At 44.9% G+C, this 144,179-nt stretch overlaps 2 protein-coding genes across 4 annotated transcripts; one reads left to right on the top strand and one right to left on the bottom strand.

Annotated features, from left to right (window-relative positions):
- The first annotated feature begins 15,477 nt into the window (after window positions 1-15,477).
- On the top strand, window positions 15,478-19,303 carry AP5S1 (adaptor related protein complex 5 subunit sigma 1). 3 transcript variants are annotated; one of them, XM_073612325.1, is made up of 3 exons: window positions 15,478-15,592; window positions 17,314-17,504; window positions 18,604-19,303. In XM_073612325.1, exons 2-3 carry the CDS (start codon window positions 17,323-17,325, stop codon window positions 19,028-19,030), a joined length of 609 nt encoding a protein of 202 aa, XP_073468426.1. In that variant the 5' UTR covers window positions 15,478-15,592; window positions 17,314-17,322; the 3' UTR covers window positions 19,031-19,303. The 3 variants fall into 3 exon arrangements, with proteins under 3 accessions (XP_073468426.1, XP_073468425.1, XP_073468424.1); XM_073612324.1 differs by having other exon boundaries at window positions 15,531-15,607; XM_073612323.1 differs by having other exon boundaries at window positions 15,573-15,690.
- A 5,967-nt stretch (window positions 19,304-25,270) lies between these two features.
- On the bottom strand, window positions 25,271-107,903 carry ALMS1 (ALMS1 centrosome and basal body associated protein). Its single transcript, XM_073611137.1, has 18 exons — window positions 107,782-107,903; window positions 93,908-94,088; window positions 87,483-87,603; window positions 85,202-87,275; window positions 82,551-82,710; window positions 79,231-80,616; window positions 77,922-78,046; window positions 57,708-59,748; window positions 56,117-56,233; window positions 50,670-50,843; window positions 47,471-48,564; window positions 37,116-37,212; window positions 35,415-35,582; window positions 32,204-32,442; window positions 31,850-32,024; window positions 29,908-29,971; window positions 26,769-26,868; window positions 25,271-25,640 (listed from the first exon to the last, which is right to left on the bottom strand). The coding sequence occupies exons 1-18, from the start codon at window positions 107,806-107,808 to the stop codon at window positions 25,596-25,598; spliced, it is 8,388 nt and encodes a 2,795-aa protein (XP_073467238.1). The 5' UTR covers window positions 107,809-107,903; the 3' UTR covers window positions 25,271-25,595.
- Between the last annotated feature and the right edge of the window lie 36,276 nt (window positions 107,904-144,179).

Raw genomic sequence — 144,179 nt, forward strand, 5'->3', positions numbered from 1 at the left:
AATTGTGAAGTGGAAGGAAAATGATAAATGGTTTTCAACATTTTTTACAAATAAATATGTGAAAAGTGTGGGGGCGGCATTTGTATTCAGCCCCCTTTACTCTAATACCCCTAACTAAAATCTAGTGGAACCAATTTCCTTCAGAAGTCACCTAATCGGTAAATAGAGTCCACCTGTGTGTGATTTATTCTCAGTATAAATACAGCTGTTCTGTGAAGCCCTCAGAGGTTTGTTAGAGAACCTTAGTGAACAAACAGCATCATGAAGGCCAAGGAACACACCAGACAGGTCAGGGATAAAGTTGTGTAGAAGTTTAAAGTTGGGTTAGGTTATAAAAAATATATATCAAGCTTTAAACATCTCACGGAGCACTGTTCAATCAGAGGCAGATGGTGGTAATTTTTTTGGGGGGGGCGACAAACAGTGCACCCACAGCCAGCCACCACTCCCTGTGAAACAAAGTGTAGCGCTAAAAAGTGAGAAGTGATGAATATGAGGTAAATTACATGAATGAAGAAAACACTAATTTTCACGTGTCTATATTAACAAAAAAGTCCATCATTGTAGTCTCTAAGTGAACAGGACCATAATGGTCTTCAACCATGAGATGAAAAGTGCCGTCACCACAATAAGTGGAAAGATTATAAGTTATCCTATGCTCCGAGATAGCTTGAATGGAAGTAGTATGGTGATGATTGTTCATCAATCTATTAAAGACAATGTCGGTCGGGTTGTAGCACTTACCCCATCTATGGCGGGCAGCGCTTCACCCAGGCCGCTAGCATCACAGGCGGTGGGCATTACGGGTGGCTTCCTCTTCCCCTGCGGGCATCACAGCGGCTTCTGTCTCCTCCCTCCTTCTCAGTGGCTAATCGGAACGCTTCTCCTTTTGGCCAATCGGGAAATGGGTCTCAGACCGGCTTCCTGATTGGCCGTGAGGAGGATCGGTGTTTCAAAAGGGAATATTCATTCACTATTGTAACACAGCTGGGTGGGCTTGTAGCGCAATGCTCTGCGCACCGAGCCCACCCTATGTTGAAGCTTATTAGAGCCTCTGGCTCTAATCAGGTGCTTCAAAACCCTCCCCCCCATTGGAATCCAAACAAGTTCTGCATGGGGGCTGGATGCATGGATAGGTGGGGTGGGCATGGACAGGGGGGGCGATGCCCGTGCGCCCTTATGGACGGGCCGCCACTGTGTACAATCTATCACCTGAAAATGGAAAGAGTATGGCACAACTGCAAACCTACCAAGACATGGCCGTCCACCTAAACTGACCGGACGGGCAAGGAGAGCATTCATCAGAGAAGAGCCAAGAGGTCCATGGTAACTCTGGAGGAGCTGCAGAGATCCACAGCTCAGGTGGGAGAATCTGTCCACAGGACAATTATTATGCAGCGTACACACGGTCGGAAATTCAGACAGCAAAAGACCGATGAGAGCTTTTGGTCGGAAAATGCGACCGTGTGTACGCTCCATTGGACTTTTGCTGCCAGCAAAAGATTGAGAGCAGGTTCTCAATTTTTCGGTCGGAAAAAAGTTTCAATCGGAAATTCCGATCCTCTGTACCAATTCCGACCTGCAAAATTCCTACGCATGCTCTGAAGCATTGAACTTCATTTTCTTGGCTTGTCGTAGTGTTGTACGTCACTGTGTTCTTGACGATCGAAAGCTCAGCAAACTTTTGTGTGCATGCAAGCCAAACTTGAGCGGAATTCCATCAGAAAAACCATCCAAGATTTTTCCGATGGAAAATCTGCTCGTGTGTACGCGGCATAAGTCATGCACTCCACAAATCTGACCTTTATGGAAGAGTGACAAGAAGAAAGTAATTGTTGAAAGAAAGTCATAAGAAGTCCCATTTGTAGTTTGCAAGAAGCCATGTGGGGGACACAGCAAACATGTGGAAGAAGGTGCTCTGGTCAGATGAGACCAAAGTGGAACTTTTTGGGATAAAAGTAAAAGGCTATTTGTGGCAGAAAACTAACACTGCACATCACCCTGAACACACCATACCCACTGTGAAACATGATGGTGGCAAAATTATGTTGTGGGGATGCTTTTCGGGACAGGTAAGCTGATCAGAGTTGATGGGAAGATGGATGGAGCCAAATACAGGGCAACCTTAGAAGAAAACCTGTTATGCCGCGTACACACAGTCGGATTTTTCGACCTAAAATGGGCGATCGGAGCTTGTTGTCGGAAATTCCGACCTTATGTAGGCTCCATCGGACACTTTCCACTGGAATTTCCGTCGCACAAAATTTGAGATCTGGTTCTCAAATTTTCCGACAACAAAATCCGTTTGCGTAAATTCCGATCGTGTGTACACAATTCCGACGCACAAAGTGCCACGCATGCTCCGAATCAAGCAGAAGAGCCGCACTGGCTATTGAACTTCATTTTTCTCGGCTCGTCGTACGTCTTGTACCGCGCTCTTGACGTTCGGAATTTCCGACAAGATTTGTGTGACCGTGTGTATGCAAGACAAGTTTGAGCCAACATCCGTCTTCAAAAAATCCATGGATTTTGTTGTCGGAATGTCCGATCAATGTCCGACCGTGTGTACGCGCCATTAGAGTCTGCAAAAGACCTGAGACTGGGGTGGAGGTTCACCTTCCAGCAGGACAACGACCCTAAACGTACAGCCAGAGCTACAATGGAATGGTTTAGATCAAAGCATATTCATGTGTTAGAATGGCCCAGTCACAGTCCAGACCTAAATCCAAATGAGAATCTGTGGCAAGACTTGAAAATTGCTGTTGACAGACGCTATCCGTCCAATCTGACAGAGCTTGAGATATTTTGCAAAGAAGAATGAGCAAAAATGTCCCTTTCTAGATGTGCAAAGCTGGTAGAGACATCCCCAAAAAGACTTGAAGCTGTAATTGCAGTGAAAGGGGGTTCTACAAAGTATTGACTCAGGGGGGCGCTATACAAATGTACACCACAGTTTTCACATATTTGTAAAACATTTTGAAAACCATTTATCATTTTCCTTCCACTTCACAATTATGTGCCACTTTGTGTTGGTCTATCACATAAAATCCCAATAAAATACATTTACGGTTTTTGGTTGTAACGTGACAAAATGTGTAAAATTTCAAGGGGTGTGAATACTTTTTCAAGGCACTGTATGTATGTGAGATATAGAATTTAGATTGTAAGCTCCTTGGGGCAGGGACTGATGTTCTGTACAGTATCTCGAGCGCTGTGTACATTGTTGTCTTGGAGGACGAAACACGTCGGTTACGCTATGCTTGCTCTCCACATTGCTTTTTTTATCTATTTTTACTCATATTTTGTGATCCCTGGTACCTGTACTCGATGATTTGATGTACTGTTCTTTTTAAAATAAATGCCTACACCATACGGAGTCCCTCCATTTTCTTTTGTTCCTATCCCGGTCCGATTGAGTCGTTTTTGATCTGCAACAACAACCTCCAGAAGTTCTTTACTACGTTGGAGAACCATAAGGAACCAGGATTCTCTGGCCTAACCACCACGGATGAGGAGTGGAACTATCCCTCATAGAGTGACCGTCTTCCAACCAACTGTAACCCTGTTGCACTTGGTCCACATAAGCCTGATTGACCCACTACCGAACGGTAAGTGGGTCCACCATATCTGGTAAGAGCACCCACCTTATTCTTTTTGCAGAGGATTTCTCCACTAACTGCACAGTTATTTACAGATTGTTTAGGTTGTCCGTGTCCAATTGAAGATTTGCTATCAAGCATGGGATGGACATATCTATTGAATTTTTACTCTTTAGTCCTCCTCGGTGAACATTGGACTTTTTTGTTTATCTACTACTTTTCCATAGGATATCACAAGTCATGTTCCTTTTTTTATAGCGCTATATTTTTATTTCATTTGGACTTTGTTTGAGTGTTAGCTGCTTTTTTGTTTTTTCCTTGACACTATTGTGGTTTTAGCGCAGTCACTTCACCTTTATTTGCACGTATGGGAGATATAGACTTTAGACTGTCAGCTCCTTGGGGCAGGGACTGATGTTCTGTACAGTATGTAGAGCGCTGTGTACATTGTTGGTGCTCTACAAATACTTAGTAATCAATAACTTATTGGTGTTTTCTTATCCGGCTGGAGGCCAGGTCTAATCCCCGTCCTTCACACCTTCTGAGATTCTGCACTCCCCGATATAAACGCCTGCGGCTCCATAGTGTATATCTGGTGGGATTGTATTGTCTATCCTTGTATATCAGTGGAGGTTTTATCAGTCTTTATAAGTGGGACCTGCATTCCCCTGACAGATAGTAGCAGGCAGCAGTGTGTAGGTACTAACTGATAACATCAGAGCTCCACATTCCTGACCGGTCTACAGTCAGTTCCCTGTAACATACACCAGGGGGCAGCAACCCTTTTCCTCATTTAGGCCAGACACAGATGGCTTGATTTTTTTTTCGTTCCGCATCGGCTGCTGTTATGCAAAACACCTTAATGCATACCATACCACCAATTATTGCGCATGCATGAACACAACATCGTGAATCAGTTAATATTCAAATAGTCCCATGCAATCAACCTTACAGTAAACCACAAAAATAAAATATAAAAAACATCAGGTGTGCTGAAAAAATATATACGTGACACTGCTTAAGCCAACATCATCACAACATGTTCCAGCTCCAGGTATTTTTTTTTAATAATTACTATTTATTGCTAGAAAATTATTTAGGACCCCCAAACATTATATATATATATATATATATATATATATATATATATATAAATATATATATATATATATATATATATATATATATATATATATAATTTTTTTTAAAGCAGAGGCCCTAGAGAATAAATTGGGGGATGTTGCAATTTTTTTAATGTCACACAGTATTTGCGTAGCAATATAATAATAAAAAAAAAAAAAACACAATACATACACCCAATTTGTTTTTAAAATAAAAAAAAAAGATGAAGTTCCGACGAGTAAATAGATGCCAAACATGTCACGCTTTAAAACTGCACACGCCCCGTGCAAAGGGCAACGAGTGACTTATACTTTACTATCCATAGGCGACGCTTACCACTTTGGATTTACAAAGGAGGTCTGGTGCTAGAATTACCGCTCATGATCGGAGCTTTGCGGCGATCCCCCACATGCGTGGGACGATCGTTGTTTGCGCGCGCTAGCATGGGGCACTTTACTTTTTTTTTTTTAATTATTCTTTTTTTTTTACACTTTTTTTTTAAATTATTCAATTTTTTACACTGTTTTTTTTTTAATCATTCATTTTTTTTACACTTTTTTTTTAATTATTCATTTTTTTTACATTGTTTTTTTTAAATTATTCATTTTTTTTACACTGTTTTTTTTTTTAATTATTCAATTTTTTACACTGTTTTTTTTTTAATCATTCATTTTTTTACACTGTTTTTTTTTAATTATTCTTCTTTTACACAGTTTTTTTAATTATTCATTTTTTTACAGTTTTTTTTTAATTATTCATTTTTTTACACTTTTTTTTAATTATTCATTTTTTTACACTGTTTTTTTTCAATTATTCATTTTTTTACACTGTTTTTTTTAAATTATTCCTTTTTTTAACACTGTTTTTTTTTTTAATTATTCATTTTTTTACACTGTTTTTTTTAATTATTCATTTTTTTACACTGTTTTTTTTTTTAATTATTCATTTTTTTACACTTTTTTTTTAAATCATTCATTTTTTTACACTTTCTTTTTTTAATTATTCATTTTTTTACACTGTTTTTTTTTTTTTTTTTAATTATTCATTTTTTTTACATTGTTTTTTTTAATTATTCATTTTTTTAAACTGTTTTTTTTAAATTATTCATTTTTTTTACAGTTTTTTTTTTAATTATTCATTTTTTTTACACTTTTTTTTAATTATTCAATTTTTTACACTGTTTTTTTTTTAATTATTCTTTTTTTACACTTTTTTTAATTATTCATTTTTTTACACTGTTTTTTTTTAATTATTCATTTTTTTACACTGTTTTTTTTTTTAATTATTCATTTTTTTAACACAGATTTTTTTCAATTATTCATTTTTTTACACTGTTTTTTTTAAATTATTCTTTTTTTTTTTTTACACTGTTGCTTACATTTTTGTCTTTTTTAATCACTTTTATTGCTGTCACAAGGAATATAAACATCCTTTGTGACAGCAATAAGCATGGGACTCTTTATGGGGAGATGTGGGATCTACAAGACTCCAAATCCCTCCTCTGCCCTTAAAAGCATTCAAAACCACCAAGATTTGTGTTTTTGAATGCTTTGAATTTATAAAAAAAATGATGCCTGGTGAACCCAGAAGTGATGGCATGTCATTGCTTCCGGGTTACTATAATGAACAGCCGTTCCTGGCTTTGCCTGGCTGTCCGGCCAGTCAGCGGATGTGCATGGCTGGTCGCTCGAGTCACCAGATGGAACCGGAGAGCTTGACCCAGCCACAGAAGATGGTCGGGGGGAGGGGGGGGGTGTCCCCTCCCACTGCTTTTAATAGCAATTGAGTGGCTAGTAAGCCGCTCCGATTGCTTTTACAAGAGAGCCAACCGTCAGCTCTAAGGCTGCATTCACACCTGAGCGTTGTGGAGCTTGAAGCTCCAAAACACTGGAGGGGGAAAAAAATCAATGATTCTCTATGGAGACGGTTCAACATCTCAACTCCATGTCGCCTGAAGCTCAAACAAGTTCTGGAGCTTTTTTTGTAGCTCGAATCGGGCAGATTTGAGCGTTTTTGGCGCGTTTTTTAATTTTCATAGGAATGAATGGAAATGCGCCATTCACACGTTTTGTCACACTTTTTTTTGGATGCGATTTTCTGTTCAAATGAAAATTGTTAAAAAATAAAATATTCATAATATATGAATAAAAAAATGTAAAAAAAAATACACAAATAACTAAAAATCATCATAAATAAGTAAAATAAATTAATAATATGTAATAATACATTAATAAGTAATAATTAATCTCTAACCTTAAAAAATAATAATTACATTATTATTATTATTATTATTATTATTATTTAAGGTACTTAGATAGCCCTGTCAATGTACTAATATGTAATAATACATTAATAAGTAATAATTAACCTCTAACCTTAAAAAAGAATAATTACATTATTATTATTTAAAATACTTATATAGCGCCGTCAATTTACGCAGCGCTTTACATATACATTGTACATTCACATCGGTCCCTACCCCAAGGAGCTTACAATCTAAGGTCCCTAACTCACATTCATATACTAGGGCCAATTTAGACAGATTATTATTATTATTATTATTAATAATAATAATAATAATAATAATAATAATAATAATATTAATAATAATAATAATAATAATAATAATAATAATAATAATAAAATAACAATAAACACCCAAACTCAAACAGAAAAATTCATTATTAATAATAATAAAAATAATAATAATTTATTTTGTGTTAGGGTGTTTAGTTATTTATTATTATTTTATTTTTTTAAGGGGTAAGGGTTAAAGTTAAGGGTTAATTATTTATTTATTGTTAATTAGTATTAATTTATTGAATTTATTTATTTTTTATTTACGATTTTTATTTATTTTTTATTTATTTTAACATTTATTTACTCATTTATTATTATTTGTAAAATAATAAATAAAATAATAATAATAAATAATCCTAACCCCAAGTCCTAATCCTAACCCTGACCCCAACTTCTATTCCTAACCCTAACCTAAACTGAACTCGAACCCCTTACCCTAACAAAAAAAATGATAATAAATGAATAATAATAATAAAAGAAGAAATAAAAGCTAATGGAAGAGTTAAAAAAGCTGAAATACCTAGCAACAAATGATGCAACAGCTAATAGTTTTCTCTATTGGCTAATAAAAAAAAACACCAAAGCCCAAAAACGCTTCCTACAAACGCGCAGGTTGCGCATAAAAACGCGCCAAAATCGCGCATAAAAATGCACAAAAAAAACAGTCGGATAAGCGCTCAAAGACGATTATGCTCAGGTCTGAATGAAGCCTAAAAAAATGGTACCGGGGTGATGCCTGCAGCTGCATATCATCCCGGTACAACCACTGAAAGACCAGAGACATACGGGTACATTGCTGGTCCTTAAGTGGATATAGTGACTTTCAAGTGCGCCACTACTAGGGATGAGCCGAACACCCCCCTGTTCGGTTCGCACCAGAACATGCGAACAGGAAAAAAGTTCGTTGGAACATGCGAACACCGTTAAAGTCTATGGGACACGAACATGAATAATCAAAAGTGCTAATTTTCAAGGCTTATATGCAAGTTATTGTCATAAAAAGTGTTTGGGGACCTGGGTCCTGCCCCAGGGGACATGGATCAATGCAAAAAAAAGTTTTAAAAACGGCCGTTTTTTCAGGAGCAGTGATTTTAATAATGCTTAAAGTCAAACAATAAAAGTGTAATATCCCTTTAAATTTCGTACCTGGGGGGTGTCTATAGTGTGCCTGTAAAGGGGCGCATGTTTCCTGTGTTTAGAACAGTCTGACAGCAAAATGACATTTTGAAGGAAAAAACTCATTTAAAACTACCCGCGGCTATTGCATTGCCGACAATACACATAGAAGTTCATTGATAAAAACGGCATGGGAATTCCCCAAAGGGGAACCCCGAACCAAAATTAAAAAAAAAAAATGACGTGGGGGTCCCCCTAAATTCCATACCAGGCCCTTCAGGTCTGGGATGGATATTAAGGGGAACCCCGGCCAAAATTAAAAAAAAAAAATGACGTGGGGTTCCCCCTAAATTCCATACCAGACCCTTCAGGTCTGGTATGGATTTTAAGGGGAACCCCGCGCCAAAAAAAAAAAAAAAAACGGCGTGGGGTCCCCCCAAAAATCCATACCAGACCCTTATCCGAGCACGCAACCTGGCAGGCCGCAGGAAAAGAGGGGGGGACAAGAGTGCGGCCCCCCCTCCCTCCTGAACCGTACCAGGCCACATGCCCTCAACATTGGGAGGGTGCTTTGGGGTAGCCCCCCAAAACACCTTGTCCCCATGTTGATGAGGACAAGGGCCTCATCCTCACAACCCTGGCCGGTGGTTGTGAGGGTTTGCGGGCGGGGGGCTTATCGGAATCTGGAAGCCCCCTTTAACAAGGTGACCCCCAGATCCCGGCCCCCCCCCTGTGTGAAATGGTAAGGGGGTACATAAGTACCCCTACCATTTCACGAAAAAAGTGTCAAAAATGTTAAAAATGACAAGAGACAGTTTTTGACAATTCCTTTATTTAAATGCTTCTTCTTTCTTCTATCTTGCTTCATCTTCTGGTTCTTCTGGCTCTTCTGGTTCTTCTGGTTCTTCCTCCGGCGTTCTCGTCCAGCATCTCCTCCGCGGCGTCTTCTGTCTTCTTCTCCTCGGGCCGCTCCGCACCCATGGCATGGGGGGGAGGCTCCCGCTCTTCTCTTCTTCTCTTCTTCTTTTCTTCTTTTCTTCTTTTCTTCTCTTCTTCTCTTCTTCTTCATTTTCTTCTCCGGGCCGCTCCGCAATCCATGCTGACATGGAGGGAGGCTCCCGCTGTGTGACGGCGCTCCTCGTCTGACAGTTCTTAAATAACGGAGGGGGGCGGGGCCACCCGGTGACCCCGCCCCCCTCTGACGCACGGTGACTTGACGGGACTTCCCTGTGACGTCATGGGGAATGCCACAGGGAAGTCCCGTCAAGTCACCGTGCGTCAGAGGGGGGCGGGGTCACCGGGTGGCCCCGCCCCCCTCCGTTATTTAAGAACTGTCAGACGAGGAGCGCCGTCACACAGCGGGAGCCTCCCTCCATGTCAGCATGGATTGCGGAGCGGCCCGGAGAAGAAAATGAAGAAGAAGAGAAGAAGAGAAGAAAAGAAGAAAAGAAGAAAAGAAGAAGAGAAGAAGAGAAGAGCGGGAGCCTCCCCCCCATGCCATGGGTGCGGAGCGGCCCGAGGAGAAGAAGACAGAAGACGCCGCGGAGGAGATGCTGGACGAGAACGCCGGAGGAAGAACCAGAAGAACCAGAAGAGCCAGAAGAACCAGAAGATGAAGCAAGATAGAAGAAAGAAGAAGCATTTAAATAAAGGAATTGTCAAAAACTGTCTCTTGTCATTTTTAACATTTTTGACACTTTTTTCGTGAAATGGTAGGGGTACTTATGTACCCCCTTACCATTTCACACAGGGGGGGGGCCGGGATCTGGGGGTCACCTTGTTAAAGGGGGCTTCCAGATTCCGATAAGCCCCCCGCCCGCAAACCCTCACAACCACCGGCCAGGGTTGTGAGGATGAGGCCCTTGTCCTCATCAACATGGGGACAAGGTGTTTTGGGGGGCTACCCCAAAGCACCCTCCCAATGTTGAGGGCATGTGGCCTGGTACGGTTCAGGAGGGAGGGGGGGCCGCACTCTTGTCCCCCCCTCTTTTCCTGCGGCCTGCCAGGTTGCGTGCTCGGATAAGGGTCTGGTATGGATTTTTGGGGGGACCCCACGCCGTTTTTTTTTTTTTTTTTTGGCGCGGGGTTCCCCTTAAAATCCATACCAGACCTGAAGGGTCTGGTATGGAATTTAGGGGGAACCCCACGTCATTTTTTTTTTTTAATTTTGGCCGGGGTTCCCCTTAATATCCATCCCAGACCTGAAGGGCCTGGTATGGAATTTAGGGGGACCCCCACGTCATTTTTTTTTTTTAATTTTGGTTCGGGGTTCCCCTTTGGGGAATTCCCATGCCGTTTTCATCAATGAACTTCTATGTGTATTGTCGGCAATGCAATAGCCGCGGGTAGTTTTAAATGAGTTTTTTCCTTCAAAATGTCATTTTGCTGTCAGACTGTTCTAAACACAGGAAACATGCGCCCCTTTACAGGCACACTATAGACACCCCCCAGGTACGAAATTTAAAGGGATATTACACTTTTATTGATTGACTTTAAGTATTATTAAAATCACTGCTCCTGAAAAAACGGCCGTTTTTAAAACTTTTTTTTGCATTGATCCATGTCCCCTGGGGCAGGACCCAGGTCCCCAAACACTTTTTATGACAATAACTTGCATATTAGCCTTTAAAATTAGCACTTTTGATTTCTCCCATAGACTTTTAAAGGGTGTTCCGCGGCATTCGAATTTGCCGCGAACGCCCCAAATTGTTCGCTGTTCGGTGAACTTGCGAACAGCCAATGTTCGAGTCGAACATGAGTTCGACTCGAACTCGAAGCTCATCCCTAGCCACTACCTACCGCCATATACGCTCACCTGAAATAATGGACCTAATGTGGGAAGATAGGTCTTTATGTGCCTCTTCACCTCCGGATCTTCACCTCAAGATGAGAAAATCCACCTCCTTCCAGCAGAAGATGGCAGTATGTGGCTCAAAAATAAAATAAAACTTCTTTTGTGCTTTACTGTTTCATCAAAATAACCGACCGAGTACACTCACGTGGAATAGCGCACATTAAAATCTGGCGCACCGCAGCATAAAAGACTGTAAAACTGTATTGCCCCTCAAGAAGATATCACATCGGTAAGGATAATAGCCGTTAGCCGATAATAGCAGGATAATAGCCGTTAGCCGATGCCTTCACTTCTGGGTGCGCATGATCATTTCACATCCGCCCCTATGCGTTTTGTCATAGGTCATGCGACTTTGTGAAGGAAAAGGATGGATCACTTTAGAGTACATGGGGCTGGCCTTGGTTATGAATGTTGGGCACGGTACAGAGCCGGCATTAGCAGAGGTGGTCCAGCCCTTGTGTGTTCAGAGGCTCAGCAATGGGGCCTATTCTACTCCCACTTTTTGGCCAGATCTCCCCCTTCAGGCTCTCCCGCTCCTCTTGGGAGTCCTAGAGCACAACGAATGACGTCAGGATGGCGAGTAGGAGGAAATCGGGGAACGGATGCACTGTGCGAACCCAGAAACGCTGAGCACTGAGCACTTCCAGTTCACATCTGTAGCAGAGGTCAGGGGAGACTTTTTTTGGGGGGAGGTCTAAAGGTTGCAAAAGGCAAAGGCAGCGGACAGGGGTATACACATGAAAAAACTAGCGCCCGCCAAGCGTGTCCTATTCAATTAAAGGGCTGGGTGGCAAACCTGGGGTCACCGGGAAAGAAGGCGAGAAGAAATCTCCCCAGCGGAGTCACAGTGAAGAATAAAAACCCGTCAGATCCCCCAACCCTTCCACATTCTGTCTAAAAGTTAAGACAAAAAAAGTTTTGTCTGAAGTCCTCTTGAATCCTCCATCCCGTGGATGGATTCCCCGTATTCAGATCCCTTATCTAAACAAGAAAGCAGCTGATGACTTTTACTGTTAACGGAACTTCCGTCCGTCACCAAAATACCAACCAGCCAAATCCGTCCTTCCAAATCACCAACCGTCACCAACCAACCGGGGCTTCCTGTTATTGAAAGTCTCTACAGTGTTAACCCTTCCCTGGCCAGGCCAACGGATAATATACTGTATATATCGTTAACTACAGTATATATATATATAGATATATATAGGATATATATATATCCTATATATATCTATATATATATATAGATATATACAGTATCTCACAAAAGTGAGTACACCCCTCACATTTTTGTAAATATTTTCTTCTATCTTTTCATGTGACAACACTGAAGAAATGACACTTTGCTACAATGTAAAGTAGTGAGTGTACAGCTTGTATAACAGTGTAAATTTGCTGTCCCCTCAAAATAACTCAACACACAGCCATTAATGTCTAAACCGCTGGCAACAAAAGTGAGTACACCCCTAAGTGAAAATTTCCAAATTGGGCCCAATTAGCCATTTTCCCTTCCCGGTGTCATGTGACTCGTTAGTGTTACAAGGTCTCAGGTGTGAATGGGGAGCAGGTGTGTTAAATTTGGTGTTATCGCTCTCACTCTCTCATACTGGTCACTGGAAGTTCAACATGGCACCTCATGGCAAAGAACTCTCCGAGGATCTGAAAAAAGAGAATTGTTGCTCTACATAAAGATGGCCTAGGCTATAAGAAGATTGCCAAGACCCTGAAACTGAGCTGCAGCACGGTGGCCAAGACCATACAGCGGTTTAGCAGGACAGGTTCTACTCAGAACAGGCCTCGCCATGGTCGACCAAAGAAGCTGAGGTCACGTGCTCAGCGTCATATCCAGAGGTTGTCTTTGGGAAATAGACGTATGATTGCTTTGATGAAGGCTTCTTAGCCGAAACGCGTCAGCTTAGCCTGTACCCGTTTACCCATGTAACCCAACAAAGGACTTTTATTCAAGAGCATCCGAGTCACCAGCCCTTTTCTGATTCAAGTACCGCATTTTTGGGCCTGAACGCCCTGGCTAAAGCACTGGATCACAGTTCATAGATCATCATATTGGCAGTGGAGCTGGGGTATCATTTTGCTTCTCCAGCATTGCTGCAGAGGTTGAAGGGGTGGGGGGGTCAGCCTGTCAGTGCTCAGACCATACGCCGCACACTGCATCAAATTGGTCTGCATGGCTGTCGTCCCAGAAGGAAGCCTCTTCTAAAGATGATGCACAAGAAAGCCCGCAAACAGTTTGTTGAAGACAAGCAGACTAAGGACATGGATTACTGGAACCATGCCCTGTGGTCTGATGAGACCAAGATAAACTTATTTGGTTCAGATGGTGACAAGCGTGTGTGGCGGCAACCAGGTGAGGAGTACAAAGACAAGTGTTTTTTGCCTACAGTCAAGCATGGTGGTGGGAGTGTCATGATCTGGGGCTGCATGAGTGCTGCCGGCACTGGGGAGCTACAGTTCATTGAGGGAACCATGAATGCCAACATGTACTGTGACATACTGAAGCAGAGCATGATCCTCTCCCTTCGGAGACTGGGCCGCAGGGCAGTATTCCAGCATGATAACGACCCCAAACACACCTCCAAGATGACCACTGCCTTGCTAAAGAAGCTGAGGGTAAAGGTGATGGACTGGCCAAGCATGTCTCCAGACCTAAACCCTATTGAGCATCTGTGGGGCATCCTCAACTGGAAGGTGGAGGAGCACAAGGTCTCTAACATCCATCAGCTCTGTGATGTCATCATGGAGGGGTGGAAGAGGACTCCAGTGACAACCTGTGAAGCTCTGGTGACCTCCATGCCCAAGAGGGTTAAGTCAGTGCTGGAAATTAATGGTGGCCACACAAAATATTGACACTTTGGGCCCAATTTGGACATTTTCACTTAGGGGTGTACTCACTTTTGTTGCCAGCGGTTTAGACATTATTGGCTGTGTGTTGAGTTATTTTGAGGGGACAGCAAATTTACACTGTTATACAAGCTGTACACTCACTACTTTACATTGTAGCAAAGTGTCATTTCTTCAGTGTTGTCACATGAAAAGATAGAAGAAAATATTTACAAAAATGTGAGGGGTGTACTAACTTTTGTGAGATACTGTAGTTGTGGAAATATCACGCAACATAAAAAAAATTGCAACTACCACCGTTTTATTCTCCAGGGAGTTTGGAGATTTGGAGGAAGCTGAGAGCATTAGAAGGGACATTGCTGAGTTAAAGCGGTATTAAGCCAAAAAGAAAACATTTATTATATTTCAGCTTACAAATTCTTAGATGTGGTGGCTGCATTTGTTTTCTTTTTTTAGGCTTTCTTTCTCCTATTTTTCATTTGGTGATCTGTCCTGTAAGTCTGTTGTTTTTCAACATAACAAGCTCTCCTGCAGAATGTACCAGTTACAGAGATGAGTCAAACCATTTACCACTGACAAGGGGGCGAACAATGATCAGCTTTTATTTACTGATGTAAAATCTGTATCCCAAAAAGGAAAAAAAAAACAAAAAACTGATTGCTGTAACTGATTATAAAGTAAATCGCTGGAATTTGGCTTCATTTGTTAGTACATTAAAATCTGCTAGTCCATCTAACACTCCCCTCCCCCCCCAGACTGACAATGCTGCTGTCCCTGTGCTCCTTCCTCCAGAGTGGGGGGGGGGGGTGCTCCAGTACCTGGAGGGGTGTTACTGGCCAGATCACCAGGTGAAAACAGAGAGGAAAAATGCCTAAAAAACAAAAAAATAAAACCAATGCAGCCGCCACATCTAATGATAGGTAATCTATAAGAAGGCATTATGTCTGCTTGGTTTCCACTGCTGGTTATCCAGCAATGTCACCATAAATTCCAATTATTTCATCTTCTTATTTTTGTAAATTTTGTACATTTTTGTGTTCTGAACCCAAACAAACTTCACTATTATTTTATTATTATTTTATTGTATTATTATATTGTATCATTATTCACCCTATTATTTGTTTTAATCCGCTGTATTGGTGGATAATTTATAAGAACGTCCTTCTAATAGCATTCTGAACCTTCTTCTGCAAGTCAAATACAATTCATCCATCACTACCTGCCGTTATAAAGACTGACCACAAGGTGGCGCCAACGCATCATAAATCAATATAGCTTGGACGTGCACAACTTAGAATTCACCAGCAGGTGGCGCTCTGGACATACACGTTCTTTTCGCCTTTGCGGCTGCTTGTAGTACCTGCTGTTCTCCGCCAGATGTCGCTCTGCAATCACTGAGATTTCCTGTGTCGGTGAATGGGATAAGTGCGGGACCCGGAAGTAGTGCAGAGTCACATGACCGGTGAGTGGATCCAATGTATGTACTATAAATTATATATAGAGGAGGGAGGGGAGGATCAGACTTTATATATTGGTCTGGAAGAGCTGTGAGAAGAGAAGGTCAGTTTTTTATATAGTAGAATAATGAGAAATGTTATCAATGGAAGAGATGAGCCCCATGGTGTGCGATCGCAGGGCACTCGGGTTGTATGATCGCAGGGCGCTTGGGTTGTATGATCGCAGGGCGCTTGGGTTGTATGATCGCAGGGCGCTTGGGTTGTATGATCGCAGGGCGCTTGGGTTGTATGATCGCAGGGCGCTTGGGTTTCATGATCGCAGGGCGCTTGGGTTCCATGATCGCAGGCCGCTGGGGTTGCAGGACGCTGGGGTTGTATGATCGCAGGGCGCTGGGGTTGTATGATCGCAGGGCGATGGGGTTGCAGGATCGCAGGGTGATGGGATCGCAGGGCGCTGGGGTTGTATGATCGCAGGGCGCTGGGGTTGTATGATCGCAGGGCGCTGGGGTTGTATGATCGCAGGGCGCTGGGGTTGTATGATCGCAGGGCGCTGGGGTTGTATGATCGCAGGGCGCTGGGGTTGTATGATCGCAGGGCGCTGGGGTTGTATGATCGCAGGGCGCTGGGGTTGTATGATCGCAGGGCGCTGGGGTTGTATGATCGCAGGGCGCTGGGGTTGTATGATCGCAGGGCGCTGGGGTTGTATGATCGCAGGGCGCTTGGGTTGTATGATCGCAGGGCGCTAGGGTTGTATGATCGCAGGGCGCTAGGGTTGTATGATCGCAGGGCGCTTGGGTTGTATGATCGCAGGGCGCTTGGGTTGTATGATCGCAGGGCGCTAGGGTTGTATGATCGCAGGGCGCTTGGGTTGTATGATCGCAGGGCGCTTGGGTTCCATGATCGCAGGCCGCTGGGGTTGCAGGACGCTGGGGTTGTATGATCGCAGGGCGCTGGGGTTGTATGATCGCAGGGCGCTTGGGTTCCATGATCGCAGGCCGCTGGGGTTGCAGGACGCTGGGGTTGTATGATCGCAGGGCGCTGGGGTTGTATGATCGCAGGGCGATGGGGTTGCAGGATCGCAGGGTGATGGGATCGCAGGGCGCTGGGGTTGTATGATTGCAGGGCGCTGGGGTTGTATGATCGCAGGGCGCTCGGGTTGTGTGATCATAATCTGGTGGTGAGATTTGTATATTGGTGGTCTTACACATAACGAGGTGATGAAGCCATTCTTCTGCTGGCCATACACTATACAATCTCTGATTGCACAATCTCTATTAGTTTCACCAGAACTATGTAAAATGAGAACATACCTAAACTATCTATGTAATTTATGACAAATCAAGCAAATCCTGGAACTTCCTAGTTGATGGAGGCTCCTAAGTAGATTGTACAATCAGATTGTAAAGTGTGTGGTGACCTTTCAAAGAATCGGATAATCTGATCAGATCTATAAAAAAAAAACACCTCATACTGCACCATTGATTCCAAGCAAAACTAAACCATGTAATTGAAATGATTCTAGTTGGTCTGGAGATAAAAATCTGATGGTAGGAGAGCAGACACATTGAAATGATCGAATGATTTTTTTGATCTTTCTGATCGGTGGGTAAATTGGCTGAAATACGATTGTATAGAAAGTTGTATGGATGTCGGGTGAGAAGATTGCTGTTATGTAGACTTTGTATAATGTATGGATATATGTGAGCGTTGTCCTCTCTGCTCTCAGGACGCTGTGATGGTGCACGGCTTTGTCATCCACACGGTGGGCGCCGGTCCCGGGGAGGGCCCTGAGCTGTGCCGGGTCCTCTACTCTCACCTGTTCGGCTGTAATCTCCTGGATGAGAGGCTGAGGGCGGATGAGTTGGCTTTGGAGAAGAACAGAGCCAGAAGGATGGATCAGATCGCCGTGGTGGCCAGGTGAGTTGGATGATCTATATCTTTTCAGAAACACGGCGCCTGGCCGCTCACCTTATGGAAATTCTACATGCCTGGCTGACTTTGGACCCCCCGATCCGGGACAAGCACATGCAGCAAGCAAAGTCAAATTCTTGTCTTTACCACTTCCAGGTCAGTCATTTGGTGGGTTAGCATGACCAGCATTTTTAAATCGAGAGGTCAGCAATGTTGGTTTGTAAATTCCTTTAAAGGCTAACTCCACCTGTGCCCATTGTGAGGGGTTCCCACCATCCCTGTGCTGAGTTCCCGGGTCTGTACACCTGCTGTGCCCATTATGAGGGGTTTCCACCATCCCTGTGTCGAGTTCCTGGGTCTGTATACCTGCTGTGTCATTATGGTTTCCACCATCCTTGAAATTAGTTCCTGGGTCTGTATACCTGCTGTGCCCATTATGAGGGGTTCCCACCATCCCCGCACTGAGTTCCCGGTCTGTATACCTGCTGTGTCTATTATGAGAGGTTCCACCCTCCCTGTGCTGGGTCTTGGTGAGGGACCATGGGTGTAGGATGGCCTTGGTGAGGGACCATGGGTGTAGGATGGCCTTGGTGAGGGACCATGGGTGTAGGGTGGCCTTGGTGAGGGACCATGGGTGTAGGGTGGCCTTGGTGAGGGACCATGGGTGTAGGGTGGCCTTGGTGAGGGACCATGGGTGTAGGGTGGCCTTGGTGAGGGACCATGGGTGTAGGGTGGCCTTGGTGAGGGACCATGGGTGTAGGGTGGCCTTGGTGAGGGACCATGGGTGTAGGGTGGCCTTGGTGAGGGACCATGGGTGTAGGGTGGCCTTGGTGAGGGACCATGGGTGAAGGGTGGCCTTGGTGAGGGACCATGGGTGAAGGGTGGCCTTGGTGAGGGACCATGGGTGAAGGGTGGCCTTGGTGAGGGACCATGGGTGAAGGGTGGCCTTGGTGAGGGACCATGGGTGAAGGGTGGCCTTGGTGAGGGACCATGGGTGTAGGATGGCCTTGGTGAGGGACCATGGGTGTAGGATGGCCTTGGTGAGGGACCATGGGTCAAGACATAACCCTTATCTATTATGGAGACATCTTCTTCTCTCTTGCAGACAGACTGAGTCAATGTGTCTTCTGAGGCGCCAGGTGTCCGGTCGGCCAGCCAGTGACTTTATCATCCAGTCAGTAGACGAGCCAGTGTCCCTTCATGAGGAGGAGGTTGGGATGTATGGTCTGGGAGCGGGGGATCCCTTCCCCCAGGAGATGACCGTACTCTGGATGGGGGCCTTCTCTCTGGGCTTCTCCCTGATCTGCGACTCCCTGGACAACCTGACCTTGGCAGAGAGCACACTGAGGATGCTGGTAAGGTATCTGGTGGATTCCCTTAAGCTCCTCACCAACAGCACCAATGTCATCCTCCGGGCGGACAAGATCCACCTGAGTCTGGACAGGTTCATTCCACAGGGGCACCTACTGTTCCTCAACCACCAGGCCAGCCAGGCGCTGGAGAAGGAGCTAAACAACGTTATGACCCTGTAGGGTGGCCATAGACGGACCTACGCTGGGATCCGACCAGGGATGGGATTGGACTATGCGATATTCCCAGGAGAATTCAAATGTGCTGTAGATCCATGTCCATCTGGTTCTTATTCTTTGTAGGACCTGATACTACAGGGCGACCAATCCAACCCCAGAGTTCAGATCTCACTGCCAATTCCAATCTGGTTGGATGACGTACAGCAACACAAACAGCACTTCTTTTTGTTTTTTGTTTAATTTTTTTTTTTTAAATAAATATAAATGTTAATTGTATTGGTGTGTAGATACACACGGTGGTTCTTGGTTGCTTTACGTGAACCGTTTCTTGGTTCATACCAGCCTTCCGTTTGCTCCCTCTGTCGCGGAAGCATAGGAAGGTTGGCTTTGGGCTGCCAAAGTAAGGGTCACCAAACACGTTACAATCAACTTTAGGTTTACCAAAACTTTGCCATATCAACATTTCCCTACCCAATCCATTTTTGTCCAATCACACATGGACTTTACATTACATAGTTGTTGGTTGACCCAACAGAGATGGTACAATCCGATTTATAATGTGAGTGCGGTGAGCTTTATGCTGACCATACGCTGTACAATCTACTTTTAGGTCGAAAAACAACTCTGTAATGTAAAGGCACTGCCACATGGGGCGCTCATGCGTGCTCACAAACTCAGAAGCCCCCCACACCCCCATGAGGGTTCCAGCTGTGCAGGGAGGGGGTAAGGGAGTGTGGACGGGTAGGTAGACATGCTTCCAGGAGTGGGCCGTGTGCAGACATTGTCCCCTTTCCCGAGAGTGAGTCTCTAAGTGAACCTTTTTAACCCTTCATGGACAAACATTTCTTTTTAGTTTTCGATAGAGTGGAGAGGGGTTAGAACCCCTGTCAGTTTTTACTCTGGTCTGTGCCCCCTTTAGGAACGATTCACCTTCTCTTTGTCCAGTTTACCATTAACATTGAAATTTGAAAGAAATACCAAATTTTGGGTTGTCCCCAGAAGAGAAATAGAGGGGGAAATCTACCAATGGGGACACTAGCTCTAGTGACCTGGGGGTCCCCCAAGAGATTCTCTTATTTCATAGGGATTTCCTCTCACTTCTTGTTTGGCTATGGGACAGGAAGTGAAGGTAAATCTTCCCAATAGGGCATATATAGCAAAAATAAACGGATAAGGGGTATATCCTACTAACACATTAAAGTGGTTGTAAACCCCAGACATGAAATAAGAACAAAAGTATATCCTTCTATACTCTATATAGTATGTATTTGTCTGAGTCCAGAGCACTAAGTGTAATTTCTGTCTGCTGCCTCCTTCCTCTGCTATCCGCATGAGTCACTTCTGACAAGTTTTCCTGACACCAAGAGAAAAATGGTGACAGGGGAGGGAGCTCCAGCTGATTGACAGCCTCAGCTCTGTTCCTGTGTGAAGGGGGGAGGTGGGGGTGTCCCTTCCCTCCAATCAGAGCTCTCCTCACTGATGTAACTTCAGCTCCCCGTACCCTGCCACATTCATGACGTGGCAAATTATGAAATCTCAAAATGCAGCGCGCAATTCTCTTCTTCTTTAATGGGATAATAATGAAGCTGCTTTGCTGGTGATACTGATGGAGTTATTGAAAACGAATTTTCAAAGGCTTTTTTTTTTCAAGTGATATCAAGAATAATAATAGCGCTAAATGAAAAACGCAAAAAGAAAAGCGCGAATCAACACTCACCAAACTTCTACTAATGCAAAATTAGCAGAAGGAGCCCAAAGGGTGGCGCTAAAGAGCTGGAAAACCACGTAGTACGTCACTATGTTCGTAATTGTTGGCCAACATTTTGTGTGACCGTGTGTATGCAAGACAAGTTTGAGCCAACGCCCTTCGAACAAAATTCTACGGTTTTGTTGTTGGAAAGTCCGATCGTGTGTATGAGGCATATAGGATCAGCGCTGTGCACGGCTGCATCTTTTCTCCCCTTACTTCCCTCTTTACACTGCATTTGGAGCCATTGGCTCTTGCTGCTGTCAATCAGAGGAAGTGGGGGGGGGGGGGCCCTAAGTACCACTGTGTAAGTCTATGGAGCGCAGCTGAGTAAAGCTCGGGAGCGTGGGGACTACCTCTTCCCATAGCCTGCGGCTGGCTATGGTAGTCCCGCAGAAGAAGAGGAGGAGGAGCCAAGATCGCCACCGGGGACCCCAGAGGAGGATCGGGGCCACTCTGAGCAATACCACTGCACAGAGCAGGTATAACAGGTTTGAATATTTTAATTAAAAAAAAAAAATTGTGTTTAGTAACACTTTAAGTATAGTAGCTTGTCGCCATTCCATGGGCGTGTCATGTTTGGTGTCTATTTACTCAGTGTATTTTTCCCCAAAAAATTGAGTTTGGAAAAAAAACACTGCTCAAATCAAATATAATATAATATATATATATATAATGCTTGGGGATTCTAAGTAATTTTCTAGCAAAAAAAGTGCAAGAAAAGGCCGGGTTCGATCTCCATGGAATGTATCAAGGTAGATGATGAAGAACCATACAGATGATATGAGAGTTGTGGAACCACCTTGTGCCAGGAAGTCTGCATAAGGTGTTAATCCTCCGACTTGCTTGGCTGAAGGTAAGACGGGGGTATAGATGATGATAAAATGGCATCATTACTGTATGTGGAGGACAGATGGAGTTGATGACGCCCACCCCGGTTCAGGAACAGTTGTTCCATTTTGACATAGAGGGCCTCCTTAATGCCTCTTGCCCTCTGTCCAAAATCAATAGAAAGTTGGGATGTTTTCAGTCTATATTAGAGCTTCATTTCCTGAGAAGACCAGAATTACCAATGGCTCCTCCAGGTGATCCACGCATGTGAGAGGCTGGGGAACGTACAGCAACAGCATCTAGTTAGGGCAGCTCTTCTCTATCCCAACAACTGTCCGTTGGCCTCAAACACTTAGGGATGCAATTATAAAAAGACAATTCCAGAGCTATCAGTCCAGTGAAGCCGCATGTACATTAGTTCCGTGTTAATGGGGGCAAAAATCGAATGTTATTAGGCTATTTTCTTTCCAGGTTGAATGTTTTTCATTCATACATAATAGAGTCACCGGGAAAATACCGCATTGTGACCACTAGATGGAGCTGATGATGATAGGAAAAAGTTATTTACTATAAGCGCCATTATGCAGCATTTTCCTCATTCACTGTATGAATGAAAAACATTTGACCTCATAACACTTGTTTTTGCCCTCATTCATACAGAACGAATGTACATGCAGTTTCACAAGATGATAAATGTATCCCTTAATGTTGATGTAAACATTTGGATTGCTAACGCACCGTGTGTCCTGTCCTCTACCAGGGGTCAGGTGCCCACAAACCTTTGGCCTTATAGTGTAAACCACTTACAGTAATACAATTTAAAGATGAGTATTCATTAGATTGATATACAATGTAACAGCTATCTATTTTTTATTTTTTTTTTAAATGGGCTGTTTTCTGCTGTATTCTATATACCAGGGGTCTCCAGCCCCCGCTCTGCGTATCGGTGCTGGTCCATGGCCTGCTGGAAGCCGGGCCATGTGGCGGGGGGTTTACGGTGGGTAGAGCAAACAACCTGCACTGCCACCCTCCGACAACCAGAGGGCACCTGTTCCCCTTCTCCTAGGGCAGGGAGGTCAGGATCTCATAGCACTGGGGAGACCCAAGCTGCAACCAACGCCAACATCCGTGGAGAGTTGACTTCCAAGCGGCCGTCCCTGGTGCCAGGGAGGTTGTAGACCACGGCTTTATACAACCAACCTGCCTCAAGCCTTGCTCATAGGAAGGGGGAGGTTTAGAGGAATTGCACAACCAGATGCTGCCCAGGGGTCAGGATGGAAGTCAGAAGTCCTCATCTGCATACTTTCTCTGGATTAGGGCTTGTTCGAGTGGGTAGGGAGCATCAAAAGCAGGTGGTTGAGCCACGGATTTACCTCCCTCCGACCACTCGTGGCAGTACACATACCACAGCAAAAATGCAGCCCCCCCCCCTTTGTTTCCTCCAAAACAGGCTGGTGGATCCCTGATCTGCCCAACTCAAAGCCGGAGCTTCTGGAGATGTAAGCAAGTCTCACACTTCCTAGGCCTTCTGCATACCTTCATCCCGTTTTGAGGGAATCTGCACCCAACAAAAACCTTTTAAAGGGCAGACCATCAGAGACACAATGTCTGCTCCTATCTTCCAGTTGCACCAACTCTTTTCTACAAAAATGGGAAAAGACACATAATACACCTTTCCCAAAAAAGCCTCCTTTGGTAATAAATATCAAGAACTAAACTACAAGCTCCTGATAAGATGGTTCTAGCCTGAATTTCTCTGAATGTAGATGGCAAGTGCTGGAGATGTGGCTCTGCCAAAGGCACCATCCTACACGTCTTCTGGGAATGTCCTGAACTGGACAGATTTTGGTCTCACATCTGTTATATTAACAAATAACAGCTAATGGAGGATTTGAATGCCTTACTCAAAAGTCAAGACAGAAGCCTTTAGGATGGGGGTCGGCAAGTTGTCAACCGTGGGCAGATCAAGAACACGGCCCTACTTTGCCGGTCCTTTCCCCAGCTCTCCTCTTCACTGCAGATGGAGTGCGGGGAGCTGCCTCAGTTAACCTTTCGAGTTAACCAGCAGTCCTAGCAACCAATCACCAGCTTGGTAATACGTAAAGCTTACTGGCAGCTCCCGCCCTCCATCCAGTGCTGTGCGGCCTCCTGCACTCTGCAGTACACCTGTGTAAGTAAGGTAGGAGCGTGCTACCCACACACTGGTGTATGTGTGTGGTCGGGGGGGGGGGGATGATGTGAAGGTGACAGAGGTAATTACAATGTGGGGGAGGAAATGTGAAGGGGCGCACAAGACACTGCTTTGGGGGAGTGCACAGGGCACTACAGCAGGGGGGATGATGTGAAGGGGCAGATGACACAGTGGGGGAGGGGGACAGAGTACATTACTGTGGCGGGGATGATATGAAGGTGGGTAGAGGACACTACTGGGGGTAGGTGGCACTAGACACTACTTTGGGGGGGGGGGGTAGAGGAAATTACAGTTGGGGGGGGCACAAGACACTACTGTAGTGGGAGGTAGGGCAGAGGACACTTCAGTGGGTGTGATGTGAAGGGGGCAGAGGACACTGCTAGGAGGGGGGGGACGGAGCAGGGGACACTACAGTGGGGGGATGTGAAGGAGGCAGAAGACACTGGCTGGCAGTGGACACACATTTGGGGGGGGCAGGCAGAGGACATTACTGTGGTGGGGGTGAATTGAAGGGGGCACAGGACACTACTGTGGGTGGTGACGTGAAGTGATGCTGTCTTTGTCTTGGATTTCCCCCATATTGTCCAGGTGGATCTTAACCTCTGAAAGGTTGCCTCCCCCTGCTTTAGGAGAGCCTGATTTGATTGGATACAATACAATTTCTTCACAAAGTAAGCAAATGCCCTTCAAAATGTCAACCTGACCATTCATTCACAAAACGGTTAAAGGGGACTGCACCTGGTAACCTCTTCCCCAGAAAACAAATTCCCACTAACACATGTCCAAACTTTGTGGACCCCCTCTGACCATCACAAATATTTGAGGCCATTGGACATCCTAGTCAAAAACCATGGTCATTATAATGGAGTTGGCCTCCCTTTGTAGCTATAACATCCTCCACTCCTGTGGGAAGGCTTTCTACACGATGTTTGTAGGGTGTCTGTGGGAATGGCTTTCCAGTTTATCTCAAAGGTGTTCCATAGGATTGAGGTCATCATCTTCTAATGGTCCATCAGCCCAGATGAAGTGCGTTCCACTGAAGTCTCCTCAGATCTGTGGAGCTTTTCCATCTTGTGCTATATCCAGCCAGCCTACCTAAAGCATTGCTCCAAGGAAGAGGGGAGGGTTAGGAGAATATTATAGCCAGATGCCACCATACACATAATGGTTAAAAGTTACTGCATCTGTGTACCCCTCCTCAAAAAAAACATTTTTTTTCTGGGGTAGCAATTCCACCCCTCTACCCCTTTTCAAAACAATCAAGCCAACAAAGTACCATACTACATTAAAAATTATAACCAATACCGCCATGACTGTCTAAGGGGAATGGAGAGATCACATCCAAAATTGGGATAAAAATCTACACCCAAAAGTCAGCAACAAGATTGATGGGATCCGAAGAAGCGGTAGAAGTGTCTGGTGAGGGGTGTTGTGAACTGAAGGGATGTTTATCAAACCCGAACATCTTCTTGATAAAAAAAATTTTAATTGCGTGTTAATTAGGAAGGGAGTAAGAGAACAAAGGGGAGGCATTACATTCTAACATTGCACTTCGGTTTTAAGTAAATTTTAAATTAAATCTGTTTTAAATATTAAAAATAGAAAGAAAAAAAAACTTTCCTCTATATCCTTAGAAAAATACATTATGTTATAAATACATGTACAACCTACACACAAATAAATAATGTAGAAACACATCGATCACAGTGATCAGACAGACGTTCTGCTGGGTTCTAGATTCACATAAGAGGGATTAAGGCAAACTGCGGTGAGCATTAAATGCGGGATTCCTCCTGAGATCAGTTCCAGGGGGTCTTCCTGCCCAGGATGTGGTTGGTCACTTTCTACAAGAGAAGATAGAAAAGTTAAAAAAAAAAAAAAAGACACAACACAACCAAATCCATCTTGTTTTATTCTAGGATCCAGAGGAGTTCTATGTTCTGCCTTCTATGTAGTACCCCTTTAAACCCCCCCCCCCGGCGATCTGTGCAATAAAGCTGATCTCCAGCCTTACCTTTTTCCCACATTTGTAGCAAGACCTCCCTGAGTTGGAACTTACTACTCTCAATGCAAACTTTGAAGCTACAGCAGACAGCCAAGCCCAACTTCATTTCCTTTCTGAACAACTTCAATCAAAAGTCCCTTGACCTGCCTCTCACCGCTATTAGCTTTCTCTCTCTAACATTAATCAATGTGTGTTTTATGAAAGAACACATCCCTGGCATCCCTTTAGAGGTGCATGCTCAAGCAACTGATCAGCAGATTGCAAAGCTAAAGTCTGAAGCACCCAGGGCCCACCAGAGAGGACCATGAACATTTCAAGGGATGTGTTCTTCTCATCACTGGGTTCCAAAAGAGTTTGAAAGGAGAGGAAGAGGGGGCAACTTGGTTTGCAAGTGTTGTCTTGCAAAACGAGCAGGATTCAGGCCAAAAGTGGTGTGCAGTACTGCTTTTGACCTGAAGTGGGGGGAGCTGAGCAGAACCAAAAGTCGCCGTTCGGAAATGCACGGAAAGGCCCGAGGACAGTTCGGCTAACCTCGACAAGGCTCGTGAATGGAGTCTTTCCGAGGTTTGCCGAGGTCAGCCGAAGTGTCCCTCAGGCCTTTTCCAAAGCTCTCCGGCGCCCCCCGCCTCTGGCCGCATGCAGTATTGCATCCCATTGAAGTCAATGCGGAACAAATTATTTTAGTTTCCATTTACTTCAATGGGAAAACTCGCTTTGATATGCGAGTACATTGGATTACGAGCATACTCCTGGAATGGATTATGCTCGTAATCCGAGGTTCCACTGTATACATTACACTTTAATTATACGTTACACTTGAACATGCTGGTGAATGTTAAAGTTGAAATGTGTATATAGATAGAGATAGATAGAGAGAGAGAGAGAGAGAGAGAGGACACGTTTCTCAGGTGCAGAACTTCTGCCATCTTGTGGCCATTTCTGTGTGTTTCATGTCACTGGAACAAACCTTGCGGAAGAGCTGAGCTTTCAGCCGGTACGTTTCATACTCCGACCTCCTCTTCTCCTCCTCCTTCCTCTTCTTTATTTCTGGAAGCTGCTCATATATCCTAGACAACAAAGAGAGGAAAATAAACTCATGGCCAGAAACAATAATCCACAGCCCACCAGTCCATAGAAAGGGAGGACTGGAATGAGTTATGCGACCTTATCACCTAAATGTCTAGCACAGATGTGTAAAACTGGCCTATTTGGCCCCCATGTGTATATCTCGGTTCTTCTAGGTGCTCTTCAACCAGTTCAATGATTTAATGCACCTCTTCAGTTGATGAAGACTTCTTTAGATAAAAAAATGTTTTATGGCCGTTTCTCTGAGAAAAATAGTTGCAGGCTACAATTATTACTATAATGGTGGCCGAAGCGCTATAATCTTTTTCTAGAATGAATTAGTTGTGGCCCTTAGTAGGCTTAATATTGCCCCCCTTGAAGCTTTATTCCAACCACTTTGGTGCTCTCTTTCACTTTATGCTCAGCATTGGCCTCTAGGGGGCAGCACTTGGTGCTGTTCTGATCTGTGCTGTGGTGTGGTTTTGTGTTAAAAGCACCCCTTTATGTTTGTTTGTACTGGCTGTCAGCTTCACCCCAGACTGAATCCCAATTTATGGGTGTGCCTAAAGGAAAGCTACAGCACAGCACTGAAGCCCTTGTTTAGCTCCTAATAGCGCCCCCACCAGTGCTAAATGATCCTTTACTATTGTAACTCCTTATGTTGTGATCCGATCTGGCCCCTTCCCTCTGTTGTGCTGAATGACGGCACTCGTCTCCAGCTGGTGCCAGGGACGAGTGCCGTCAACCAGAGCTAATTCGTTTTTGCTCTCCTACAGATCTCGGTGATCAGATAGAGATGGAGGTGGGGAGGGGCCGCTGTTGACCACGCTAGCTCTGCATCCAAAATGGGAAAAAAAACGCTACATGCACGTTTTCTCCTGGAGGACAGGATGAAGGAAATAGGTTTATGGTCAGACAACTTCTTTAATGGCTGATTCACACCAACAAGGCATGCCTATTCCTACTGCCCACTTTGCTGTGATTCCTGTGTGCACCCCCTGCATAAGTAATGAGAAGGGGGGGGACAGGACAGAAGGAGCAAAGGATCTGCACGCTGACACTTCTTCTTTCAATCAACCACAAAAAGATGGATTCAAATAACCCCAATCAAACCAAGCAAAATAAAATCTGATCACTTTCAACAAAATTGTTTTTTTTTTCCGTTTTTTTAAATACAGTTTCAGTTTGATCTTTAAAAAAACTGTAATAAATTGATAATTTATGGCCCAGTTTGACTTCACAATCCCAATATACCTGCGTTAGGTACACGATCAGATATTATCAATAGCATTAAAACCCCCAATACAATCAGAAGAATATGTGATCAAAATTATTATAATGAACTATATAAAGCAAATCAAGTGTCCATTATCTGCATGGACATTTCTAATGGACATTTGATTTGCTTTATATAGTTCATTATAATATTTCTGATCACATATTTTTCTGATTGTATTGGGGGGTTATATTGCCATTGATAATATTCGATTGTGCACTTAGTGTAGCTATATTGGGATATATACTATAACACTTACACCATAAAAGTGTAGGGATAGCAGCAGCTTGGTATGTGGGATAGGGTGATATATACACTGTGTGTATGTATATATATATATATATATATATATATATATATATATATATACACACACCGTATATACTCGAGTATAAGTCGACCCGAATATAAGCCGAGGCACCTAATTTTACCACAAAAAACTGGGAAAACTTATTGACTTGAGTGTTAGCCTAGGGTGAGAAATGCACAGCTACTGTAAGTGGAAAAGAGGATCAACAATGCCCATTTGCAGCCTCACTGTGCCCATAGGTCCCCCGAACTTCAAACTCGGTAGTTAAGGGTTCCTAGATGCCCCCTAGCTGCAGCCAAAATTTGGGGTCTCTGGACCCAAAGGGTCCCAAAATGACATTGCTGCAGATAAACACAGTTGACCGACTTTGGGGCACCGTGGTGCTAGGAACCCCAAATTTGGTGTGTAAACCCAGTGGAACTAGCACTACAATATTTCCAAAGCTGGGGTTCCTAGCACCAAGTGGCCCTGAGATACGGGGCCCCAAAGTCGGTTCAGAAAATGTTAAGCACTTCTGCAGCAGAGAGTGACATTTTCCGAGCCGAATTTGGGGCCCCGTATCTCGGGGCCACTTGGTGCTAGGAACCCTAGCTTTGCATATGTTGTGGTACTAGTTCCAGTTTGGGGTTCCTAGAACCAAGTGGCTCCGAGATACGGGGCCCCAAACTCAGTTCGGAAAATGACATTTTTTGCTGCAGAAAAGTGCTTGACTCGAGTATAAGCCGAACGGGGCACTTTCAGCACAAAAAAACATGCTGAAAAACTCGGCTTATACTTGAGTATATATATATATATATATATATATATATATATATATATATATATATATATATATATATATATATATATATATAAAATATTTTTTTTTTCTATTTTTAGTCTGAGGCGTGGGTTGCTCGATTTATTTAAAAAAGTTGAGGATTTTATTTAGACACATACTTACCTAGGTGGATGCAGAGTTGTTCTGATGCTGCATCTGTCCCCCGCCGGCTCTAAGACCAAGAACTGAGCGATCTAACACTGCCGACTGCACGATTCTCAGAGCTCCGGGAGCAGAGAGCTGGTGACGGTCAGTCATTGTCTGTCTGTTCTGTTCCCCCTCCCCACTCTGGGGTACTGGGCTGTGGAGAGGGGCAGGGGCAGCAGGTTCAGGCTCTCAGTGGCACGCTCGAGAGGCTGAGTCGGGTGCCGGTCTAGGGATCTGGGCAGATCCCCACCATGTGGTCACGAACTTTCTTCAGCCTGGACCGGCTCAGTGATGTCAGATTCAGCCCGCTGTCTGCTGAAAACAGGTCACAGGAGTGCAGAACGAACTGCACTCCGGAAGTACAGCCAGACAAGCATTTGCTGTACTTCTTTAATTTTGTTGACTTCACAATCGACTGATTTGTGGTGGTCATGCAAACTCCAAGGAGGTAGACTGCTTAGTTTAGGTTGACTGTTGGGTCTGCTCACCTCTTGGATCTCTGCACCATCTCACTCCGGGGGATGTTCTTCATCTTCTGGGATGTTTTGGATTCTAAATGAAGAAAAACCAAGTCAGATATAGCCCAGAACAGGAGCCCACACCACCTACTATACATAACTGAAGGGTCTGGTGGGGGGAGACTATCAGTGAATTCTCCCTACCTGAATTCCTCGCTTTGCTTCTGTCCAGCTGAAAGTATTGCGTGTTCCCACCTAGCTCCTCCCACCAAGGATGGTGGAAACCCCTCATAATGGACACGGCAGGTATACAGACCTGGGAACCCCTTAAAATTGGCACAGCGGGTGTACAGACCTGGAACTCAGCACAGGGATGGTGAAAGCCCCTCATAATGAGCACAGCAGGTGTACAGACCTGGGAACCCTTTATAGTGGGCACAACAGGTTTGCAGACCTGGAACCTTAGCACGGGGATGGTGGGAACCCCTCATAATGGGCACATCAGGTGTACAGACCCAGGAACTCAGCACAGGGATGGTGGGAACCCCTCATAATGGGCACAGGAGGTGTACAGACCCAGGAACTCAGCACAGGGATGGTGGGAACCCCTCATAATGGGCACAGGAGGTGTACAGACCCAGGAACTCAGCACAGGGATGGTGGGAACCCCTCATAATGGGCACAGGAGGTGTACAGACCCAGGAACTCAGCACAGGGATGATGGGAACCCCTCATAATGGGCACAGGAGGTGTACAGACCCGGGAACTCAGCACAGGGATGGTGGGAACCCCTCATAATGGGCACAGGAGGTGTACAGACCCGGGAACTCAGCACAGGGATGGTGGGAACCCCTCATAATAGGCACAGCAGGTGTGCTGCACACAGCACACTCACACCGGAGGTGAGTCTTCAGGGACAAGGTCAGGAAATGTGACTACCACAGCTTTGGACTGGGGAGAGACACTACAGCGAATCCTCTGAATTAAGATGTTATTACGCAGGAACATGGCCACTGCAATTCAAAACTAAAAATATTAGGTATCGCCTATAAATTCCTTTTTAAAAGACTAGCAATAAAAGGTGACCGTTGCAAGCCATCGCTTCTCCTGAGTAGAGAGTTGCAATCCCTGCCACTGTTACTAAATAACATCCTTACATCTATTAAAGCCCAATTAAACTTTCAGTTTAAATCAGCTAAACACATTCTAGGATACATGAAAACAAAACATTTAGAAAGCAGCAGCAGACTGATTAAAAAAGCCTGTCCCCTACCAACACACTTGCTCTCTGTGTGGAAGCAGTGGTCCCTCTACAGAGGCCTGACACACATGGTCAGGACCTTGATCACCTGCTGGTGGCACTGTGGTTCCCTGGGCGATGTGTTGTAGCTTCGGTGTCCACCAGCAGGTGTCTCCCAGCAGCCAGCATTTCCCAGTAATCACGTGGTGCACGCTGCTGGGAGACACCCGTTAGTGGACACTGGAACTATAACCCTCTGCCATCGGCAGGTGATCCAGGTCATGACACACGTCCTAAGTCAGACCTATAGCCATGCAATCAGCACAGCTTAAGTTTGATGCTGTTTGGAGAGCTCTGACTCAGCAGGGGGTGTTGTCAGACCTCTGCAGAGAGACCACTGCTTTCATACAGAAAGCAAGGGTCCGTTTTAGCAGCATGATGGCAGGGGACAGGCTTTTCTTTTATGTCTATGGCTCCTTCCTAAAAAAAAAAAAAAAAAAAAAAAAAAAAAAAAAAGAACTAAGACTGTGCACACCTTTCATTTTAATGTAGCAAATAGTAAAAAAAAATATAAAAGAAAAGTTTTATTGGGCTTTTAACCACATACAGTAATCAGAATATAATATTTTTTCCTTGATTTGCTTTTATTAACATGGTACAAGCAGGAGCCCTTCATTATTAAGTTGGCATTTCTTATCAGCCATGATACATCAGGTACAACCCTCTGGTCACCTTTATATGAAGTGTGGTAGGGGGGCCTCCCTCTTCTCTCTGGCTGGTTGAAAAGTGCTTCTCTCTCACTCTGGAAGATGTTCTGCAGTTTCCTCTCCTTGGTGAGCAGCCGTAAACGTTTCACCCTCTCCCCCGATTGGAAGATGAAATCCGGCCGGTGAGCCTTTAGTAACTCCTGACACAAGAAATACACAGTGACTGCTAAGTGGGCTTTTCGGGATGGCAAAAAGCTTTGCAAGGTTGGATATGCAAATCAAGACTGAGCTCAAACATGTACGCTGGACTACAGTCACCTCAAGCCGAGGGCCAGGTCTTGGAAGCCAGCAATGGAAGTGATATGGACACAGTCCTCACCTGTAGGGTGGCCCTGACAAAGGGCTGGACCATTTTATCATCTTTGCCAGGCTCTGATCCGATATTCAGGCTCTCCCCTCTTCTGATGGCTGGGCCCTGTTGGTTTCTCTCTCGTAGCGGTTCTCTCCATGGTTTGGCGTTTGTCGTGGACTCGTACCAGGCAGGGCCGGGACCGCTTCGCTTATTCTCCTTCGGAGCGTCACACCTCATACCATCAGCTGGGACAAACCAGCTCAGCCCTGTCAATGACAAGCACAACCATCAGTCTGTAGACAAAAAATTGCTAATAAAAATAATATAATATACAATAATTGCTACACAAACCGTTTTATGGTATTAAAACAGACATTCAGACATTTCTACTGTACTTTTCCAAGACTGTCAAAAAACTCAGCTGTGGCTTCCTTGCAATATGGCAACCTGGAGGCATTCCTGTTTTACCCTTGCTGTACACAGCTCTCCCGAAAATCTAATTTCTAAATTTTCCATTGAGGTACACAGGAATTCAGAAGCAGTCAGGTTATACTGCCATCTACAGGAGGCTGGGACAGTGGCAAACAGAAGAATATCGGAAGCCAGCCTCCATATAACCACTCCTCTACTTGGCATGCCTCACTATTCTTATTGGTCCTCCTGCTGTGGCCAATCTCCAGTCTCCTGAGGAAGTTCCTCCTTGTCCCTAGTCAGGAAACGTTCCTAGCAGTGCAGCTAGGATTCCTGCCTCTTGGCTGAAGATGCTTTGCTGGACTGGGTTGGGCTTGATGCTTCTTAGAACACAGTTAGGTAGGGTTGAAGAATTTCTTCTGTCAGGACAAGAGACACCTATAGGTGTTAAGTGGATAGCTTCATGCTCATCCTCATTTCCTCAACCCTGCATATCCTTGTGTGGGTGTCTTTAGTTCACCCTTCTTTAGTTAGTCTGGCCCTGAGAGAGGTACCCTTGGAGGTTTTCTACCAGCTTCAAGGGTTCTTCGGTCATCTGTTGGGATACTGTGCTCGGAGGGCTCTCATGTTTAAAGTTGACATCTTACTATGAGGTTGTTTTGTCTGACCATGGCAACCTTTTCTCTTAACCTGGAAACTCCTTTACCTGAATCTTGACGTGTTAGGTTTTTTTGAGGCTTGGACCTTCTCACAGCGACCGGCTGGCCTTTTTCCTCTGGACCATTTTTTTTTGTCTGTCAAAATTTCCCCTTGAGGACCTGTTATTATGGGACGTATCCCAGTAGTCTTTGTGGGTTGACCACACCTCGTTGTTCGTAGTTCCCACTTTTTTTCAGGCTATGTTGTTCTGCTTGTTCTGGTGGATTGGTGGTGGGTTCCTCGTGTTGACATATTCAGTAGTATCTTTGTCCTGGTCTGGAGAATCATGCTGTGAGGGCACTTAGTTGGACATTTCACTGCAAGGTTGTTTGCTTAATCATGGCAACCTCTGCTCTTAATCTGGAAACGCCTTTCCTGAATCTTGACGGGTTAGGATTTCGAGGCTTGGACCTTCTCACATTTTTTTTTGTTTGTCCAAATTTCCTTTTGCGGATCTGTTCTTATGGGACACATACATGCTGTCTGTTGCTTAAAATATTTTTTTCCATCAAGAACTCATCTATGTGGTCTTTTATTAAACTCTCCAGTATCTTCCCAACTATAGAAGTTAATCTAACAGGTCTATAGTTACTTGGTAAAGACTTTCATCCCTTTTTAAATATAGGCACCACATTGGCCCTTCGCCAATTCAGTGGTACTATTCCAGTCATTAAAGAGTTCCTAAAAATTAGAAACAATGGCTTTGGAATGAGAGCTCAATTCATTTAGGATCTGTGGATGTATGCCATCTGGTCCTGGTGCTTTATCCACCTTTATTCTGTCTAAATATTTCTGGGGCAGTGTCAATACCATCCCCATTATGGTTTAGTGCTTTTTTTATGTTGCTCTGTGTGTTTTAGTGGATTTCTGGTGGGTTCCCTCATGTTGACTGATTCAGTAATATCTTTGACCTGGTCTGGAGCATCATGCTATGAGGGCACTTAGTGAAACACTTGTTTGCCCAACCATAGAAACCTCTGCTCTTAAATCTGGAGACTCTTTTCCCTGAATCTTGATGGGTTAGGATATTGAAGCTTGGACCTTCTCACATGGATCGGCTGGCCTTTTTCCTCTTGACCTTTTTTTTTCGTCCAAATTTCCCTTTGAGTATCTGCTATTATGGGACATATCCCGGTAGTCTTTTTGGGCTGATCACACCTCGTTCTTGGTTTAGTTCTCTTTTTTTTTATGAGCCTCGTGTTGACTAATTCAGTAGTATCCTTGTCCTGGTCTGGAGCATCAGGGGGATCCTCTGAAGTCTTCCCTTGGTCATGGCAGTTCCCATCTTGCTAGAATTCTCCTCATCGGTCTTAGAGTCAGAGGTTAGTCTTCCTTGTGTTCCTGACAGATACCAATGCCTTGGGTCCATCAATGGCTGTTTTCTACCCCTCAATTGGACTTGTTTTAGACATCCTGAACTGTTTCTGATTTCCTGTGTCACGCAATGGATGATAGAGAAAATACTATTTTTATACTTACCATAAAATCCTTTTTTTGAGTTCATTGAGGGACACAAGTTCCACCTCTCAGTTTTCTTGTTGGCCCTGTGTATCTTCTTCTCAGAAAACTGAGGCATGCTGGGAGGAGAAGGGGTTGTACGGAGGCTGGCTTATGATTTTTCTGTTTGCCAGTGTCCATACCTCCTGTAGGTGGCAGTATAAGCAGACTCATCTAAACACCCGTGTCCCTCAGAGGATGCAAAATGCTAGCTTTTTTTTTTTAATAGGTGCGTTGCATCTCTCGTGTGGTGTGAAGGGAGCGTAAAGTAGACAGGAATTGTTTTTAGAATGTCCTTGTTTTGAGCCTGCACTAGTCAACACAACTTGCACCTGATATAAATCAGGTGCAAGTCAATCAACTAAAAAAATAAAATAAACAACAGCTTTTGTTTTAAAGAAACCATTAAAGAATGTGCCACCTTCGGGTTATTACTGAAATCTGGAGCTCATAAATCTTGGAAAGACAAGCTTGATTTGACTGAATGTCACCATTAACGTTTTCATGTGCTTCCAACAGGCGGCATATGTGGAAGCATTCATAAAATTAGCACCTGTGAGTGGTCACTCAATGGATAGTTTGTTAATACAGGCCCAATAAATAAAACTTTAGCCTCTCTGATCTCACCCACCTGGTGGAATATACTGCTTGGTCTTTGGCCTTCTGACACCGCTGCCGCTGTGTACAGGCATTTCCTGCTCCGCCAAAGGCTTCAGCATCTCTCCTCCTGGGGACGGGAATGTTGTTCCAACATCTCGGGTGTGTCTCTTGGTGGCGCTGGTCACAATTTCCAGATCCCCTATGAGAATGTGAGAAAGGGAGCGTGGAGCCAGTTAATCTACATGGTGGAATGAAAACTAAAAGAGACAGTGTTCCTTTAAACCACTCAACAGTCTCTTCTATCTCTCAAGGACTCTACTGGTAAGATATCTGCATTGAATTCCTGAGTCTGCATACCTGCTGTGCCCATTATGGGGGGTACTCACCATCCTTGCATTGAGTTTTCAGATCTGCACACCTGCTGGGCCCAATATGGGGGGTTACCACAATCCATGCTATAAGTTCCTGGGTCTGAAAAACTTTGGTGCCCATTATGAGGGGTTCTCTCCATCTCTGATCTGAGTTCCTGGTTATGTACACCTGCTGTGCCCATTATGAGGGGTTCCCACCATCCCTGTGCTGAGTTCCCATGTCTATACACCTGCCGTGCCCATTATGAGGGGTTCCCACCATCCCTGTGCTGAGTTCCCATGTCTATACACCTGCCGTGCCCATTATGAGGGGTTCCCACCATCCCTGTGCTGAGTTCCTATGTCTCTACACACACAGGGCCCCCACTCCCAAGTACTCCCTTACATTGGATTCTTTCTTTAGTTATTCGTATATGAATTGAGGAGTGGGGGAAAAGAATCATTTAGTCCAGGTAGGTATCCTGGTTAAAGAGAACTTGTCACCAAAAAATTTCAGGTAAAAATTTCCTTTCCTTAAGTGATTTTTTTTATATTTACTTGCAATGTGCCTCTGAGCTTGCTAGCAAATATGGCTTCTTCAGGAAGAGTCGATACCCTAGCACAATCCCCTCTCTCTTCTTGTCGTAGCCCTCTCTTTTTCTAAGAGTGCCCAATTACTGCTTGTGCTGGCCCAGCTCCTCCCTTCACTTCCCTATATAACATTATATATAGCTGCTGGGGAAGAAGCAAATGAAAGATTTAATATATCAATTAAGTGACATGCTTTGAGTCTGCTGACATCCCATCCAAAATGGTGACAATCAGCGGTAGTCTGAGCCTTTTGGAGGTCTACACATAGGAGGATTTTACAGGTAAATAACATCAATAAAATACATTTGGTCTCCAAATATCACCCAAACAGTCCTCTCCACTCCTTTCAAGACCTCCTGCTCTCTAGTCACCTCCTCCCATGCTCACCTCCAGCACTTCTCCATAGCCTTTCCCAACCTCTGAAACGCCCTACCCCAATCTGTCCTGCTAATTCCTTCTCTGACCACTTTCAGGTGATCCTTGAAAACTCATCTCTTCAGGGAAGCATATCCTGCCTTCAGCTTGGGTATCTAGCTGAAGGCAGTAGGAGAGGTTCCCTTTAAGTGGCTCCTCAAAAGGATAAGGGTCATTGGATGGGTCACAGGAAATTTAGTTCATCCTTGTATCTGTACTTGGCCTGAGATATGCTCTCCCTGCTCTCTTATCTCCATAGCAGACACTTGATGCTGGTCTCCTATGAGCTCCATGCTGGACATACAAACCTCCATCTGGTACATACTGTGTTTCAGGTTTGGCTCCATTTCTATTCTTTCGTGGTGGAGGTGACCTACCTGCCTGGATACCTTTGTTCAGCACTTTGCAGCCGTTTTTGCTCCTCATCACCGGTTCCCATGAGCTGCCGGATGAGACCGAGTCTGTATCTGCCATCTGTGAGACAAAATACACGGGGGATATCCATGACTGAATAAAGGAGATTCCCAGAGGACACACCCAGGAAGAGCTGGGGCTCCAAATACTTATTAATGCAGAGTGGTGAAGGCAAAATAATCAAAGAGCTCACTGGCTTAGGTTAGACATGAAACAAGGTCACCCCCCCCCCCCCCCCGCAATGGTCACCTGGAGAGTCTCTCAAAGCCTAAACCAACGGAAGGAGCACCAAACCAAATGGTAAGGGAGGTCAAATAGATTTAACGATTCACACATAAAACAGCCGTGTCTTGGGGGCCAGACCACTCAATCAAGGCTCCAAAAAAGTATAAATATGAATTTAAATATGGACCGTATAATGATAAATCTCTAAACGGACGTTTTTAGACGCCGGTTTCTAGCTGTCAAGGTAAATCGTTCAGGAGAGGTTAAACAACATCCCCTGTACACGAAGCCTAATAAATGATTAAAAAAAAAAAAAAAAACATATAAAACATCAATAATTGTGTACATATTGACACTATGTGGTTGATGTACTAAAACTAGAGAGTAGCCAATCAGCTTCCAGGTTTTATTGTCAAAGCTTATTGAACAAGCTGAAGTTAGAAGCTGATTGGCTACCATGCACAGCCAAACTAGATTCTGAAGGTTCCAGCTTTAGTAAATCTCTACCTATATGTATATAGACAATGCATGGAGATTTACATATACATGATCTCTATCTATCTATCTATCTATCTATCTATCTATCTATCTATCTATCTATATACAATCCAAGGGGTGAGGTGCACATCAGTCACAGTTGGTTGTGCTTACCAATCAAGCATTCCCATAGGCTTCGAAATATAGAGAAAATTCAGAAGATGGGATTGCTGCACCAACACTTATGTATTTCGAAAAAGTTCATCAAAAAGACATCAACATGACCTCCTAAAATCAGGCATACATGATGTAAACGTTTTCGGGCTATTGTAGATTGAGACAGAGAATCATGCCTATCAAATGGTTATACATGCGGTAATATATATATAGTCCACTAACAATTAATTAATTAAAGTGAACAAACAATTTGTCTGGCACCAATCTACCAATCAATTAAATTGTCAAAGTATATCATCAATTTTAAATACAAATTCTCTGTGATATTGGAATCAAAGGTCACAAGCAGAAATGAGAAAGAGGCTCACACCGTACAGATATAGTGATCAGGAATCCTAAAAATAAATGAAATAAACATCAAATAAATAATATTACAATAATAATAATAATGTATGAAATGTAAAAAAAAAAAAAAAGGGGAAAATAATATATTTATATATAACATAGCCATCATTATGTATTCATCCGTGTGTGTCAATACATATGTGTAACCCCATATATGGACTCTGCATAGGATCGCACAAACGATCAGCGCCGCACAGCAACCTAACAGACTAAACATTCAATAAAAGTTTTTTTTATGTATAAACAAAAAGATAAATTTAATAATCTTATCTAGAAACAATTTATTTAAACAACTCATCACTTTATTTAAAGAAATAAATATAAGTCAAAGTCGGAGTTTAACCCCTTCGGCTGGAGTGTATCCCGGCGATGGATCCGGCTGACTTTTCTTTTCCTTAGAGCAGGGGTCTCAAACTCAAATTGGCAGAGGGCCACATGACAAGTTTTCATATCCCATGGGGGCCGCATGCAAACTTTCAAAACTATACCAGTAATAATATACTATACCCAGCACTGGTGTCAGCAAACGCATTATTAACCCCCAGCACTGGTGTCAGCAAATGCATTATTAACCCCCAACACTGATGTCAGCAAACGGATTATTAACCGCCAGCATTAACCCCCACACTGCACAAATCCCCCCACACTCCAAAACCCCCCCCCCACACTGCACACATTTCTACCCCAGTCACCCCACTAAGGACTTTGCCTAAGTGTGATGGCTCTCACCTCTCCTAGCAGTCAGGACCATCCGCCTCCGAAGTCCCCTCCTCCTGGCTTCCACACACGCCTAGTGACAGGGGACCCAGAGAACACAATCTCCCGCCCTGAGGTCAGTGCCTAGGTGGGCGGGGCGATGGGCGGATCCTTCCTCCGCTCTGTTCTCTCTCTGGGCTGTAGCAGCGTGCAGCGGAGAGGACAGAGCAGATCAAGAGGTAAAGCTCTTCAGTGCCTCCCCCTCTGTCAGCGCAAAAAGACGTCCTGGGCCGGTCCGCGGGCCGGTACTTTGAGACCCCTGCCTTAGAGCCATTTCCCTGTCCCCTCCGCCTCTGTTTTTAGAAATGCCGTCTATTACCATAAATCTTAGTTGTGACTCTGTGTGTTCCTGCTCGCTCAATATAGTGTCTGGCTAAAGGGAGCCTAACAAGTTTGTCCCTAATGGAGTACTTGTGGTGGGCTATGTGGTCCTTAACCTTCTGTGTGGTCCCCTCCACATAAAGGAGACCACAGGGACAATTGATCATGTACACCACATAGGACGATTGACAAGTATAGTGATCTCTGATCGGAATATCATAGCCCCTAAGAGTGCGAGGAAAACGTTTCCCTTTTATCATGCACGAGCATTGAATGCAACAAAGACATGGGAATCAACCCGGATTTTTAGGACCTAAAAAGGTTACCCTGGAGCTGGATATTGAATATTGATCAGACTTCACCAATGTGTCACCAATCGTTCTACCTCTTCAGTATGATGGTAATGGGGGGTTAATCAATTCTGGAACCGAAGAAGGATAAGCACTTTGTAGCAAAGACCAATGTTTCTTAATAATGTTATTAATCTTATATGAAAAGGGATGAAATTGGGAGGTGAACGGCATTCTGAGACCTGAATTTCTTATGGATAAAGTATCATTATTTAGATTGTCACGTTCAGAGTGTATTAAATCAATTGGATAACCTCGCTGTCCCAGCCTGTCTTCCATCTCATCTAATCTGATGTTACATGTATCTGTATCACTAGTGATTCTAGTTATACGTTTTAATTGGCTACAGGGGAGAGATTTAAAAACCCCGGGAGGATGAAAGCTGGAAAATAACAATAATTGTTTGCGGTCGGTGGGTTTTCTATATAAATCACTGACTATATGTCCATCCTTGATGGATAAATATGTATCCAAGAATGGAACCGCATCAGAGTTACTCATCATATTCCATTTCAGACCAGGAATTAATGAATTTAAATAATAATTGAACAAGGATAATGAGTGTAAATTTCCAGTCCATATAGCAAAGACGTCATCAATGAACCTCTACCAAACTGTACAGTGTTCATTGAATAATGTACAATGGAATATGAAAGATTGTTCTATCATATCCATAAATGCATTAGCATAGGGTGGCGCTACATTACTGCCCATTGCTGCTCCGGCTAATTGTAAATAATAAGTATCCTTAAACAAAAAGAAAAATTTCTTTTAATACAATAGCCAATAATTCAAGTAAAAACGAAATCTGAGCAGAAGTGTATTTTTTTTTTTTTAGAAAGAATCAATAAACGCTTGCAGGCTTCTTATACCTAGACTGTGTAGAATAACTGTATATAAATTAGCAACGTCCCATGTGACCAGCAGTGCATCAGATGGAATAATCAAAGATTGGATTTTACTATCATATATTAGAGTATCTCTATTATATGAACGAGTCTGTATGATCAATGGAGTAAGACATCTGTCAAGATATTTAGCCAAAGGCATAGTTACTGATGCAGTGCTGGACACAATGGGTCGGGCCCGGGGGATTAATGGGATCTTTATGTATTTTAGGAAGTACATAAATAATTGGAGTCACTGGATGTTCAGAAATTAAATAAGTTTGTGTGCTGACATCTATGATGTTATTTTGTAGTGCTTGACCAACCACCTTTTTAATCCTATTCAGAACACGTAATGTGGGATTGGCTTCTAGACATTTACCGTATATACTCGAGTATAAGCCGAGTTTTTCAGCACATTTTTTTGTGCTGAAAATGACCCCCTTGGATTATACTCGAGTCAAGCACTTTTCTGCAGCAGAGAATGACATTTTCTGAACCGACTTTGGGGCCCCGTATCTTGGGGCCACTTAGCGCTAGGAACCCCAGCTTGGAGATACGGGGCCCCAAAGTCGATTTGTAAAATTACATTCTCTGCTGCAGAAATGTGCTTGACATTTTCTGAACCAACTTTGGGGCCCCGTATCTCAGGGCCACTTTTTGCTAGGAACCCCAAATTTGGCGTGCAAATCCAGTGGAACTAGCACTACAACATATCCAAAGCTGGGTTTCCTAGCCCTAAGTGGCCCAAGATACGGGGCCCCAAAGTCTGTTCGTAAAATGTAATTCTCTGCTGCAAAAAAGTGCTTGACATTTTCCGAACCGAATTTGGGGCCCCGTATCTCGGGGCCACTTGGTGCTAGGAGCACCAAGTGTTGTATATGTTGGATATGTTGTAGTGCTAGTTCCACTGGGTTTGCCCACCAAATTTGGGGTTCCTAGCACTAAGGGGCCCCAAATTCGGTCAACTGTGTCCCTCTGCAGCAATGTCATTTCGGGACCCTTCGGGTCCAGAGACCCCAAATTTTGGCTGCAGCTAGGGGGCATCTAGGAACCCTTAACTACCGAGTTTGAAGTTCGGGGGACCTATGGCTGCAAATGGGCACAGTGAGTCTGCAAATGGGCACAGTGAGGCTGCAAATGGGCACAGTGAGTCTGCAAATGGGCACAGTGAGGCTGCAAATGGGCACAGTGAGGCATGCAAATGGGCACAGTGAGGCATGCAAATGGGCACAGTGAGGCATGCAAATGGGCACAGTGAGGCTGCAAATGGGCATTGTTGACCCTCTTTTCCACTTACAGTAGCTGCGCATTTCTCACCCTAGGCTTATAATCGAGTCAATAAGTTTTCCCAGTTTTTTGTGGTAAAATTAGGTACCTCGGCTTATATTCGGGTAGGCTTATACTTGAGTATATACGGCATATACTTGGGGATCTGCCAACTGTCTCTGAATTTCCCTCTCCTACTGTATGGTATTCATTATCACTATCGAGCCGCCTTTGTCAGCCGACTTGATAGTGATTTCTTTACGTGGGGCCAAGGAAGAAAGAGCCATAATTTCCTTTTGTGTCATATTTTTTGGAACATGATCCTCCCCATCCTGATTGTGCAAAAAATTAATATCCTCATCCACTTTGTCAATAAATAATTCAGCTGCTGCACTAGATGTAGGAGGAACAAAGCCACTTTTATTTTTTTAACCCTAAATTAAAAATAGATAAGGGCAGTAGACCGACATTATTCACCGCAGGTTTAGAGGAATAAAAAGCCTTTAACCACTTAAAGACCAGCCTCGTTTTGAGATTTTGATGTTTAAAACATTTTTTTTTGCTAGAAAATTACTTAAAACCCCCAAACATTATATATTGTTTTTTTTCCTAACACCCTAGAGAATAAAATGGCGGTCATTGCAATACTTTTTTTTCACACCGTATTTGCACAGCGGTCTTACAAGCGCACTTTTTTTGGGAAAAAATTCACTTTTTTGAATAAAAAAATAAGACAACAGTAAAGTTAGCCCAATTTTTTTTATATTGTAAGATAATAAGATATGTAAGATATTGAAAGATAATGTTACGCCGAGTAAATTGATACCCAACATGTCACGCTTCAAAATTGAAGCCCGCTCGTGGAATGGCGACAAACTTTTACCCTTAAAAATCTCCATAGACGACGTTTTAAAAATTTTACAGGTTGCATGTTTTGAGTTACAGAGGAGGTCTAGGGCAAGAATGATTGCTCTCGCTCTAATGATTGCGGCGATACCTCACATGTATGGCGCTACTCACGTATACGTTCGCTTCTGCGCGCGAGCTCGTCAGGACAGGGCGTTTTAAAAATTTTTTTTTTTTCTTATTTATTTTACTTGATTTTATTTATTTTTACATTGTTTTTTTTTTTTTTTTTAAATTGTCACTTTTATTCCTATTACAAGGAATGTAAACATCCCTTGTAATAGGAAAAAAAGCATGACAGGACCTCTTAAATATGAGATCTGGGGTCAAAAAGTCCTCAGATCTCATATTTGGACTTAAAAGCAATAAAAAAAAAAAAAAACGACATTGAAAAAATGTGCCTTTAAGACATATGGGCAGAAGTGACGTTTTGACGTCACTTCCGCCCTGCAGTGTCATGGAGACGGGTGGGGTCCATCTTCCCCTCACTCGTCTCCATGCACAGCAAGTGAGAGGACGTGATCGCCTCCGCCGCTGCCGACGGCTCCGTTAAGTGTCAGAGGGCACCGGATCGTGGCGGGAGGAGGGGGGGGGGCCCCTCTCCCGCCACCGATAAAAGTGATCTTGCGGCGAATCCGCCTCAGAGACCACGTTTATCTTGTACCCGACCGCCGGCCGAACACGGGGATACCGGGGTTATGGCAGTTAGCTGCTGCTATAACAACGATATCCGTCCCCCAAAGTAGGGACGTGCTACCGCCGTGCGGCGGTCGGCAAGTGGTTAAATGGATGTGTCTGTAAAAGCGATAAAGATCTTGTCTTAATACAAATGTGTCCAACTTTGCTTTCGGACTAAAGTTAAGTCCCTTGTTTAGAACCTGTAATTCAATGTTACTTAAGGAAACAGAAGAAATATTGTGTACCGCAAAAATGGTCAAGTCCGCTGCCGATTCCGTCCCCTGTTTGCACCGGCTCTTGTTGTAACGCATTCGGTTTTTCTTATTTTCTTTCTTATATTTTTCTTATTTTCTTTTCATATTCCATACATTATTCAATGAACACGGTACAGTATGGTACAGGTTCATTGATGACGCCTTTCCTATATGGACTGGAGATTTACACTCATTATCCTTGTTCAATTATAATTTAAATGAATTAATTCCTGGTCTGAAATGGAATATGATGAGTAACTCTGATGCGGTTCCATTCTTGGATACATATTTATCCATCAAGGATGGACATATAGTCAGTGATTTATATAGAAAACCCACCGACCGCAATCAATTATTGTTATTTTCCAGCTTTCATCCTCCCGGGGTTTTTAAATCTCTCCCCCGTAGCCAATTAAAATCATAGAATCACTAGTGATACAGATACATGTAACATCAGATTGAATGTGATGGAAGACAGGCTGGGACAGCGAGGTTATCCAAATGATTTAATACACTCTGAACGTGACAATTTAAATAATGATCCATTAGAAATTCAGGTCTCAGAATGCCGTTCACCTCCCAATTTCATCCCTTTTCATATAAGATTAATAACATTATTAAGAAACATTGGTCTTTGTTACAAAGTGCTTATCCTTCTTCGGTTCCTGAATTGATTAATCCCCCATTACCATCATACTGAAGAGGTAGAACGATTGGTGACACATTGGTGAAGTCTGATCAATATTCAATATCCAGCTCCAGGGTAACCTTTTTAGGTCCTAAAAATACGGGTTCATTCCCATGTCTTTGTTGCATTCAATGCTCGTGCATGATAAAAGGGAAACGTTTTCCTTGCCCTCTTAGGGGCTATGATATTCCGATCAGAGATCACTATACTTGTCAATCGTCCTATGTGGTGTACATGATCAATTGTCCCTGTGGTCTCCTTTATGTGGAGGGGACCACACAGAAGGTTAAGGACCACATAGCCCACCACAAGTACTCCATTAGGGACAAACTTGTTAGGCTCCCTTTAGCCAGACACTATATTGAGGGAGCAGAGACACACAGAGTCACAACTAAGATTTATGGTAATAGACGGCATTTCTAAAAACAGAGGCGGAGGGGACAGGGAAATGGCTCTAAGGAAAAGAGAAGTCAGCCGGATCCATCGCCGGGATACACTCCAGCCGAAGGGGTTAAACTCCGACTTTGACTTATATTTATTTCTTTAAATAAAGTGATGAGTTGTTTTAATGATTTGTTTTTAGATAAGATTATTATATTTATCTTTTTGTTTATATATAAAGAAACTTTTATTGAATGTTTAGTCTGTTAGGTTGCTGTGCGGTGGGGATCGTTTGTGCGATCCTATGCAGAGCCCATATATGGGGTTACACGTATGTATCGGCACACACGGATGAACATATAGTGTAGGGTCCATATATGGGGTTACACGTATGTACTGACACACACAGATGAATACATAATGATGGCTATGTTATATATAAATATATATTATAATTATAATATTTATTTGATGTTTATTTAATTTATTTTTAGGATTCCCGATCACTATATCTGTACGACACACAGGGATGAATAAATAATGATGGCTATGTTATATATAAATATATTCTTTTCTCCTTTTTTTTTTATTTTGTTTTTTTTTATTTTTAATTTCATACATTATTATTATTATTATTATAATATTATTTATTTGATGTTTATATAATTTATTTTTAGGATTCCCGATCAGTATATCTGTACGGTGTGAGCCTCTTTCTCATTTCTGCTTGTGACCTTTGAGTCCAATATCACAGAGGATTTGTATTTAAAATTGATGATATACTTTGACAATTTAATTGATTGGTAGATTGGTTCCAGACAAATTGTTTTGTTCACTTTAATTAATTGTTAGTGAACTATATATATTACCGCATGTATAACCATTTGATAGGCATGAATCTCTGAAGAAGGGCGCAATCTACAATAGCCCGAAAACGTTTACATCATGTATGCCTGATTTTAGGAGGTCATGTTGATGTCTTTTTGATGAACTTTTTCTAAATAAATAAGTGTTGGTGCAGAAATCCCATCTTTTGAATGTTTGATATATATAGATATATATCTATATATATCCATATAGATATATATCTATCTATCAATATAGATATAGATATATATATCTATAGCTATCAAAAATTCAGAAGAGATATATATATATATATATATATCTATATATAGATCTATATAGATCTATATATAGATATATATATATAGATAGATATATATAGATCTATATATATATATATATATATAGATCTATATATATATATCTATATAGATATATATATATATAGATCTATATATATATATATATATATATATATCTATCTATATATCTATATATATCTATCTATATATATATATAGATATATATATCTATATATCTATATATATAAAACCACCATGGCCATGCCATTTAGCTGCCCGTGTGTCCTTTCTTCCTCCCACCGCTGCCACTGCTGTCATCTTCACAGCAGGGCAAAGGGTGGGAGGAGCGATCGGTCCAGATTGGAGGGCGGGAGCTGCCACACTTTTCAAGTTAACAAGCAGTCGATTGGTTGCTATGACACAGGGCCATCCTAGCAACCAAATCACCCCCTTGTTAGCAGGAGCAGTTCGGAAGCTCCCGCCCTCCATCCAGACCATCGCCCCCCCCTGCCCTCTGCTATGAAAGGTAGGACTGTAAGAGGAGGGGGAGGGGATGATCACACTGATGTAAAGGTAGAGGGGCTGTATTGTTAAGGCGGGCTGTGTAAAGAGTGGTATGCTATGGAAAGGGGGACTGAGAAGTAAAGGAGGGGTGCTATGTAAAGAAGGGGGCTTTGATTTGTAGGGGTGCGCTGTAATGTGAAGGGGGGGTGGTAAAGTAAAGGGGGCCTGTGATGTAAAAGGGGTGCTATATGTAAAGGGCACCGTATTGTAAAAGGTAAGGACTTTTATGTGAAGGGGGCTGTAATGTAAAGGGTCACCTGTGATGTAAATGGGGGACTGCAAAGTAAAGGGGGGGGGCTACTGTCTGTGATGCAAAGGGGGGGGAGTTGTGATGTAAAGATGGAGGACTGATCTAATGATAGGAGACTGATGCAAAGGGTTAAAAGCCCATGTAAACCAACATGGAACTTCTCGTATTTGCTCCCTTTTGCTCTGATACCATCAAAGCATTTTGTTCTGGTTTTTATGAAAAAGTATTTTATTTCCTGTCCTGGACACACACAACAGGACGTGGGAGGAATTTTCTCCTAAGAGAAAGGGAATCCCCCTCTTGGACATTTATCTATGGAACAGGTGCCCCCCCCCCACCATTGGAACATTTATCCTCGCCATCTTTTTTTTGACGATTCTGCAGACCACATATGTGAACTGGGCAGGGCTGAATCTTTGAGATTTTAGTACAGCACTGTCAGCTCACTACAGAAAGTTATGCGCCAACTGGATTTCTGGCAGAACCAAAAAGGGAGCAAACAAGAAAATTTGTTTATAGATGCACTGTAACAAGGGAACAAAATATAAACATATTAAGAGTAGGAAACCAAGTTGCACCTACCTTATTGAGGCTTTTATGGAGATCTTTTATCTCCATCGTGGAGTTTCCCCGACTTGCAGACAAGCGGCTGGCTTTTTTCGAGGTCCCTTCTGAGCGTTTCTTCTGGAGGTCGATAGTGTTGTATAGCCGTGAGAGCTTCGATGAAGGTCGAACCCTCTCTGGTCCGAAAGCATTGATGAGTCTGACTGTGTCTATAGTGGACATGGTACTACTCGTGGCAAACGTTGATGCACTATCTGTTTGAGTGGCAGCTTCCGACCCACCGGCACTCTCTTCTGTGGCACTGCTCCGTACCTCAGAGGATAAATCAGAATATGAGTCACCACGAAGAACCCTCTCAGAAGACGCACTCTCTGATAACCGCCTTACGAAGCCATCTTGGTTTTCTGAAGTCCCATTAACCGGCTGAGCATCAACTCCAAATTTTCGAAGGTACCATTTCTCTCTCTCTTCTTTTTTGGTCGCTCGTCTTTTCTCATGGTCTTCGTTGTTGACCTTTAGGACTTGTTCTCCATCCTTATCTTTTGTAGCAGAGTATGGCTTTGGATTCTGTAGAAGTCTAGCGAGACGGTCCAGCCGCTCGACCAGGGAGACCTCCAGCTTGTTGCTTGATTCTGACAAATGGCTTCTCCGCCGGTCGGTATATCGCGCCCAGAGGTCATCTAGGCTATGGTTGGAGATGGCGCTTTGACTTAGTATGGAGTCTGTCTTTTGGAAACTCTTGGTGGGATTGGTGGGTTGATCACTAGAGAAGCTATGATCTTCATATCGCACGTGTTTTTCTCTCACACCAAGTTTGAAGTCCCAACTGCCATTGGGTGAATGAAGCGGAGTGCCACGTGTCTGTTCCTGCTGGTCTCTTCTTCTAGGGTAATCAGAGATGTCATGATGGCCTGTTTTCTTTAGTAAGCTCATACTTGTCTGTTGCTCTGGAGCATAATCAACCTCCGGTTTTAATGGAAAAAACTCCTCATCCTCACGTACTGAACGCAGGTCTCTCTTCTCTCTCTGAAAGTCTTTTGATGCCGGTTCAGGACGGGAGACTCTGTGCTGGAGACTGCAGTACGATGCTTTATTGTCATCGTGAAATGGTCCTAAATGTATATAAAAATAACAAAAACATTTCTGCAACTGTGGACAATTTCATTATTGAAGTTCAAAAATTGAATAGTTGGTCACCTGGAATCCAATATGCCCATATTGGTACATATTGCCTGAAATGAGCCTATTGGGGCCATGGTCTAATTTTAACAGGTAGCGCCAGCCAAGGCTCATTTTGGGGAACCAGTATTGTCTAGCACGACTAATTTGTAATGACCTTTCTTCTGATATGTCAGTATCAGAGATATCTGTAGAAAGTCTGTCACATGCATGCACAATACGGATAATGCTATGTCAATGTCCCAAAGATGTTTTGTTACATCCTTTGTTGCATCTCCATCCTGCTAATCTCCTGCAGCCTCTTTGAAGCCACTTTCTGTCCACATGCACTTCAGTGATGGCAGATTTAAAGGCATAGTCCACCTTATAGACCATGTTACATAATATTACACCTATATTTAGGGTGCAACATGGTAGCATACATGACCAGGGCCTGTGATAAGGCCGTATTCAGCTCGGCCGGTCCTCCTGTATTGGGCCCGCGTCTCATCAGTTCAAAAAAAGGATGGCCAGGGCACCTGCTGAGCACGAGGGCCAGCTGCACGGCCTTATTTCTGACCCTTGTGAACCCCCCTGCCAGCTTCCATTCTTCTTTCTCCCTCTGTCTGCGATGCAGGGGAATCGGTTTTAGGATCTGCACCCCCTTCTGCCTGCTGTCAGCCTTCCTGTGTGCCCCTTTCCCCCCCCCGACTTCCCTCCTCTCTACTTCCGCCAGCTGCTGTGGCAGACAGGGGGATTACTTCAGGATGGGTATGCGTATGTGTGTGTGTGTGTGGGGAGGGTTGCGATTAGGCAGCGTAAATATGTCATATTTACCTGGCCCCTTCCTTTCTTGAGTGAACACAGCGAGCGATCTGTATCGATTGCTCCTGTGTCCATTCATCACTGAATCATAGTAAACCGTTTGCCTTGCTTCAGTTTGTGAATGAACAGGAAGTCCCAGAGCACTTCCTATTTATTCACTATCAAGTGAGGCTGCAGAGAACGGGACTGATGAATCTACTGTATGTCCCCTTCTCTGTCTCAAATGTGGGACATCAGGGGGTCTGTTTATAACCCTGATATTTTACCAAAGCCTCCCCTCAACAAGGCAGTTTTAAAAATGGTAAAAACTCTAATTCTAAATAAAATTAAAAAAAAATGAAAATTAAAAAAATAATTAATGACTGAATGCTCAAGCACTAAACGCTCCTAACATTTAGGTGCATTTACAGGTGTTTTTTCTGCTCAAACACTCCTCTCCTGAACATGCAAATTACTTTTTTTTCTTCAGCCTCTAAACGCTTCTCTTCCAGCCTAAAAACCTAGTCAAACGCCTGTAAAATGAGCATTTAATGTTACGTTCTATGTGCATACAGCCTAATGATTTAACCGCATATATATATATACACACAAGGCAGCCCGGCTGATCACTGTATTGGTGTCACTGGTCCCCAAAAAGTGTCACTTAGCGTCCAATTTGTCCGCCGCAATGTTGCAGTCCCGCTAAAAATCGCTGATCGCTGCCATTACTAGCAAATACAAAATAAATAATAAAAAATGCCACAAATCTATCCCATAGTTTGTAGACGTGATAACTTTTACGCAAACCAATCAATGCACGCTTATTGGGATTTTTTTTTTAGCAAAAATATATAGCAGAATACATATTGGCCTAAACTGATGAAGAAATTACAATTTTTAAATTTTTTTAATTGGATGTGTTTTATAGCAGAAAGTAAAAAATATTGTTTTGTTTTTTTTATTCAAAATTGTCACTCTTTTTTTGTTTATAACACAAAAAAATAAAAACCGCAGGAGGTGATCAAATGCCACCAAAAGAAATCTCTATTTGTCGGAAAAGTAAATTTTATTTGGGCGCAACGTTGCACGACCGCGCAATTGTCAGTCAAAGTAACGCAGCGCCGTATCGCAAAAAATGGCCTGGTCAGGAAGTGGGTAAAACCTTCCGGGGCTGAAGTGGTTAACAAATTTTTGATACATAGTAGAAGCTTTGAGACATTAGATAGTATATCTATCTATCTATCTATCTACCCACCTGTCACCAGTGTCGTCCTCTTCTCTGTTGCACGATCTTCCCGTGCGATCTTTGGGCTGCGATCCTTGCTATAGATGCCATCACTGTGGTGGGGGATGGAGGTGTCGGAGATTTTCTCTGCGGCGGAGCCCAAAACTTCGGCTGGGAACTTTGGTGAAACAGCGTCATTGGAGTCTGCGGGAGGAGGAGGAGGAGGAGGAGGAGGGAAGATCAGCGGCTGCACTCCTTCTACACATCAGCAGAATTGGTTCATTATCATTAAATTAAAGCTACAAATTTCATCTGCTTTTAGTGCGATTTACTACAGCTTTAATAGGAAACTATAATGGTTTTGGGTTAATTTTATTTATTACAAATATTTCATTTATATTCCATTTTAAAATAAGATTTTTTTTTTATTTTTACTATTTGGCAAAATCATTAATTTGCAAATAAACACCCAAAGCTGACATATAAAAGACACAAATTATTGCAGCTCTGTAATCATTAATACACTAGTAAATGTATATATTCTCAAAACTACAAGAAGGAGAAGTATCGGGTTTGACCTGGTAGCAACCTCTTGGAGTTTCTGTACAGCAGGGCTCAGACTTGTGGAAGGACATGCAGACAGAAGTAGAAGGCAGGGTTGACAGACAGATGAGCTCATCAGTCTGCTGCTTTTCCTTTCACTGTCCAACCACAGGCTGGGGGGAGGGACAAGACCTGTAAGTGATACTGAACCGCAACAAATAAAAAATCAGGTCTTCTGCCCTGTGCTGTGTGGCAGAGCTGTGTAAATCACCGGATTGGATAGGCAAAAAAATCTCCCTGATATGTATTTCATCTTTGTACTTTACCTAAATGGATACTTTAAAGTGTACTTAAAGCTACATTTATTTTTTTTTAATTGGGCAGAATTTGGAAATTTCAGAACCTGTGAAGTTCTTATTGCTGCCAGCGTCTCCACTGGGGAAATGTACCCTCTGTTTGTCCTAGTAACTGTTTTCACCCGGACTAAAAGTGATGGAAAATTCAAAAAATTTGAGTTTGTCCCTGGAAAAGGAAATCTTATCAAAAAGGGAAAAATGCTCTGGTGATAAACAATTTTAGAGGAGATTTCCCACAGTTTGAAGGGACTACAACTACACCACAAGAAGCGAAGAGAAATCTCCCTAATGGAACACAAAAAGGAAAAAAAAAAAAAAAAAACCCTCCCCCTACGCTATACTAACCTAAAAAAAATAGAAAAAAAAAAATAAAAGAAATGAGGTTTAGATTAGACATGTGCACTGACAAAAAATTTGTTAGTTTTCGTTTCATTCATTCATTTTTTTGCTTTTTTTCAGAAATTCGGAAACCCGAAAATTCAGATTTTCAAATTTCCGAATTTTCAAATTACCGAATTTCCGTAATTAGAAAATTCAGAAATTCAAAAATCTGAAGAAAGAAAGAAAATCAAATTTGGCTGTTTGTGAATGTAACGAATACAAATTTATTTGAAGTTACGAATTACCCGAAATAACGAATGCCGCATCTAAACAAATGGAATGGAACAAATTAATAATAATAAAAAGGTTTTATTATTATTATTTATTATTATTAGATCATTACGTTCCATTCTTTTAGATATGGCATTCGATATTTTAGATAATTCGCAATTTCGGATAAATTCGTAATCGTTACGTTCACCAACTGCCAAATTTGAAAGGAAATTCCAATACGTATAAATTAATAGTTACCGGTATTTCAGATTTTCGAGTTTTCAAATTTTCATTCTTATTTTTGGATTTTCAAATTTCTGAATTTTCAAATTTCCTCATTCCGAATTTTCGAATTTCCTCATTTCGAATTTTCGAACTTCTGAATTGGAATTTACCAATTTCCTGAAATTTTCCAATTTCTGAAATTTCGAATTTCCGAAATTCGGAATCATCGAATTTGTCAAATCCGAATTGCGAAGTGCAACGAATTGCACATGTCTAGTTTGGATGCACATTAACACCGGGTGCACCCATTAAGAGAGATGTGTGCCTTTATTTTATTTATTTTTTTAAGAATCATACTTCTCTAGGTGGATGCAGCATCGGTCTGATGCTACATCTGTCCCCCGGCGCCTCTAACTCTGAAAAACGAGCGATCTAACACTGCCGATCGCTCAGTTCTCACAGCTCCCCGGGCAGAGAGCTGGTGACTATCAGTCACCAGCTCTCTGCTCAGCCCCCCTGCGGAGGGGAGGCGGGAGCGGCCGACTCAGGCTCCCAGTAGCTCGCTGAGAGGCTGAGCCAGGGTACCAGTCCGGGCATGTGGGCGGATTCTGACTTCATTGTCACGATCTTGCCCGAACCTGGACTGGCTCTTTAACATCTGCACTCCTGACCTGTTTTCAGCAGACAGCGGGCTAAACAAACTGCACTCCCGTGATCCACAGGAGAAGTACAGCCAAATGAGCTTTGGCTGTACTTCACCTTTAAAAAAAAATATTATGGTATCCTAAATAACATTAGTTTTAGGGCAGAAAGTTCAACGTGCATCAGCTTGAGCAAATGAGCTCTGTAAAAATTATTTTTTTGTAGCGAAGTAGTTAGAGTTAACCTGGTTAACATACAGTTGTGCTCAAAAGTTTGCATACCCAGGCTGAAATTGTGACATTTTGGCATTAATACTGAAAATATGACTGATCATGCCAAAAAACTGTCTTTTATTTAAAGATAGCAATCACCTGAAGCCATTTATTATCACATAGTTTTTGGATCCTTTTTAAATCATAAATGATAACAGAAATCACCAAAATGGCCCTGATAAAAAGTTTACATACCCTAAAAAGTTTGGCCTTGGTACAGACACAGAAGGTGGCACACACAGGTTAAAATGGCAATTAAAAGGTTAATTTCCCACATTTGTGGCTTTTTATATCACAATTTAGTGTCTGTGTATAAATAGTCATTGAGTTTGTTAGCTCTCACATGGATGCACTAAGCAGGCTAGATACTTAGCCATGGGGAGCAGAAAAGAACAGTCAAAAGACCTGCGTAACAAGGGAATGAAACTTTACAAAGATGGAAAAAGGATATAAAAAGATATCCAAAGGCTTGAATATGCCAGTCAGTACTGTTCAATCACTTACTAAGAAGTGGAAAATTTGGGGATCTCTTGATACCAAGCCAAGGTCAGGTAGATCAAGAAAGATTTCAAATACCACCAAAATATGTAAAAAAAATTACATAAATTTTGGGTACAGTGTCGCACTTCCGCGCAGATTTCAGTTAAAGTAACACAGTGCCGTATCACAAAAAAATGGCCTGGTCAGGAAGGAGGATAAATCTTCCGGAGGTCAAGCGGCTAAAGAAAATGGTAGTGAAAAGATAAAAAGTGGGGGGATTTCCATCTCCACGCCATTAAGAAGAATTCCAGGTATGATTATTTTAGACATATATACATTTGTCCAGCTCTGACCAATGTAACAATGCATATACCATACCTGGACAATGTCCCTGGAAGTTGGAAATCACTGTAGTAGACATCGCTAGTCCACTGATCTAAACTAGCTTGCAGATCCCAGTGCCAAGTGGCTGCCTTGCTGTATTCTCAACACAAAAGGCTGGCCACTCGGCACAACGTCACTAATAACCAAAGCATGATAAACCATGTTTACTATGATTTCGGTTTGCGAATGAGCAGGAAGCCTCTGTACAGAGTGCTTCCTGTTCAGTCATTCATTCAGTGCAGAGAAGGGGATTGGGGGACCTGTGTCCTCAATCCCTTTCTCAGTCTTAAAACTGAGACACCAGCCCCCCCCCCCCTAATATGGCTGTTGAAAAAAGAATACGAAAATAAAATTGTAAAAAAAATAATAAAATTTTGTTTATGCTGGGTTTGTTTATGCTGCTTGAGCTGCTTACTTTATGGGGACGCAGGGCTGTACAAACACATTCACAGGTCCTAATTTGAAAGGTGTACAGGTGCGGGTGAGGGACCCCATATGCACAATGTCTGCTTTCGGGGGGCCATGCAACTGAATGTCTGTCAAAATTAGGGCCTGCGGCTGTGTTCGTACAGCTGCTGCATCCCCATAGAGTAACATAGGTTTCCTGCACACAGCTCCAGCTGCATAAACAAACTGCTCATCATGCTATCCAGGCCACAGCACCCTTGTGAATGAGTCCCCAGATCTCATTCAATTCACGCACAAAGTGCATTTCTGCAACGACAGGTGGAGAGATACTGCAGCTGTATGCGTATAATCTCACACGCTGGACGCAAATTGCGCTGTTCATAAATCTCTATATTAATGTAACCGCTTGGAAGTTCAGTTACATGTGTACAGCCACAATGTCCGTCAGCCTGTCATTGATTTGCTCAAGCTGCTGCTCACAGCTCAACACAAACTCCATTGACTCCTGGGCCCAGAAATACACTCCTTCTTGATGTCTTTACGGCCCTTTGTGGCCGCGTGAATGAGGTCTAAAACACAACACAAATGTGTGTTTTGCGGAACATTGTAACACTGAGTTGCAATAAAATGTATGCCTGCATCCTTTTATCACAATGTACACCAATGCAGTAATTGGGTATTAGCACAATGCATGCGCGAAAGCCAAACTCAAAATTTCGTTTTGCGTACCTTTAAATTTTCACCATTTTGCAAAAAAAAAAAATGAAAAAAAAAATTCAGTTTTAAAAATTACAATTTTTTTAATGTTTTTATTAATTCAACACAGTTTTATCTTATGATTTTGTAGGAATTTATTAGGAATTTTGTAAGTTTTGCTGTGTTTGTGTCCGATAACGATGATTATAGTGAATTTTTAGTGAAAATATTATTTTGACGAATCTTTGCAGGACTAAAAAAAATCAGTAGCTCCTTCTTTTTATTATATAGGTCATGTGCTTTTAAAATATGTATGTTTTGGGGGGTCTTTTACAAACTCTGATAGCTGTAAGCGAAAAATGATAGCCTCCAGATTTTTAGAGTAATTTACCCATTTACATTTTGCGTACCTTTGAGTTTTTCAGTTTCGCAAAAAAGGTGCAATTTAAAATTTACGTAATTTTGTACTTACATTGAACAGAATGTGATAAAAAAAATTAGACACATTTGTTTTTTATTACCCCAATATAGTTTTAGCTTATAGATTTAGTAGGAATTTGCCAGGAATTTTGTAAGTTTTATTGTCTCGGATAATAAGGATTTCAGTGTATTTTTTGCAAAAATACTTCTTTGATAAATATTTGCGCAATTATAGTGGGACCTAAAGAATCAGTAGCACCTTCTTTTTTTTTCAACTTGTCCTATGCTTTCAGGAAATTTATGGTTGGGTGGGGGGTCTTTTACAAACTCTGAAAGCTGCAAGTAAAACAACAATGGAAAAACTGCAAAAATGGTTTGGCCACATGAGTTTAAAAGTAGAATGCAGGGCCTGGAAGCAAAAGGGTTAAATGACTAGGCAAAAAAAAAAAAGTTCTACCTGGGTGGGAGCTCTCAATAGTGCTGACCGGAGACATCCTAGAACCGCCATTTATAGCTGCTGTGTAGAACAATTCAGGGCTTCCTGGTGGTCTGTATGGTCGCAACAAAGGCTGATCTACAGAGAGAAGAACACAACATAATATACATAAAACAAATACATTTCAGAGCACAATACACCAAATCTGGCTCCCATCCAGCAATGGACAAGCGACTTGAAGAAGTGCATTAGCGGGAGGCAGATAACATGTCCAAAAGGATCCCACGTGGAGTGACAGGCCTGCCCCTGTACCACATTTTGGGAGTTGGGCAATGGCAAACTCCAGCACCAGATGGGAAGCTTGGCTGTGATGGGTAACAGCTAACCTGATAACGTCCCTTCAACGGAGACTAGGGAACCCCTACTTCTCAATAGCCTACAATGAAGGTCCAAACTTCCAGGAATTACTTATATAATATGATATGTGATATTATATAATAAAGGGGTAGAGCAGACCTCGCAAGTCTTCGCTCACCCCGCCAAGTAAATGATGGATACCTCCTTCCCCGTTCCACCATTACTGGTTGCCACCGCCTCAGATAAACCAAATCTAAAACGTGCGACATTAGAATTCTACATGAAAACCACACGGCAGTTGTAAGAATCTATATTAATTGAAAGTCCCAATGTATCCAGTATCCGAGGTGGAAATCAGGCATACAGTGGGGGTGCCTGCTTTGTGAAACAATGGACAGGAAGGGAAAGCTTATAATATGCATCACCATTGTGGGGACTAGAAGTCCAAAAAGCTGAAGGGATGAGGAGCATGGGCAAAGGATCTGCAGGTGCTGAACATTTAAAAAAAGCCAGTTTCGATTAGAAGGAACCCAGAAAGATGGTTATGAAGAGGTCCTCTTCATAACCGTCATTCTTGGAGCCTGGCTTTTTTCAAATTGTTTAGTTGTGCTACTTGGATCACACCTATTACTTTTAGTAAGACAGCAAATTTAGGATTGCGGTAAGCTTCATAATTACCTTACCGCATTACCATATTTCATTCAGAGAGGTCCCCCGCCTTTTTATTCTTTTTAGTTGCTGAACATTGACACGTTAAATGCGGAAACCATGGGTCACTTAGCTTTTAAAACTACCAGGTGATATGCAGGCTGGATATCCGACAGCATCATTACTGCTGCCCATATAAAGTGTGACAAGGTATTCTCACATCTGTTTACAATAGCTTCTGCCTAGCGAAGGTCTGGATTTGTATTAACATTGATGACCCCATTGCTGCCACCCTTCATTCACCACTTAACACCTGCAATCAGCCCCAGGGCTCCTGCACTCTAACAAGCTTTTCTGGCTTGGTGTACATTCCTGGTCCTTATGAACTCTGCCAACAATAGGATTGCCACCAGGGAATAATACCGTACACTGGCTCATTACCTGCGCCAAGGAACTGTGGGTATAAAGCTAAAGTGGAAGCAATGAAAAAAATGCAATGTAGATTTACAAATATTGAAAAACTAAAAAGGTAATAATCAATGTAATCCATTAAGCACCATGAATCTATCACACAAGTCGTTAGAACGTGCAATAAGATCTTGCTCACCAGTTGTTCGGGAAAGTGAGAAGAACGGGGTGCGTGACCGCCCCTCTGGAGTCTTCTGGGTCTGTATGACAGTAGAACTGGAGGCTTCTTTCAACGAACCATCAATGTAAATTTCGGCAGAAAAGGTGGTCTTCTCTGGACTTTCTGTTGTTATCTGTGTAGTGGCATCATACAATGGCACCTGTCTTTGCTTCATGGTTGCTTTGTCTGAAATGTTTTCTTTATCTTCCATGTGGACATTACCTTCACTGTTGGTTCTACCCTCTCCTTGACTTGTGCTAGGAGGAGAATGTAGAAAGTAGGGACTGCCTGGTGGGACAGATGACAGGCCATGACTTGAGACTTGCTCGTTTTTTGCCATTGCAGATGATGATCTAAATGTCTGTGCTTCATCACCTGTCCCTGTTGCCATCATTACAGAAGATATATTTAGGTCTTCTTTTGGAGAGATGGTCACTCGGATGCAGGAAAGAGCCTTCCTGGTTGGAGAAGTTGGTTCTGTTTTTAAATCCTGTGAAGGGAATTCATAAGTTCCATCTCTTTGAATCTTTGCAGCAGGAACTGGTTCTGGATAAATCTTCCATTCCTTTGTACTAACATTCAATATTTGTGGAGGTAGTTCAATCATTGAACGTCCTGCTACTAAGGCACTGTGGCTAGGACCAGCAATATCCTCCTGAAGACCTATAGGCTTACTTGGTCTTGCAACTGGTGGAGAAAAACTGTCCACCATTGATGAGTGATCTGGTTGAATGCGGTTTTTAAATACCTCAGACTGTCCTCTGTGTTCAGAAACAACAGTTTTGCTCTGATTAAGCACTCCACCCTTATCAGTAAGATCTAAAATGGTGGGATTTTGAGGCATCATATTGTCCATTGGTGATGGACATTGGATAAAATTTGATCTGCTGGCTTCAGAAGGTTGATTGTCTTTGTAAAGAAGGTCAGTAAGTTGTTTTGCTTTATACTGTGGGTCAACATGTGGCTTTTCTTTTTCGTATGGGTCAGCACATGGCTTATCTTTGTAGTATGGGTCTGCTTGTGACGTGTCTTTGTCATATTGGTCAGCATGAGGCCTGTCTTTGTAGTATGGGTCAGCATGTGGCCTGTCTTTGTCATATGGGTCAGCACCTGGCTTATCTTTGTAGTATGGGTCAGAAAGTGGGTTATCTTTGTAGTATGGGTCTGCTTGTGACTTGTCTTTGTCGAATTGGTTAGCATGAGGCCTGTCTTTGTAGTATGGGTCAGCATGTGGCCTGTCTTTGTCATATGGGTCAGCACGTGGCTTATAGTTGTAGTATGGGTCAGAATGTGGTTCGTCTTTGTTGTATGGGTCAGCATGTGACCTGTCTTTGTTGTATGGGTCAGCATGTGACCTGTCTTTGTAGTATGGGTCAGCGCGTGGCCTGTTGTCGTAGGATGGGTCAGCATGTGACCTGTCTTTGTCAAATGGGTCAGCATGTGACCTGTCTTTGTCAAATGGGTCAGCATGTGACCTGTCTTTGTCAAATGGGTCAGCATGTGACCTGTCTTTGTCAAATGGGTCAGCAAGTGACTTAGCATAGTCAAAGTGTCTTGTAGCAGATGACAATTCAGCAGTTTCAAGTCTGGTAGAAGTGGGTAGAGGTGAGGAACGCTTTCGTGAGGAAAATGTGATAGAAGCTATTGGCTTTGTGGCCTCTTCTCCATATTTATTGGCATATGCAGTTTTTCTGTCCCGATCAGAAGCAGATCTATCAGCTAATGGAGTGTGAAGGTCTGGTATTAAACCTTGTTGGAGTTGACTAGAGATCAAACTAGGCTCATAAGACTGTAAGGCGACAGTGGCCACGGCTTTAATATTCCCAACAGTCATAGAGCTTGGATGGACATCAGAAGATCCACACCTGGTAGATGCAGGTAGTGGAATTATGTGGTCCTCTGATGAGTCCTGAGCATCTGTGACATGGTATTGGTCAAGTTGAGGCGATGGGGTCAGCTGCAATCTAAAGTGTTCACTGCCTCTTGAAGGACCAGGCTCGAAGGTTGAGTGTTGGTGACTCTGTAAAAAAAAAAAAAAAATCAAAATGTCATTACTTGTATACCTAAATAGTCTTGCTAAAATGTCTTTTCAATGCATGCTACAAACCACAGCATCAATTCGCAAAAAAAAACCAAAAAAAAACCCACTTCAAACAGAAATAAATTAAAACAAAAAGAAGAAAAAAAAATATTGTTCCATCTAATGACCAGTTATATAATTTTTTTTTTTATAAAGTTATCTTTTGTTAGCATCCAGCACCAAGATTATAAAGTTGTAATTCCTGGTTTCCCTGCATCTTCTGCTGTTCTCTTCTTAATAGTAAATACAAAAAAATAAAAATTTAAACCAGCAGAGATGTGAACCCCCTCACAATGGTCATAGGATGTGCGCAGACCTGGAAACACAAGAGCAGATCTCACCACTGGAGTCCTCGGGATATAAGAAACCCATAGGAGGTTTAAAATTTCAGGATCTCATAAAAAGTTAAAATATCAGTGGATTGATCCCAATGTCATGTATAATACTTCTCTTTATCTGGGTATATTATATAATTCCTATCCATCTCATCCTGAAAAAACTTCCTCTATACAGCAGCATTAGACGCCAAGTCACCCATATCAAGAACAATGATTAATTAGTGGTGTTTGGGAGCAAATGGATCACTGATTAATATTTAATCTTTATATCACGTTATTAGGCTTGAACTGCACTACAACCAGGAATAGCATTCATAGAGAGACTGTCTAAAGCCAGCCATAGATGGTGCGATTTTCTTTCTTCTGACCACTGGCTGCAGGAAAGAAAATCGCTTGATTCCCCTATCAAACATAGTCAGTGTTGACGGGGGGCATGCCTTCAACTATTGGGTTCTCCCATCGGAGGGGGGGCGGGGGCATCAAGAAGCCATCCATGCATGGGGGAATACACAGTGATTATTGCCAGCTCTTATAGCCGCTGGCAATAATCGCATGAGAAATTCAACATGCTGGTTGCACCCAAGTTGATTGATGGATCGACTTGGGTCCAATCAGCCTGCCCATAAATGGTTCAAATCTTCGCCGATCCCTGCTGCTAAACCGGCAGATATTCAAAACCATTGATGGCTGGCTTAACAGAGAAATGAAATTAGCAGAGTAGCTGGACACACAGCTCAGTGTGATATTAAGCACCTGGCGTGGAGCTACTGCTGGAATCCCAGATTTGGAGGTCATGTGGTAAATGACTCAATTCTTTATACACATTAAGGCAAAAGCCTCAAGCCACAAAGCTTTACCACAAGGGTAAGGATCTTTATTTTATCCATATATATCACTTGTAGGTTCCACCTTGAACATTTTGTATAATTCTGAGAGAGGAACATACAAGGACTAGGCCAGGTTCACCTAAATTAAACAGTTGGAGGTCCCACTTTCAATGTAAGGTTAGAAAAAATTGGTCTTTATCTGAATACTTTAAAATAAGCACAAATTCAATATAAAGATTTGCTAAAATGTGTTTTTCATCCTAGAGAAGCCTTTCCTAACCAGGGTTCTGTAAAATCCTAGGGTTCCTCCAGAGGTTGCTAGGGGTTCCTTGAGCAATGAGCAACTTCTGTCTCTCAGATGAGTTCCCACTGACACCACTGATCTTTTAGCCATCTGTAAGGGTGGGATTATTCCATATGCCCACCAATGTAAGGAGCATTCTTCCCAATGACCATCATACTAATGTACTGTCAGCTGTATATGTATAGTAATTATTAGGAGGGGTTCCCTAAGACCTAAAAATAATTATAAGTGGTCCTCCATGTTGGAAAAATCGAGAAGAGCTGTTCTAAGGACCTATTCCAATGTCCTTTACTAAAAAACAAGGAGATAGCAGATGCATGCCAAGAAAAGAAAATGTTACTATCAGTACAGAAGGGGTTCTTTACAGTAGGAGCTGTGGAATGTTCTAACACACAAGGCAGTAATAAGCAAACTCAGTAATGGAATAATATTGGGTGAGATTTGGAAGTTTAACTCCAGTTGTGTTGAGCATTTAGCAAATCTTTATGTAGATTTTTTTAAAAGGGAGTTCCAGCCTTTATTATGCTCACCTTAGCTCAGTACTGTAATGAGAAACGCTGTATTGCCTTCCTTTCTTTAGAAGCAGAGGATCCTTAAAAAATATCTGAAATCTAAAATTAATCTACTATCACAGGGAAGGTAAAAAATTTGACTTGTATCTCTGTGCAGTCTTCTAATAGAAGCGGAGAGCCGATCACCCAAGCAGCAAATTACATTTTGGGAAGTATTCGGTTAATAATGGCGTACAGAATGCCATCAGCTTGTCAGATTGCAAGACAGCAATAGTTCCTGGGATTTGCCATCCCTCAGAAAGTTCAAGCTAAGGAACATTCAGGGTCATGGAAGGCCCATTGAGCAAGCATATGCTAAAATCTACAGCCAACTTTATAAATCAGTAATATTTAGTAACATTACAATGTGATTCAAGGAATTGAGCTGATAGCATTGTAACTTCATGAAGGACTTTTTCCACCTGTGAAGCAAAATTAATCCTAGTTGCAGAGTGGGTTTTATTCTTGCCTTCTTCTGAACCAATGACATTCAACTGCTTGATAGAGGAGAGCCTCAGGGGCAGTCCCTGACAGGAGGAGGAGAACTCTGATTGGCTGCATTGGCAGCTGGACTTTGGCTCCACCCAACAGCAAGGCAGGGGTGCCCAAGGTAGAACCCACCCAGGAAAAAAGTGATTTACGGCTCTGGCTGTCAGAGACTGCAGATATTGCAACAGGAGATGGTCAGAGATCATCCATGACCAAAAATGCTATAGGAGTTGGTGGAGACTGGGGACCTGCTTAGGAGAAGGTCATAGACTAGAACACCTTACATGAGACTGCTGGAGATCTCTGCTATTACAAAAGTCCCTTTATTAATCAAGATTTCTACATTTTTAGTCCACGGAGCTCCCTTAACCATTTTCTTGTGCAACATTTTATATCAGATCTTGGAAAAATATTAAAACACAAAAAGAGAAGAGGGATGGGCAGCGCAGAAAAGAATAGCAGAGCATGAGAGAACTAAACCAAACCGTTGGGGGGGCCCAACCAGTGGTCCGGGGGCCACATGATGTAACCCGCAACCTCCTGCTCTGGGATGGCGGGTTAGCAAGTCCACATCGGGGGTTGCCGACCCGGTATCCCAGAGCACCAGTGTTGTGAATGGAGCCAGCGGTAGAGGAAGTAAGCTGTTGCGGAGCAGAGCCACATAAGCCAATGCTTCCTGTATAGCGCCGGCTCCTGTCACAGGCGGAGTGATAACAAATGCACTCTGCCTGGGACAGCAACAGCCAGTGATACCTGAATGGCAGATGGTTATTAAAAAGGTAAGTTTATTGCTAAACTCACAGTGTATATATATGGGCATATCTGTTCTGCAGTGGTTACTGGGCTGCTTTCAAACGGATTTGCAAGGGCAGCGCAGTGCACCTGCGGGTAACCTGCACTGAGCCATAGACATCTGTTATTACCGGGTCTGGTGTGCTTTCAGAAAGTGCACCACACCTGAAGAAAGATATACGGTAATAGAAGTCTATGGCAAAGTGCAGCTAACCCACAGGTCAAAGCCACAGGTGCTCTGAGCTGCACACGCAATGTGAGTAAACCACAGTGCATCAGTGTGAAAGCAGTCTTAGGCCACTTTCACGCGATCAGTTGGACCCACCATTCACCTCTATGGAGCGGCAGATGTAAACTCACTTGTGTCCGTTTATACCCACCTACATCCAATCCGCAAAAAAAAACAAAAAAGAAAAAACAAAAAGGGATCTATCCCCTTCCATCAGGGCAGATCGGATTGGAGGGCTCGTAGAGTAAAGTGGGCTGTGTCCGTGTTCACTCTGTAGAGTGGACATGGATCTGTCATCTGCCCGCTCCGCTCATTCTGTCCCGTGACCGGTTACCAACTCGCTTAAGTGGCCCTCACTCTTCAAATGGTTGGGCACCCCTGATTTAAATACTGGAATCCTGTCTAAAGAATGTTTTTCTTCATTGGCTTGAGTAAACACCCACGTAAGGAAAACATAGAATACTGTGGGCCAAAAGGGCTACATGTGGCCACAGGTTGGGCACCAAAAAAAAGTTAAAGTCTGAGGGAGACCAAACTTTATGAACAGTTGTCTTTTTTTAATCTTACAGCAGACACAGCATTAGATTCATTTTCTTACACTAAAAGCAGACCTTCATCTGCTCATCCTCTTCCTCTAACAATTAGCAGATACCTTTTTGTGACAGGTACCCACTCCCACAATTCTGGCCTAGGCAAGAATTACATCAGCTTGGCGTGCCTCAAGGTCAAAAGTCTCAGGAGGCTGCAAGACCAGTCCCACGTCGCTGCTGTGCCTCACACAAGTGCTTTGAGGAGTTGGCGGTGAGGCTTCAGGAAGGCACATCTGGCTCCCATATCCAAGATGGCAGTCCCGGAGAGCCAAAGCCTAGTGAAGAATCACTCCAAGCAAGATAGCAAACGGACTCAAAGTGTCTTTTCCTTAAAAGTCAGCAGCTACAGTATTTTCCTCTTTACGTGTATGTATGCCAAGTAATGTACTGTTCTTGGCCGAGTTCATAATTTTCTGACGCAGATCAGCTTATGGGCGGGGCTTACTGTCACCAATTTGGAGACCTTAACATAGTGCGCATGAATACCTGTAGTACAGGCTGAGGCCACTGGTCACACTGGCACAGCGTTAAAGCGGCACTCCTTGTTAAAAGCAACTCCACTCCATCTTAACAATTTAGAACCCCGAACATGGTACAGATGTCCTCTCCATGTTCTGAACTTCCACACAGATTCTTTCTTCATTGATGGAGCATTTCTGGGTCAGTTTCACAGAGCTTGCACCAAACCCCACCAGCACAGGTTCTGGTACCTCACTCCCACCGACTCGGGCCCGATACGATGTAGGACTCTGGGAAGCCGTTCTTGCCTACATCCCAGCTTCTGTTACCCTCCGAGGTCTCACTCCTTATTCCTCGTGAAATTCATGCTGGGTCGCTTGGGCGTTCTGTTTTGCGATATCGGATACGGTGTGGGGTACTGATTGCTATGGAAGGAGCCACGTTCACAAGTGACTTCCCTACCACCTGGGCCAAGTCACCCGCTTCCCGCTTGGCTGGTTGCTTATGCACCTGGTGCTGATCTGGTTGTCATTTTTAACGCTAGTGCAGCTTCCAATGATAGCTTTCTCGTATGTCAGACATGAAAACAGCTTCCTCCTCAACTCTTCCCGTCCCCTTCTCTAATCCCTCATCCTTTAATACTCCATGAATGCACCCCTTTAAAGTGGTTGTAAACCTCAGACATGAAATATGAACAAAGAAAATCTCTCTGTAGTGTGTACTTGTCTCAATCCAGAGCACTAAATGTCATTTCTGTCTGCTGCTTCATCCCTCTGCTATTAGCATGAATCACTTCTCACAAGTTTTCTTGACACCAAGAAAAAAAAAAAAAAAAAAAAAGACAGGGGAGGGAGCTCCAGCACACAGTGTGTGATTGACAGCCTCAGCTCTGTTGGGGGGGTGTGTCCCTTCCCTCCAATCTTCTCTCACAGCTCTCCTAACTCTGCAGTTTGTAATTTCAGCTCTCCGCCCCCTTTTTCTGACAGCTCAGACAAGCTTTATATTTCTGGACTTTAAAAGGCTGTAGAGAAAAGTGTAAAGACTGCAAATAAACAGGTACAACTTACAGTGAGGGAAAAAAGTATTTGATCCCCTGCTGATTTTGTACATTTGCCCACTGACAAAGAAATGATCAGTCTATAATTTTAATGGTAGGTTTATTTTAACAGTGAGAGACAGAGCAACAAAATATCCAAAAAATAGGATTTTTTATTACAGCTTACCTGTAAAATCCTTTTCTTTCGATGGACATCACGGGACACAGAGCCACAGTAATTACTGATGGGTTATATAGGTATCACTAGGTATTGGACACTGGTCACACCCTAATCAGGAAGTTCAACCCCCTATATAATCCCTCCCCTTGCAGGGATACCTCAGTTTTGTAGCAAAGCAATATAAGTGTATTAGAAGAGGGGCGGGACCTCTGTGTCCCGTGATGTCCATCGAAAGAAAAGGATTTTAAGGGTAAGCTGTAATAAAAAATCCTATTTTCTTTCTCAGACATCACGGGACACAGAGCCACAGTAATTACTGATGGGATGTCCCAAAGCAATGCCAACTGAGGGGGGGGAATCACAACCCGGTAGGGTGCTATCAGACCTGAGGACCCTGTACCGCTGTCTGCAGCACACTACGCCGCCCAACCTGATAGAATCTGGTGAATGTATGGACTGAAGACCAGGTTGCGGCCTTGCAGATCTGAGCCATAGAGGCCTGGTGATGCACTGCCCAAGAAGCACCAATAGCCCTTGTGGAATGTGACTTGATCTGAAACTGAGGAACCTTCCGTTTCAAACCGTAAGCTTGAATAATTAGTTGTCGAATCCATTTAGAAATGGTCGCCTTTGACGCTGCCCGTCCTCTATTGGGACCCTCTGGCAGCACGAACAAGACTTCCGTCTTGCGAATTTGAGCAGTTGCCTCCAGATAGGTCTTGACTGCTCTTACTACAGCCAAAGAATGTAGTGACCTTTCTTCCGAAGAACAGGGATCTGGAAAAAAGGAAGGCAGAACAATGTCTTGGTTTAGATGAAAATCTGAAACCACCTTCGGTAAAAAACTAGGATGAGGGCGCAGTACCACTCTATCCTTGTGTATAATCAAGTAAGGCTCTTTACAGGAAAGAGCTGCTATTTCTGATACTCTTCTAGCAGAAGAGATAGCTACCAGAAAAATTAGTTTCCTCGTCAGCAAGACCAAAGGAATCTGACGTATTGGTTCAAAAGGCTGTTTCTGTAACACCGATAGAACCAAGTTCAAGTCCCAGGGGTTTAGGGGCGCCTTAACCGGAGGATTAAGACGCATCACCCCCTGCATAAAGATTCGGACCAGAGAATGCGAAGTAAGTGGCCGTTGAAACAACACTGATAAGGCCGAGACCTGGCCCTTGATGGTACTCAAGGCCAGCTTCATCTCTAATCCTAATTGTAGAAAATCAAGAATTCTACCTATGACATATTTCCTGGGATGCCAACCCCTGGATTCACACCAGGATACATAAGCTTTCCAGACTCTATGATAAATCATTCTGGAAGCTGGCTTCCTTGCATTAATCAAGGTAGATATGACAGAACCTGAAAGCCCACGACCTTTCAGAACGTGGGTCTCAATAGCCAACCCGTCAAATCTAGCGTTTGTAAGGCAGGCTGGAATACTAGACCTTGAGGTAACAGGTCTGGGCGTACCGGTAGGGTCCACCGGGAACCCACCGTCATCCTTGCTATTTCTGCCTATCAAGTTCTTCTGGGCCAAACGGGGGCCACCAGAAGTGCCGACTTCCCTTCTTGCCTGAGCCTGCAAAGGAGCCGTGGCAGTAGCAGAATAGGAGGGAATGCATAAATCGGTGAGAACCGATGCCACGGAATCACCAACGCATCCGTCCTGCTTGCAAGAGGATCCCAGGCAACCGGTAGGAAGGATTTCCCCTTCTGCAGGTTTTCGGGTATGAGCCACCAACTGAGGCTCTGACGTACCGCATGCAACAGGTGCATTGAAAAGTCTAATGCCTGAACCTTCTTGTTCCAGGCCGACAGAATACTGTGTTGCAACAGTCCTGACTGGAACTGCGCATAGGGAACTGCTTCGAATGAAGACACCATCTTCCCCAGCAGCCTCATACAAAGGCGGACAGAAGGACCCTTCTTGGTCTTGACTGTCAGAATCAGCTTCCTTAGAGCAGTGATCCTTGCCTGCAGACACTTCAGTTGAGCAGGAAAAATGGGCACAGGTAGGCCTGCATCTCTGATGCCTATTGATGTCAAAAATTCTCCTCCCTGCAGGATGGAGACTACTGTCCGAATTGATTCCAAACGGAAGGACTGCATCCTTAGGAATCGATTCAGATCTCTTAAATCCAAAATGGGTCTGACGTCCCCATTTGGTTTTTGGACCATAAAAAGATTGGAATAGAGCCTCAATCCTTGATCCTTTGTGGGAACCCCCACAATGACCTCTTGCGACAAAAGTCGCTCTATCGCTAGAAGGAGCGACTGCTTCTCTTCTGGTTCTCTGGGAACACCTGATCTGAGGAAACGAGGAGAGGGAAATTCTTGGAACTCCAGTCTGTACCCTAAGGTTACCGTGGAGATTACCCATCTGTCCTGGAAGTCCTTCTGCCAGGGCCCTGAGAGCTGCAGCAGTCTTTCCCCCCACTCGAGCAAGCGGGGCGCCCCTTCATGAAGAGGCCTTAGTGTCTTGTCTAGAAGACTTCTTCCCCCAGGACTTCTTGCGTCCCTGGGGTTGACTCTTGTTTCTTGCCCCAGACGGAGGAGACCGTCGTGACTGCCTGGAGGCTGATGCCCCTGGCGCTGGGGAAAGAGTCCGCTTAAAAGAGGGACGCTTACTCTTCTTATCAGGTAAGAGAGTGCTTTTCCCACAGGAGATCCTCTTGATATAGTTATCTAAGTCCTCTCCAAACAACCTTTCACCACGAAAGGGAAACCCAGCCAGGATCTTCTTACATGGTGCTTCGGCTGACCAGTTCTTCAACCATAAGATTCTACGTATATGCACCAACCCAAGCGAGAGGCGAGAGGTTTGCACGATAGAATCTCTGATGGCGTCAACAACATAACATAAAGCCGCAGGAAGGTTAGCAAACCCCTGGGCCTGCTGTTCAGGTAATACTTTGATGACCTGCTTAACATGGTCTCTTAAGTATTGACAGACTCCAATCGCTGCTACTGCAGGTTGGGCCACTGATCCTGCTAAGGAAAAAACATCTTTCAATAAGAAGTCCATCTTTTTATCCACAGGATCCCTGAGCATCTGAGCGTTGTCTACAGGACAAGTCAGACTATTATTTACAGAGGAAATGGCCGCATCAATGGCCGGCATTCCCCACCTCTTAATAAATTTTTCTTCCATAGAATAAAGTGTAGAAAACTTTTTCGGCGGAAGAAATCGCTTATCTGGGTGATCTCACTCAGAATAAAGCAGCTTTTCAAGTAAATTATGAACAGGAAAAGCATGTGCTGCTTGGAAAGGTTTCAGTGACCCCAAAGCAGAAGAGGATTCTGTAGCAGTTTCAGGTAGGGGCAACTTAAATGTGGAGCGGACCAATCCAGTGAGGATCTGCACTAAGACTTTCTCCTCTTGGTAAGTCGCAGAGGGTCCCTCTCCACCTGATTCCTCCGAAGAGGAATCATCCGTCCCATCCCGATCCTCTGAAAGGGATTCATCTCCTTTATCCCAGAGCTCCTCTGTCTGAGGGTCTTGGGGAACAGAGGAAGGCCTAGTGCGTTTTCTTCCACTAAGTGAAGATGTAATCACGGCCATTAGTCTTTTCTCTAATCCAGTAATGGTTGAGGAAAAAACTTCTTGTGTAATGTACACAGGGGCTGAAGTGCCGGAAGCAGGTGTAGCCCCTAACCCCAATGGCTCTCCCTGTCCAGCCGCCCCTGGTCCCTCAGGAGGGGATGGTGTAGCAGACAGGGGGTCCTCAGAACCTGAACGAGACCCCCTAGTGTCTCTGGTTCTTGGGGTGCTTGAACCTCTTCTACCCATAGTGCAAAGCAACAAGGTGTGAGGTATCAAAAAATGAACACTGACTGCTGAGCGATGTAGTCTGGCTAAAAGCCTTGCTACCAAATGCCCAGTCCGGTGTTCCTTAGTAAATGCAGCCTAGGGGAATGCCTGTGTCCCACCTTACATGCGACTGTCAGCTCTGTGTCCCTCCAAGGCTCAGAGCACCTGTACAGTGTGCTTTAAATAGCCATGCTTTCTGGCACTGTGGGCGTCTGAGCACGCTGACGCTGTGCTGACGCCCCGCCGCCCCCCCCTCGTTTTTTGAAAAACGAGCGCTTCCCGCGCGAGCCGACCCTTCCTGACAAGCCTGAAGGAAGGCTGGGGGTGGGGGAATAAGGAGGAGGCTGGTAGTGATGGGCCCTGCATCACAATGGCGGCTTCGGTGGCGGCGACAGCGGCTGTGACAGTGCGGTCTAACCCGCCTTACAGCATACCTAAGCCTCTCCCTAGCCTGGGGGGAACATCCCAGCAGAGAAAACCCCCCACCATCTTACCTTGGAGCCAGTGGGAGAGCCTGTGCAGCGAACGCTGAGACAGAATCAAGCATGAGAAGGTTAGTGCTCTTGGCTGCCCCCGGTGGTCACAATAGGCATAGCATGCATTTACCTTAAAGGAGAAAAGCCACTAGAATTCAAAATTCTGTGGAATCTCCTCTTACCTTATCTAGCCGCAGGGTTCAGTTTACACAGACCCAATCTTCACCTCTCACGGTGGGCTCCGTTTGTGAAAAACCGTCAGAGACTGGGGCCCCCTACGAGTAGGGGGATCCTTCAGTTCTGGCCCTGTAAAGCACCTCGCCAGAAATTAGGAAGTTTAAAGCCATTTTCTAATCTGCGGGGTCCAGCTCTCTAAAAAGAGAAGCGTTACAGGTAAAACCTCGTTTCTTCGGACACGAGGCCTGGGTACCATCCAATTCAGCCATAAAAGACACTTTGAATGGATCCGGTTCGCCTGGCTTGCCCCAGTATAGGATCTTAGGATATTCCCTTTGGAGCTTCAGCACAGCACATCTTTGCACGTCCATCACCTAAAACACTGGCGTAAAAACTGAGGTATCCCTGGAAGGGGAGGGATTATATAGAGGGTTGAACTTCCTGATTAGGGTGTGACCAGTGTCCAATACCTAGTGATACCTATATAACCCATCAGTAATTACTGTGGCTCTGTGTCCCGTGATGTCCGAGAAAGAAAAACACATTTCAAAAAAATTATAAATTGATTTGCATTTTAATGAGTGAAATAAGTATTTAAATCTTTTGCAAAACATGACTTAGTACTTGGTGGCAAAACCCTTGTTGGCAATGACAGAGTTCAGAAGTTTCTTGTAGTTGGCCACTAGGTTTGCACACATCTCAGGAGGGATTTTGTCCCACTCCTCTTTGTAGATCCTCTCCAAGTCATTAAGGTTTCCAGGCTGACGTTTGGCAACCCGAACCTTCAGATCCCTCCACATATTTTCTATGGGATTAAGGTCTGGAGACTGGCTAGGCCACTCCAGGACCCTAATGTGCTTCTTCTTGAGCCACTCCTTTGTTGCCTTGGCCATGTTTTTGGGTCATTGTCATGCTGAAATCCCTATCCACGACCCATTTTCAATGCCCTGGCTGAGGGAAGGAGGTTCTCACCCAAAATTTGACGGTACATGGCCCCGTCCATCGTCCCTTTGATGCGGTGAAGTTGTCCTGTCCCCTTAGCAGAAAAACACCCCCCAAGCATAAATGTTTCCACCTCCATGCATGACGGTGGGGATGGTGTTCTTGGGGTCATAGGCAGCATTCCTCCTCCTCCAAACACGGCGAGTTGAGTTGATGCCAAAGAGCTAGATTTTGGTCTCATCTGACCACAACACTTTCACCCAGTTCTACTCTGAATCATTCAGATGTTCATTAGCAAACTTCAGATGGGCCTGTACATGTGCTTTCTCAAGCAGGGGGACCTTGCGGGCGCTGCAGGATTTCAGTCCTTCACAGCGTAGTGTGCTACCAAATGTTTTCTTGGTGACTATGGTCCTAGATGCCTTAAGATCATTGACAAAATTCTCCCATGTAGTTCTGGGCTGGTTCCTCACCATTCTCATGATCATTGAAACTCCTAGAGGTGAGAACTTGCATGGAGCCCCAGACCGAAGGAGATTGACAATTATTTTGTGTTTCTTCCATTTGCGAATAATCTCACCAACTGTTGTCACCCTCTCACCAAGCTGCTTATTTCACTCATTAAAATGGAAATCAATTTATAACTTTTTTTAAATGCGTTTTTCTGAATATTTTTGTTATTATTCTGTCTCTCACTGTTAAAATAAACCGACCATTAAAATTATAGACTGGTCATTTGTCAGTGGGCGAACGTACAAAATCAGCAGGGGGGGTCAAATACTTTTTTCCCCTCACTGTATGTAGAAGGATTGGTTTTATTACTGTATATTACCTGAGCTCAGTCACTTCACTGGATATATCTTAGGGTTTACAACCACTTTAAGTGACTTCAGACCAGGCAGAACAGTGTTGTCTTCCCTTGAATGTATAGCCCATGACAAGGGGGCAGTGCTACAAATACCTGGGAGCTGACAACCTTAAATGGGTTGAAAAATAAGAAGGTTTTTTATCGTAATACATTCTATGCATCAAGATAAAAAGCCTTCTGTGTGCAGCGGTCCCCCCTAATACTTACCAGAGTCCCATCTCTGTCCACGAGTGTCTTGGCTGTCCGGGACTCTCCCTCCTGATTGGCTGAGACACAGCAGTGGCGCCATTGGCTCCCGCTGCTGTCAAAGTCATTTAGCCAATCAAGAGAGAGAGAGAGGGGGCGGGGTCGAACCACAGCTCTCTGTCTGAACGGATACAGGGGAGCTGCAGCTCGGCTTGGGTGCCTCCATAGCAAGCTGCTTGCTGTGGGGGCACTCAACAGGAGGGAGGGGCCAGGAGCACAGAAGAGGCACCCGAGAAGAGGAGAATCCGGGTTGCTCTGTGCAAATCCACTACACAGAGCAGGTAAGTATAACACGTTTGTTATTTTTATAGAAAAAACGAGACTTTACAAATCACTTTAACCCTTACCTAAACCCTGGGCAGCCTGGCCATAAAACACAGTAATACAAAAAACAGTTTGTAGATCCTGTACAAAACATAACTCCAAGTAGGTACCTGCCTACAAGCCCCTACTGCATCCTCTCACATGACTTGCTGCAAAGTTACAATGTGGCAGTGTGATCACTGAGAGAGAAGAGACTGAGGAACTACTTCCTCTTGCCTGCAGCAGACTGATGACATCATTCCAGCCTAGGCAAAGTCATTGCCTGGAACTGAAAGATGGCTTTTTAATGATAAAAGGTGGAGCTTTTCTGACACTGTTGCTTTTTATAGTGGCACGTCAGGAATTTGTTCATGCAAACCTGAAAAGTTACTGTAAGGTCAATTTTAATGACATAATTAACTACAAAGTGGTTCTTAAGCAGAAAAACTTGCTTTTGGTGTTGTTATGCCTGCTGTAAGTAGACAGGAAGTCATTCCTTTTTTAGAACACATTCCGTCTGGTGGGGCTAGCAACTAACAGGATTCTGACAATCCCTCATTGGTCGAAGCCTCCTTTTATCGAATTATTCTCACTTCCTTCTATTCACCTATATATTTATAGATAAAAAGTGTCAAGTTTATCTTGTTTACTGGATCTGATGACATTTCAAGGCCAGACATTTCTTCATAAACATGGCTTCCACTGAAGCCGCCTACGCCTGGCTCCTTTTCCGCTCCGTTTCATTCGCTGGCTATTTTCGCATTGCCAGGTATAAATATCATACTAACAAAAAGGCCTTTGATTCTGTGCTCATCGTACAAATAAGAATGTATAGATAAAAGGGAGCACTGTGAATGGACCAGCTATAAATAAAACTTCCGGGGAGTCGAGGTCAGGGAGTGCTCAGCCTGAAATGAAGCATTGTTGTCGGAAGCGTAGTGGAGGATGCATGGCCTTTCATGGGTGCCGGATCCAGAAATAGGAAAAAAAAAATGAATTCACCTTGAGGATACAAAGAAAGCGGTGAGCGTCAGGCAGAAAATATCAGGGTCACTCCAACTACAAAGAACGTTGCAATCGGCTTCCTGTCAATGAACTTCTACTACAAACAGAGCGAAAAATAAAAAGAGCTTTGTGCAATCATCGGGCTCGGTGTAAATATTGCACGGACCAGATCTGCTAAAATCTGAAGATGTGGATAGATTACGTAATGACAAGGTTCAGATCCAAGGAAATTGGGGCATAGACAAAAGATCCTAATCCGATTTCCCTTTAATTCTCCATCTCCTTGAAGGGAATAGATATACTGCACACTGAATGGCCAAACCAGAAAATTTGTTGATACCCAACCATCACACCCATCTTTAGTATATGGTCAAAAATATGTGGACATCCTCCAACTGACTGAGTCTGGGTGTTTCCATTAAAGGGCACTAATAAGTTTACAGCATACAAAAACATTTTATACAATTGTGCTCTTCCAACCTTGTAGTAACAGCCTGATGAAGGCCCTTTCTCTGTTCCAGCATGACTGTGCCTCTATGTAAAAGCCCAGCTCCATAAAGACATGGGTTGACGAGTTTGGTTTGGAGGAATTCAAGTGGCCGACACAGAGCCCTGACCTCGATCCTACTGAACACAGAGCCCTGACCTCGATCCTACTGAACACAGAGCCCTGACCTCGACCCTACTGAACACAGAGCCCTGACCTCGATCCTACTGAACACAGAGCCCTGACCTCGACCCTACTGAACACAGAGCCCTGACCTCGACCCTACTGAACACAGAGCCCTGACCTCGACCCTACTGAACACAGAGCCCTGACCTCGACCCTACTGAACACAGAGTCCTGACCTCGATCCTACTGAACACAGAGTCCTGACCTCGATCCTACTGAACACAGAGCCCTGACCTCGACCCTACTGAACACAGAATCCTGACCTCGACCCTACTGAGCAAAGAGCCCTGACCTCAACCCTACTGAACACAGAGCCCTGACCTCAACCCTACTGAACACAGAGCCCTGACCTCAACCCTACTGAACACAGAGCCCTGACCTCAACCCTACTGAACACAGAGCCCTGACCTCAACCCTACTGAACACAGAGCCCTGACCTCAACCCTACTGAACACAGAGCCCTGACCTCAACTCTAACTGACTACTTTCGGGATGAATTGGAACACTGATTGTGAGCCAGGTCTTCTCATCAAACATGACTTCACAAATGGGCACAAATTCCCAGAGATACCCTCCAAAATCTTGTGGAAAGTCTTCCCAGAGGGGTGGAGGTAGATATAGCAGGCCATAATAATACCCAATGGATTTGGAATCGGATATCCAATGTGACTGTTTCCATGTGCACAAATTCAGCTCCATAAAAACATGGTTTGAGAAGTTTGGTGTGGAGAAACTCAAGTGGCCTTAACACAGCCCTGAGCTAAACCCTACCGATTAGTTTCAGGATGAATTGGAACAGATTGTGAGCCAGGTCTTCTCATCAAACATCAGCACCTGACCTCACAAATGGGCAAACATTACCAGAGACCCCCCCCCCCCCCAAAAAAAAATCTTATGAAATTTTTGTTTTAGCTGATGCAACGCTAGTTACCAGGAGGACAGGCAAAAATTGCGGGAAAAAAACATATTACACATTACTGGAAAGGTTTGGAGTAGAGAGACTTTTAAATCAAACATACATGCAGGGACCACAAAAAAAAAAAAAAAAGGACCACTCATCAGAGATTATCACCCTGCAAACTCACCATGCAAAATGCTGGGATCACACGTTGTACATGCACACAAATCCCAAGACATTGCAGGAATCCACATTCATTTCACTGTTAGATATACAATAGGTTATTAATCTTATAATGCGCTACCATTTCCAAATGTGTGCTGTGTACCAATCTATATCCACAGGAACAAGCGGACCTCCTCATTATATACACAGCCAGGCTTCCTGCTCAGTACAAGTCTATCAATGTGATTCAATGAAAAACACCACAAACTAAACTATATTACCAAAAGTATTGTGACGCCTGCTTTCCACGCATATTAACTTTAATGGCATCCCAGTCTTAGTCCGTAGGGTTCAATATTGGGTTGGCCCACCCTTTGCAGCTATAACAACTTCAACTCTTCTGGGAAGGCCGTCCACAAGGTTTAGGAGTGTGTCTATGGGAATGTTTGACCAATCTTCCAGAAGTGCATTTGTTCATCCAAAAGGTGTTCTATGGGGTTGAGGGCAGGACTCTGTGCAGGCCAGTCAAGTTCCTCCACCCCAAAATCTCTCACCCATGTCTTTATGGACCTTGCTTTGTGCACTGGTGAGCAGTCATGTTGGAACAGGAAGGGGCCATCCCCAAACTGTTCCCACAAAGTTGGGAGCATGAAATTGTCCAAAATGTCTTGGTAAGCTGACCTCTGAAGAGTTCCCTTCCCTGGAACTAAGGGGCCAACCCAACCCCTGAAAAACAATCCCACATCATAATCCCCCCTCCACCAAATGATTTGGACCAGTGCACAAAGCAAGGTCCATAAAGACATGGATGAGCGCGTTTGGGGTGCAGGAACCTGAGTGGCCTGCACAGAGTCCTGATCTCAACCCGATGGAACACCTTTGGGGTGAATTAGAACGGAGACTGCGAGCCAGGCCTTCTCGTCCAAACATCAGTGCCTGACCTCACAAATGTGCTTCTGGAAGAACATTCCCATAGACACACTCCTAAACCTTGTGGACAGCCTTCCCAGAAGAGTTGAAGCTGTTATAGCTGCAAAGGGTGGGCCAACTCAATATTGAACCCTATGGACTAAGACTGGGATGCCATTAAAGTTCATGTGTGTGTAAAGGCAGACGTCCCAATACTTTTGACAATATAGTGTATATAGACTGGGCTGTTATTTGTTCGCCGTCATCAGTTCAGCACAGTGCTTTTGGGGGACAGGACCTTTATATGCCAATTAATTCTTACAACTGATAAGACACCTGACAATTTGGTATAATATACAATCATGGAACAGCAAAAGTTCCTTTCTAATCCCACAAGAGCTAATCTTCAAATCAAAATCTTTACTTTAGTAATGTTAATTCTGATAATTGGCTGCAACAGTCAAGATTTCTTATACACTTGCCTACTGATTTTGCTATTACTGCCTATGTGATACGGCATTCCACAGCTAAAATCCTTTTACCGTAAATAATTCTTCCCATACTGACAGTGAGAGTGAATTAGCCACAGGGCTGGAAGGAATATCATCAGAAAACATCATCTGGGGTTATGTGTCAACTCTCTGAGTAATGTCACACAGGGGAGGGGGGGGGGGGGGGGGTCACAGAAAAGACATGCCTCCACGTCATACAATGGTCTTACCTGTGCTCAGCCTTCAGCTCTCCGCTGCATTGATCAGTTAGAAACACATTAGTAAGGGTAGTGGATACCATTCTTCCCACTGACCACCAATGTAAGGAGCATTCTTCCCACTGACCACCAATGTAAGGTACATTCTTCCCACTGACCACCAATGTAAGGAGCATTCTTCCCACTGACCACCAATGTAAGGTACATTCTTCCCACTGACCCCCAATGCAAGGGGCATTCTTCCCACTGACCACCAATGCAAGGAGCATTCTTTCCACTGACCACCAATGCAAGGGGCATTCTTCCCACTGACCCCCAATGCAAGGGGCATTCTTCCCACTGCTGACCCCCAATGCAAGGGGCATTCTTCCCACTGACCCCCAATGCAAGGGGCATTCTTCCCACTGACCCCCAATGCAAGGGGCATTCTTCCCACTGACCCCCAATGCAAGGGGCATTCTTCCCACTGACCCCCAATTTAAGGAGCATTCTTCCCACTGACCCCCAATGCAAGGGGCATTCTTCCCACTGACCACCAATGTAAGGAGCATTCTTCCCACTGACCACCAATGTAAGGAGCATTCTTCCCACTGATCACCAATGTAAGGAGAATTCTTCTCACTGACCCCCAATGCAAGGGACATTCTTCCCAATTACCCCCAATGCAAGGGGCATTCTTCCCACTGAACACCAATGTAAGGGCATTCTTATTACTGACCACCATGCTAATGTCACCTGAGTTGTGGAAATAGAAACTATGTCATGGGTTCCCTAGGACCTGAAAGATGCCCTCCATGTTAAGAAGGTTGAGAAAGGCTGAATTAACCTGTAAGAGCCATTCCTTTCCATAACCGGCCTGTTAGAACTCAGCGCCTCTCATCATAAGTGGCCAGAAAAGTCATGCCTTCATTTTAAAAGGTGATCTGTCAGTCCTCTAGGATCTTCATCCCCTCCCTAACTCGTGACCAAGCACAAGCCATGCCCTTCTGTTTCATACCTGGTCTGCAGAACCATGCCCCACCATCCCATCAAAGCAATACTTTCCCTTTTCCAGAGTTCCTCCTCTGTCCATCTAGAGCCCAACTCTTCCCTGCCAACAATGACCTATCATGGCCCCATTGTGTGACCCCCTCACCTTCTCTGCTCCCTTTGCCTGATCCAGCAGCTCTCTCTTGATCTCCTCAATTCGTCTGCGGTCCTCTTCACTGAGGTCGCCATCTGCTGGAGGAGGCTGACCAGCCAATTTCAGTTTCACAGAGCCTGGGGGACACAATGGAGATGATTGAGTTCAGTTCTGAAGAGCGGTCTTTGCTATTATCAAAGCAGAGATTGCAGTCAACAAAATGGAAACTTGTATTTGAGACATAGCAATTGCAAATGCCTTCCTGCTAAATTTTCCACTGCAAGGCTGAGACGGTGTCAGTCCAGGCACCCGACCCCGATTCCCATTTGTTGGGATGACGCGGTGCCTGGACTGATTTCTGTGACGTCAGCAGAGAGTGGACTTCAGCGAACCCCATTGGGTTCAGGATACTGTACTATGTAATTTTGCTAAAGTTTGTACATTACTATGCATCCTTTCACCATATGTTTTTTTTTTAATGTGTTTTCTAGTTGTACAATAAACTATATACAATTTTATATTATTCGTTGTGGTAGTGCCCTTAAAGTCCCACCCATAGGGGTTCCTCCATTTCCATACTCCCCCTGATGAAGGCTGCTGTGACGAAACACGTCGGGTTGGGCCAGCAGAAGTGACGTCACCGTGCACAATGACAACCGGAAGCGGCTTCCCAAAGGAGACAGTGGCTGATGGGATGGTATTGATGCTCGCTTTTTTACATTCATGACAATGTGGGTGTGCATTCTGGTATGTTTTTAGTAAATTTGGGAATTGTCTTTCTTACACTAGGAGAGTTTCTTCATTCTATATGATCTATTTTGCCTGGATCTCTGAAGCGCGATTGTGTCACCTATTAGAAGGTCTTTTGGGGGCTTAACGGCTGCATATTTAGAGCGCTGTATGACCATATCCTCCTCCATGGTCACATGTATTTCAGTAAGGTATCTTGTGTGCACATAGGGTGAATGCCTGGCATGTGAAGAATCCTCTGGCATACATATGGTGGAAGATAAATGCCGGTGCATTTTGGATTTTTGCATTGTTTGCAGGGATATTCGGGAATATGGATTTTCTTCTTTGATTGCATTCTCCATTTTCTTTTTTTCTTGTATAATACTCAAATTTGTTCATTTGTGATAGATATAAATTATTTTATATATATATATATATATATATATATATATATATATATATATAATGTAAGCGCTGCACTTATGCATATAATGGTACTTATACAAGACAAAAGGCCATGATGGTGGCACAAGACCTGCCAATGTTCAGTAAAGACTGCACTACAGCTCATAATATTGTCTGTACTTACCACGGCTTCTCTGGTTCTCGTCCTCTGGTGTCTGTCTGACCTGAGATGTGGATGACAAAGTATTACTCTTCAGCAGACTCTTGACCCGGGCAGCTAAAGAGTCTCCACTGCTTGCATCACTCTCTTCTCCTGTGCTCCTCAGTTTACCACTCTTCAGTAGACTCTTCACCTGGCCAGCTAAAGAGTCTCCACTGCTTGCATCACTCTCTTCGCCTGTGCTCCTCACATTACCATTCTTTAGTAGACTCTTTACCTGGGCAGCCAAAGTGTCTCCACTGCTTGCGTTGCTCTCTTCTCCAGTGCTCCTCAAGTTACTAGACCCCGTCACATCTAACACCTGCTTCAAACCTCCGACGGCTCTTGTAACACTACTTAGAAGCTGTTCGCTACGTAGTCCTTTTTCCCGTAAATCAACGGTTCTCCTTGCGCGGCTATCCTGGAGGTGGACACTAGCTGGGCCCATTCTGATTGCCGTTGCTTCACTAGAGCCTTCTGGTTCCGATCGACCATGTTTGTGGAGACTAAATGGTGCAGGCAGGTGCAGCCCATCTTTAGAAATGTCCTTCAAGTAAAAGCTGTCTCCAACTTGGCTAAAGCCAGCAATGGGATCCTTCCAGTGCAAGTCAGCCTTGGCAGAAGATCTATTATATAGCAAGTTGTCACTTGTCACACTGCTGTTAAATGAAGTGTCCCATGACAGGTTATTTAACTGCAGTTCCAGAGGACTTGCAGACCTGCTGTTTGAAGCACCAGACTTCAAAGAGTCTCGGAAACTCTGGCTCACTGCTGGAGAGGTGATGGATGGATCCCTCAATGAAGACTTTGGGTTGAAGTCAGAGGTGGTCGTGTCGAGCTTGACATCATCTGCTTCTGCCAGAAGCTTTCGGATCTCTTTGAGAGTTTTAGACCCAACGAAGGAGTCGTTCGTGGAGTCCATGTGATGTGGCTTTTTCCAAGAACTTGAAAAAGAACCAAGTTCGAGGTGTTCCAAATTAGCCTGGCCAACCTCAGGACCAGCAGACTCAAACTGTTCGATCACCTGTTCAACGAGTGTTGAGTCATCGGCCACCTCCTGAATGTCATGTAAAACTTGACGGGTGGCGCCAAGGTCATTCAATTTCTCAGCATCAGGTGACACCTGCCTTCTCTCACCATCCAATGCCTGGACAGAGTAGACTTCTTGATCACCTCTAATGCCTCGTGTGGCTGTATCATCCTGGCTGATTGGTCTGTCATTTGTACACCTGGAGCTGAACTGAGGAGAAAGTTCAGTGGGTAGAGGAGACCCTGGCCCAGCCTCGGACCCCATCGGAATAGAGACGCTGGTAGAGGATGCGGTGGAATAGAGACTGGACTGCGAGATGTTTGCTCCATTTTGCGATTCACCTGAACCAAGAAGATGACAGAAGTTTAGAAGAAGAAGAGAATATTCTGTGGTCAGATACTGACTAAACATGCAAAATTTAGTTTAGCTACAGTTCATTTTATTTTGTTTATGGTTCATTGGGTAAAGTTTTTGTTTCTTTTTGACTCGTACCGTAAAAGTTAATTTTGCACAGTTTAAACCATAAAAAAATAATACATTTTACACTGATGGATTTGCTCCCTCTTGCCTGTAAGGCCTGTTTCACATCAACTTCAGCTTGTATAAGAGCAGTGTAAACAGTGAGCTTTGACAAAGCATTCGCAGAGCTTTCAGCAAGCTTTGTTGAAGCTTCTAAAGTACCATTTAGCTCCAGTTTGCAAATGTTGACACAGACCCCAATGGGAGTGCTCATTGCCACTTTAAAACAAGCTGCTAGCAGGCTTCAGCACTACTTAAAGCTTGCAGAAAGCCTGCCGAAGCCTGCTAGAAGCTAGTTTAAAGTGGCAATCGACACTCCCATTAGGACGTTTACAAACAGAAGCTGAAGGGCACTTTAAAAGGCTTAGAGAAAGCTGCAACAAGCTGTCCGAAAGCTTTTTAAAGGCTTGTGGAAAGTTTCATAAAAGCTTGCTGTTCAAACCCCTGTTTTACAAGCTAAAGTCCATGTGAAACAGGCCTTAACCCTTTGAGGACCTAGGGACGTATTTGTCCCATGTTTTTAATTGCCTGTATCATCTGATTAAGACCTTAAAATACTTTTTTTTTTTTTTTGGTTTGAGTCAAAATATTAGTTCTTAACAAATGGATCTAGCATAATTCCTCCCCCAAAAATGACACGTGTGGAAATGGTTTTATTTATTGTTCAAATACATTCCTAAAAGGGAAATAATATAATTATTTTTAGACTGACGACGGTAATCTTATGGTCCTCAAAGGGTTAAAGATTAACTCCAATGGAGCAGCTATATACACAGATGAAATGCATGTATGGGAACCCTTCTAAGAATTTCTTATTCTGTTCAGCCAGTCTTGTGACCCACATACACTTTTGCCAGACACCATGGCCCAGTCTTGGACCTCTACAACCCCCCAAAAAAAAAAAAAACACTCGTGGTCCAATGACTGCTGGATGAAAAAGCAGCAGCAGTTTAAGGAATTATCCCTCTGGCTCTGTCCTATTGTCAGCACATGCGCAATGCAATAGAGCTTTATTGGCCCCTGGTGCAACCCCAGTGCTGTGTGTGGATGGTTATAGGAGGTCGATGTCACAGTATAAAATAAGTTATCTGCTTCTATTGAGTTTAAAATACAAAAAGGTGGACAGGCCTGAGTAGCAAAGTCTATCCACCGCCAGCATGCTGCAGAAAATAACCCACGCTCTGTGTGGAAGCAGTGGTATGTATACAGAGGCTCAAAACACCCCATTACTAAAGCCGGCCATAGACGGTGCGATTTTATTTCCTGCAACCACGGGTCGAGTCCCCCAACCATCAACACAGACAGACAGTGTTGATGGAGGAATCCCACCTGCAGGGCTATTGTGTTGTCCCAGTGGTGGGGTGGGGGGAGCCATCCTAGCCAGGAGAGCACACAGTGATTATTGCTAGCGGTTACAATCGCATAAAAAAATCCCACAGGCTGGTTGTACCCAAGTTGATCGATTAACTTGGGTACAATCAACCTGCCCATATATGGTTCGAATCTTGACCAGTCCGTGCTGAACGGGCCAAAATACAAACAGTCTATGGCCGGTTTAAGTCAAAGCTAGCATTCTCCAACTAACAGAGTAGATCTGTTTTGCTGCCCGGATGTGCTATCATCAAGAAGTACCAGTTGACTTACCGGGTGATAGAATGTAAATACACTGCACTGCTGCACAACAAGATCGCAGTGAAATTTTCAGTTACACAAATGTACGCTCATACACACATTGCAGAGAGGCCTCTCTGTTTACCTTCAGACAGCCTCATGCTGCGGTTTGGCGTTGCATTTGAACTTTTGATAGTCCTCAGCTCTGAAGGGGAGAATTCAGGTTCCCTGATTGGTCCTTTAGGATCGAACGGCATAAGAATAGTTGTGGGTGACTGATTAATGCCAAGATTACGGAGATAAGTCTGAGAAATAAATAAATACATAATTACAGTTAACTGGTCACCATCGCTTTTACAGCAATGTTGTTACATTAATTAGTAACTCCATTCAAAATTAATATAGTTTTTTTTTTTTTCTAAATGTTGAAGAGTTATTTAAAGCTAAACCCTCCCCCCCATTTTGAATAAAGTAGGGAAGAGTTTAAACCCTTCTCAAGCATATGTGTCCATTTGGGAAAGTAGACACAACAGGAAGCCTCTCAAAAGTGAGGGATATTGCAGCTTTGTTGTCACTGAAACAAGTGCCCCCATTAAAAGATTTCCCCTCCATTCCCGTTCTTTGATAGCTCAAATTTTGAACAGAGATCACCAGGATAGTGCGAGAAAATCTCCCTTATGGGGGCACTGACAACTGACAACAAGAAAGCCTGAGAAAAGGCTGCCACACTCCATTGAGGGAAACAGGAAGTCTGAAATCTTCGGGTTATACTGCAGTCCAAGAAGCACTCCAGATCTAGCAGAGTGCACCTTGGCAGGGAGGGGTGGAACCCGATCGTTGAGACCACAAGGCTTGGATGAGGGTCTACCTAAGCAACCTAGAGATGGTGGAACGAGAAACCTGTGTATCCTTTTCGGGGTCCATTCAGGATGACAAATCCGTTTTTCTTGAAAGGAGCAATGGCTGAAAGATAGAATAGACAGCCTGAACCACATCCAGACAATGGAGGGAAATTTCCTTTTGGTGAACCTGAGCTGGACAGAGGGATGGAAGACCAACATCATGGTTGAGGGGAAAGGCAGAAAATACCATAGACAAGAAGGATGTCCTGGGATTCAAAACCACCTTGTCCTTATGCAAAATCAGAAAGAGTTCCTTGCGAGATAAATCTACAAGTTCAGACACCGAACTCGCCTAGGGAAGTTACATGGGTAACCCCCATAGCAAGAACACCAACAGCCTCTGAAACAGAAAAGAAAGGGCAAAAACCTGACCCTTGATAGTTCTGAAAGCCAGACACAGCTGCAGGAAGAAGAGGATTTGTCCCATAGTGGAAGCTCCGAGACTTGCACCAAGTGAAATATTTGCAGGAAGTAAACTTTCTAGCTTGTAGCATTGTAGGACTCCCATAGATGCTCCTGTCCCTCAAAAAACTGGACTTCAACAGCCATGCCATCAAAGCCAATGTCTGTAAAAAGGATGCAAAAAATGGTAACCATTGTTGGTGTCAGAAGGAGAAATAATTCCCCTCGTGGGTGTCAGTGGGAGAAACAGTGCCCCATCACTGGTGTCAGTAGGAGAAACAGTGCCCTGTCATTGGTGTCAGTAGGAGAAACAGTGCCCCATCATTGGTGTCAGTAGGAGAAACAGTGCCCCATCATTGGTGTCAGTAGGAGAAATAGCACTCCATCGTTGGTGTCAGTGGGAGAAATAGTGCCCCGTGGTTGGCGTCAGTAGCAGGAAATATGCCCCATTGTTGGTCTCAGTGGGAGGAATGGTATGTTGTACGAGTGGGAGGAACACTCCCCCAAGGGCCAGATAAAGGCACGCAAAAGGACCGCATCAGTTTGGAGACCACTGCACTAGAGGATCCTATACCTAGAGTTAAACCTGCCCAGTTTGTTGTTGAGCCCGAAGGCCAGAAGGTTTATATCCAGTGTCCCCCAATCTGTGACACAGAGCCTAAAGACCTCCGGGTGACCACTTCTTCGTTATCCAGGTGCTGCCTGGCAATCTTCTACTCCTGGTATGTACATGGTTGATAAGGAAACCTCTGGTAATGGTGCACTTGTGACCCCTGGGACCACAGTCAGCAAATAACTGGGTACATTTAAGCTATAAAGTATTGCATGACCATGGCAATGACCTCTCCTAAAAAGACAGAGGGTGCAGCTACACCTGACAGAGCTACAGATGACTCCAAAGACAGAACATATTTTTTCCAAAAACAAAGAGCAACATGGCTCCAGGCTGGGCTGCAGACATCGGTAGCTGTTGGTAGTAAATGAGCTGAAGGCACCCAGTACAGTGGGACCCTCAGAAAGTAGTTTCAGTCTCTCAGACTTTTCTTGATGAGATCTCTGTGCTGAATGCTTGGGTATACACATTAAAGTCAGGTAAAGTAACTAAATGAAACCAGGATCAGAGGAGCACACAAAGGTGTTTTCTGGCTGACAAAGGAAACAGATGTCACTTTTTGGCATTCTTTTTTTCTTGTAGGATTTCTATTTTTAAAAGGTGAAAATGAAGTACAGATTTTTGGGTCTCCAGTTTTTTTAGGTGGAATGCCCCTTTAGAACCTGATATTTCTACATGTCTTAAAAAAGGTCTTTATGTATCCCAGTGTCAGTGCTAAAAACTCTCATACAACCACAAACCAATCAGTGAGACACACTGGAAACAGACAGCAAGAAAATGAAAGGCTGACTTTGGGGACTATGGGAAAATAATAACATCTCCTAGTATTAATGGCGAGATAAAATACAAGTAAAAAAACAAGGAAGCAATAAAACTTACAGGAATTCTTTCTTCAATGTTGAACTCGTCCTCTGGTGTTGCCTTTTCTTCTGTCCACTCTTTTTCAGGAGCTGCTCCTTCTCCTGTCCACTCCTTCTCCCGTGTTGCTCCTTCTCCTGACCACACTTGCATTAAAGGTTCTCCTTGGTGGTGGCTCATCCCTAGTACTGAAGATCCTACAGAATCCTGGAGGACATCAACGTGATCACTCGTATGAGAGCTTCCTGAAAATTCCTGGTCAAGAGAGACGTCGCTGAAATGTTCCATCGTAATCAGGCTCTTATTCAGAGGTCTGCTGGATTCATCAAGCCTTTTCTCTTGTTCATGGTTTGATTTTTCTAGATGTTCAACATAGTCAGGAGGACTGTGAGCTGTATCATTCTTTCCCATACTTGCCCCCTTGTTGAGGTGCTTGGTCTCATTCCCAGAAATATCTCGGCTTAGAAACACGTGTGTTTGTAAAGATTCAAAGGGTTGTATGGTGCTCAACTTGGCTGCCTCTTTTCCTTCTTCAGCCACAGGATCTATGTTCTCCTCTGTTCTCTTCAAAGCGTGGTTTCCTCCAACTGCAGTAATCACAGAGTTGTATGATTGAGACCGAGTCAACTTAGAAGCACTGGAAGACTCTATATGTTCTACGTTCAAGTTTGTCATGGAAGATGTGCCTTTGAATGAGGCATCCAGTCCTTTCTTCGATATGCTGCGGTCAGTTTGTTTGGACAACATGCGGTTCAAAGAATCCGCCACGGCATTATAAGCCAGCTTTTTAGGAGACACCCCAGTTAAACCACGTAGGACCAATGTGTCGAATGACTGGTTTGTGTTCCAAGATCCGACTTTTTCGATGTAATTCAAGCTAGGCAAGGACTGGATTTTTCTTCTTTGGGGCGATGGTGACCTTTGAGAATCACTGCTCTCGGGATAACCCTGGCTGCTCTGAACGGATTGGTGTACCCCGCTAGAGGCCACATTAGGGTTTGAAGAACTGCTATTTGGCTCTTCATTTAAAGACATGTCAGATCCTGTGAGCTTGGCTTTTATTTGCTGGATTCTGCCAGAAAGTTGTTTCCGATTCATTGAAAAAGTTCCGGGAGTCGACTGCGAGATGGGATAAGCTAGGCGCCCGATAAAAGAAGCCTCATCTATGGGGGTGTTTACAGCCTGAGACAGGTCTGTCTCTTTATGGCCACGTTCTATACAATGGGAGGACCCAGTCAGCTCACCCCTTGGCTGCTCTTCCACTGTATCTTCTCCACTATAGGAAGGCTTTGTGATGTTCTCAGGGAGATCAGGTAAATTCTGTGAAGATGGGCTGTTGTCATTTCTGCTCTTATGAAATTTGGACATCTCCCTTTTTTTTCTCTCTTGTTGGATCTCAGCACACAGCTGCTTCTGAAGTTCATCTCTGAGCCCTGGAGATGATTGCCGTAAGGTAATACCAGACTGGTCTAAGTGACCAGGTACACTGAGATTGGCTTTCTCCAACTCGGGGTCCTCAAAATTTATTTCACTTGAATCTCTGAATGTTTCTTCTTCCAAGTTTAGTCCGGTTGGAGTTTTTGTTCGAGCTTGAGCCTCGAGAATGCTGACTCTGTCCTCTCTAGGTTCTTGTGATGGAACATCAATATTGTCAGCCTCGCTGGTGGAAACAGTTTGTGAAGAACGTCTAGAAGATGAACCGCTGCCAGCTGACAGACCAACTTCCTTCTCTAGAAGCTCCAACAACACGGGGGCTGGGACATTGCTACCCAGAAAAGCGCCATCTTCTGCCATGAGGTCCTCAACAGAAGGCTGGCCCATCGCCTTCAAGACTCCCGAATCAGAATGAATGTTCTCTGTGATGGTGTCATCTTCTTTGTCCCCGTGACTAACATTCAGAGGATGTTCTGACAGGTACTGACCGCTACTCAAGTCAAGGTGTCCATCAGGACTCTTCTCTTGATAATTCTGTGTTGAGGACAAGGTGTCTTCCTCTTGGACCATCAACACTTCTTTACTGGTCAGTCTTAATGCATCAGTCATCTGCAAAGACATAGATCCAGGGCCTGGAAATTCAGACATGTCAAGGGAGGCCCTGGTGGAAGAAACACAGTATGGTCACTGGCTGGAAAACACTTCCGAAAGAACACATACTATGAATAGTTTTTAACATCTTGATAGCATTTTACTTTTGTAGAATGGCTATAAGCATTGACTAAACTTGTGCTCAAATTTCGCAATTGCTTTCAGTTCCTGAGAAGAAACCAATGCAATAAAACATGTATAATGCCAAGAGCAGTACCTGAGTGGAGCAAATTCAGTTTCCGTCTGCTGGAACAAAGTGTCTTCAAAAAACTTGTGTCCCGGAATGGATCCGGAGGTGAGAAGAGGGAGGCACGGGGACAAACGGCTGTCCTGGAAGTCTGCAATAAGGGACAGTTAGAAAATAGAAATGATTACTCCTTCCATTGTCAGGTAATGCTGGGTCACTTTATGTTGTCTTAAAGCGGTTGTAGACTCACACATGAAATATGAACAAAGCATATCCCTCGATAGCGTGTACTTGTCTCGATTAGAAGCAAGAAGTATCATTTCTGTTCGCTGCTTCCTCCCTCTGCTATCAGCATGAGTCACTTATGACAAGTTTTCCTGACACCAAGAGAAAAATGGTGACAGGGGAGGGACCTCCAGCTGATTGACAGCCACAGTGTGAAGGGGGGGGTGTGTCTCTTCCCTCCAATCAGCTCTCAGAACTCTCCACAATGAGCTCTACAGAGTGTAACTTTAACTCTCCGCCCCTTTTTTCTGAATGCTCAGACAAGCTTGAAAATTCAGCACTTTGAAGGGATGTAGAGAAAGAACACTGTGTGGTGCTAAAGCCATAAAGAGCCTGCATACAGACCTTTTTTTTGTTATATTATTATTATTATTCAGGATTTATATAGCGCCAACAGTTTGCGCATTTGTATTAGGGCTCATTTACACTTGCTTCGACTTTAACACACATTAAAGCGCCTAACCCTTCAACATTTTAGATATGTCGGCGATGCTTCAGTGATGCTTTTTTTGAAGCTTTAACCACTTCAATACCGGGGCCCTTTCACCCCCCTTCCTGCCCAGGCCAATTTTCAGCTTTCACAAAAAAGCGTGTCCAATGTCACATTTTAAAGCACGTGTAAACCAGCCCTTAAGGATTTGAACTTGGACTCCATGCTTTAGGGAGCCTCCCAAAATGTAACTGGATCAAGGAAAAAAAAAAGAAAAAGCCTAAAAACATTTTTCCAACTGTACAAATAAAAGAAGTATTGAAAGCATTCATCCTTCACATTGCTCCTTTTCCACTACTCTGATCTTTAGAGCAGCATCAACCTTTGCAGTCCTCTCCTTCCTGGATTGAGCCCAGACACCGACGGTGCTCTGCATTCCTCTGCCTTCTCATATCGGTCTTTTTTTGTTAGTCATTCCATGGTAACAGAGGGGAGGAGTCCCAACTTGAAACACATACACTATATTGTCAAAAGTATTGGGACGCCTGCCTTTACACACACATGAACTTTAATAGTGTCTTAGTGCGAAGGGTTCAATACTGAGTTGGCCCACTCTTTGCAGCTATAACAACTTCAACTCTTCTGGGAAGGCTGTCCACAAGGTTTAGGAGTGTGTCTATGGGAATGTTTGACCATTCTTCCAGAAGGGCATTTGTGAGGTCAGGCACTGATGTTGGACGAGAAGGCCTGGCTCGCAGACTCCACTCTAATTCATCCCAAAGGTGTTCTATGGGGTTGAGGTCAGGACTCTGTGCAGGCCAGTCAAGTTCCTCCACCCCAAACTCGCTCATCTATGTCTTTATGGACCTTGTTCTGTGCACTGGTGTAAATCATTTGGTGGAGGGGGGATTATGGTGTGGGGGGTTGTTTTTCAGGGGTTGGGCCTGGCCCCTTAATTCAGTGAAGGGAACTCTAAGGCCCCATTCACACCTGAGCGTTTTGTAGCTTGAAGCTACAAAATGCTTGAGGGGGAAAAATTACATTATTCTCTATGGATATGGTTCACATCTCGCCTGAAGCTCAAATAAGTTCTGTACCCTTTTTTGTCGCTCGAATCGGGCAGATTTGGGCGTTTTTGCAGCAGGAAGCAGATGGCAAAATCTAAAAACATAGCAACAAATGATGAAACAGATGATCATTTTTCCTATTGGCTAAAAAAAAAAAAATGGCAAAGCTTAAAAACGCCGCATGAAAACGCGCAAAAAAACACTCAAAACCACTACGCTGAGGTGTGAATGGGGTCTTAAGGCGTCAGCATACCAAGACATTTTGGACAATTTCATGCTCCCAACTTTGTGGGAACAGTTTGGGGATGACCCCTTCCTGTTCCAACATCACTGTGCACCAGTGTACAAAGCAAGGTCCATAAAGACATGGATGAGCGAGTTTGACCTCAACCCTATAGAACACCTTTAGGACGAATTAAAGTGGAGACTGCGAGCCAGGCCTTCTCGTCCAACATCAGTGCCTGACCTCACAAATGTGCTTCTAAAAAAATGGTAAAACATTCCCATAGACACACTAATAAACCTTGTGGACGGCCTTCCCAGAAGAGTTGAAGCTGTTATATCTGCAAAGGGTGGGCCAACCCAATATTGAACCCTACGGACTAAGACTGGGATGCCATTAACCGCTTCAGCCCAGGAAGATTTGGCTGCTCAATGACCAGGCCATTTTTTGCGATTCAGCACTGCGTCGCTTTAACCGACAATTGCGCGGTCCTGCGACGTCGCACCCAAACAAAATTGTCGTCCTTTTTTTCCCACAAATAGAGCTTTCTTTTGGTGGTATTTGATCACCTCTGTGGTTTTTATTATTTGCGCAATAAACAAAAAAAGAGCGACAATTTTGAAAAAAATGCAACATTTTGTACTTTTTGCTATAATAGATATCCCCCTTTTTTTTTTTTTTTTTAAAAGCACATTTTTTCTCAGTTTAGGCCAATATATATTCTTCTACATATTTTTGGTAAAAAAATGTAAAAAAAAATCGCAATAAGCCTATATTGATTGGTTTGCGCAAAAGTTATAGCGTCTACAAAATAGGGGATAGATTTATAGCATTTTTATTATTATTTTCTTTTTACTAGTAATGGCGGCAGACAGCGATTTTTAACGGGACTGCAACATTATGGCGGACACATCGGACAGTTTTTTGGGACCGTTGACATTTATACAATCAGAGCGACAAATAGCCACTGATTACTGTATAAATGTCACTGGCAGGGAAGGGGTTAACAATAGGGGGGGCAATCAAGGGGTTAACTGTGTGTCCTAGGAAGTGATTCTAACTGTGGGGGGATGAGACTGACTGGTGGAGGAGAGCGATCGTTGTTCCTAAGAATCGGCTGCTAAGTGACGCGATGCGCGCGCCCCCTATACTGCTTTAAATGTCCACCGTACAGCTACGGCGATTTGCGCAGGAGTGCCATTCTGCCATCTTCAAACGACGGCGGGCGGTCGGCAAGTGGTTAACTAAAGCCTTTCCGTTTTCATGACATTTTAGATCCAGTGATGTCATCCCTGGGTTTCTGTGCTTCTCTATGAAATGCAGGCAGATCATGGCTGGTGGGAGGGGCCAGCAGGGTGCTGTACATTGCTTTACTTCCTGAACACATCACAGCACCCGGCCTCAGTACTCCTCTCAAGACTCCTCAGCCCTGATGCAATCAGTGGGTTGGCTCTCTGGTGTTGATGTAAGGGGGGGGAGGGGGGAGTCAACTCTGATGGGGACAGTTGATGTAGGGGGCGCTCTGATGGGGACAGTTGATGTAGGGGGCGCTCTGATGGGGACAGTTGATGTGGGGGGGGCGCTCTGATGGGGACAGTTGATGTGGGGGGGGCGCTCTAATGGGGACAGTTGATGTGGGGGGGGCGCTCTGATGGGGATAGTTGATGTAGGGGGGGGGCACACTGATGGCGACTGTTGATGTAAGAGGGGGGGCACTCTGATGTGGACAGTTGATGTGGGGGGGGCACTCTGATGTGGACAGTTGATGTAGGGGGGGGGCACTCTGATGTGGACAGTTGATGTAGGGGGGGGCACTCTGATGTGGACAGTTGATGTAGGGGGGGGGCACTCTGATGTGGACAGTTGATGTAGGGGGGGGCACTCTGATGTGGACAGTTGATGTAGGGGGGGGGGCACTCTGATGTGGACAGTTGATGTAGGGGGGGGCACTCTGATGTGGACAGTTGATGTGGGGGGGGCACTCTGATGTGGACAGTTGATGTAGGGGGGGGCACTCTGATGTGGACAGTTGATGTGGGGGGGGCACTCTGATGTGGACAGTTGATGTAGGGGGGGGGCACTCTGATGTGGACAGTTGATGTGGGGGAGGCACTCTGATGTGGACAGTTGATGTAGGGGGGGGCACTCTGATGTGGACAGTTGATGTGGGGGGGGCACTCTGATGTGGACAGTTGATGTGGGGGGGGCACTCTGATGTGGACAGTTGATGTGGGGGGGGCACTCTGATGGGGACAGTTGATGTAGGGGGGGGGCACTCTGATGTGGACAGTTGATGTGGGGGGGGGCACTCTGATGGGGACAGTTGATGTGGGGGGGGGCACTCTGATGGGGACAGTTGATGTGGGGGGCGCTTTAATGGGGACAGTTGATGTAGGGGGCGCTCTGATGGGGACAGTTGATGTAGGGGGCGCTCTGATGGGGACAGTTGATGTAGGGGCGCTCTGATGGGGACAGTTGATGTAGGGGGCGCTCTGATGGGGACAGTTGATGTAGGGGGCGCTCTGATGGGGACAGTTGATGTAGGGGGCGCTCTGATGGGGACAGTTGATGTAGGGGGCGCTCTGATGGGGACAGTTGATGTAGGGGGCGCTCTGATGGGGACAGTTGATGTAGGGGGCGCTCTGATGGGGACAGTTGATGTAGGGGGCGCTCTGATGGGGACAGTTGATGTAGGGGGCGCTCTGATGGGGACAGTTGATGTAGGGGGAGCTCTGATGGGGACAGTTGATGTAGGGGGCGCTCTGATGGGGACAGTTGATGTAGGGGGCGCTTTAATGGGGACAGTTGATGTAGGGGGCGCTCTGATGGGGACAGTTGATGTAGGGGGCCCTTTAATGGGGACAGTTGATGTAGGGGGCGCTTTAATGGGGACAGTTGATGTAGGGGGCGCTTTGATGTGGACAGTTGATATAGGGGGGGGGGGATCGCTGATGGGGACAGTGGATGTAAGGGGAGGGCACACTGATGGTGACAGTTGATGTAGGGGGGGGGTCTCTCTGATGGGGACAGTTGATGTAGGGGGCGCTTTAATGGGGACAGTTGATGTAGGGGGCGCTTTAATGGGGACAGTTGATGTAGGGGGCGCTTTAATGGGGACAGTTGATGTAGGGGGCGCTTTAATGGGGACAGTTGATGTAGGGGGCGCTTTAATGGGGACAGTTGATGTAGGGGGCGCTTTGATGGGGACAGTTGATGTAGGGGGCGCTTTGATGTGGACAGTTGATATAAGGGGGGGGGGGTCGCTGATGGGGACAGTGGATGTAAGGGGAGGGCACACTGATGGTGACAGTTGATGGGGGGGGGGTATCTCTGATGGGACAGTTGATGTAGGAGGGTCACTCTGAAGGGGACAGTTGATGTAATGTAAGGAGGAAGGCACACTGATGGTGACAGTTGATATAGGGGGGGGCACTCTGATGGGGACAGTTGATGTAAGAGCCTGCATACAGACCTTTTTTTTTGTAATATTATTATTATTATGCAGGATTTATATAGCGCTAGCAGTTTGCACATTTGTATTAGGGCTCATTTACACTTACTTCGACTTTAACACACATTAAAAGAGCCTACCGCTTCAACATGATTTTTAGATATGTCGGCGATGCTTCTGTGATGCTCTTTTGAAGCTTTAACCACTTCAATACCGGGACCTTTAACCCCCCTTCCTCCTGCCCAGTCCAATTTTCAGCTTTCAGTGCTGTCGCATTTTGAATGACAATTGCGCTGTCATACAACACTGTACACAAACTAAACTTTTATCATCTCCCCCCCCCCCCCCCCCACCACTGGGGTTTTTATTTTTTGCGCTACAAATAAAAAAGAAAAATACAGAAAATGTAAAAAAAAAAAAAAAGTTTTTCTTCGTTTCTGTTACAAAAATGTGTAATTAAGTACGTTTTCTCCTTCACTGATGAGCACTGATGATGAGGCAATTATATGCAGCAATGATCAGGAGGCACTGATGGGCACTCATGGGCACTGATTGGCATCCCTGGTGGGCTCTAGTGGGAATCAAAGTGAGCAATTTCAGTCCAGGAGAGGTCTGTACAAGACTAGAGGGAAGGTCAGAGCTCCTCCCTCCTCCAGCTGTTTCCATGAACCAAGCCCCACCCACTGCAGTCCTAAATCACCCCGTTGTGCAGCCGGGCTGAGTGCCAACAGGCTACAGACCAAACCAGAAGCTGTGTGCAAGGCCTGCTTAATCTGCCTTCAATGGATTACAAGTAAAATACAGTGGACTTTACCACCACTCAATAAACACAGTGTCATACAGAAGTTGTTGAATAATTTTGGGAGCCCCTATTGGTGGTTCTGAAATACAACTTGCACACATGTGATGTCACGGTGCGGTCACTGCGTGGTGAACACGTCGAGCACTAACCGCACCGGACAGTCACGGTTGCAGCTTTGTGCAGTAAGAAGTCCGTACCCAGCTGTAAAGGGAGCGTCCGGCCCCCAGGGATCTCCCGCAGATCGGCTTCTGATTGGATGGTTCCCTCCTCCATGCTGGGGAATGAAGTCTGCTCTCCTCGCACCCCCGTCTCACTCAGCGTGGGGAAAAAGGCGCTGGTGTCCTCCTCTGCTGGAAGCCGGTACCACATCTCTGTCACCTGGGACACACAACAAAAGGATCGCAAGACGTTAATGGGAGGACTGATAAAAAAAAAATGCACACTTCCTGCCAACCCAATTTCTGATTTTTTTTTTGCAGTCTGCTACAGTCAAAACAAACACTAAAGTATAACTAAAGGCAAAGCTTTTTTTTTTTTTTTTTTTTTTTTTTTTTAGTTTTGGATAGAGTGGAGAGGGATTAGAACCCCTGTCAGGTTCATTTTCCTGTCTGTGTCCCCATTAGGGAGATACATGCCCTTTGTTAGTCCTGGTATAAAATCCAAAAGGTCCAGACAGCTGCACTTCAAAAATACCCATCTTTATTAACCACTTCAGCCCCGGAAGGATCTACCCCCTTCCTGACCAGGCCATTTTTTTGCGTTACAGGACTGCGCCGCTTTAACTGACAATTGCGTGGCCGTGTGACGCTGTACCCCAAAAAAAATTGACATCCCCCCCCAAAAAAGAGCTTTCTTTTGGTGGTATTTTATCACCTCTGCGGTTTTTATTTTTTGCGCTATAAACAAAAAAAGAGCGACAATTTTGAAAAAAAAAAAAAAAGTATGTGTGTATAATATTACCGGTATATATATTCCACAATTTAAAAAAACAAATTTTTTCATCAGTTTAGGCCGATATATATTCTTTTTATTCTTTTACATATTTTTGGTAAAAAAATATATAAAATAAATAATAATAATAATAATAATAATAATAAATAAATAAAAAATAAATAAATAAATCACAATAATCGTATATTGATTGGTTTGCCCAAAAGTTATAGCGTCTACAAAATAAGGGAAAGATATATGGCACTTTTAATTATTATTATTATTTTTTTTTTATAGTAATGGTAGTGGTCTGCAATTTTTAGTGGGACTGCGACGGACACTTTTTTTGAGACCATTGACATTTATACAGCGCTCAGAGCTATAAAAATGCACTGATTACTGTGTAAATGTCACAGGCAGGGAAGGGGTTAACACTAGGGGGGCGATCAAAGGGTTAAATGTGTTCCCTAGGTGTGTGTTCTAATTGTGGGGGGAGGGGATTGACTAGAGAAGGAGCCAGATCACTGTTCCTACTCAGTAGGAACAGATGATCTGTCTCTCCTCCCCTGTCAGAACAGGGATTTGTGCGTTTACATACACAAATCCCCGTTCTGGCTCTCGTGCTTGCGATCGCGGATGACCGGCGGCGACCGTGCCCGCCAGCCACTCTCATCGGGTCCCCCGCCGTGCAGCACGCGCGCGTGCCTGCTATGGCTCTTAAAGGAGCAGGATGTACGGGAACAGCGATTCGCGCAGCAGTGCCACTCTGCCGACATATATCGGCGTGAGCCGGTTAAGTTATAAAGGCAATATAGCACAGCATCAAGACACTGCGGGACATGAGAAAAGTGTAAGCGTGTCGTCACACTACATTATGACGCCCACTGATTTAGTGCGAAATGCGTCGACTTTTCTCAGGTGGTCCCGTTTATCATCATTACTGATAGTAAAAAAAATATAAAAATGCTGGCTTTTCCCCAGAACAGGAATAGTGGGGATATCTTCCAATGGGGGACACTAGTTCTGGAGACAATTCCCTAACTTTAGAGGGGTTTTCTTTCACTTCCTGTTTTGGCTCTGGAACAGGAAGTGAAGGGAAAACCTCCCAAATGGGACACAGATGGCAAAAGTAAACCTTACGGGGTTAGAACCATTCCTTGCTCTATCCAAAAAAAACCCCAAAAAAGTTTTGCCTTTAGATCTACTTTACATACATGGTGTATAACACTGCCAAAAACAAAAAACAAAATAATAATAAAAGTTGAAACAAATGACATTGTGTTCTGTAAAACTTATAATTAATAAAATGAAAGTGATTGTAAAGTCTCGTTTTTTAATAAAAAACAAACATGTTATACTTACCTGCTCTATTGCAGTGGATTTGCACAGAGCAGCCTGGATCCCCCTCTTCTCGGGTCCCTCTTCCGTGCTCCTGGCCCCTCCCTCCTGTTCGGTGCCCCCCACAGGCTGCAGCTTGCTATGGGGGCATCCGAGGCACAGCTCCATGTATCCATTCAGACAAGGAGCTGCCATTCGGCCCCACCCCCTCTTTCCCCTGATTGGCTGACTTTGATTGACAGCCGTGGGAGCCAATCAGGAGGGAGAGTCTCGGACAGCCGAGGGAGTTGTGGACATCGCTGGACAGAGAGATGTCTCAGGTAAGTAATTAGGAGGGGCTGCTGCACACAGAGGGCTTTTTATCTTAATGCATAGAATGCATTAAGATAAAAAAAAAAAAACCTTCCAACTTTACAACCCCTTTAGACCCTTTTCACACTGAGGCAGTTTTCAGGCGTTTTAGCGCCTGTAAACTGCCTCCCATTCTCTGCAATGGGTGCTTTCCCACTCACGCCATTCTCACGCTTTGCGGGACGTTGGAAAAAGTCCTGCAAGCAGCATCTTTGGGTGCGGGTTGGAAGCGCTGTTCACACGCTCCCAAAATGCCCCTGACCATTGCAATGAACGGGCAGCGCTTCCAAAGCCCCGCAACACAGGAGTTCTTAACTCCTCTTCGCACAGATATGAACGGCACTCGTTGGAAATCATTGGGGTACGACTTGTCATGTGACTTTGCAGTCCCAAGTCACAGGACAAGTCGCACAAGTGTGAAAAGTAATAACCACTTAATTACCAAGTAATTTAAAAGGATTTCTTTTTGGTTTTTGTTTTTTTAAAACCACTTCAATGCCAGGCACTTTTGCACCTTCCTGCCCAGGCCAATGTTCAGCTTTCAGCGTTATCACATTTTAAATGACAATTGCGCGGTCATGCTTCACTGTACCCAAACGAAATTTTTATCATTTGTTCCCACAAATAGAGCTTTCTTTTGGTGGTATTTGATCACCTCTACGGTTTTATTTTTTGCTAAATGAATAAAGGCCGAAAATTTTGAAAAAAAAAAAAAAAGGTTCTTTATTTTTGTTATAAAATTTTGTAAATAAGTAAGTTTTCTCCTTCACTGATGGGCACTGATAAGGTGGCACCTATGAGATGATACTGATAAGGTGGCACCTATGAGATGATACTGATAAGGTGGCACCTATGAGATGATACTGATGAGGTGGCACCTATGAGATGATACTGATGAGGTGGCACCTATGAGATGATACTGATGAGGTGGCACCAATGAGATGATACTGATGAGGTGGCACCAATGAGATGATACTGATAAGGTGGCACCTATGAGATGATACTGATAAGGTGGCACCTATGAGATGATACTGATAAGGTGGCACCTATGAGATGATACTGATAAGGTGGCACCTATGAGATGATACTGATGAGGTGGCACCAATGAGATGATACTGATGAGGTGGCACCTATGAGATGATACTGATGAGGTGGCACCTATGAGATGATACTGATGAGGTGGCACCAATGAGATGATACTGATGAGGTGGCACCAATGAGATGATACTGATAAGGTGGCACCTATGAGATGATACTGATGAGGTGGCACCTATGAGATGATACTGATGAGGTGGCACCTATGAGATGATACTGATGAGGTGGCACCTATGAGATGATACTGATGAGGTGGCACCTATGAGATGATACTGATGAGGTGGCACCTATGAGATGATACTGATGAGGTGGCACCAATGAGATGATACTGATGAGGTGGCACCTATGAGATGATACTGATGAGGTGGCACCAATGAGATGATACTGATGAGGTGGCACCAATGAGATGATACTGATGAGGTGGCACCTATGAGATGATACTGATGAGGTGGCACCAATGAGATGATACTGATGAGGTGGCACCAATGAGATGATACTGATGAGGTGGCACCAATGAGATGATACTGATGAGGTGGTACCAATGAGATGATACTGATGAGGTGGCACCAATGAGATGATACTGATGAGGTGGCACCAATGAGATGATACTGATGAGGTGGCACCAATGAGATGATACTGATGAGGTGGCACCAATGAGAGGATACTGATGAGGTGGCACCAATGAGATGATACTGATGAGGTGGCACCAATGAGATGATACTGATGAGGTGGCAACAATGAGATGATACTGATAAGGTGGCAACAATGAGATGATACTGATGAGGTGGCACCAATGAGATGATACTGATGAGGTGGCACTGATGGTCACTGACAGGCAGCACAGATAGGCATTGATAGGCTGCACTGATGGGTACTTATGGGTGGCACTGATAGATGGCACTGATAGGCGGCACTGATAGATTTCACTGATAGGCATCACTGGTGGCACTGGCAGGCATTTTTCATTGGCACTGATTGGCAGCTGCCTGGGCACTGATTGGCATTTCCCTGGTGGTCTAGGGTGGCATACCTGGTGGTCCAGTGTGGTGGCCATCCCTGCTGGTCCTGGGCGGGCATCCGAGGGGGAGAGCGGCCAATTGTCTCTCCTCTACTCACGTCTGTCAGACGCGAGTAAGGGAAAGCTGATCAACGGCTCTTCCCGTTTACATCGTGATCAGCCGTGATTGGACATTGCTGATCACGTGGTAAAGAGTCAGAGACTCTTTCCCTAGATCAGAGTTGAGATGTGTCAGACTGACACCCCACAACAACGATGGGCGTGCATCGGCTTGATATCCTGACAATGTCATATGATGTCTGGTCAGGATATCGCAACCACTTTGCCGACGTCATTTTGCTATATGGCGGGCGCCAAGTGGTTAAATAACAAACATGTCATACTCATACTTACCATGGTTTTGCACAGAGTAGCCCCGATCCTCCTCTTCTTGGGTCGCCCACCAGCGTCCCTGGCTCCTTCCCCTTGACAAGTGCTCCCGATAACCAGCAGCTTGCTATACAGAGGCTCCCGAGACCCGTTCTTTGCGTCCATAAGACACAGAGCCACAGCTCAGCCCCGCCCCCGCTCTCTCTCTAATGGCTGTGATTGACAGCAGTGGGAGCCAATGGTATGCCCGCTGCTATGCCTCAGCCAATGAGGAGAGACAGACCCAGGACAACTGAGGCTTCCATGCACATCGATGGATCGAGATAGGGCTCAGGTGAGAATTAGGGGGGGCAGCACATGGAAGTATTTTTACCTTCATACACTTTCAGCCTGTACAACCACTTCCCGCCCACCGTCAAATGACAGAGGGACGGTGCGGATCTCGTTCTGGGTGGATGTCATAAGACGGCAACCAAAAAGGGCATTGACGCCATGTTGCTAGGACACGGCATGACCCCGATCTCTGCAAAGAGCTGATCGTGCAGCTCTTTAACTATGTGATCGTCTGTGTCCAATCGCAACTGGTCACATTTAAATGCGGAAGTGCCGGTGATCGGCTCTCATCGCCTCAATTACCCTGATTACAGTAAAGCCCCCCAGTGCCACCAATCAGTGCCCATCAGTAACACCAATCAGTGCCCCCCAGTGACACCAATCAGTGCCCATCAGTGACACCAATCAGTGCCCATCAGTGACACCAATCAGTGCCCATCAGTGACACCAATCAGTGCCCATCAGTGACACCAATCAGTGCCCATCAGTGACACCAATCAGTGCCCATCAGTGACACCAATCAGTGCTGCCCATCAATGACGCCCATCAGTGCTGCCCATCAATGACGCCCATCAGTGCTGCCCATCAATGACGCCCATCAGTGCTGCCCATCAATGACGCCCATCAGTGCTGCCCATCAATGACGCCCATCAGTGCTGCCCATCAATGACGCCCATCAGTGCTGCCCATCAATGACGCCCATCAGTGCTGCCCATCAATGACGCCCATCAGTGACACCAATCAGTGCCCATCAGTGACACCAATCAGTGCCCATCAGTGACACCAATCAGTGCCCATCAGTGACACCAATCAGTGCCCATCAGTGACACCAATCAGTGCCCATCAGTGACACCAATCAGTGCCCATCAGTGACACCAATCAGTGCCCATCAGTGACACCAATGAATGCCTGCTCATCAGTGCTGCCCATCAATGACGCCCATCAGTGACACCAATCAGTGCCCATCAGTGACACCAATCAGTGCCTGCTCATCAGTGCTGCCCATCAATGACACCAATCAGTGCCCATCAGTGACACCAGTGCCCATCAGTGACACCAATCAGTGCCCAGTGCCACCAATGAGTGCCCATCAGTGCTGCCCATCAGTGCGGCATAATAGTGTCTCCTCATCAGTGCCCATCAATGAAGGAGAAAAATTACTTATTTACAAAATTTACTGACAGAAGCTAAGGAAAAAAATTTTATTTTTCTTCAAAACTTTCGTTCTTTTTTAAGTAAGAATTAAAAAAAAAACAGCAGTGATTAAATACCACCAAAAGAAATCTCTATTTGTGTAAGGAAAGTAATTAAAAATTAATTTGGGTACAGTGTAGCATGACCGCGCAATTGTCTTTCAAAGTGCGACAGCGCTGAAAGCTGACAAATGGCCTGGGCAGGAAGGGGGTGAAAGTGCCCCAGTATTATAAGTGGTTAATCTATCGATGAAAGAAAAACACAAACTATGAAAAGTTTACAAGTGAGATTTATTAAGGAATTACCCCACATAAACGCCTGGCATCTCCGCGGGCATTACACCATTGAAGCAGAACATGTCGTTTTTGAACAAGCGGATTACATTAATCTGTATAAAAAAAAAAAAAAAGGAAGTCGGTGGTAAGTACTTCTCACCGGATCCGACGTATTGATTAGAACACAAGAGACCGCCACAATTCAGAGCGCCTAATTGTTTTAGGATTACATAACAGGGAAATGTCAAAAATCAAAGACAAAAGCCCGGGTGACGTCAAAACATATATTTTAATTAAAAAAACCATCGCCGCACTTTTTTTTTTTTTTATTATTATTTGTGTTCTCCAGTCAAGTGTCCTACAATCAGCGCGCTCCGTGTCAGAATCGGATCATCTAGCCTTTTGTGCGGCTATTCTTAGACGCTCGTTAGCGTAAGGAGCGAAAAATCGGGGGGCTGTTTTCTTTTTTTCTGTATGACATAACCGTCTCATTCTATGTTAGGAAAACAGAGCATCAGCTGCCAAGAGTCTTTCAGCATTTTAATCAGATATTGCTAATGAGTCATTGGGAAGAACACAAGAGGCAGGCGCAGCGCTGCCGTGCCAAGAATGTCAAAGAGCAAATCATTAATAACTTGTTTTTTTTTTTAAAACATTTTGTTTTTGAGGTAGACGAGGGACGCATCCAATCGCTGGAGAATGACAGATGGGGAAAGCGTAGGAAACTCGAAAACCGGATGTCAACTTGGGGAAAAAAAAAGGAATGATATTAGAAAAGCCTCAGTTACCTAATGCTGGAGTACTGGAGGGTAGGCTGGGGCTCACCCGGTACTGGAGGGTAGGCTGGGGCTCACCCGGTACTGGAGGGTAGGCTGGGGCTCACCCGGTACTGGAGGGTAGGCTGGGGCTCACCCGGTACTGGAGGGTAGGCTGGGGCTCACCCGGTACTGGAGGGTAGGCTGGGGCTCACCCAGTACTGGAGGGTAGGCTGGGGCTCACCCGGTACTGGAGGGTAGGCTGGGGCTCACCCGGTACTGGAGGGTAGGCTGGGGCTCACCCGGTACTGGAGGGTAGGCTGGGGCTCACCCGGTACTGGAGGGTAGGCTGGGGCTCACCCGGTACTGGAGGGTAGGCTGGGGCTCACCCGGTACTGGAGGGTAGGCTGGGGCTCACCCGGTACTGGAGGGTAGGCTGGGGCTCACCCGGTACTGGAGGGTAGGCTGGGGCTCACCCGGTACTGGAGGGTAGGCTGGGGCTCACCCGGTACTGGAGGGTAGGCTGGGGCTCACCCGGTACTGGAGGGTAGGCTGGGGCTCACCCGGTGCTAGAGGGTAGGCTGGGGCTCACCCGGTGCTAGAGGGTACGCTGGGGCTCACCCGGTACTAGAGGGTACGCTGGGGCTCACCCGGTACTAGAGGGTACGCTGGGCTCACCCGGTACTAGAGGGTACGCTGGGCTCACCCGGTACTAGAGGGTACGCTGGGCTCACCCGGTACTAGAGGGTACGCTGGGCTCACCCGGTACTAGAGGGTACGCTGGGCTCACCCGGTACTAGAGGGTACGCTGGGCTCACCCGGTACTAGAGGGTACGCTGGGCTCACCCGGTACTAGAGGGTACGCTGGGCTCACCCGGTACTAGAGGGTACGCTGGGCTCACCCGGTACTAGAGGGGGGTCAGTCCACACAAAAGGCATATTGGCTCTCAGAGCTTTGCATTGAGGAACACTGATGGCCGCTAAGGTGGGATTGGCCAAGACACAAATTGGAGCTGAAAGTTGCCCGTTGGAAATGGAGTCCCATGTGCTGGGGGGTTCCTGCAGTACTCAATAGGGCAAAAAAAAAAAAAAGGGGGATATACAGGCACCTCTAGCCACTTTAACCACATGCTTACCGGGCACTGTCACCCCCTTCCTGCCCAGACCAATTTTCAGCTTTCGGCACTGTCACACTTTAAATGACAATTGCACAGTCATGCTACACTGTACCCATATGACATTTTTATCATTTATTTTTTCACACAAGTAAAGCTTTATTTTGGTGGTATTTAATCACCACTGGGTTTTTTTTTTATTTTTTGCTACACAAAACAAAAAACTACCAAAAATTTTGTAAAAAAAAAAAAAAAAAAAAAACATTTTTCATAATTTGCTATTAAATTTTGCAAATAGGTTATTTTTCTCCTTCACTGATGTGTGCTGATGAGGCTACACTGATGACCACTGATGGGCATTGATAGGCGACACTGATGAGGAGGCACCGATAGGCAGCACTAATAGGCAACACAGATGAGCACTGATAGGCAGCAGCACTGGTGGGCACTGTTGGGACTGCACTGATAATCATTTCCCCCGATTATCAATGTTGATGTCCCTTTAACAAAAGCTGGTTATCGGCTCTCTCCTTCTCTCTTCACACTGTCAGCATGAGGAAAGGAGTGCCGATAACTGGCTTATGTTAACATCCGTGATCAGCTGTCATTGGACACAGCTGATCACATGGTAAAGGGCTGCTGTGATTTGATTGGCCCTTTACCCCCGATTTGTGATTAGCTGCGTCTGAAGGACTCAGTGATCACAGAGCGTACCACCGGCGCGCAATCGCAGCAGGACGTTAATAAAATAAATTTGCAAAGGTTCCAAACAAACTTTTTTCATGTTGTCATTATGGGGTATTGTTTGTAGAACAGCAGCCTGGGATCACAGTACTCCTGGAGCACCGTTCAGATGTCATTGCAAGTGCAGCTCTTCCAAGAGGAAGAACCACCACTGAGGAAGAAGGACTGTAACCAACTCCAAAGAAGAAAAAGAAGGACTGCCACCTCCAACGAGGGAAAAGAGAAAGGTCTGCCGCCGAGGGAGAAAAGGAAGGACAGCCGCCGAGGGAGAAAAGGAAGGACAGCCGCCGAGGGAGAAAAGGAAGGACAGCCGCCGAGGGAGAAGAAGAGGAAGGACCGTCACTGAGGGAGAAGAAGAGGAAGGACCGTCACCGCCACAGGGGAAGAAAAGGAAGGACTGTCACCGGCACAGAGGAAGAAGAGGAAGGACTGTCACCGCCACAGAGGAAGAAGAGGAAGGACTGTTACCACCACAGAGGGAAGAAGAGGAAGGATTGTCACCGCCACAAGGGAAGAAGAGGAAGGACTGTCACTGCCACAAGGGAAGAAGAGGAAGGACTGTCACCGCCACAGAGGAAGAAGAGGAAGGACTGTTACCACCACAGAGGGAAGAAGAGGAAGGATTGTCACCGCCACAAGGGAAGAAGAGGAAGGACTGTCACTGCCACAAGGGAAGAAGAGGAAGGACTGTCACCGCCACAGAGGAAGAAGAGGAAGGACTGTCACCGCCACAGAGGAAGAAGAGGAAGGACTGTCACTGCCACAGAGGAAGAAGAGGAAGGACTGTTACCACCACAGAGGGAAGAAGAGGAAGGATTGTCACCGCCACAAGGGAAGAAGAGGAAGGACTGTCACTGCCACAAGGGAAGAAGAGGAAGGACTGTCACCGCCACAGAAGAAGAAGAGGAAGGACTGACATTGCCACAAAGGGAGAAGAAGGACTCATGACATTACCGGGCCTTCCTAAAGACTCCAGGTAAAAACCATATGTACGTTTTTGTTATTTTAGTTTTCAAATAGATTAGGGGTGGGGGAGGTCAAGCTGTAGTTCTGCTTTAATGAAGCTACTGGATCAGCATGACAGCCAGATTAACTAAAATATAAAAAAAAAAAAAAATCAGCAACCACTTCTTCCTTTAGGACAGGTTTCCTTTAAAAAGATAGGGGTTCACGTATCTCAGCCAGAAATCTCTGTGCTTCCTGGAAATGGGAACAATGAGGCTGGTCGCCGGGATACGGCATGAACAGGAGGCCGGCCCAGATGAGGCCCCTGTGGACAGCACGGTTCAGATATCCCTGCAGGTTAATTTACAGGCAGAAGACAAAAACAACCGGAGATTAGACACAAGGTAAAACACTCCTGTGTGCTAATCACCACCAGCAATGGCTGCAGCTGCCATCGGAGGACAAATAATGCACCGTGTACAGTGATCTGTTCATCTGCATGTATGACTCCTCAGACCTGCACCCTGCCACAGCCAATACAATGACTAATACTCTCACCCAATGAGGTCACAGCATGTGCACCCCAAACTGTCAGAAGGGTGCAATGTACTCTGATCTCATACACACTGTCCTATCACTGCCATACACATCATATCACATCTACAGGAAACACCAAGATGATTATAGAAGACCCTCATACAGTATCTCACTCAAGTGAAGTACACCCCTCACATTTTTGTAAATATTTTATTCTATCTTTTCATGTGACAAGAAATTACACTTTGTGTCATGAGTGTACAGCCTGTATAAAACAGTGTAAATTTGCTGTCCCCTCAAAATAACTCAACACACAGACATTAATGTCTAAACTGCTGGCAACAAAAGTGAGTACACCCCTAAGTGAAAATGTCCAGCTTGGGCCCAAAGTGTCAATATTTTGTGTGGCCACCATTATTTTCCAGCACTGCCTTAACCCTCTTGGACATGGAGTTCACCAGAGCTTCACAGGTTGTCACTGGAGTCCTCTTCCACTCCTCCATGATGACATCACAGAGCTGGTGGATGTTAGAGACCTTGCGCTCCTCCACCTTCTGTTTGAGGATGTCCCACAGATGATCAATAGGGTTTAGGTCTGGAGACATGCTTGGCCAGTCCATCACCTTTACCCTCAGCTTCTTTAGCAAGACAGTGGTCATCTTGGAGGTGTGTTTGGGGTCGTTATCATGGTGGAATACTGCCCTGCGGCCCAGTCTCTGAAGGGAGGGGATCATGCTCTGCTTCAGTATGTCACAGTACATGTTGGCATTCATGGTTTCCTTCAATAAATTGTAACACCCCAGTGCTGGCAGCACTCATGCAGCCCCCAGACCATGTGCGGCGTTAGGTCCAAGCACTGACAGGCTGACCCCCCACCCCTTCAACGTCTGCAGCAATGCTGGCAGCACTCATACATCTATTTCCCAAAGACAACCTCTGGATATAATGCTGAGCACGTGCACTCAACTTCTTTGGCCGAACATGGTGAGGCCTGTTCTGAGTGGAACCTGTCCTGTTAAACCGCTGTATGGTCTTGGCCACCGTGCTGCAGCTCAGTTTCAGGGTCTTGGCAATCTTCTTATAGCCTAGGCCATCTTTATGTAGAGCTACAATTCTTTTTTCAGATCCTCAGAGAGTTCTTTGTCATGAGGTGCCATGTTGAACTTCCAGTGACCAGTATGAGAGAGTGAGAGCGATAACACCAAATTTAACACACCTGCTCCTCATTCACACCTGAGACCTTGTAAAACTAACCAGTCACATGACACCGGGGAGGGAAAATGGCTAATTGGGCCCAATTTGGACATTTTCACTTAGGGGTGTACTCACTTATGTTGTTAGTGGTTTAGATATTAATGGCTGTGTGTTGAGTTATTTTGAGGGGACAGCAAATTTACACTGTTATACAAGCTGTACACTCACTACTTTACATTGTAGCAAAGTGTCATTTCTTCAGTGTTGTCACATGAAAAGATAGAAGAAAATATTTACAAACATGTGAGGGGTGTACTCACTTTTGTGAGATACTGTAGAAGGCCATTGTAAAAGCAATAGTAAATTCTGTATAAAACTGTTTTGGCTGCTTTGCCTATGTATTGCACACGGCACTAATAATGTTTTCATTACGTTTGCATTCTTATGAGTCCTGATTAGAAATGAGCCTGCCTATGTTATGCCCCTCATAGAAGGCACTCACTGAAGACCCTCGTGGAAGGCACTCACTGAAGACCCTCGTGGAAGGCACTCACTGAAGACCCTCGTGGAAGGCACTCACTGAAGACCCTCGTAGAAGAAGGACTCGCAGAAGACACTCACTGAAGACCCTCGCGGAAGGCCCTCCTGGAAGGACTCGCGGAAGGCCCTCCTGGAAGGACTCGCGGAAGGCCCTCCTGGAAGGACTCGCGGAAGGCCCTCCTGGAAGGACTCGCGGAAGGCCCTCCTGGAAGGACTCGCGGAAGGCCCTCCTGGAAGGACTCGCGGAAGGCCCTCCTGGAAGGACTCGCGGAAGGCCCTCCTGGAAGGACTCGCGGAAGGCCCTCCTGGAAGGACTCGCGGAAGGCCCTCCTGGAAGGACTCGCGGAAGGCCCTCCTGGAAGGACTCGCTGAAGACCCCCCTGGAAGGACTCGCTGAAGACCCTCCTGGAAGGACTCGCTGAAGACCCTCCTGGAAGGACTCGCTGAAGGCCCTCCTGGAAGGACTCGCTGAAGGCCCTCCTGGAAGGACTCGCTGAAGGCCCTCCTGGAAGGACTCGCTGAAGACCCTCCTGGAAGGACTCGCTGAAGACCCTCCTGGAAGGACTCGCTGAAGACCCTCCTGGAAGGACTCGCTGAAGACCCTCCTGAAAGGACTCGCTGAAGACCCTCCTGGAAGGACTCGCTGAAGACCCTCCTGGAAGGACTCGCTGAAGACCCTCCTGGAAGGACTCACTGAAGACCCTCCTGGAAGGACTCGCTGAAGACCCTCGTAGAAGGACTCGCTGAAGACCCTCGTAGAAGGACTCACTGAAGACCCTCGTAGAAGGACTCGCTGAAGACCCTCGTAGAAGGACTCACTGAAGACCCTCGTAGAAGGACTCACTGAAGACCCTCGTAGAAGGACTCACTGAAGACCCTCGTAGAAGGACTCACTGAAGACCCTCGTAGAAGGACTCACTGAAGACCCTCGTAGAAGGACTCACTGAAGACCCTCGTAGAAGGACTCACTGAAGACCCTCGTAGAAGGACTCACTGAAGACCCTCGTAGAAGGACTCACTGAAGACCCTGTATACAGAGCTCACTATATACAGAGAAGTAGACACTGATCTCTACACACAGTAATTTTCCTTATTGTATCTCTCCCCTCAATCCATATACACATTGATGCAGTGTGTGTGTGTGTGTGTGTGTGTGTGTGTATATATATATATCTCCTATAGATGAATACATTGTATCTCTCCCCCTATATACACATTTATACACTGTACACCCCCATATATACATATTAATAAACTATTGATACATTGTCTCCCCCTATACACACTGACACATTGTATCCCCTCTCTATATACTTTGTTACATTGTATATCTCTCACCTCCTCTCCTCCTTCCGCCTCCTCCATCTCCGTCTCTGCTCGGTCTTTCCCCGGCGCCTGCGCACTGTGCTCCCGGCTCCCTCCTCTCCTCTCCCGCCGCCTGTTACTAGGGACGCGGCCCGGAGTCCGAGCGGGAACCAGGGAGGGAGGAGATCGCCCTCTGCTGGAAGTCCGAGAAACTGCATGAACCTTTTTTTCATCTTTCCGGGGATCCGAGACTGCCATCTGCTGGATAGTATGAGTATTGCACGACTGTTACACTTTACGGAGATTTCCAAGGCAAGCCACTAGTACCGAAAGTGCAACACAGCGGCCCCTGCTGGACACTTGACATTATACATATGACAGACTACATCTAGCAGTTGCATATGATGCAGCAGCTTAAAGGGCCAGTACAGTAACAGTATTAGCGTATTAGAGAAAAAAGATGCTCATTTCTCATTGTAACCAGACCCTTACTGCCTGGTGGTCGCTGTTATAGAAGCACATGGACAATAGAACAAGAAATTACAGGCTGGTCCCACCAAGGATTAGCCTCTAAATATGCTGGTGCCACCCATTAACTCGACATTATTGGTTGGCCCCACCCTGTCTAAATATGTAGGGACCACCCATTACACCCACTTCATGGGGTCCTCCCCAGGCCCACATCTCAAAATGTGCACTGACCACCCACTATGCCAACTTTAAGGGTTGGTCTCACCCAGACCCAGCTTCTAAATATGTAGGGACCACCCATTACACCAAATTGATGGGGTCCTCCTTAGGATTACATCTCAAAATGTGCACTGACCACCCATTATGCCAACTTTAAGGGTTGGTTCCACCCAGACCCAACTTCTAAATATGTAGGGACCACCCATTACACTCATTTTATGGAGTCCTCCCCAGGCTCCATCTCTAAATATGAGCTGACCACCCATTATGCCAACTTTATGGGTTGGTCCCACCCAGACCCAACTTCTAAATATTTAGGGACCACCCATTATACTCACTTCGTGGAGTCCTCCCCAGGCTCCATCTCTAAATATGGGCTGACCACCCATTATGCCAACTTTAAGGGTTAGTCCCACCCAGACCCAGCTTCTAAATTTGTAGGAACCACCCATTACACCCACTTTATGGGTTGGCCCTCCCCAGACCCCCGTCTCTAAATATGGGCTATCCACCCATTATGCCAACTTTAAGGGTTGGTAACACCCAGACCCAGCTTCTAAATTTGTAGGAACCACCCATTACACCCACTTTATTGGTTGGCCCTCCCCAGACCCCAATCTCTAAATATGGGCTATCCACCCATTATGCCAACTTTAAGGGTTGGTAACACCCAGACCCAGCTTCTAAATTTGTAGGAACCACCCATTACACCCACTTTATGGGTTGGTCCTCCCCAGACCCCCATCTCTAAATATGCATTGACTACCCATTATGCCCACTTTATGAGTTAGTCCTCCCCAGGCCCCATCTCTAAATATGGGCCGACCACTCACTATGATGCAACTTTATGGGTTGGTCCCACCCAGACCCAACCTAAAAAATGTAGGAACGACCCATTACACCCATTACATGGGTTGGTCCTCCCCAGGCCCCTCTAAATATGCAGGGGCTGCCCATTTACAGCCCCAATCCCTGCAAAAGACAGTTGCATGCCCAAACCAAGCCCACTTTCTAAGTTGGTCCTACCCAGACCCAGCCTCTAAATAGGTGGGAACTTACACTTTTGAATGGGATGAAATCGCGCCAACCTGCACCAAATGTACTATGCCTTACTTTAATCCCTTGCCGCCGGTCACACGCAAGTATGCAGCCCCTGGCGGGTGGGCCTTGGCGCCAAGCCATCACATATTTGTACTCATTAGTGTAAATACAGCGGCCCACGGGGGGGGGGGGGGGGGGGGGGGGGGGCTGTGACCAATCACAGCTGATCATTGCATGAAGGCTTTCCTCGGTTCATGCTGACAGGGAGAGCCAACCGGTGGCTCTCCCTGTCAGAGGGGGAGGGATCTCCCATCAGCTGCCAATCACTGCCCGTCAGCTGCTAGCCTGTGCCCAATAAAAAGCGCCTGTCAGTGCCCATAAATGTGCCAATCAGTGCCCATAAATGTGCCAGTGCCCATAAATGTGATAATCAGTGCCCCATCAGTAATGCCTGTCAATGCCCTTCAGATGGCACTCAGTAATGCCTGTCAGTAGCCCCTCATCAGTGCCGCCTATCCAGTGCCATCTATCAGTGCCCATCAGTGCCACCTATCAGTGCCCGAGGGTTGCCACCTTTTCTTCAAGCCTAACCCCAACACTTTAGCAGCACAGGGCACATTTTTTTTCATACTATGGACTGTAGGATTATAAAAGACCTGGGACATCTTTGGGTGCCCCAAGGAGAGTAGTAATGCAGCGTGCTGCGGCAAAAAGTGGATGTGGCTAAACCGCTCTTGCTGACATCACCCCGCCCCCCACCAGTGCCCCATTGATGCCAAACTTGCCCCCAGACAGCGGCCCGCAGCTCCTGAATGGCAACAGATTTTTGTGTGACGATCTCAGTTACTTGGGGTGCCACAGCCCGGTCTGAATAGGGTGTCCGGGTTTCAGGCAGACTGAAACCCGGACACATGATTCCAAACCCGGACTGTCCGGGTGAATCCCGGACAGGTGGCAAGCCTACAGTGCCCATCAGGTTTTTTTTTTTCAAAAAGTTTGGTCATTTTTAGTTTGTTTAGCAAAAATTAAAAACCCCAGAGGTGATCAAATACCACCAAAGCAAAGCTCTATTTGTGGGAAGAAAATGATAAAAAATGTAGTTTGGGTACAGCGTTGCATGACCGCGCAATTGTCATTCAAAGTGCGACAGCGCCGAAAGCTGAAAATTGTCCTGGGCAGGAATGGGGGAAAGTGCCCGGTATTGAGGTGTCCCTTGATGCAAAGATGGCCCTAAGTCTTCAGAACGCGTCGGTCATCCTGGCCAGAGATGTCCTATGGAGCTGATCTGGGTGAGCCTCCAAGGCTGCAGACAACAGTCGATAATCAGCACGTCACCAACCTTCGACCTCCTTATAACTTTCTATCTAATAGGACAACGCGGTCGCTCTGGCACTTCCGTATTGTATAAAACAACTGGACAGAGAATGAAGTCTTCCTGTCCAAACACCCCCCCATCCCCCCCCCTCCGTGTTTTCACAAGTGTCTGGGCTGCGTAATTCCACAAAAATAATTCCTGAAATCTCCGGATTTAGCGGCGGCCCGCGAAGTGACTCACTTGTAGTGTAATCTCTCCATTTACATCTGTAAGGCGCCTTTGTCTCTCGTCGGAATAATTAGAGCCGATGAATATTTATCGGATCTCTGCCACTTCTAAAAAAGAGATTTGATTATTTGCCCCCCTCCCCCCCCCCCCCCATCCGCGCTGAATGGCGAGGAGGTGGAGAACGCACTCCTGCGCTGATTGTTAAATAACACAAAGAATTGTCTGCTGGAGAGCAGATTTAAAAAAAAAAAAGCTTTTCAAATATTTCCATTATTGTAATAAATGTGTGACACAAATGATACATCACATCCCATTATGTTTAATTCAATTGTGATTTTCTTAAAGGAAACCCGCTGGAAAAAAGCGCATGCTGTCGCTGATGTCCTGAGAGTGCCAACTGCCTAAATAGGACTGGTTGGGACAGTCCCAAGTCCTGGAACTCAGCCCTGATTATGCTGCAGGGTAGGGGGGCACAGATATGAGTGGTGTAGTTCCTCTTTCTGGCCACAAGATGGCGCCAGAGTTAAAGCAGAAGCAAACTCCCGTATATCTATTTAATAGAACAGGGCAGGTCCAGGACCATTTGGATTGCCAGGCAGTGTAGACACCACTAGATAGGAGCCACTAGAGGTCCCCATAGTTAGGGTGCCCCCTGTCCATCGCTGGCATCCTACCTATGGGGACCTCTAGTGGTTCCTATGGCACCTACACTGCCTATCCAAGTGCTCCTGGACCTATCCTAGTATTTTATTTATTGAGTCATCTTGTGACCAGAAAGAGAAACTACACGGGGCACATCCCATATCTTATCCTATTAACTCTGGTGCCATCTTGTGTCCAGAAAGGGAAACTACACGGGGCACATCCCCTATCTTATGCTATTAACTCTGGTGCCATCTTGTGGTTAGAACGTAAAACTGCATGTGGTACATCCCCTATCAGACACCAGAATTAGTAGCATAAGACAGGGGATGTGCGCCGTGTAGTGTCCCTTTCTGGTCACAACATGGCACCAGAGTTAATGAGTTGACTGTTTGACAGGTTAATTGGGTTGGTCAGCAGAATGGTTGGTGAGTTGATCTATGGGATGTTCTGTTTTTGTCTTTTATTCTGAGGCCAGAATCTACATGGGGCATATCTCCTATCATATGATAGTAATTCTGGTTCCATCTTTTGGCTAGAAAGGGAAAATACACTGGGCACATCCCCATCTTATGCTATTAATTCTGGTGCCATCTTGTGGTCAGAAAGGGAAACTACATGGGGTACATCTTCTATCATATGCTACTAATCTTGGTGCCATCTTCTGGCCAGAAAGGGAAACTACGCTGGGCACATCCCCTATCTTATGCTATTAATTCTGGTACCATCTTGTGTCCAGAAAGTGAAACTACACTGGGCACATCCCCTATCTTATGCTATTAACTCTGGTGCCATCTTGTGGCCAGAAAGTGAAACTGCATGTGGTACATCTCCTATCTTATGTTACTAATCCTGGTGCCATCTTGTGGCCAGAAAGGAAAACTACACTGGGCACATCCCCTATCTTATGCTATTAACGCTGGTGCCATTTTGTGGCCAGAAAGGGAAACTGCATGTGGTACATCTCCTATCTTATGCTCTTAACTCTGGTGACATCTTGTGGCCAGAAAGGGAAACTACACTGGGCACATCCCCTATCTTATGCTATTAATTCTGGTGCCATCTTGTGGTCAGAAAGTAAATCTATATGGGGTACATCTCCTAGCATATGCTATTATCTCTGGTACCATCTTGTGGCCAGAACGTGAAACTGCATGTGGTACATACCCTATCTTATGCTACTAATTCTGGTTCCATTTTGTGGCCAGAAAGGGAAACTACACTGGGCACATCCCCTATCTTATGCTATTAACTCTGGTGCCATCTTGTGGTCAGAAAGGTAAACTACACGCGGGTACATCTCCTATCATATGCTACTAACTCTGGTGCCATCTTGTGGCCAGAATGGTGAACTACACCAGGCACATGCTTGCCCCCAAAAAATTATTCTAAAAGAAAAAAATTTGCGCTAGGTGTAAATTGTTGTAAATAAAAATCTATGAAAAAATATATTGTGCTCAAGTGTACAAATATACAATATAAACCTATGAAGAAGTATCCTGCAGCTATACGCTATAACCCTGATAGGGGGCACCACTAAAAATGTATATAAAGAGCGCAGCGCTGGATTTAAATAAACAGTGAAAGATATACAGTGAAAAATATTTTAACAGTGAAAAAATATTTTGTTATGTGCAAATAGAACTGTGCACATTAATCACTAAAATATTGTCCATGAATTAAACAAAACCAGAATATGAATAAACGTCCATGAGACATGTGAAAAAAACCACTCTGGATATCTGCCTTCCACCGCTGATAAAACCCGTCACCAGAAAGATTAAAGGCTTACCGGACGGCCTTTAAAAAAAGGCATGAATCAATCTCCGCTGTGGATGCTATCCCTTCTATGGATGGATACTGCTGTGAAGCACTAGATGGTTTTTCTCAAATCAGTCAGCCATGGAGGAGAGCTGATCCCAGTGGTATAGATATCCAAAAAGAAAGAAAGAGATGCTCCGATAGTGTAGTAAATTATTGGTTCCTTTATTAAAATGCCAGAAAGGCGTTCAGCAATACAAAAATCCTTGCAAGGAATGATAAAAACAACTCCGGTGGAAAATGAAAGTTCGCGCATGCGCAGTCCGTGCGTACGTGTCTACCCTACGGCCGTTTCGTCAGAAATGAGATGATGTCATTTCTGACGAAATGGTTGTAGGGTAGACACGTACGCACGGACTGCGCATGCGCGAACTTTCATTTTCCACCGGAGTTGTTTTTATCATTCCTTGCAAGGATTTTTGTATTGCTGAACGCCTTTCTGGCATTTTAATAAAGGAACCAATAATTTACTACACTATCGGAGCATCTCTTTCTTTCTTTTTGGATATCTATACCACTGGGATCAGCTCTCCTCCATGGCTGACTGATTTGAGAAAAACCATCTAGTGCTTCACAGCAGTATCCATCCATAGAAGGGATAGCATCCACAGCGGAGATTGATTCATGCCTTTTTTTAAAGGCCGTCCGGTAAGCCTTTAATCTTTCTGGTGACGGGTTTTATCAGCGGTGGAAGGCAGATATCCAGAGTGGTTTTTTTCACATGTCTCATGGACGTTTATTCATATTCTGGTTTTGTTTAATTCATGGACAATATTTTAGTGATTAATGTGCACAGTTCTATTTGCACATAACAAAATATTTTTTCACTGTTAAAATATTTTTCACTGTATATCTTTCACTGTTTATTTAAATCCAGCGCTGCGCTCTTTATATACACATGCTTGCCCCCACACTACACTACTGTGTCCTGAGGTCACTATAAACTATAACCAAGGCACTCGTCATGGTGATCAGGGGCCACGATTGGGCAGCTCTCCTATCGGGGCCAGCCTGTCTGTACCGAGTCCCATTGGGCCAGCGGGGGGGGGGGGGGGGCTATTTGGCTTGGAAGCAGGATAAGTACCACACAGTGTAGCAGAGACCATCATACACTGTGCAGGGTAGGCAGAGCTCACTTGGGCTCTTTCCCGCAGCTCTAGTGACAACCTCCCTCACCGCACCCTGGCTGGGATGTGATTGCGTCGTAGTGATTAAGAATGGGGGGGGATGCACTGTCAGGTAGACTATATAGGGCCTGTCATGCTCAATCCAGGATGCCACGCCATTTTCCAGGTTGCATAGTTGTGTATAGAAGTCACCCAATCAGTAAAATCTCATATAAGCTTTAACACATTAATGATATTTCATGAGTCATATTTTGATTATGATGATCCCTGCCATCAGGATCTGTGTTAAGGCACCTCCTGTTATAGGGTGACAACACTTTGTCCTAGCACAAAACAGATAAGAAGCTGCACTCCAGAGAAATCAGCCGTAGCGAAGAACAGGGTAAGATGGCGCTTCAGCCCGCCTCCTCACAGGCCACACCCCTCTGAGGTGTCTCACCCCCACCCTCTCCGATATCCACCCCTCCCAAAACAAGTCATATGAAGATGCACACCACTATTCCATAAGGCTTATAAAAAAAGTATATATATTCAGCACTATTGAGGAAACTTTATCCAGCCACCACTGACGCGTTTCACCTGCTGGACCTGGGAGGAGTTTCCTCAGTAGTGTTGGAACCATAAAGTTGTTTTTAAGGATTACAGAAGCCCCCATTCACCATACTGGATCTCTTATATAGTTACTGCTCATGCGCATTAACTCAAATAAAGGTGACACTGTGATCCGGGGACACAGCATTATCTGGACTGAGGACCGAGATGCGGGACTGGGCTCGGCCCTTCCTTCTCAAAGCTGGCCGCTCAGCTGTCAGCTAATTGCCAGCTCCTATCTCTCCACAGTGACTCAGCTGTTAATGATATCCTGCTCGTCAGTCCTGCCTACTTAAGCCGTCCAGTCCAGAGGATCTCTGCCTTCGCCTTGGTCAACATCACAGAAACTATCTCCTGCGATCCTGTTCAAGACTTGCTTTGCTGACATCCCTTCTGGCTCCAGATCCTGCTTGCTGTTCCACTACATTAATCCCTGAATTCTGGCTTGGCTGACTATCCATTCTGGTTACTGAACTTTGGCTATGTTTTGACTATGTTTGTTATTTTTACTTTTATTATTAAACAAGTGTGATTTAACTGTACTTCTCAGTCTGATTCATGGTTTCTGACATTAGGCGAAGGCCATGAATTCAGAAGATGCAGTCAATCCATTTGTTGGTAATATTTTTTCCAGATTGGATGAACTGGATCATCGCATGGATCAGTTTGCCATGGCGTTACAAACACTCCTGAGTCGCACGGCTCACCTGGAATCTCCCACTGTGGCCTCCCCGGTACAACCTAGGTTGCAGGCCGACCTTGCTGTTGCCCCAGCCTCTGTGCAGGCACCCGCCTCGAGTATTACCTCTATAAGAGGTATGTCTGGTTCCGCTCCGCTTCCCCAGCGATTTGGAGGCGATCCAGTCTTTGAGATGCTGCCCCAGGCATTTCTCATGGACAGAAGCAAAGTAGGTTTTGTGATATCTTTTCTTTCTGAGAGAGCCTTGGCCTGGGCAAACCCTCTATGGGAGATGCAAAAACCTGTTGTCTTGAGCTACCCTGAGTTTGTGGCTTTGTTTAAAAGGGTATTTGATGTTCCGGCACGCTCCACTTCTGCTGCCAAGTGCCTCATGTCCATTGAACAGAGTATGAGAACTGTTGCTGACTATGCCATTGAATTCTGTACTCTGGCAGCAGAGGTTGCTTGGAACAATGAGGCCCTCGTGGCTGCTTTTTCTCATTGTCTCTCGGATACCATCAAGGATGAGATAGCAGCCCAAGATATACCCACTGAGCTGGAGAAGTTGATCACATTTGCTATCCTCATTGACTCCAGACTCTCTTTTAAGGAGTGCTTGAGGAAGCCTCCTGTATGTTTGTCTCCGAGCTTTGCAGTCCCACCCTTGCCTCCCTCACCTCCTATGCCTCCTGGTACTGAGTGGGTCTGTGAAGATGAACCCATGCACTTGGGTTTCACGCGTCTCTCTGCGGATGAGAGAACCCTTAGGAGGAGGGAGAGATTGTGCCTTTATTGTGGCCATGCAGGTCACTTTTTAAAGTCTTGTCCTACCCGTCCAGGGAATGCCCGAACCTTGAGGTCCTGTCACGGATAGACCTTAGGTGGCGATGTTTTGTCCCCAGTTGTCCAGAAAGATAAGCCCCTGGTTTCAGTCACCCTTTCTTAGGCTGAGTTGTCCATCGAGATAAAGGCTCTAATCGACTCTGGGGCTGCAGGCCTGTTCATTGATGCTGCCTTTGTATCGAAGCACTCAATTCCGCTGCAGCTGCGTGACACTCCACTTGCCATTGAGGCTCATGACGGGAGACCTCTACAGCCTACCCATGTGACTCATGAGTCTGTTCCATTGTTCATAGCCGTAGGGGCTCTTCACCATGAGATAATCCAATTCCAAGTTATTTACTCAACTAAGTTTCCGCTGGTTATTGGTTATCCTTGGTTACAGAGGCACAACCCCTCTTTTGATTGGCTCCATGCTGAGAATCTCTCCTGGTCGCCACAATGCAGTGAGAGATGCTTCCAGAAGGTAGCCAAGGTCCTGTACACCTCTTCACTCTCCTCCCTGCCAGAGGAGTACCGCGATTTTAGTGATGTCTTTGTCAAAGGTCAAGCCGGCAGTTTGCCTCCACACCGGCCATATGATTGCGCAATTGACCTTCAACCTGGTGCCATACCCCCTCGTGGCCGGGTTTACCCCTTGTCGGTCTTGGAGGATAAGACCATGGAGGAGTATGTTGCAGACGCACTTTCTCGAGGTTTCATCCGCAAATCCTCGTCTCCTGCTGGTGCTGGTTTCTTCTTTGTGAAGAGGAAGAGTGGTGAACTGAGACCTTGTATCGATTATAGGGGTCTCAATCGTTTCACGATTGAGAGTGCCTATACGATTCCGTTGATTGCGAAGTTATTTGACCGCCTCAAGGGGTACTTTTTTTCTGGGTACTTGAGGACTGAGGTTGAGAACGACTGATGCACATAGTGCAGGGGTCTGGGGTGGGTAACACATATACACATTCCCATGCATATGTACAGGATACACCATCAAACCAACGTTGTATCCTGGCCTAGGCCGACAAGTCCCAGGCCTAGGGCGGCACTTTGCAGGGGGGCAGCACGGAAAGAATCCCCGCCAGCTTGCGCTAGACTGTTAGTGTAGCGCCAGTCTTATGGGGCAGACTGGGCTGAGAGGCAAATCAGTCTAGTGCCCCCATAAAGCAGCCGCACTGCGACCGGCATTCCGCAACTGCTTCTAATTTTGACTGTCCTCTCATCCTGGACCACAAACCTTCCTCCCTGTGCTATATGTTTTCTGCTGCACCATTGGCATGGTTATATCTTCTTAGTCCTCTCCATAAAATTATCAGAAATTTGTGCTTAAAGTAGAATTATATACCATCCCTGTCCCATTGCAAAGATTTTCCTTCACTTCCTGCCCCAAGCTATGACTAAGCACTCCTTGTAGCTTTGTTCCATTTTGCTTTGACCTGTATTTTGGATGACACCTTATTGAATAAAGGCAAATATTTTTGGAGTGCGGCTGTCCAGACTTTCTTTGATGTCCAACTTCCTGCCCCATAGCCAAACAGGAAGTGAGAGGAAATCTATGTGAATTAAAAGGAATCCACAACCCCCCCCCCCCCCCCCCCGGCCCTCAGAACTAGTGTCCCCACTCGAAAATTTCAGGGCGGGTCTTAAACAGCAAGGGATGTGGCCTTGACAGGAAGGGGTGGGTCATATTTAAACTAGGGGGTGCACGAGTTTAGTCAGGCCTAGGGCAGCACAAAACCTAATCAAACGCAGCTCACCCCCACCTGGTCCACTTTGCTGCACATCTGCACAACCCCTCCTTCTCCTCTCCCTCCCTCCCTCCCGCTCTCCTGGCAGGTCTACTTTGATGCATGGTAACCCCCCCACACAGAGTGTCCCCATATTGCCCAGGATCATATTGGCATGTGACATGGGTTGTAGTAAATGATGCGAATGTTCGGGGGAGGCGGTCACAGCGGCGTAAGTACTATGCCCCATCCGGTGCGCACAGCTGACCACTCTCTATCTCGGGGGTCGCTCACCACGATGAGCAACCCGTGAGGTCACAACGTCTGAGGCGGAGGAGCTCCATCTCACTTTACGCACGATTATTAAACGTTCGCCGTTACGCTTTTGGGCGATGGCGCCGTGAAGCCGGCTTCTAACATCACAGATCACCTCTGCCATGCAGGCAGCGTTATTTACAGCAAACGTGCAAATCCCAACGATTGTGAGCGCTGAATAGCCTGACAACACACTGCGCTAAATTTAGCCATATTCCTGGACTAAAATAAATGTTTGTGCAGTTTCTGCATCGCCATGACAACCGAACGTCGCTTGATATCTGACAATCTCCTAGGAAGGTGAGCGGGCGTTGGATGAGCGATGCTTGTGCAGCAAACAGGACGCGGAATATCTGATCCCCAGGCAAAACACGCTAAATTTTTTTTTATTTGTAGCCGTTGGTTACCACTAGTTACTAACAACCACCAAATCACCCCCATCTATCACCTCTGAGACAATGAGCAGTCATTTGGGTAGTTTTGTTGCGTTCATTTCGGGATACAACTTGGTTGGGGTAAAGGAAGATATGGGATGCCCATAGCACTTATTAAATTGTCATCACTTCGGTAGAACATTGATTAGCAGCTTTAGACACATGGCCCTCTCCGGCCTTCTGGGTCACCTGCAACTGCGGCACACACAGTCCATTGAGCAGGCTGGTGGAATAGTACTTGCTTTCTTGCTGTACTGGTCCTAAGCGGGTTAGTGCCCAGGCGTTGACTCCAGCCGTAGGTTTGTGGCACCTGGGACACAACATACGCAACCGCTCCACTCCTACAACTACCCCCAGGGCAAGTCCTCCGGTAAGTTCCAACCAGATGCCGGTGTCGACCAGCCCCCGATCCTGCACATCAGGTGACCACTGCATAGCGGGCATCCTCCAACCACCTTCCGCAATTTTGCTCTGCCTCGTGTCTGGTGCGTAGCGTGCTGGATACTCGTTAGCTCTCCGCTGGGGCGTACCTCCGCCCATTCACTTGTTGGTTCAGCGCGCGAGGAACTGTAAGCATACATTTTCAGTGTGCGCCAGAGTGACACCTGGTGGCAGGCGCTGTTGAATTACAGGCACTGTCCAAGTTTATAGTGGTGTTCCGGCCGAAATTATACTTTTTAAATAAAAATACCCCTATAATACACAAGCTTAATGTATTCTAGTAAAGTTAGTCTGTAAACTAAGGTCTGTTTTGTTAGTTTATAGCAGTAGTTTGTTATTTTATAAACTTACAGCAGGCTGTGGCCATCTTAAGTGTGGGCATCTGAAGCCAGACTGTATTTCTTCCTGGATCTCATCCTTGCAGATCTCGCACATGATCAGTGCAGCACAAGCGGTGTAATAGGTTTCAGGTTAGGTTTCTATAGCAACGGCAGTGTCAGAGGAAGTTGCCGCCCCTTCCCAGAAGGCATTGCAAACAGGAAATGATGCGATGGGCCACGGCCAGGGAGGAGGAAGTGAAAAATGAATACAGCAGATATAGAGTAGGTGCTGAGAAAAAAAAAATAAAAAAATATCCAATTCGTTTACAGTACACAGTTTAGTGAGGGATGCTGAAGAGTTGTAAAGGTGGGTGGAACTCCACTTTAAAGACTTGGACTATAGACTAAAGAAACTGCGTCACAGCACTAGAACTGATGGCGGGCAACTTTTGCAGCGATCGCCGTTAACACAGGAAAGTCTCTCGATTGCGATGTCTGTACCATAAGGGACTGACCGTGCAGACCCCGTCAACGACACCCCCTTGCGGGCTAGGTTACTAAGGGCAACAGTAGACATCCACAACCTCACTCTCGACTCTCCACTGTGTTTGGCAGGATTAATAAAGTCATTCACATTTTGCAAACAGTGGGTAATGCCTGCGCCATGCAAAGCGCCAGACATATTTGTAATCCAATGAGCGCGATCACTCGCCGTGGGTACCACGGGTGATAGCTCATGGTTACAGTCACTGAGTTGCAGGGCTGATCGCTGTTGTGAGTGTCCATTAGTACAACTGAGTGCAGAGGGCGGGCAGGCAGCGCCGATCCTGGACGGTTAGCTATGGGTTACAACACTTGGCAGCAAGCTTGGTTTTGGTTGCTATGGGCAACAGCATGTAACAAAGTCAATTTTAAAGGCAAGCAGATGGTCCTTTTCCTCAGTATATCCCAAACTTGGCAAAACAGGCAATGTCTCCCCCGGCTTTTAGCGGTTGCTAGGGGCGACGGCCAGCAGGTTAACCGTGAAGGCGGATCTCGGTGGGACCTCCATATGTAGCCGTTGGTTACCACTTGTTACTAACATTGGCCAAATCACCCTGCTGCCAGACCCCCATCTATCACCTCTGTGACAATGAGCAGTTATTTTCGTAGTTTTGTTGCGTTTATTGCGGGATATAACTTGGTTGGGGTAAAGGAAGATATGGGATGCCCATAGCACTAATTAAATTGTCATCACTTCGGTAGAACATTGATTAGCAGCTTTAGCTGAAAAATGATGCACTTCTAACTTTCGCAGTCTATTTCCCTTGCATATCTCCACTGCAGACTATTGCTCCTCTTCCTCCTCTGCACTGACTCCTGCAGGAGTATCACTCTTCTTCTTGTACAAATCCTCTACTGCAAAACTGTTAGATTCCTGTGGCTTCACTTCCAGTGGGGCAAGAAGGGATCACTCTGAATAACCCCGGCTTGCTGGCTGTATTGTGTTACTGTAATAAAGTCTCTGAATGGTGTGGCTTCAGTAAATTAATAAGCCAGAGGCATACAATACCTCTCCACAGCGGCTCAAAAAATTTGGTAGCTACACAGTCTCTTGGAAGGTATTACCAGGGTGTTTTACCTGGTCAATGATACTCGGTACCTCTCCCCAAGGGCCTAGCACACAGTAATAAGCGGACTACTGTTACCAGCCAGTCCATAACTGAAAACGCTGCATTCCCTGGCCACAGCATTCTGCACTACTCTCAACAATTCTCCTTTTGCTTCTTGCACACTGACCTTCTCCAAAGGGCAAGTTCTGTGTTCCCCGGTCACAGAACTTTGTTCTACTTTCCTCGCGGTCCTACTGTTGATTCTCCTTCACCAATCTTCTCCTGTGCACAAGTCCTGTGTTCCCCGGTCACAGCAGCTTGACACCAACTCCATGGTGAAGATCGTTATCCAGGAATACATCCTAGCAGCTCCTCCATCCCTCCTCCGCGCTCAGCGCGCCCCCCACGTAGGGATGCCCTGTGGCAGCTACCTAAAACTCCATTCTCCTTTTTCCGCACCGTCAGAACCTAACTAGCAGCATGTGACCCCCAGCTTATATGGGAGGCCTGCCCCCTGCCAATACTGAATGGTAATTGGTCAGAGCTCCTCACGTGAGCTGCCTACCACTCAAACAAACCTCAGGTCCAACCTCTGTTCCAGAACGATCTTCCTGAAAGCAGGGTAGGCACCTCTGAGTCAAAGCGTAGGTGGTCACACCCACCACTATACTAAACACTCCCAATCTCAAAACAAACAGGCCTAACCTAAAGCACAGGCCTGTCTAAAATTTGCCTACACTGATATCTTAAACCCAGAAAAAGCCTATTCTAGCACCTACCTTATGGTAGAGGGTGCTCCTTTTTTTTTGGTGGTGGGTAGCAAGGGGGATTGTAATAACCTCTAGTCACCTGTGTACCCACTTGCTCACTTCCTGTCCTGGTGACCACACAGGAAGTATGGAGATTGATTTGTTTTTGCTCTAATTTTGCTCACTTCCTGTCCTGATGACCACACAGGAAGTATGGAGAGTGATTTTTTTTTTGCTCTCGTTTTGCTCACTTCTAGGGTTGCCACCTTTTCATCAAGCCAAACCCGAACACTTTAGCAACGCACGACAATAACTTTTTTTTTTTTTTGCTGTATACCCTATGATTGCAAAAGACTTGGGACAACGCTGAGTTGGATTGTGGCGCGTGTAGCGTCCCATGATGAACAGTGGGTGTGGCCAGATTGTGTTAATAATGGGAGAAGCTTAAGAAGCGTAGGTAAATCGAGCAAGGTTAGTTTGTCCCCCGGTGAACCCCCCCCCAGGTCTGTCTGTACTCCAGTACTTCCTCCCCAGGTCAGTCTGTCCTCCAGTATAATCCCTTCCTGGTCAATCTGTCCCCCAGTACATCCCCCAGTTCATTCTGTCCCCCAGTATAATCTCCCCCAGGTCAGTCTGTCCCCCAGTATAATCCCCCCACGTCAGTCTGTCCCCCAGTATAATCTCCCCCAGGTCAGTCTGTCCCCCAGTATAATCCCCCCACGTCAGTCTGTCCCCCAGCATACCCCCCCACATCAGTCTGTCCCCCAGTATAATCCCCCCATGTTAGTCTGTAGCCAAGTTAAAGTGTCCTCCCTACCAATATAATTAAAAGCACTGGAAGCCGAAGGGAGGGGAGAGTGGAATAGGAGGACTGGTGCTGCAGGGCTGCCACTGACGTGTCTGGGTTTCAGGTGGACTGAAGCCGGACACAGACTTTAAAACCCGGACTGTCCGGGTGAATCCCAGACAGGTGGCAACCCTAGGAGGAGCCAAGGTTTCCCAGCAGAACATAGCCCAAAGCATCATACCGCCTCCGCCGGCTTGCCTTCTTCCCATACTTTATTCTGGTTCCATCCTTTCCCCAGGTAAGTGACGCACACACACCCAGCCATCCACGTGATGTAAAACAAATCGTGATCCACTAAACCAGGTCACCTTCTTCCATTGCTCCGTGGTCCAGTTCTGATGCTCAAGTGCCCATTGTAGGTGCTGTTGACCGTGGTTGTGCCCCAAAATACTAGGGTTGCCACCTGTCCGGGATTCATCAGGACAGTCCGCCATACTCAGGAGGAGTAGCAGAATGTATTTTGGGGTGTAATTGGAAGTATGCATATGCTGTGTGTGAGAAATAACTTACCACAAAGACCAAATAATATACACTTATTTGGGTTATTTTTACCAAAGATATGTAGCAGTATAATTTTTGGCCCAAATTTATGAACAAAAATTACTTATTTGCAAACTTTTTTAGAGAAACTAAAAAAAAAGAAGTGTTTTTTTTTTAAATTTTCGCTCTTTTTTCACTTATGTCGCAAAAACCCCACTAAAAAACAGTGGTGATTAAATACCACAAAAACAAAGCTCTATTTGTGTTTGGGTGCAGTGTTGCATGACTGAGTAATTGGCATTCAAAGTGCGAGAGCAGTGAAAGCTGAAAATTGGTCTGGGCAGAAAGGGGGTATAAGTGCCCGGTTTTGATGTGGTTAAGCGATTCGATGCACTTAACGACAGTCCCAGTTATATGCTAAATTCAACTAGGATTCAAGGGAGGACCAGAGTTGAGACAGAGGGGCTCCAACAAGGAAATTCACCACAGCATATGTATCAAACAAAGTTTATTAATACAAAAATAACCAAAATATATATAAAAAAAGGAAACATTTCTCAAACCTTCACCACACCGAAATAAAACCATTCATGACATTGTCAGGAACAAATAAAAACAACCTGGGCTCTCGATCATTCCCCATTTGCACCAGAGGACAGAGTATAGTTGCCAATATATGGGGGGAAGCAGCAATTCAAAGGTAGTCAACTGTGGCCAGTGATGAGGGCAAAGATCCTTGGTTTTTTGGCAGCTGCAGCATGAGATTTGTCCATAGTCTACTCTACAGTACTGTATATCATTCAGTGCTGTAATATTTTAAGCCCAGACTGGCTGTCAGAACCTGAATCACCTGCTGGTGGCACTGTAGTTTTCAGAGCGCAAGGTTTGCAGTTCTGGTGTCCACCAGCAGGTGTTTCCCAGCAGCAAGCAAATCCCAATATTCAGTTTTCACCTGATGCTGGCTGCTGGGAGGGTGTCTAGTCCCTCCTCCACCAGTACCTCTTGCTTCAGTGTTTTGCCTACCAGCCAGACGCATGCTTGCTGTTTAATCCTGAACCTGATTCCTGCCTGATCCCGATACTGCTATATACCTATAAACTGTACCTTGTTTCCATGTATCAGCCCCCCATTGTTCCTGATCCCAGTCCTGATTTCCCCCTCCTCCTTGCATCTCCGGTATTACTCTGTTTATCCATGTCCCTCATTTTGTACATAATGTATATAGTTATTGTAGTACTAACCCCGCCAGGGCTGCTGATAACTGGCTCCCCTATTCCTACACAGCCAGGCAACATGCATTTTCCACTTGCACCCAGACACAAGAAGTCAGTCCCTTGGCTTTGTTTTTGTAGTTTTATTAGGGGTAACAACTTGGATGGGGTAGAGGAATTTATGGTATGCCCAACTTGACAAAAACAACAGATGAGGGAAAACTTCCTTCCTATGTACAGAGATAAGATCCTGGATTGTTCTCCTTCCTGGACTTAGTCTTTAAGAATCAATACCAAAAGTCCCTTATGGACTAGCAGCTCTTAGTCCCCTTTAGAAATCAGCACAAAACGTTGCAAAACTGAATGCAGGAGTATCTCCATTCCTCTGCAGAACTGCCCCCAGCTCCACTATTTGCACATACTACCAACCAACCCTTCTGGCTGCTGCTCTGAAGATCTCCCAGGACAAGGGATAGAAGGGTTAAGCACAATGCTGTCCTTTGAAATCTTGCTGCATGTGGCAGTCACTCCCCTTCTAAATCCCTGGGTGTGCTGATGTTCTCACTCTGTCCTGCTTGTTCCCACTGCTCTCAGGCAAGAATTCTTCCCAAACCGTTCTACTGATAACATCTTCCTAAGCCAGCCTGCACCCAGCCTGGAGGCAAGCCCCCCCCTTCTCAGACTTAGGGGGCCCCTCCTAGGCCACCGACAGCCTCCTTAGCTCTCCATCTAGCTAGCATGGCTTCTCCATATTTAGGAGCTGGCCTAAGCACCCTACCGGGACATTCAGCCTGGGGATTGGCCAGGTTCGCCCAACTATGCAGACCAGGACCTTCTCGCCTCCGCCCACTAACTTCCAGAAGCTTCTACCAGCTTCTAGACACAGAGGGAGGTACCAGAGACCTGCACTGTAAAGCTATCCAGCCTGACCTGCACTAACCCAACCTAATTATAGACTCATATGCCCCGTACACACGGTCTGATTTTCCTACGGAAAATGTTCGATGGGACCTTGTTGTTGGAAATTCCGACCGTGTGTAGGCTCCATCACACATTTTCCATAGGAATTTCCGTCACACAAAATTTGAGATCTGGATCTCAAATTTTCCGACAACAAAATCCGTTGTCGGAAATTCCGATCGTGTGTACACAATTCCGACGCACAAAGTTCCACGCATGCTCGGAATCAAGCAGAAGAGCCACACTGGCTATTGAACTTCATTTTTCTCGGCTCGTCGTACGTGTTGTATGTCACCGCGTTCTTGACGTTCGGAATTTCCGACCAACTTTGTGTGCCCGTGTGTATGCAAGACAAGTTTGAGCCAACATCCGTCGGAAAAAAATCCATGGATTTTGTTGTCTGGATGTCCGATCAATGTCCGATCGTGTGTATGGGGCATTACAGTTACCATGAATCATGCAAATACGTTTGCCTACACTAACATTAGTAGCACACTAGAGGGTGCTACACTAGTTTTGTTATGCCGTGTACACACGGGCGGACTTTTCGACCAGACTGGTCCGACGGAACGAATCCGACCGTGTGTGGGCTTCATCGGACCTGCAGCGGACTTTTTCGGTCGAAAATCAGACGGACTTTAGATTTGGAACATGTTTCAAATCTTTCCGCCGGACCCAGTTCCTATCGAGAAATCCGTTCGTCTGTATGCTAGTCCGACGGACGAAAACCGACGCTAGGGCAGCTATTGGCTACTGGCTATGAACTTCCTTATTTTAGTCCGCTGTACGTCATCACGTACGAATCCGTCGGACTTTGGTGTGATCGTGTGTAGCCAAGTCCGTTCGTTCGAAAGTCCGTCGGAAGTCGTCAAAATTCCGTTGAAAGTCCGTCGGCAAGACCGTCGGACCTTTGATGCCAAAAAGTCCGCCCGTGTGTACACGGCATTAGGCATTCTGTTACTTAGGTTGGAAGTTACCCTGTTTCCCCGAAAATAAGACCTAGCGTGACTGTCGGTGATGGCTGCAATATAAGCCCTACCCCCCAAATAAGCCCTAGTTAAAGTCCTTGTAGGTCTCATTTTCAGGGTAGGGCTTATTTTCGGGGAAACAGGGTTGGGCTTTATTTGGGGGGTAGGGCTTATATTGCAGCCATCACAGACAATCACGCTAGGTCTTATTTTCGGGGAAACAGGGTAGGTGAACCCTCAAGGGCTGGTTTATGACAGCCTGGGCTCAAAGTAAGTGGGTTGAATGACGCTGGCTGTCATTCAAACCTAAAGAGCAGTGACATCTAGTGGCAGAAGGGAATTATTGAAGCTCGGGAACTGAAGATGAGTTTTGCCGAAAGCTGCTTTTTTTTATTTCAACTATTGCTATTAATTTGTAGTTTGTTGTTTTTCCTGGAGCTTCTGCCTTATATATACACGTTAAGGCATGCTAAAGTGGACTCTTAATAGTATCAGATGTCATTTTAGTATTCATAAAGAGCTATTTTAAAGAGTGCAACTGCAGCTTGATAAATCAGAAGGTCCCTGGTTGGTGGCTTCCTCTAACTGCTTATCTGGCTCAGGGTGTCTAGGAAGCAAATTATTGTCACGTTCGGCACGCACCGAGCGTTGTTTGTTTCCTGTACGGTAGACTTGTCAGAGTTATAGTAGATGGGGGTGACAGGGAGATGATGATATTTTTTGGCTGCTGAGTCTGTCTTAGTAAGTGCTGCTGAATTTCCCGTACATGGAATACGATCTGCTGTTTATCAGGATTGGAGACGATATTTATATCAGCTCTGAATCACTCAGCATCCCGGAGAAGAGCCGAGCCTGCGACTGGCAGTGGTCCGCGCCTCCCATCTGGAGGAAGATGCATGCTGAAGGCTGCCGGGTGTCGCAGAGGAGCCGCTAATTCGCTGCACAGAGACCAACCCGCAACAGACGCTCTACACCCAGCGCTGGATGCATAGATCCCAACTGTCCCTGATTTGGAGGGACTGTCCTCAATTTGGAGCAATGTCCCTCATTCCTCCTCATTTGTCCCTCATTTTGGTCTGATCTATATAGATGTATATAAAATACACTTTTTATCGATCAAAAAGTGTTTTCCAGCACTAAACCTTTCATCTGATTTCTAAATTGCTACATTTGTAAATTGCAAAAGACAATATAAAGGAATAGTAGTGGTAAAAAAAAAGCACTTGTGGTTTTAACCAATCTTGTTTTTTTTGTACATTTCTCCTTCATGACTAAGCCTATTTTTGAAATTTGGTGTTTACAAGTTAAAATCCATATTTTTTGCTAGAAAATTACTTAGAACCCCCAAATATTGTATATATATTTTTTAGCAGAGAATCTAGAGAATAAAATGGAGAATGTTGCAATATTTTATATCACACGGTATTTGTGCAGCGGTGTTTTAAACGCAAATTTTTGGAAAAGGGACACTTCCATGAATTTAAAAAAATCCAAACAGTAAAGTTACCCCAATTTTTTTGTATAATGTGAAAGATGATGTTACGCCGAGTAAATAGATACCAAACATGTCACGCTTTATAATTGCACGCACTCGTGGAATGGCGACAAACTATGGTAGCTATGAATTTCCATAGGCGATGCTTTACATTTATTTTACGGTTACCAGGTTAGAGTTACAGAGGAGGTCTAGGGCTAGAATTATTGCTCTCGCTCTGACGATCGCAGCGATACCTCACATGTGTGATTTGAACACCGTTTACATATGCGTGCGCGACTTCCGTATGCGTTTTCTTCGCTGCGCGAGCTCGCGGGGACGGGGGCGCTTTAAAAAAAATTTTTTTTATTTATTTAATTTATTTTTATCCTTTTAAATTGTGTTTAAAAAAAATGTTTTTTTTTTTACTTTTATTGCTGTCACAAGGAATGTAAACATCCCTTGTGACAGTAATAGGTGGTGACAGGTACTCTTTATGGAGGGATGGGGGGTCTAAAAGACCCCCCATCCCTCCTTTACACTTCAAAGTATTCAGATCGCCGAAAACGGCGATTCTGAATACTGTGTATTTTTTTTTAAATTCGGCGCCATTGGCAGCCGAGTAAACGGGAAGTGACGTCATGACGTCGCTTCCGCGTTTACATTAAGAAGGCTGGAACGAAGCCGCTCACAGCTTCGTTCCAGCCCGCCCACAGCCGCCGGAGGCAGCCGATTGGACACCGGGCCTCCCGATCGCACGGGAGGCCCGGTAAGAGCGGCGGGAGGCGGCGGGAGGGGGGGATGTCCCCTCCCGCTCCTCCGGTATAACAGCCGAGCGGCTTTTAGCCGCATCGGTTGTTATATACGGATAGCCCATACATCCCTTGTGACAGACATCTGCAGGCATCATCCCGGTATAACCCCGGAAAGCCGAGTACGCATATCTGCGTACGGTCGGCGGGAAGGGGTTAAGGGGGTGTGGCAGGGGGTGTGTCCTAAGCCTGCATACTTTTTCCGATAGGTGTCCCTCATTCCCATCTCAAAATGTTGAAAGGTATGTGGATGCTGATCCGGGTAATAAGCGGCATTCCCCGCCATGGGAATACCACATTCTCTCATCAGTGACAGACCTCACTTGCTGACCGCAATACATATACATTATATTGCCAAAAGTATTGGGACAGGTAACAAACAAATGGCCCCTGCCCCCGCCTATAACTGGCCTTCACAGCAAGGAGCACACGGAAGGGCAAACACACAACTGTTGGACAGTTAATTTGGTTGGTCAGCAGACTGGTTGGTGAGTTGAGCTATGGAATGTTCTGTTTTTGTCTTTCAAAAGTATTGGGACACCTGCCTTTACACGCACACATGAACTTTAATGGCATCCCAGTCTTAGTCTGTAGGGTTCAATATTGAGTTGGCCCACCCTTTACAGCTATAACAGCTTCAACTCTTCTGGGAAGGCCGTCCACAAGGTTTAGGAGTGTGTCTATGGGAATGTTTGACCATCATTCCAGAAGCTCATTTTTGAGGTCAGGCACTGATGTTGGATGAGAAGACCTGGCTCTCAGTCTCCACTCTAGGTCATTCCAAAGGTGTTCTATCGGGTTGAAGTCAGGACTCTGTGCAGGCCAGTCAAGTTCCTCCACCCCAAACTCCCTCAACCAGCTCTTTATGGACCTTGCTTTGTGCACTGGTGCACAGTCATGTTGGAACAGGAAGGGGTCATCCCCAAACTGTTTTCACTAGGTTGGGAGCATGAAATTGTCCAAAATGTCTTGGTATGCTGACACCTTAAGAGTTCCCTTCACTGGAACTAAGGGGCCAAACCCAAACCCTGAAAAACAACCCCACACCATAATCCCCCCTCCACCAAATGATTTGGACCAGTGCAAAAAGCAAGGTCCATAAAGACATGGATGATTGAGTTTGGGGTGGAGGAACTTGAATGACCTGTACAGAGTCCTGACCTCAACCCGATAGAACACCTTTGGGATGAATTAGTGGAGACTGGGAGCCAGGCCTTCTCATCCAACATCAGTGCCTGACCTCACAAATGCGCTTCTTGGAGAATGGTCAAACATTCCCATAGACACACTCCTAAACCTTGTGGACGGCCTTCCCAGAAGAGTTGAAGCTGTTATAGCTGCAAAGAGCGGGCCAACCCAATATTGAACCCAACGGACTAAGACTGGGATGCCATTAAAAGTCATGTGTGTGTAAAGGCAGGTGTCCCAATACTTTTGGCAATATAGTGTATATACGTTGCGGTTTGCAAGTGGTGTACCAGGGTTATGGCTGATAACTTCAGTATCTTTTCTTTTCAGCAGGCAGCTGACTTTCTCAAGAAGCGGTCCGAGTGGCTCAGGGCTGTCTTTAAGGCAGGGCAAAAAGGGGAGCTGCCCCGGGGCCCAGTCATTGTTGTGGGGCCCAAAGCAGCTGCCCCTTGAGCCTACATTGCCTGAAAATAGTTGACAAGTGGATTTGTGAGGGCCGAAGAAAATGTTTGCCCTGGGTCCAATAAATATTAAAGACGACCCTGGAGTGGCTCATGAGCCACTGAATGGCTTTCTAAAGTTGCAGGAGAGAAAGTCCCCACCCCCCCTTCCGCCACTCGCCGTTGTTTCTTGGGCTTACCGTTTTCACCGGCGTGCCCGAGACACGATCTGACAATGCGGCCGGCTGGTCACAGAGGCAGTGAGAGACTAGATTGTCTCTGATTTCCTCTATGGCCTTGAAGGACCGAAGCGAGGCCATTATTTTTCATTTCAAGCAAAAGATCACCATTTTTTTTTACCTTTTGCTTTCAAAGGTAAAGAAGAGATTTGGAGTGTTTTTGACCCCAGATCTCTCCTTAAAGAGGACCTGTCATCCTTATTTCTATTACAAAGGATGTTTACTTGTAATAGTAATAAAAGTGATCAAATTATACAAAAATTAAATAACGGGACAGTGTAAAGTAAAAAAAAATAAAAAAAAAAAAGCAAAATTTTAAAATTTACATTTAAAGCACCCCCATCCCTCTGTGCACCCATGCAGAAGAGAACGTATACATAAGTCGCGCCCACATATGTAAATGGAATTCGCACCACACATGTGAGGTATCACCGCAATCGTTAGTGTGGCCAATGGGAGCAGTTATTCTAGTGCTAGGCCTCCTTTCTAACTCTAAACTGCTAACCTGTAAAAATGTTAAAAGCGTTGCGTATGGAGATTTTTAAGCACCGTACTTCATCGCCATTCCACAAGCGTACACAATATAAAAGCATGATATGTTAGGTATCTATTTACTCGGTGTAACATCATCTTTCATGTTTTACAAAAAGAAATGGGGCATATATTGTGTTTTTTTGTTTTTTTTTTCAGTAAAGTGTACTTTTTCCAAAAAAGCTGCGTTTGAAAAGCTGCTCTACAAATACCATGCAGCATAGAAAAAATTGCAATGATCGCCATTTTATTCCCTAGGTTCTCTGCATGAAAAAAAATATATCATGGATTAAATTCATTATTTTCCTCAAAATTCTACAAACAATACCCCATAATGACGTGAAACTTGTTTGAAATCTGCACATTTATTAAAAAATGTACATAAGTATTCACAGCCTTTGCTCAATACTTTGGTGAAGCTCCTTTGGCACCAATCAAGTCTTTTTGAGTATGATGCTACAAGCTTGACCCACCTATTTTTGGGCAGTTTCTCCCATTCTTGTTTGCAGGACCTCTCAAGCTCCATCAGGTTGGACGGGGAGCATCGGTGCACAGCCATTTTCAGATCTCTCCAGAGATGTTCATTCGGGTTCAAGTCTGGGCTCTGGCTGGACTACTCAAGAACATTCACAGATTTGCCCCGTAGCCACTCCTTTGTTATCTTGGCTGTGTGTTTAGGGTCGTTGTCTTGTTGGAAGATGAACTTTCGCCCCAGTCTGAGGTCCAGAGCTCTCTGGAGCAGGTTATCATGAAGGATGTCTCTGTACATTGCTGCATTCATCTTTCCCTCGATCCTGACTAGTCTCTCAGTTCCTGCTTCTGAAAAACATCCCCACAGCATGATGCTGCCGCCACCATGCTTCACTGTAGGGATGGTATTGGCCAGGTGATGAGCTGTGCCTGGTTTCCTCCAGATATGACGCTTGCCATTCAGTCCAAAGAGTTCAATCTTTCTTTCATCAGACCTGAGAATTTTGTGTCTCATGGCCTGAGAGTGCTTCAGGTGCCTTTTGGCAAACTCCAGGCGGGCTGTCATGTGCCCTTTACTGAGGAGTGGCTTCCGTCTGGCCACTCTACCATACAGGTCTGATTGGTGGAGTGCTGCAGAGATGGTTGTTTTTCTGGAAGGTTCTCCTCTCTCCACAGAGAAACGCTGAAGCTCTGTCAGAGAAACAATCGGGTTCTTGGTCACCTCCCTGACTAAGGCCCTTCGCCCAGTTTGGCCAAGCACCCCACTCTAGGAAGAGTCCTGGTGGTTCCAAATTTCTTCCATTTATAGATGATGGAGGCCACTGTGCTCACTGGGACCTTCAATGCTGCAGAAATGTTTCTGTGCCCTTCCCCAGATCTGTGCCTCCATACAATCCTGTCTCAGAAGTCTACAGACCATTCCTTGGACTTCATGGCTTGGTTTGTGCTCTGATATGCACTGTTAACTGTGGGACCTTTATATAGACAAGTGTGTTCCTTTCCAAATCATGTCCAATAAGCTGCATTTACCACAGCTGGACTCCAATCAAGTTGTAGAAACATCTCAAGCAGTGGCGGCTGGTGCTCAAAATTTTTTTTTTTTTTGGGGGGGGGGGGGGGGGGGGCGCAAACAAACTAAAAAATACTGACCCCCCCCCCCTATCAATTGCAGCCTCACTGTGCCCATCAAATGCGGCCACTGCACTGTGCCCATCATATGCAGCCACTGTGCCCATCATATGCAGCCACGTGTGCACATCATATGCAGCCACTTGTGCCCATTATATGCAGCCACTTGTGCCCATCATATGCAGCCACTTGTGCCCATCAAATGCAGCCACTTGTGCCCAGTATATGCAGCCACTTGTACCCACTATATGCAGCCACGTGTGCACATCATATGCAGCCACTTGTGCCCATCAAATGTAGCCACTTGTGCCCATCAAATGCAGCCACATGTGCCCATTATATGCAGCCACTTGTGCCCATCATATGCAGCCACTTGTGCCCATCAAATGCAGCCACTTGTGCCCAGTATATGCAGCCACTTGTGCCCACTATATGCAGCCACTTGTGCCCATCAAATGCAGCCACTTGTGCCCAGTATATGCAGCCACTTGTGCCCACTATATGCAGCCACTTGTGCCCATCATATGCAGCCCCTTGTGCCCATCAAATGCAGTCACTTGTGCCCGTCAAATGCAGCAACTTGTGCCCGTCAAATGCAGCAACTTGTGCCCACTATATGCAGCCACGTGTGCCCAGTATTTACAGCAACTTGTGCCCATCATATGCAGCCACTGCGCCCACCGACCCCCCCCCACTCGCGGGGATTGCGGCTCTGGCAGCACCCCCAACCACCACCCCCCCCTTGCGCGGCTCTAACAGACCCCCTGACACTTACTGGCAGGCAGCAACTCCTCTCAGTGCATCAGAGCGTCGGCGACCTCCGCTCCATTGTGTGTCTCCTCTGCTCCTCTTCCTAAGCGCCAGGCATCCAATAGGGTGGCCTGGCACTTTGGCCAACCAGGAAACAGGTCTGACGCCCTTCCTCGCCCTTCCTGGGGAGGAAGGTTAGTGTGAAAATAGCGAAAATTAATTTGCTATCATCACACAAATCGGGTGAGATCAGGGCGCACTCTCTGCGCCCCGAGCCCACCCTATTTTGAAGCCTATTAGAGCCTCTGGCTCTAATCAGGTGCTTCAAAAAGTACCGCCCCCCCCCCGCCATAGGAATCCATGCGTCCGGCGTCCTGAAAGGGGCCCACAGTGCATGAGCCGCCACTGATCTCAAGGATGATCAGTGGAAACAGGATGTACCTGAGCTCAATTCTGAGTGTCATAGCAAAGGCTGTGAATACTTATGTACATGGAATTTTTTTTTCAATTTTTTTATTTTTACTAAATTTGCAAAGATTGCAAACATGAACGTCTTTCACGTTGTCATTATGGGGTCATGTTTGTAGAATTTTGAGGAAAATAATGAATTGAATCCATTTTGGAATAAGGCTGTAACATAACAACATGTGGAAAAAGTGAATACTTTCCAGGTGCAGTGTACTTATCCTGGTATGTTAGCTTTAAGAATCGAGCCAACTGTCCTAAATTCCTAAGCTGAAAATAACTGTCACTTTTTGTGAAAATAAAGATACTCACCCTGGTGTGTTATCTTTGTGAATTGAGACTAAGGCAGCAATTACCATCTGTTTCATAACCATACCAAATCCTTCCATCTGCAGGTCCCGGGCTAAGATAAGTAGACATGTGCTGTTAGTTTCGTTCCGAATTGAAATTCGGATGAATTTTCGTTCTTCGCAAATTAGGATATATCCGAATTTCCAAATTACAATAGTACCGAATTTAAACGAACCCGAAATAACGAAAGAAAAAAAAAATTCGGACGAAATTAAAATTTGAATTGTTTTCGAATACTTTTCGAATTTCGAATCACTTTCAAATTCGAAAAGTTCTTGAATTTGAGTAGTTTTCAAATTCGAATAGTTTTCTAATTCAAATAGTTTTCGAATTTCCAAAGAGAATAAAATAGAATAGAAAAAAAAGGAATAGAATAGAAAAAAAATAATAGAATAGAAAATAATATAACAGAAGATTAAAGAATAGAATATAATAGAGTAAAACAGAACAAAATAGAATAGAAAATAAAAGCAGCACAAAATAGGAAAGAGAATAAAAGAACAGAATAGAATAGAATAAAAAAAGAATAGAATTAAATAGAAATATTATAACCCTTTTCTGAAATTCAAATAGAATAGAAAAGAATAGAATGAAAAAAACAATAGAACAGAATAGAAATAATATAACCATTTTCCAAAATTCAAATAGAATCAATTTGAATAGAATAGAAAGGAATGGAGTAGAATATTATAATAATAATATATTGTTTTAGTATTGGTTATAGTATACAGCGCTGCTTCACTTTACTATTTACGTTTCGTTTATTCGTATTCGAAAATAGAAAATAAAGGAATAGAATAGAAAATAAAGGAATAGAATAGAAAAGAATATAACAGAAAATAAAAGAATATAATATAATATAGTAAAGCAGAGATTGAAAATAAGAGAACAGAATAGAATAGAATAGAATAGAAAGGAATAGAATAAAAAAAACACTACACTACTTTAATTATCAACATTTTTAGTAGTGTATAAGTACTTTCAAAGAATAAACTAAACGAATTCCCGAAAACGAATTAAACGGATTAAACTAATATAACAAAGCGAATGAATGTAAATAATGAAACGATTTCTTTTTTTCTGTTCGGCACGCGTCTAGAGATAAGGCAGTTGCTGAGTGGGCGGAGTCAGCGTCCTCCTGGGACAACACGGGTCCTTCTTTAATCCTCACCCACCGGAGACAATGTCAAGGGATTTCCCTGGAGAGAAGAGCAGAGGAGAAGAGAAGAGATTTGTATTGGGTGATTATCTCTCCGTTCTTCCCACGGTCTGCCCCCCCCCCCCCCGCCTCTCACCATCTGTATCAGACACGAGGCAGGGAACACCGCTGAGCTGCATCTCGCTGGGTGCCGAGGCGTCAGGCTGTGTCATCGGCTCGGGAATTCCAGGCTTGGATCTATATATGGAGATGGAAAGCGGCAGCTTCTTTCCTGCCACCTGCGGATTTATCTCCGTATTGTCTCCCCCAGAGTCACCTGCTGAGAGATTCCGAAAATCCTGTAACGCCTCTTATGATAATAAACTTTACAAACTGAAAATAAAAGCACAACTCCAGATTAAAAAAAAATTTTTTTTTTTTTTGCATTCTTATGGCTGCTCACTTCCTGTCCAGGTGACAACACAACAGGAAGTGAAGAAAGTCTCACCAACGGGGACAACGAAAAACTGTGTTTGTTCGGCGGGGGAAGATTTAGAAACCTCAGTCGGGGGGGGTGTTTTCTATCGCATGCGACCTCACCGGAGAGATTTCACGACACTTCCTGTTCAGAGTGGTGTAAAATGTCTCCTACTCTAAAAAGCAACAAAAAGTCTTTTTTTGTTTTTCTGTAAAGCCCCATACACACTATTAGATTTTCTGCAGATTTACCAAAACCATCTAATATGAGGTCAAACCTTAACCCCGTGTTCACACCATAATTCGCTGCGGACCGCACAGGAGCGCTGTGCGTCCCTGTTCACCGTTTCAGGGACGAATCAGGGCCGATTCTATGCCTGAATTCGGCCCTGAAACGCAGCCAAAGACGCACAGCGTTTTTGTGCAGTGCGCACCACAGCCGCCCCGGAGATATGTGAACCGGCTCCATAGGGAGCCAGTCACATTCTCCTGCTATGCGAATTAGATGTGGGGAAACGCACATCTAATTCGCATAGGTGTGAACCCGGGCTTAGTGTTTCAATTTGTATGCAATCAGGCAGGCCCTTGCACTACATGGTTTTTGGTAAACCTGAAGACAAAATCTGCAGAAAATCTAATAGTGTGTATGGGGGTCTTAGGACTTCCCGAATCTCTCATAAACGGATCAAAGAAAAAAAAAAAAACGGATCTGCACTTTGAGGCTAGGTTCAAACCTATGCGGGTTGCTGTTAATGTGTTTTCCCAGTGCGTTTTGCGTTTTTTTTTCTTTTTATGTGCGTTTTTGACACGGTTTCAGTCCAGGTTCACGCCTATGCGTTTCTTAGTGCATTTTGCGATTTGCAAAAATGTACTACAGTGCATCTGACATGGTTATCCTATGGATGTAGTTCACATCTGTGCGTTTCGCGGTGCTGCGTTTTTTGAAAAAAGGGTCGGGGACTTTTTTTTTTTTTCACGCAGCAGATTGTGTTTTGCGTGTAAAAGACTTTAATGGAGTCGCACCAAAAACACAAGTATTACATTTTTGATGCGTTTTTTTTTTTTTATGCATTTTGCGTTTTTTTTTTCTTTTCTCTACACACTGTGTATAGCTGGTTGCTAAGGAGCGTGCCAGGAATGCCGGCCGCTGCGTCCTTAACAACCGATGAGTCATCAGGGTTCCCTGCTGACAGCTGAATGTAGAAAAAAGAATTCCCGGCAAAAAAAAAAAAATCAGGTAAAAAATGGCGTGGGGTCCCCCCCAAAAATCCATACCAGACCCTTATCCAAGCATGCAGCCTGGCAGGTCAGGAAAGAGAAGGGACGAGCCAGCGCCCCCCCCCACCTGAACCATATCAGGTCACATGCTCTCAGGATGGGGGGTGCTTTGGGGCGGGGGGGGCTCTCCAAAGAGCCTTGTCCCCATGTTGATGGGGAAAAGAGCCTCCTCCCCACAACCCTGGGCTGTGGTTGTGGGGGTCTGCGGGCAATGTGGCTCATCTGGGATCTGGAAATCTAAAACTCCCATCCGCAGACCCCCACAACCACCGCCCAGGGTTGTGGGGAGGAGGCTCTTTTCCCCATCAACATGGGCAGAGCCCTCCCCCCCTGCCCCAAAGCACCCCCCCCCATGTTGAGGGCATGTAGCCTGGTATGGTTCAGGAGGGGGGGCACTCGCTCACTCATCCCCCCACCCTTTCCTGACCTGCCGGGCTGCATGCTCAAATAAGGGTCTGGTATGGGTTTTGGGGGGACTCCACGCCATTTAAAAAACAAAAAAAAAATTGGCGTAGGGTTTCCCCCCAAAATCCATTTCAGACCCGAAGGGTCCCGATTTTTACCAATTTTTTTTTCACATTGAGCTATCAGCAGGGAACCCACTGACAGCTGAAGACTCATCGGTTGTTAAGGACGCGGCGGTCGGCTTCTCGCGCCCTGCTCCTTAGCAGCCAGCTATACACAGTGTATAAAAGTGAAAAAAAAAATGCAAAACGCATCAAAAACGCAACGCTTGCCTTTCTGGTCCACATATGAAAGGCGAATGTTGCGTTTTTTATGCGTTTTGCGTGTAATAGACTTCAATGGAAAAAAAACGCATAAAAAACGCAACACTCGCCTTTCTGGTCCGCAGCAGAAAGGCGAGTGTTGCGTTTTTGATGCGTTTTGCATTTTTTTTTCTTTTCCATTGAAGTCTATTACACGCAAAACGCAATCTGCCGCAGAAATAAAAAAGGCCTCGACCCCTTTCCAAAAACGCAGCAGCTGAAAAGAAAAACACATATAGATGTGAGCGTGTATCATAGGGACTTTTGTGCCTGCAGCAAGTTGGGTTTTTGGTGCTTTTTTGTAAAGGTGCCTTGGACTTTTTTGCTTGCAGCGGGTATCGTTTTTGGTGCGTTTTTTTTTTTCGAAAGGGTATTGGACTTTTTTGCCCGCAGCAAGTTGCATTTTTGGTGCGTTTTTTGTAAAGGGTCTTATGACTTTTTTGCTTTCAGCAGGTATCGTTTTTGCGGCGTTTTTTTTTTTTTCCGAAAGGGTCTTGCACTTTTTTGCGCACAGCAGGTTGTTTTTTTGGTTCCATAGACCACCTTACCATCTAGTGCGTGATCCAGCAGGTAATAAAATCCATCACATCCCTGCGTACACATAAACACTGGCTAGGCACACATTTAACCCTTTGATCGCACCCAGATGTTTAACCCCCTTTCCTGCCAATGAGAAAAACTCACCCAAGCTCTACCTCTATATAGTATAGTTGGTGTGTAGAGTAGTCGGTGCTCTGGCTAATCAAGCTCACAAAAGATCCATAGGAAGTACAGGCTGGCAACTCGACAGCTTCTCCATAGAAAATATTTATTTCAGCATTACAGCAATAACATCATCCAAAAATACTGACGCGTTTCGGCCTTAGGCCTTCATCAAAAGCAAGGCCTAAGGTCGAAACGCGTCAGTTTTTTTTTTGGATGATGTTATTGCTGTAATGCTCAAATAAATATTTTCTATGGAGAAGCTGTCGAGTTGCCAGCCTGTACTTTCTATGGACCTTCCCAGCCAATGTCATTAGTACGGTGACAGTGCATATTTTTAGCACCGGTCGCTGTATTGGCGTCACTGGTCCCCCAGAAAGTGTTAAAAGTGCCAGTTGGGTGTCCGATTGTCCACCGCAATCTCGCAGCCCCGCTATAAGTCACTGATTGCCGCCATTACTAGTATATGTAAAAAAAAAAAATCCGGTATATATCCCCTAGTTTGTAAACGCTATAACTTTCACACAAACCAACCAATATATATTTAGTGGGATTTTTTTTTTTTACCAAAAATATGTAGTGGAATACATATTTGCCTAAATCGATGAAGAAATTTGACTTTTTACATTTTTTTTATGTTTTATTGCAGAAAGTAAAAAAAAATATTGTTTTTTTTTTTTTTTCAAAATTGTTGGCATTTTTTGTTTATAGCGCAAAAAAATTAAAACCGCAGAGGTGATCAAATACCACCAAAAGAAAGCTCTATTTGTCGTGGGAAAAAATGATATAGATTTTATTTGTGTACAACGTCGCACGACCGTGCAATTGTCAGTTAAAGTAAAGCAGAGTGCCGTGTCGCAAAAAAATGGCCTGGTGGTGAAAGGAGGTTAGAGGTCAAATGGTTAACAGAAACGCATAAAAAATGCACCAAATACACAGAGCTTGCTTTTACAATGCATTTTCGCTGCATTTTTGATCGTTTCCCCTGCATGAAACAGTCACCTCCCAAAAAAAACGCATCAAAAAAGCCATTAAGGCCTGGTTCATACCAATGCAGTTTGCTTTTGATTCGTTTCTGCAGTGCTTTTTTTGTGGTGCCTCTTGCATTTTTTGGACATGTTTTTTGTTGGCCAATTTATTGTTGGGCAGATTTAAAAAAAAAAACGCAAATCGTGGCAAAAAAATGCCCTACATCCTTTTCTGCAGCTTCTCAATTGAAGTCTATTGAACCAAAATAAAGCCCTGTTTTGCGTTTAAAAAAAAGTCTCTGACCCTTTCCAAGAACGCAGCGGCTGAAAAAAAGCATAGACGTGAACGTGTACCATTGGAAACCATGTTAAATGAACTGTAGTACGTTTCTGCAAAAAGCACTAAAAAAAACTGCAATAGGCCTTAAAGCACATGAAAAATGTTGGAAAAATACATAAAAACGTATCAACAGCAACCCGCATAGGTGTGAACCTAACCTAAAGCTACAAATACAAAATGATTACCGCTAAAATTTATTGTGAAGACGCCACACTCCTGACAGTCCGTGTGTTAAATCGAGATGGAAAACAGTCTCCTCCCAGGCCACTCCTACTGACGCGTTTCGTCCCACCCACAGAGCTTAGTCACGGAGATAGTTTGTTTTATTACAAATCATTATTAGAAACATTTACTCTTTATCAGCTGCACTAACTGATATCTCCGTGCCTCCACCCACAGTATCTGTGTGACAATGAATTATGGGAAAGAAGATACACCTCTGACTCGTTTCTTAGACCAACTGTCCACTTCATCAGGGGAACACAATGAATTATTGGAAAGAAGATAGACCGCTGATGCATTTCTTAGACCAACTGTCCACTTCATCAGGAGAGCACAATGAATTATGGGAAAGAAGATAGACCACTGACGCGTTTCTTAGACCAACTGTCCATTTCATCAGGAGAGCACAATGAATTATTGGAAAGAAGATAATAGACCACTGACGCGTTTCTTAGACCAACTGTCCACTTCATCAGGAGGTGATATATGTAGAGTGGATGAGAGATCAGGTTTGGATTGGTGTAAATTCTCAGCAAAAAAAAGGAGATTTTGCTGGATTGTTTTATTTGAAAACCAATAAAGGAAAATTCCCAAAGGAACTGCTCCATTACAGACAAAAAAACAAACAAAAAACAGCACACAGTACATATAAAATCTGATACAATGTTTAACATGTTCATGTCATTTCCATATATTAAAATCGGCAGATTTCATTTAAATAATCCCCCTTGAAAATCTTTGTTCAAGGCACTTCCTGTTATAAGGTGACAACGCTTCGTCCCTGTCTTCCATTTCTTCTCCTGCGTTGTCACCCTGCCACTCGTCCTTCTGGTGGAGGCGACAAGCAACTGATGCTGATGTGCTGACTGTGCAGACATGGTCCGCTGTTGTCACCGTAGGCAGTGGCGTAACGTCGGGGCTGCTATTAGAAATCGTGGGGCCCAGTACAGCCTGCCTGACCCGCTCTCCATCCTGAAACTACCCCCCCCAGCACCCTGCAGCATCCAGCGGGAGGATGAGGAGAAGAAGACATCAGCGCTGCTGGAGGGGCACATAGGGCAGCGGGGGGGAGGGAGGTTATTTACAGGATTGGTGAGGAGGGGGGCATTTATTAGAACAGATCCCATGTAGTTCCCCCCCTGTAGCAACTGGTAGCTGGTGGGAGGCAGAGGAAGTGAAGCCAGCAGCGCTGCGAGGAAGGGGAGGGGGGGTGCATACCGGGGGGGCCTGGGCCCCGTACAGGAGGATCAGTGGTTCCCCCTTATGGTGGTTGCCCTACAGGGGATCGGTCTCTCTAATTCTCCCCCCCACAACTGCACTGGTCACCCCCTTCTTTTCCATGATCCGATTCCTCCTGGTGCCCGGGCCTCCCTGCTGAACCAATGAGATCTTGGCCCCGTATAGGAGGACCGGTGGTACACCCTTATCAGCAGCCCTGCATAACATGGGGGCCCACGGGGGTAGTTGCCCTACATGGTATTTGTTACTGTAAATTTACCCCTGCCGCACCAGTCACCCCCTTTTTTCCTTGATTTGATTTCTCCTGGTGCCCGGCCCCCCTGCTAAACTGATGGGGCCTGGGCCCCGTACAGGAGGACCAGTGGTACCCCCTTCTAGTGGTTGCCCTACAGGGGATTGGTTCCTGTAATTCCCCCCCACCACCACACTGCACCGGTTACCCCCTCCTTTCCACGATCGGATTCCTCCTAGTGCCCAGGCCCCCTGCTCAACCGATGGGGTCTAGGCCCTGTACAGGAGGACCGGTGGTACACCCTTATCAACGGACCTGCCCAACATGGGGGGGGGCCCACAGGGGTGGCTGCCCCTGTGTGCAATATTTTTAGGGGAGCAAAATTAGTAAGGATTTGGGGTGAGAAGAGGCAGGAAATGGGCCAGTGCACACTCCCATTCTGGTCCTGTCAGTGGCACGTTCCCTCTAAGGCTGTGTAGGTGGGTGTCCGGCTGCGTGGTTCTAGGTTCGGAATGGCGGAGTTGAGGAGAACGAGCAGCGCGTGTGCGGCAGTGTGCTGCTCTGTGCAGTTGAGGATGGTCCTGGGCACTGGCAATTGCAACCCATGCTACGTCACTGACCATAGGGAAAGCTGCCTTGTGAAATGTCATTGCTGCAGTGCACAGACACAAGGAGAGTGACTGCAAAGAGGCTGCAGGAGATCAGAAGCTCTGAGGTGTAGCAAAGTTTGTAAAAAAAAAAAAAGTAAAAACAGTATTTAAAAAAATTAGCAGTCATTCGCCTTGCAAAACTAAACTTCTTCCACCTAGAATCTACATATAAAAAAAATGTAATTAACCACTTCCGGACCGCCGCACGCCGATATTCGTCGGTACTTTGAAGGGGGATATCGTTGTTATGGCAGCAGCTAGCTACCATAACCCCAGTATCCTCTTGTTCAGCCAGTGGTCCGGTTTCCGATAATAGTGGTCTCTGCGGCGGATTCGCCGTGAGATCACTTTTATTGGCGGCGGGAGAGGGCCACCTCCTCCCGCCGCTTACCGGTGCCCTCCGCCGCTTACCGTAGCCGTCGGCAGCGGCGGAGGCGATCGGATCTTCACCCTTGCTGGGCATGGAGACTAGTGAGGGGAAGATGGCCCCCACCCATTTCCATACCATTGCTGGGCGGAAGCGACGTCAAAACGTCACTTCCGCCTGTAGCTCTTAAAGGGCCTTTTTTTTTTAATGACAAATTTTTTTTCATTTTTTTTTTTTATTGCATTTTAGTATAAATATGAGATCTGAGGTCTTTTTGACCCCCCGATCTCATATTTAAGAGGTCCTGTCATGCTTTTTTTACCTTTTATTTTTTTATTTTTACACTGTTTTTTTTTTTCTTTTAAAAATTGTGTCACTTTTATTCATATATTTTATTACAAGGAATGTAAACATCTCTTGTAATAAGAAAAAAAGTGACACAATTTTTTTTTCTACAAAAAAACTGTGTAAAAATAAAAAATAAAAGGTAAAATAAATAAGAATTTTTTTTTTTTTTTTTAAATGCTCCCCGTCCCGCCGAGCTCGCACACAGAAGCGAACGCATACGTGAGTAGCGCCCGCATATGAAAACGGTGGTCAAACCACACATGTGAGGTATCGCCGCGATCGGTAGAGCGAGAGCAATAATTCTAGCCCTAGACCTCCTCTGTAACTTGGAACATGCAACCTGTAGAATTTTTTAAACATTGCCTATGGAGATTTTTAAGGGCCAAAGTTTGTCACCATTCCACGAGTGGGCGCAATTTTGAAGCGTGACATGTTGATATCAATTTACTCGGCGTAACATTCTTTCACGATATTAAAAAAAAAAAAAAAAAAATTGGGCTACCTTTACTGTTGTCTTATTTTTTAATTCAAAAAAGTGTATTTTTTCCAAAAAAAAAGTGCGCTTGTAAGACCGCTGCGTGAATACGGTGTGACAGAAAGTATTGCAGCGACCGCCATTTTATTCTCTAGGGTGTTAGAAAAGAAAAAGTATAATGTGTGGGGGTTCTAAGTGATTTTCTAGCAAAAAAAAAAAAAAAAAGCTGTTTTTAACTTGTAAACAACAAATCTCAAAAAGAGGCCCGGTCCTTTGTAATTGTAATAATCCCATTAAGACTTCTAAAGCGTATATTGCCGTTCATGCCTCCCAATTTCCACAAGGGGGCGCTCAGCTTCCAGCTGATCTAAATCTG

This window comes from Aquarana catesbeiana, linkage group LG01 (genome assembly GCF_042186555.1).
Source record: "Aquarana catesbeiana isolate 2022-GZ linkage group LG01, ASM4218655v1, whole genome shotgun sequence".
Taxonomy (NCBI): Eukaryota; Metazoa; Chordata; class Amphibia; order Anura; family Ranidae; genus Aquarana; species Aquarana catesbeiana.

Excerpts from the sequence above, each read along its gene's own strand:
- AP5S1 (XM_073612325.1), top strand. The coding sequence starts at position 17,323 with ATGGTGCACGGCTTTGTCATCCACACGGTGGGCGCCGGTCCCGGGGAG. Across the intron at positions 17,505-18,603 it reads CAGATCGCCGTGGTGGCCAG|ACAGACTGAGTCAATGTGTC; the intron begins GTGAGTTGGATG and ends TCTCTCTTGCAG.
- ALMS1 (XM_073611137.1), bottom strand. The coding sequence starts at position 107,808 with ATGGAGGAGGCGGAAGGAGGAGAGGAG. Across the intron at positions 37,213-47,470 it reads TCCATAAAAGCCTCAATAAG|ATGGCAGATACAGACTCGGT; the intron begins GTAGGTGCAACT and ends TTTGTCTCACAG. Across the intron at positions 32,025-32,203 it reads TTGTCAGGGCCACCCTACAG|GAGTTACTAAAGGCTCACCG; the intron begins GTGAGGACTGTG and ends TTCTTGTGTCAG.